Below are 144,179 nucleotides of genomic sequence, written 5' to 3'. Positions count from 1 at the left end.
CGAGCGTAATGGGGCTCGATTGGTTTGATGCACTAGGTATCCAAGTAACCGGTGTCAACCGGACACAAGTCGCGAGTCTAGCGTCAGTTTGTGAGGACTTCCCAGACATATTTGATTCAGCCCTAGGAACTTACACAGGCCCGCCAATAGCATTCAAACTAGACCCAAACGTGATTCCTGTCAGGATTAAGCCTCGCAGGGTCCCCTTTGCCCTCAAGCACAAAATAGACACAGAACTTAATAAGCTTGTTGAACAGGGCGTTTTGCAACCAGTAGATGGTGGGGAGTGGGAAACTCCTATTGTAACATCACATAAAGCCAACGGGGAAGTCAGAATATACGCAGACTATAAATGCACAATTAACCGGGCCCTTAAACAGCACGCATACCCAGTCCCAGTGATGAGCCACATCCTGGCATCTTTGCAGGATGGCACCACTTTTGTGAAATTAGATTTGGCACAGGCCTATCAGCAACTACCTGTTTACAAGGCCATGGCTGCAGCACAGACAATTGTGACCCACAGGGGGCTTTCAGAGTAAAGTGGTTGCAATTTGGGGTCAGTGTAGCCCCGGGCATTTTTCAGGGAATCATGGAAAGCACACTCAAAGGCATTCCAGGGGTTTGCCCCTATTTTGATGATGTGCTCATTGCTGCAGAATCCACAGAGGTGCTAGCAAGGAGGCTCAGAGCCGTCCTCCAGAGGCTGTATGAAGCAGGCCTCAAACTAAAAAAGAGCAAATGCAGTATTGGAGTTCCCTCAACTGAATTTTTGGGGTTTCGCATTGATGCTAATGGCATCCACCCAGCTGAGTCCAAAGTGAAGGCCATTAAGATGGCACCTAGCCCTAAAACAAAAGGAGAGCTGCAAGCATTCTTAGGCCTCCTCAACTTCTACCACGCGTTCCTTACTAACAAGGCTGCAGTGGCAGAGCCGCTCCACAGGCTCTTAGATAAAAAAGCTTCTTGGAAGTGGACCAGCATTCACGAAAAAAGTTTTCAGGACCTGAAGGCACTTCTGTTGGTCAGTTCCACTATCACTCATTTCAGGGAGTCCAAACCAGTCTGCTTAGCATGTGACGCATCCCCATACGGGGTGGGTGCAGTCTTGAGTCACATAGAGAAAGATGGAACCCAAGTTCCCATTGCATTTTAGTCGAGGACACTGTCCTCTGCTGAGCGTAACTACGCTCAAATTGACAAAGAGGCATTGGCCATGGTAGCTGGAGTTAAAAAATTCCACGACTACTTGTATGGCAGGGACTTCACAGTCTTCACAGACCACAGACCGCTACTGGAGTTATTCACAGACAAACAGACACCCTATATATTATCCCCTAGAATGTTGAGATGTCTATTTTTCTATCAGCATACACGTTTAAGCTGATTCACAAACCCGGCAAAGAAATGGGCCATGCAGACAGCCTGAGTAGGCTTCCACTACCACAAATTGAACCAGATCCAGCCCCAGCAGCCCGCATATTGTCCATTCAGGACTTGCCAGAGTTTCCCCTCCACGCTGGGGACATAGCTGCAGAAACAGCAGCTGATAAGACACTAAGTAGAGTGCTTTCTTGGGTGCACACAGGGTGGCTAGATAAAAGCCCAGGCCCTGAATTTCAGAGTTATTGTACTAGAAGACACGAGCTATCAGCTCACAAGGCTTGTATCCTATGGGGGAACAGAGTCATAGTCCCCACCTCACTAAGAGACAAGGTCTTACAATCACTGCATGAAGGTCATCCTGGTATTGTCCGTATGAAAGCTTTAGCTAGAAGCTACTTATGGTGGCCAGGTTTAGACAAGGCCATTGAAGCTCAGGTGCATGGATGTTACACATACCAACAATCAAGGCCTGAAATGCCACACGCTCCAGTTCACAGGTGGGAGGAGACTCACACTCCCTGGTCTAGAATTCACATAGACTTTGCTGGGCCATTTCAGGGACAGCTCTTCCTTATAGTGGTTGACAGCCACTCTAAATGGCTTGAAGTAATTCCAGTTGCTAAGTTGTTGTTTGTTCTAAGGGGGGCAGGGGTGTAATGTATTGGGCTTGCTTGTTAACACCACGTGGTAATGGCTGGTAGGCTACTAGATCAGGGAGCTAGCTAACGGCTCCCAGCATCTCAGACAACCCATCTCCAGCACTGCTATTGGTTGCCCTTAGAAGGCAATAGGTTGCTTCAAACCTATTGGCCGCCACCTAGGGGCCAGGGTATAAATTGCTGCATCTGCAGCCCTGTTCTCTAGTTCAGATCCTGCAAGCAATAAACCATGATCTTTGCTGAACTCACTCGCCTCGTCTTCATTCCTGCGCAACGAACCCAGTACACAACAATGTGGTGGTTTTTTTTGTTTCTACTCTTAATATCCCTTGTAATAAGTGGAATTAAAGGTGCAAATTGTGGATACCTTGGAGCTGTATCCCGAATACAAAATGCAACAACTATAGACATGCATGATTTCAATTTTCCAGGACAGGATAAAATGTCCATGGCAGATATGCCTGGAGCTATCCTTTTCTTGTTCCGGTATATAAAAGGATAGGAGCTGACAAGCTATCCAACTGACACATCCAACTCACACTGAGATCTCATTCTGCAATATCTTAATTAACAGTAGCAGATGTCAGTAGATGTAGAAATGTTCCAGTTTCCACCAAAGTTATCTCTGGGAATCAAGTCAAAAGCCACAAATCTGATGACGAATAACACACTTATTTGACATGGATTTCTATTTTTCTATACTGTGCCCTGCTTACTTATCTGACAATGTTGCTTTAGTGGTGAGATGGGCAGAATATAAATTTAGTAAATAAATAACAAAATTATATTTGCCTGTTCTATCCTCTTTCAGTAAAGTTTTTGCACATCTAATTTGGTAACCAAACTCATCAAACCTTAACTGTCCACAGGGGGGCAATGGGGAACAAATAACAGTACATGTGCAATGCAAATTCCATCTCTTTTCTGTTTAAGATGTCATGCGAAGTTTAAAAGATGGTATTTGCATCATGATATCAGGTTTCAGGTTTCATCATTTTGACCAAATTTGGCTTGCTGCACATGTCTCTGTTTTAGGTAATAATTAACTAGATCAGTTCTGTCTCTTTTCTTATAGAAAGGCACAATATTTCCTATTTCTGGGAAACCTGTAATATATAATCTCCCATAAATAAGAATCAGAATGCCAGTAGGAATGCACCATTTTATTTTTTAAACTCCCAACAAGAATAGTCACATAAGGAGGGTGGAAAACAAAAATATTGGCTATTGTTCTTTTATGCAAGGTTTAGGCCCAGGTAAACTGAATCAGGCCTCATGGACAAAGTATTGAACCAAAGTCTGTGCTATGCTTAATTTTGCATTTTGAAATTGTATTTTATTTAATACGATTTTGCTAAGCTTGCTTGTTTTAAATATATTTAGAACATAAGGACTGGAACAGTAAGAAATAGGGAACTGAAAATAGCTGCTGGGTTCCAATGAACACGGGTATACATGGAAAGTTATGTTCAGCAGAATGTATATGTGGAAAGTAAGTCAGCAGGGGGGTCAAGTAAGAGGTCAGCAAAAGTCAGCAAAAGTCAGCAGACCATCTGACTACAGTCTTAGAACGAAAAAGGATATAAAACATTGGGACTGGACCTGATTGATTTGCCATTGGCCTATAGCTGTCCTATTGGAACTTGCTATACCATATGGTCCTCATTGCAATGGGTTATTAATGTAAGTGATGTTGTGCTATTATGCTTGCTATGTTCCAAGTCATTAGCAAAATAAACCTCTGAATCTTAAAATTTAAAATATTGTTTTGGGTTGCTGTCTCTTGTCATTTTTCCATGACAGGAGTTTTCTATTAATTTAGCAACATTAATGAGTTAAAAAGAGCCACTTTGGTTTAGTAGTTAAGGTGCTGCCCTAGAAACCAGGAGGTTGTGAGTTCTAGTCCCACTTTAGACATGAAAGCCGGCTGGCTGACTTTGGGCCTTCTCTCTCTCAGCCGAACTCACTGGGTGGTTGTTGTGGAGAAAATAAAAGGAGTAGTAGTATCACACATATTCATCACCTTGAGTTACTTCTAAGATAATAAAGGCAGAAATTTAATATCTAATAATAAATAAATAATTTTTTAAAAAAATTTCTGAGGAGGAAACAGCAAGCTAATCTGTAACATGGTCTGGCTTTTAGATTAGATTAGATTAGATAACCTTTATTATCATTTTTTCCTGTGGGCACAATGGCACATATTAAAAATGAAATTTAGTTGCTTCCTCTCAAAGTGTACACATACATGCCAAACATTTAAAACATACTATATACATGATATGTATAGTTCAATTCAGCAAAGCAATGAAATCTTCATCAAGATAGTTTAATAACACTTCTCCCATATATTCACAACTCTTACTTCTTCTTAACTAGTTATCTAGTTAACTATAATTATACCCAAAATCTATTTTTTCTAAAATGTTCAACGATTTCTAAGTGCCATAATAATAAAATAAATAGTAAAAGAAAGCTATAATGTTCCCATGCCTTTAGACGCAACATCTATGATTCACTAGTGCCACACACTGGAATAATCTGGAATTGCAGCACTTTCAGCAGAAGATCAAACCAAAAGGTTTTCTGACCTAACAACCTCATTGCTGCTGCTGAGTTTGTAGGAGACCTGTGTTAATTTAGGGTAGCCAAAAATCAAAAGGGTACTGGTAGCGCTTTTTGAGATTAGCCCAAAGACTAGCTGTTTGTTAGCTGCTTATGATTTATTGCTGCTGCCTGAAATCTTTGAAAACAGGAGGATAGATTTGATAGCAAACCCAATATCCAGAATACAGAATAACAGATTAACAGAATTAGAAGAGACCTTGGAGGTCTTCTAGTCCATCCACTCCTCAAGCAGGTGACCTTATACCATTCCAAACAATCTCTTCTTGAAAACCTCCAGTGATGGAGCTCCAACATCTTTAATTGTTCTTGCTGTCAGGAAATTTCTCCTTAGTTCTAGTAGGCTGGAACTCTACTTGATAAGTATCCAAAAAGAGAAGAACACAGACCTGGTTCAAGAAATTACAGATCAGTTAGGAAACCAAAGCTTTTTTAGATTCCCCCTTTCTCTTGAACCGTTCATTCTTCCTTCATCTACTTATTTTGTAATTTGATCCTCATTCATTCTTTCTTTATGAACCAACCATCTCAATTTACTTCTTTTGTACTGGTCACTTGATTTTGTAGCCAGTCCCCATTTATTCCCAGTGACCTGCTTAAGAGCAAAAATGTGATGTGTTTTTACCACTACACCTTATTGCTCCTTCAAGATTTTGCTCATTTTCAATTTTTGTAGCCTTTCAATCAGATTTCAACAACACATTATATCAGGCACACTTAAATAATCTCCCTTTGCAATTTTTGCACTAACTTTTCCTGCTTTTCCATTTGTACGGAAGTGAAAGTATTTTTCTGATTATCAGACATGTATACAGTCTTCATACATATCTTTAAAAATTGCACTACAGTTATACCCAGGGCTTTTTTTGTCATAGAACATCCAGAACGGAGTTCCGGCACCTTTTTTGGATGGAACCTTGTAGGGTAAGCAAGGCGGGTTGTATGATGTGTGTGAGTTCTGGCACCTTTTTTTAACAAAAAAAGCACTGGTTATACCAACCATATAATTTTACAATATCCTCACCAAATTTATGACTTTCTTTTCATCAAACTTTCTTTAATGACAAGATATGTAACATTCATTCCAATCCCACTTTTTAATGGATCTCTCATCATTCACAATTCACAATTGAATTTAGTTTAGTTTAGTTTAGTTTATTAATATTTCTATACCGCCCTTCTCCCGAAGGACTCAGGGCGGTGTACAGGGCAAGAATAAAACATAAAGTTACAAAAATTAAAAAGTTATTAAATACATGCCCATAAAAAACAATAAATACATTAATAAAACCCCCAATAAAATGATAATAAAAACCCCAGCAATCCCACCCTCAGGCCAGGCCGGCTTGTTCGAACAGGTATGTTTTCAGATCGCGGCGAAAGGAGCGAAGATCCGGCGCCGTCCGGAGCTCAACCGGTAACTGGTTCCATAGCTCCGGAGCGCCCACAGGGAAAGATCTCCCCCTGGGGGCCACCAGTCTACATTCTCTGACCGGTGGCACCCTGAGGAGTCCCTCTCTGTGGGAACGCACAGGGCGAAGGGAAGTTGACGCCGGCAGCAGGTGTTCCCTAAGGTACTCCGGCCCCCTGCCATGTAGGGCTTTAAATACCATAACTAGTACCTTGAATCTCACCCGGAAGACAACTGGCAGCCAGTGCAGCTCACGGAGCAGAGGTGTGACATGGGAGTATCGGGAAACTCCCAACACAACTCTCGCGGCTGCATTCTGTGCCAGTTGGAGCTTCCGGGTGGTCCTCAAGGGCAGCCCCATGTAGAGAGCGTTGCAGTAGTCTAGTCGTGAGGTCACGAGCGCGTGAGTGACCGTGCATAGATCATCCCGGCTTAGATAGGGCCGCAACTGGCGCACCAGGCGAACCTGGGCGAAAGCCCCCCTAGTCACAGCTCCTATATGGTCTTCCAGGGTGAGCCGTGAATCTAGGAGGACTCCCAAGTTGCGAGCCCTATCTACGGGGGGTAATAATTCGTCCCCCATAACGAGAGGTGGAATGTCCGAATAAACCCGGGATGAAGGTATGCAAAGCCACTCGGTCTTGTCGGGGTTGAGTTGAAGTCTGTTCCTCCCCATCCAGACCCGAACCGCCTCCAGGCAGCGGGACATCACGGTGAGGGCATCACTGGGGTGGTTTGGGGTCGAAAAGAAAAGCTGGGTATCATCAGCATACTGATGATACCCAACTCCAAAACCACGAATGATCTCACCCAGCGGTTTCATATAGATGTTGAACAGGAGAGGCGAGAGGACCGACCCCTGAGGAACTCCACAAATGAGAGACCTCGCGGTCGACCTCTGCCCCCCTGCCAACACCGACTGCGAGCGTCCCCGGAGATAGGAGGAGAATTTACAGGTAGTTTTCACTTACTGACCACAACTGGGACTGGAAACTCCATCTCTAAGCAATATGGTTATAAAGTGAAACTACATATGACCATGCCTGATTTAGGATGTCAGTTCATTAGTTCCAGTGGTGTCATGAAGTGCAATGTTACATGACCACAACTTGCAAATTCTTGCCAGCTTCCCAATTGACTGTGCTTGTTGGAAGCTGGTTGTGAAGTCTGCAAATGGTGATCACATGACTGCAGGACACTGCAATGTCAGTATTGCGAGCCAGTTGCCAAGTGCCTGGACTGTGATCACATGACTGAAGGGATACTGTGACAGCTGCACATGCAAGGATCCATCGTAAATATCTCTCATTCAGCACAGTTGTAACTTCAAAAGGTCACTTAATGAGTGAACGTTAAATGAGGAGTGCCCATAATAAATACTCCTTTGCAGCATTCCCTTATTTTAAGTTTTATCCTAGAATATATAATCACTGCTTTTGCTTATAATTGTGTCTACTCTGGTGGAGGCTCCTTGTTTAGCCCTTTCTGTCCCCTTTCAATTTTCGTTCCCTCAAAGTTTCTCTGCCTCTTTCGATCTGATCCATTCCCTATTCCTTTTAACTGCATTCTTTGTAACTATACTTTTATCTATAAATACAATTTCTTTGCATTTTCAAAAACCATAGTTAATATATTTTTTATCTTTAAAGATTAAAGTCATCTAAAATTATAATATTAACATTTTCTAAGTAATATTGTGTTAATGCCACTATATAATATATTGTATTGTTTGCATCTGATAGTACATGAAAATAAATTGGAAAAATCAATGATCAATTCCACAATCAAACTGGAAAAAAATAATAAATGGTTGTTATAGTCTCAGTAAATGCTCTCTCTAATATATTCAATGCCTCAGGAATTTCAAGGACCCTGAGGGCATTGGGACCAAACCATTTATGTAAAAATTATTTTAATATATGCATTGTCACTCAGTCTTTGTACCTAATTTGCATTCCCTTAGGCAAAATCTCCAAAGCTTTCATAGTACCATTACTAAATGCTTAATAAAGGATAATGATCTTAATTTGTTTTCCAAAAATGTGTCAAAAAAGAAAATAGATTTCACTTTCCTACCTCATAAGACCAAAATATGAGTAAAAGATGTTGTATGCCACTCAGAATCTCTTTATGTGAGACGGGCAGACATATAAATTTGATATAAATAAATAATGCGATTGAAATGAGGGATTTTACAATTATTTCAACTGGTCTAGAAGCTTGTCCTGCTCAAGCTGGGGGTTGGACTAGAAGACCTCCAAAGTCCCTTCCAAAGTCCCTGTCATCCTTTGTTCCCTGGTTTTCATCATATCAATAGTTCCATGGGTTGCTTGTGGTGGTTAGGAGAACTTTGTGCTAAGATAAGTTGGAACCACAATGCAACAGCCTGCGTTGGAATAGGGGTGGCCTTCCCTTTTCTGAAAGTTTTCAAAAGAGAGTTGCAGAGACGCTTGTTAGGGGTGGTTCAATGGATTCCTGCACAGTAAATGGAATTAAACCATATGACATTTAATGTCCCTTTCCATACATTCTACTACTATTCTATAGATCACTATATTGATCAAATACTGGAGGTAATCTGTGGGAAATCTACCAAAGTATATATGAGAAATATACCACAGGCAATCTATAGCTACCGTCGCTAACTTTATCCCCATGAAGTTGGAGTTTTCTCATCCAAGTATTTAATGGGACAATTAAATAATTTTAAATACACACACACACACCACACTGATTTGCCATTACCTCTTTCCTTTGCCTGAAAGAGAGTGACTGGCCCATGGTCACCCAGCCGGCTTCATACCTAAGGCAAGGTTAGAGTTTATGGACTTCTACTTCCTAGCCCAAGGGTAGGCAACCTCGGCTCTTTTATGACTCATGGACTTCAACTCCCAGAATTCCTGAGTCAGCATAGCTATGCTGACTCAGGAATTCTGGGAGTTGAAGTCCATGAGTCATAAAAGAGCCGAGGTTGCCTACCCCTGTCCTAGCCTAATGCCTTAACTGCCACACCAGACAGGTTCCCTTTTTTGTGATCAGAGGTCCTTTAATAGCATCTTTGAGGAACTAAATCTGGGATGCTGCACATTTAATTTATACTGTATTGTGGAAGTGAAGCTTTGCCCCTCAAAAGATTTATGCTGGAGTCAGCTTGGGAAGATTTTGCTTTGCAAGATTCTATCCAAATTTTTGACCAGACTCACACAGCAAACTCGGCTTTGGCTTGTTTCGTCACAATTTTTGTAAATAAATCACAATTTGCTAAATTCACTTTCATTGCTAAGCCAAACACGTGATCTTTAATGCAATCTATGAAATCTACTGCTCACATCTGGGTTTCCAATGGTGTAATTCAGGGGCGTCAAACTGCCAGCCCGCGGGCCGGATGCGTCATTCCGAAACCGTGACCACCCCATTGCCAGCAATGGGAAAAAAGTCGCAATACATCGTGACACGTCGCATGATGTTGCGAGTTCGACACCCCTGGTGTAATTGCTCAGCTAATGTAATACAGTGGTAATGTAAACTACTGATCTGACATCCAAGGTGTTTTCATTATTGCAGTGAGTATCACCCTGATGTGCATCCCACTCTAATGAATACCTGACAAGGAAATCATTCAAAATGATTGATATGACTTGACACAATGGAATTCATACATTGTTTATACAATTAAAATCTTCAGTGATTAGTGAAGGAACCCAGTGGGGTTATCACTGTGTATCTGTCATTTAAAATCCTATGAGGGTTTTTTTTCTCTCCCCCCCTCTTCAGGATTTCAAAGAGAAACAGGTTGAAGAATCAAGATTTCCAAGTATTATTTGCAGATTACTTTCTCTGCATGGTTTTTCTCAGTCCAGTCCAGTAAGCGATATAAATCAGGCAAATAAGGTATATTGGTTAGTGGGAGTGGGAGGATCAGATATTCTTCCCCACTACATACCAAATAATACTTTTAATTTCAGATGTTTCAATACATGTACGTAGATAATTGCTAATTAAATTAATGGAATGCTATAAACTCCCTCAAGTCCAACTTTTGGTGACTGCATCCACAAAACACCGTTTTTAAGCAGCATTACAGAATTAGTTTGCCACTGTAAGAAAGGGACTCCCCAGGTGTTAGGTATCTCCCTCAGTGTAATGAAAAATGCAATACTTTTTAGAAAAAAACTTTGTGCTGTATCCAAGAGTTTGGAGATCATTTTTCCCCATTCTTTCCTATGTTGAGAATGAAAATAAATTACCGCAGGTGAACACAAATGACGAGTGTCTAGCCAAAACAAACAAGGGCCACTCCATGCACAGTTTACATAGTTGCCTGAAGGAAGAGCAGTAGGACGTGTCTGAAATCAAGATGGAGTTTCTCCGTGCTTTGTTGGCAAATTTCGATAACGCTTTCAACAATGGCTGCTCGTGTTGAAAGCACAGGTTAGGCTTTTCTTTTTTTAATAAACATTTTCGTAGAATTTTTTAACATAACATTCTTTTCATAGAATCTCGAGTTGGAAGGGGCCACTAAGTGCAGGGATCCAAGTCATGGCATCATAAAGAGGGCATTGTTGAAGCACATCTAATGTATACATTTACTTCCATGGAGTACTGGGTGATAAGTTCCATTGTCAAATTGCTTTAGGAAAGGTTTGTTTTTTTCCTCCCATTTTATTGGAGTCTGCTTTCTTATAATGTAAGAGAGCTCTTCTGTATAGCAGATCTTGAGTTTCGTCCACATGACAATCTTTCATCTACTTGAAGAGTGCTATACTAATGACTCTCTCAGACATCTTTTTTCAAGGCTAAATATAACCAGCTCCTTCAATCGCTTTTCAGAATATTTCATTTCTTTTTCCCATGATTATTTTAGTTGCCCTTTCTGAATTTGTTCCAGGTTCTTTGAATTATTCTCAAGGGGTTAGGTCCAGTGGTATGATTCAAATATGTGAACAACTGGTTCTCTGTGTGGATGTCGCTTCCGGAAGTCCATTCTGGGCCTGGGCAACAAAAAATTAGCTACCGGTTCTGCCGAAGTAGTGAGAACTGGCTGAATCCCACCACTGGTTAGGTCCAGAACCTGCTGTAATTCCCAAAGAGGGATCTGATCAAAGTAGAATTAAGTGGAGTGACTACTCCTCACATTTTGGAAATTACCTTCTGACATAACGAAAAGCCCTCATATTATAACTACGAAAGCCCCAAAGGACAAGATTATCAGATCTGAGCTGGAAAAAAAATGCAGATTATCATTTAAATACCTGACTTTGAGGGGGGGGGGAAATGAATGATAGTTTTCAAAAATCTGTATATTGGGATGGCATAACTAAATGACAAACATCTTCACTGATATAATAAAATTTCAACTACCATAGTAGATTGATATGACAATAATGATGAGTTTATTGAGTAAACCACAATCGCCAGGCAGATGAACAGTCTGGGAATCTCACTAAACAGCTAACTAACATGCACCTCACCAAGCTGTGTTCTGCAGTCATCTTTCCCAGATAGCTGAAAAAAATTTCTTTCAGCTTGGACATGGCAAAACATATCTTTAGAGAAGTAATACTAGACCTCGACTTTGCTTGGAAAATGGACCAATGTCATCTGCAGGAATTCTCCCAGGTATCTGAATTCAGAGCTCTCTAGCAAATTTTATAGGCAACCTCAGGTTCAAGGGATTTTAGATCCCTCTAGATAATTTCACAATTCTTGGAAGAGAAAAAAAACCATGTCTGACTTGACTTTTCCTGCTTTGGTCAATATATATATATATATATATATATATATATATATATATATATATATATATATATATATATATATATATATATATATATATATATATATATATATATATATATATATATATATATATATATATATATATATATATATATATATATATATATATATATATATATATATATATATATATATATATATATATATATATATATATATATATATATATATATATATATATATATATATATATATATATATATATATATATATATATATATATATATATATATATATATATTATATATATGTTTCAAATGTTAACTATTTAGATTACCTTGCTAGGCCCCAAACATGGGGCAAATCTTTATTTCCTGTTTTCAGCCTATCTTGAAGGCTATCAAACAGGCAGTAGTCACACCGGACAATTCATATATTTGTGTAAATTACTAACAAAGAATTAAAGGGAAACTGAGATGCATTTCTGACTCCTTAGTCGTCCTCAGCCAGCTATACCCTTCTGAGATTCAAACCTGGGCTGATTTGCATACAAAATAACACTGCCTTGTATGCAAATCAGCCCAGGTTCGAATCTCAGAAGGGTATAGCTGGCTGAGGACGACTAAGGAGTCAGAAATGCATCTCAGTTTCCCTTTAATTCTTTGTTAGTAATTTACACACACACACACACACACACATATATATATATATATATATATATATATATATATATATATATATATATATATATATATATATATATATATATATATATATATATATATATATAATTAAAGACATTGACTAATATTTCCCTTCTTTTCTAAACATACATTTTATCCTTTGATACTGGGCTTAGATAAATCATAATTCTCTACTCTTGCATCAACTGTACATATAGGCTCTAAGCTACAACCTACAATGGGTGGCAGCTGTTGGAAAAAGCGCCTGGCTGCAAAACTATAGTGTTGTGCCATCATCACAGGTTTCAATGGGAATATATGAAGGACAAATGAAGACATAATATCCAGGCCTTTACAGCAGCAGCAATCTGTGCCAATGTTAGGAGGAGGAAGGGGAAGAGAAGGTAGCAATGAATTTATCCTCTTTCTGTGTGGAGCAAAGTGATTTTTGTTATTCCAGGAGCTTCTGAAGCTCAGAGGGTGGAACACTCACTGAATACTGATTTTTGTCAGCTGGCGGTAACAAGGATTGATTCATGAGGTCTTCTCCCATTCTCAGAATTCCAAAGAGGCAAGAATGAATGATCACATAGCAACTTCAAATGCCTCGGAAGGGCTGAGACATCGAAAGGACGCCATGGGGACGTGTCCCAAGGTCTCCTGCTGAGAATCCACAGAGCAAATCGTGGCAAGCAACTTGGCTTGCATTGCCATTGCTCAACACTGCAGATGGTCACAGTGGGAGCAAGCAAGGCTATGGATAGATGTGTGATTTGCCACCTCTCCAGTCTGTTGCCTGAAGTTTTGCATTGTCTTGTAGCATCCTATTCTGAGAACACAACCGCGTTATCGAGAGCTGAAAATAATTTCATAAAGAAAAAAAAAACCCTCAGCATATTGAAACTACTCAAGGCTTAGAATCAATCCACTGAAAGAACAGGATCTAAAGGTTTTAACAGAGATGATGGAGATAGTCCCCTGTCACAGTCAAAGTACTTTTTCGCAATGGGAATGCATCCCAGACCAACCCAAGAAAAGTGGTCACTTTATTTATTTTAGGCTGAACAAACAGTGCAGGCATGAATCCTTCTAAGTGTGCATAGAATAGGAAAGCCAACAATAGGAAAGCAGCAAATGCTACAAAGATGAGTCCCAAGAAAGACGATGATTCAGTGTGACCAGGCAGTGGTGTTAGCTGTGAGAAGGACTGGCTGCACACAAGTGGAGGTGGGCGGTTATGACTGAGTATCTTCAGAGAAGAGCAAACTAGATTTACGTTCAGAGCAAAGCAGAGGAGGAAGAAATGAGATGTTATTCAGCAGCTGTTGATCGCTTTGAAAATTATTGCTTGAATTCAGAGTGGAATAAATGCTATTTTTTTCTGTTTAAAATATAGCTGAGAATAGATCATTGCTGCTGTCACTGTTTATTATTATTTATTTTCTGCTTCAATTATTACCTGTTTTGAAAGGATCTGCATCTTTTCCAAGCACTGCTAAGTTTAAATATGCTTAATGCTCACCTTGGGAGGCTTTATGAAAAGCTTATTAGGGTGATTAACTCCAATTCTTCAGAATCCATCCCCAGTTTCTAGTCTCTGAATCTCCGGACAGGGAAAATGGGACTTTAGTCACTTCTTGGTGACTAATTTAAATCCCAATAGTTTCTACTCCCAGTATGATTAAGTCTTGAGCCCACCTCTTCTCTCTCTAGTTACATGTGCTTATAAATATCTCTATGCAGAACTGAAGCTGCTGTAAACATTTCCCTATAAATATAAATACACAGCCCTGGTATTTTAAATAATGCAATGACAGAGGTTTATTTGGAGTAACATGTTGGCAATTTCCTCTTTTTACTCATATATTAAGGCAGGCAACCTTTTGGTTCCCTTGGAGCCCTGCTGGTGCCAGACTGAGGCCTCCCTTTCTGTGTAGTCTGACAGGACATATCTCTCCTTGCATGCCAGCAACAATGCTCAAGGGTAAGAGAGAAGAAATAATGGTGGAAATCCCTCTCCTTTTTGTTCTCTTCCCAAAGAATGCTACTTAAAAACTTAAAAACCTGGTTGTTTGAATTGTCTGGCCTGGACTGAGGGATTTTAAATTATATTAATTAAATTAAATTAAATTAATTTTAAATTTTAATTTTTAATGTTATCTTAATTGTGGGCTTGTATTAATTTAATTTAATTTAATTCTCTCTTTTGTATTGTTTTTAACTTGCCCTTTGAACCGCCCTGAGTCCTTTGGGAATAGGGCGGTATATAAATTCAACTAATAAATAAATAAATAAATAAATAAATAAATAAATAAATAAATAAATAAATAAATAAATAAATAAATAAATAATACTTGCCTGTGACCATTAGCTGTGACCATCACCCATTACCCATCAGCTTCATTCACCCATTAGCCACAACCAAGCAAATTGAAATTTGTAGCCAAAACTTAAAGATGAACTGAGGACAGAGGTCAGAAATTTGTCAAAACCACTTAAAATGAAAACAAAAGAGAGATCCATTTGGAAACAGATAAGACACCAAGTTGTTAAGAGGATATATGAGACATGCAATAGAAGTGCCATCAGAGACAAAGAGAAGCTGAGTTAGAACAGGGCTTTTCAACCAGTGGTACGGGTACCACCTGTGGTACATTGGCACATGGCAGGTGGGACGCGACCATCCTAGAAAAGTGGTAGCGGGGGAGGGGAATGAGCTGAACTGGTGGCAGGACCGCAGAGCGAGAGGTGGCTGGAGCTGCAGGGCTGTCAGGACTCAGCGGAAGCACCAGGATCAGTGCCAGGCTCCAGCTGGAGCTCGACGCTGATCCTGTCACTTCTGCTGAGCCCAGAATGTTGCAGCATCTCCAGGGCCTTGTGATTTACTTTCAGATGCTTGGCAACTGATTGATATTTATGACGGTCACAGTGTCTCAGGGTCATGAGAAGTGACCAAAACCTGCTGCAACCACCCAGCGGGGGGGGAATAAAAACTAAACACCTCCCACCCCACCTCTGCTGCCAATCCTCAACAAAAATGCTCACAACAATGAAAACTTCAGACAGAAGGAAGAGCACTGCCGGGCGGGCAGGCAGTTGTCTTGCTTGGCTGTGGCTTGGGGGGCATTTTTTTCAGTGCCATTGTAACTTCAAACAGTCACTAAGCGAACTGTTGTAAGTCGAGGACTACCTGTACTTCATCACTTTTTTCCTTTTTTTTTTTGGTCATCAAGGTACAACCCCTTTAGAAAGATGACCAGAGATTCAGGGAGATTATGGTTTGAACATCTTTACTGTGTATCTTTGTACCAAATAATAATGGACAACATTGCAAAGGACATAGTTGCTTCAAGATGAGACATCAAGTGATGTAGTTGATTTGCTTCATACATGGACATTTACCAGGGCTCTGGGCTCAATTTAGATGAAAGCCTGGATTTCTTTCCTCATGAGAGAAAATCCATTAAGAAGGGAAAGATGGATCTGCTCCCCAATGTTTTGACTTACCGGACTAGGGACCCTCTGTGAGAACCCAGCTCTGCAGCAAATGGCAAATGTAATAAAAGAGGAACATTGTCTTATTTTTTGCTGGGTGTCCTTTTCTTTCTTTCTGTTTTTCCCAGTATTATTAGATCCTTCCCCAGAAAACTGGCTCTTCATATAATGTATCCAAAGTAGGATAATTTGAGCCTGATCATTTGTGCCTCAAGTGAGAACTCAGGATTGATTTAATGATCCATTGGTTTGTTTTCTTGGAGGCCCATAGTACTGTCAGTTTTCTTCAGCACCAAATTCCAAAAGTGTCAATACTCTTTCTATGCTGCTTCTTTAAAGTCCAACTTTCTCTTCCATAGTGTGTCATAAAGAATATCAACATCTGCACTATTTTGATCTTTATAGGTATAGTCACACCATGGCATCTGAATACCTTTTCTAAGGACGTTATGGCTACTCTACCAAGTGCCAATTTTGGTGTATATTTAGGCTGCATGTTCCTTTACCATTGATATTGATCCTAAATTGTCCGACAGATATTTTCTACTTCAACATCTTTGTTGTTGATTTTAAGGTTGGTTACTGTACTGTACTGTACTCTTTCCATTAGTTTGGACTTCTTTATACTTAATTTTAGTCCCATTTTCTTACTCTGCTGCTTGAATTCTATTACTAGAGCCTGTAGATGCTCTGCATTTTTTACTTTCAGGGTTGCAACAACAGCATAGGGTAGGTAATTGATATTACTTCCTCCAATTTTAAAGAACCTTCTTCCAATCAAGTTTCCCTTAATCTTGAGCATAAGGATTGAATAAATAAGGGGAGAGTATATACCTACTTTTTCGCCAGCCTGCAGCCCCCTCCCCTCTTGTTTCATCATGTTCTGTCAGTATTGTGGCTTCCTGTATACCGGTTTCTCATGAAAACCATGAGATATTCTGTAATTTGTATTCTTTGAAACACATTCCACAGTTTGAAATGATCCACACAATTGAAGGCTTTCCTATAATCGATGAAATATATATTTGGCTTTCTCAGTTGCGTCAGCAGTAACTAGATAGCAATAAAAAGTTTAAAAACAAACATAGCTCATAAAATGCTGCTGTAGAAATATATATTTAGTTTAGCACTCTGTAACTGTGAATATAGCCTTGTAGCAATATCTTGTGGGCTGTTATAAACCCAGTCACTCAGCAGTGTGACTTGATTTAAATTATTAGTTATTAACAATTTTTGAATTGTGGAAGTTTTAAGACAGAGAATGCAATAAATGTCACAATTTGAATGGCCAACAAAACTATGCATGTCCAACAAGGAAAAAGAACAAAACTAATACAAGCATGAGCAAACATTCAGTTTCACAAAATTCTTACTCCTGTACTCACAAAATGCTTCACACCTCAGAATGATCAGATGCTGGAAAACACAGCCCCTGTCACAATTAAATAGCTTCATTCCAGATTGAATGATCATTGTAATTAAAGAAACCTGAATGTCACCTGAAAAGAAGTTACTAAATTATAGGCATGAGAGGTGATGCAGAACCAGGCATCTAAATACTTGGCAATCCAGATGAAGACATGAAAGTTTATGTATATGCTGCGGATAGCTTATTCAGCTATAACTATGTACCAAAAAGAAAAGTAGAAATGTTTCTGATTAATCTGACATAGCTTTGTTCTTTGCAAGATTTAAAGTAACCAGCGGTCCTTGCATTAATTCGTTTATCAAATAAAAAGAGAACTTTACAATTTTGTATTTTTTCAAAAATTTGGTTAACTGAGAAATAATAAAGACTAGTCAAGCCTTGACCGGTTGGGTTGTCCTTCTTTCCACATATAAAATAAGTTGCCACTGTTTCCCCTCTCCATGAAACTCTCAGCAGAGTCCCAGTGAAGTCTCTCCTCCTCCTCCTCCTCATCATCATCTTCCACTAGTTTACTATGCTAATGGGCCTTTGGCTTACAGACCTTGTTCACACAGCTTGCTTGCTGTTGTGCAAAGAAACTCCACTTTCTGATCTTTAATCATATGCCTGAGAACATAGCCTATATCTCATTGCTAGATCACTCTGAAGCTGGTCAAATTGCTCTGGCAAGAAAGGAGTGTTTTCCTATATATTACAGCAGAAGATTATTCATCTGGATATAGAAAAGGAATCTCTAAAGGCTGGTAACCTCCTGATATCTCTTCCATTTCCTTCCTTCCTTCCTTCCTTCCTTCCTTCCTTCCTTCCTTCCTTCCTTCCTTCCTTCCTTCCTTCCTTCCTTCCTTCCCATTCAACTTAACCGGTTTTGCAAAATACATTGTCTTTGTCCTCTGTTTATCATGCCCTCCCTAAAAAAGGGATTGAAGTTCTGTCCTTCTGTAATACTAAGAGTCCTGATTTAGAAGAGGAGAGCCAATTGCCACCATGAAAGCAACAATTAATTCATGGCTTACTACTGAGATACCATGAATGGTAAACTGTGAGCCAAGGGTTTTTATATTGGCAGCATTTCCTCTTATCTTAGTGATGAATGGAAAGCACATTACCCCTGTAGCAAAGAAAAAGAAATAAGTCAAAGACCACAATATAAATAATGTTTAATTAACATTCATGTAAATTAAATTAAACATGATTTATATTATGGGGTTTTTTTACTTATTTCTTTTTCTTTGCTTTTTGGGCACAGCCCAGAGTTGGAATAATTGCAATATACAAATAAAATAGCAAAGGAGTTAATGTTACGCACAAACTGGCAAGAGATTGTCAGCAGAAATAGGGATGTTGGGCGAGGCAGGGCTTTAAGCCAACAAATGTACAAAGATTTCTCATAAATAAACAAGAGGAAAAGCTTATTCCCTGTGCATCACTTTGCCCGGCTGGAATTCAACTCGTTGCAGCTATGAAGGGAAAAGAAGCACCTTGGAAAGGGATTTAAAGGATTCAGGAGGAACAGCGGGCAGCCAGCATGAAGAGGAGAGGCTGGCAAGTTTCCTCAGATACAATATAGTGTGTTGAATTGGTTGGCAGAAGAGAATAAAAATTGAAGAGCTGGGGGGAGGGAGAACAAACTGGATGTAGAGAAGCTCAAACTCCAAAGGAGGGATGAAGTAGTAGCTAGGAAGAGCGGTGGCTTAAAATTGTAATATTGTAAACCTCCCAGAGTTACCCTGTGGTTAGATTGGCAGCCAATAAATTCAATAAAGCATGCGAAAAACCAGGTACATAAGATTTTTATAGGTGTTACAGTAGGCATTTTGCCATGACAGAAGGACAGTCACCTTGCTTATATATGTATTCGATCTTTGAGGAGTAAGCTTTGTCTTTTGTGTATGAGTTGTCAGTGTCAAACAAACCTCTTTGCAGGACACAAAGAAATGAATAACTAGCTTAGTGTTGTTTAAAATTTGGGTATCAGCGTGATACACAATGATACAGTCTGTAGGTTGGTACAGTTGCTGCTTTTGTAATGCAAGTAACAAAGTTGTTCTTGTCTCTTCCAAATTAGAAGGTGAATATTTTTTTCTCCTTATTGAATACTCCAGGAAAGGTTCAAGGTTCCACTTTTAACTCTACAAAGTGGAAAATGTATCCCACCTTCCCACTGGTGGAGGATTTGGCCTACAGGCTTTGTTTAAGTTAATTGGATAAGAGTTGCAAGGTTCCTGCTTAGAGTATCTTTGAAAGGGTCAAATCCAGAACATTTTCTATTTAAAACATATGCGATTGTGTATTTGTGTATGCATTGGGCCTTATAAAAGCTGAGGGTCAGCAGTGTGTGTGATATTTTTGTGTCATCAAACCATAACAATAGAAACATGTGGGGGAGTAACAATGACGCAAACTGAGTCAGGAATGATAGCTGTAGGTTATGTCTATTATTCTGCATGCACTTCTACTTAATTCACCCAAAGCCTGTATTTTTTTTTTAAAAACCCATTATACAAAGGGTACGTCAGCCCTTTACATCTTCATACAAATGGTTTTGTAATAACTGGTTATACTGTGAGAAGCTTCCCCCTCCCCAGAATAAAATATTTTACAGAATATTAGAAAAGGCAGAATAGAATATTTCCCCTAAAGAAGAAGAGGAGAAAAATCTCCTTAACAAAGGTAGAAAGCAGCCCCAGTCTTTCTGCTATAGGAAAATAGCCTCAAGCAAAAGCCCGAAGAGGCTAGGCTTTGTGAATGGATATTTTGTAAAGCCAGGCCACTGTATTCATGAACAAAGGGCAGCCAGCAGCAGAATAGGCAAGGAGCCAAAACTGACAAGATTACCTCAGACAAACAAGTCAACTAGGATTTGCATTTCCCCTTTCACCTGTAGACCCAGTCATGACCCCTATATGACCTCATAGAAATCTGGCAACAGATTTTTGCATAGGACAGGCATCTCAATCTCGAAGCCCCCCAAATTGTATAAAAGCCTATCTACTCTCAACCCCAATATCAACCACCCCAGAAACATGCTGCTGTCACTGTGGTTTCTGGCTACCAAATAAATGGAGACCTCTTTTCCAAGTGCAGCCTGCCTTCAGTTCATTTCTTCTGCGTCTTTCTGCTGGCTTGGAATAAGAACGGGACCAGATTTTATTTCCAACAATACACAGTAAATTTCAAGTTTCTTATCCATTGTAGGAAAAGATCTTTGTATTCTTATCTTTGGCAAGAATGACCAGAATTATGACACAATATGCTATGAAATTGGAACAAGAAAGGGGACAAGATGATATAATTATATGTCAGGTTTTAATTATTGTCCACCCCTCTGATTTATAGCCTAAAAGTCATCCACATTTTATCCTATTAAAAGACAGGTGTACCTTTTTTCTCTCTTTCGGTTATTTGGACTTCTAAAAATCTCTGCAAGTCCTGGGCTAATGATATTTGCAATATCATGTTGCAGCAAGAACTCCTTTTTTTGATTTCAGATTATTCTTAATCAGTGTTTCAAAGTTTTGACCATTGCAGAGCAGCATTCTGAATTGATAGTGATGCCAGTTCAAGGAAATCCATATGAATGACAACATCTGTGGCCCCCCCAAAATGACAAGCAAGAGCTGAATTCTGTGTCTTGATTTTTTTCCCCCACCAAGTGAAGCTTTGTGATAATATTTTATGGACTGAATATAGTGAGCCCATATTTTGTCATTTGTCATAGTACTATGATGAAATTGCTCACCTTCATTCTGGTAGCATGATGAGAGTTTCAATTCCTGAAGTTTTCATCTCTGCCATCAATATGTGAGGAACCCAACTTGCACAAATTTTCCAACATTGAAGAACCTCAATAATGCAACCCACATGTTCTGGGGACGTGCCATACTAGACAGAAATTTCCCTTTGAATGATCCACCTGTTGTTCTTAATTGGTTCACCAACTTTTCTCATGGGAAATATGTCAGTTCCCATCCCAGGCTGTCCACTTCGTTCTCAATCACCTGAATCGGCTCTTCTTAGTCCATCATCTTAAGGGGTTTTTTTTGGTGGTTCAGAGGTACACAGGACTCACATCTACACAATCACCACCATCAACAAAAGTGCATTGTTGTTTGTGAATTTCAATTAGAGGAAGTCCGTTGGCTGTCAAAAATTGATAACAGTGCATTGCTTAAAATGCACAGACAAATATTTACTGCAGGCTTCCATTTCACATACTGGAGCATCTACGCCTTTTCACACAGTACTTCCTACCGAGGTGAAGGAACAAAGCTTCTAGCACAGCAGTATTGCCATCTGTTGGTGACTTACAACATTTGAGGCATTATTGTTCATTCAACCCTCATATATTCTTTTCCTTTTCCTTAGCATTCATTTTTAACTTTATAGAAGTGAGTAATCATAGAAATATCCACTGTGCCACATTTTGGTCATTTTTTTTTATAATGGCACTTTTAGAATTTTTATTGCATCTTCAATATATCAACTGCATGTATCTTATAGTTGATTAGTTTTTAGAGATTATAGCTCGTATAGAGTAGCATGAGCATGCTTAGAATATAACTGGAGTTAGGATAAGGTTGTGGTATGCTGCCCAAAATATACCCAAACTTTCCAGTCTTCACTGTTAGCAGTGAATGCTGCATGTGGGTTAGGTATGACTAATGCTGGTGTTATGTATTGGGCTCAATGGTAATACCACATGGGTTGCTGGAGCAGCTAACGGCTCTCCAGCAACCCAGACTACGTCTCCAGTGCTGCTATTGGCTGTCCCTAGGCGGCAATGGTTGCTTCAAACCTATTGGCTGCCGCCTAGGGGCTAGACTATATATTGCATCTAGTTACAGCCCAATTCTCAGTTCAGATCTTGTAAGAAATAAACCATGAGTTTTCCTGAACTCACTTGCCTCGTCTTCATTCCTGAGCCAAAGAACCTGCTACACAACAGCTGATAACCTTGCCTATGCTTTGCTCTCTTGCCAAAGATTGTTACAGCAAATCCTTAATTGAACAAAACCATGATGGGCCAGTCTGTGTATAACCACTGGGAAGATGGAGATTTGAAGGTTATGTCCAAGAACATGAATTAATGATTGCAATAGAAGAAAGAAAAAGAGATACGCTGTGTGCCAAATGAAAGGGGAAATGTAGAGCAGACTTCAATAAAGGTGCACTGACTTTGTGGGCTGATGAATACTTGCAGAGCAGGAAAGGTAAAAGTTTAAATTATGAATGAAAGGGTTGTGATTTATCAAAAACCATGAAGTGGTGTGGTCAAAATTCTGACCAAAAAGATAGAAGAAGGGACAGTAAGCAGTGTGGCATTATGCCGCCTAGGGGCCCTAGAGACCATATTATTTGTTCTTCAGAAGGTCATTGAGAGATGAATGAATTCAAGAAAGATGAACGAATTCGAGGAAGTTTATTGTAGGTTTGTATAATGATAAAGTGAAGAAACTTTATGGGTTATTGTGCATAAAGACGAAGCTTTGGTTGGTGAATGCAAAAAAGAGTGGCATACAATCTCACCTGCCAAGCTATTCTTGCTTCCAACAGCTCCATACACCAATTCATACATTGCTTTGTTTTTTAAACTTTTCAACTTGCTCCTTTTGAGGAACTGATCCATCCCACTCACCTATAACTTCCCCTTCCTTTTCACAGGCCTTTATTGATTCTATCTATATTTATTATTTATTTATTTATTATTAATTTTATTTGTATACCGCCCTTCTCCCGAAGGACTCAGGGCGGTGAACAGGGCAATACATATTAAAAAACAAGATACAAAAATTAAAAACGATTAAACAACAATGCCCATGAATAAGTTAGAACACATTAAAAAAGGTTAAAACAGATTAGTAAAACCCAACCCCATCTCATCAGGCCAGGCCAGCTTGTTCGAAAAGGTAGGTTTTAAGATCGCGCCGGAAGGAGCGGAGGTCAGGCGCCATCCGGAGCTCGACCGGAAGATGGTTCCATAAATCCGGCGCACCCACAGAGAACGCCCTCCCCCTGGGGGCCACCAGTTGGCATTCTTTGACCAGTGGCACCCTGAGGAAGCCCTCTCTGTGGGAGCGGAGGGAAGTTGACGCCGGCCGCAGGTGCTCCCCAAGGTATTCCGGACCCATGCCATGTAGGGCTTTGTAGGTCATTACCAACACTTTGAATATATGACCAAACCACCTGAACCTATAGATTCTCAGTCATCCAGGTCATGGTTGTCCCAAAGGTGCTTTTTCAGGAGGCAATCGGACTTTCTTGTTTCACTTCTCATCCAGCATCCGGTGAGAGCTGAAGAAGCTTCTTGGATGAGAAGCGAAATGTCTTCAAAGAAAAACAAGAAAGTCCAGTTGGCTCCTGAAAAAGCACCTTTGGGACACCGCAACTTACTTCTGTTGCCCTTCTTTTTCTATCCAAGCCACGTTTAATCTGTCATCTTGCAATTTTGAAGGACATTTTTTGAAGTAGGAAACTCCAAAAAGTCAAAATGGCAGTTACGATGTTTGATTGAAGCCTTACCCACTTTTTATATGTATCATCTTGACTATTGGAAGACCCCCACACACACGCACAATTACCCCTTATTGCTGGCCCTATTGCTTCTTTATTTTACCACAAGTTAAAAAAATGAACCTTAAGTAAGTAAACTTTTTGCCCTTGCATTCTATTGAGAGAATAATGAATGCTTCAGCAATGAGCACAGAATAAGCTAAGGATTAAGCTGTCTACTGTAGATAAATATTTTACAGATAAATACATGTATAGAAGGAATATTTGTGATGAGTAAAAGTATATAACTATAATATTTGAAATTATAAATGAAATAAAGATGTATTGATTGGGGACATGAATGGCCATATATTTATGATACACATGATGCCATGTTGTGGGGTGAGGACCCAAATAATTTGCAGCAAATATTAGTTAAACTAGTATACAATAAGGAATGTGTTCTGAAAATTAGTTGACTGAATTTGATAGGGAAAATTGAGTGAGTGGTTGCAAATTATATTAAATGACGGAAAATCTGAGCAAGTAGATAAATTTGCATAACTTGTAGAAGGTTTGCTAAAGATGGGAGTATGGATAGGTAATTTTAAGACAAATAACTGCTTGTAAAAAGATAATGAATCTGTTGTGAAGTATGAACACTTGTCAAAGTAGTAAGAGTGTCTGTGTATAAGACTTCTCTCCATTTTCTGGTAGGAAAATAAGCTGGATTTCAAGGCTAAAACTATGTATATATTAATTATACATTTACTGAGATGAAACCATGGATAACAAGGCCATAGATAGGGCTATTTGTATAGAGAATGAAGTGGTCCTCACTTAACAATGATCATTGGGACTGGAATTTCCATTGATAAGCGATGCAATCATAAAGTTTGAGGTGTGATTGCATCACTTAGCAATGGCAATCCCAGCAGTCCCATTGCCATCACTAAGCACAACACACAAGGTTGTTAAGCAAAAACACCTTGCAACTTCCTGCTGGCTTTTGATAACCAAAATCAGTGGGGAAGCCGGCAGGAAGTTGCAGCTACCAGATGGCTCACAAACAGGCTGCCAGGCAGGCAGGTGAGGTGTGTGTGTGTATGTATGATTGCAGTGGCATGCGCCCAAGTGATTTCAGGCTCAGTGGGGCTGCTGCTGAGTGCAGAGTCTTTACCTGCTGGCTTCTCCATTGACTTTGTTTATGGGAAGCCAACAGAGAAGGTGACAAATGACAATTATATGACAGCGGGGCACTGCAACTATTATAAGTTTGAGCCATTTGCCAGGTGCCCAGATCGTGATCACATGGGATGGTGTGATGGCTGGAACTTTGAGGACTTCTCATAAGTATCACTTGTTCATTGTTGTTGCAACTTCCAACAGTCACTGAATGAGTGATCACTAAATGAGTTTAAGTGTAGAGATTTAGATTTCACTTTTTATTTCCCTTTTATCTCCTGTCTTTATTTTCTTTTGCTTATTTTTTTCCTCTTTTTTCTGCATAATGTTGCCTACTTCAAAGGTGTACAGTTTGATCAATATGTACATGTTTGTAGGATAACTTAAAATGATCTCTTAATGTATGTTCATTAATTTTGTGAACTCTCATTTCTCGTCTTTAAAATTTACAATATCTTTGTATATTTCCAGAGATCCCTCGCTAAACAGCATCTGTTCGAGCCACTGGGAGTATTTTGTACACCCACAGAAAATTGCATTCTGCATTGGGTGTATTTGTAATATTTATTTTTCAAAGGATATAGAAATTTAACAATGCTTTGAAAAATGCAAAATATTTGCTTTATTAATTTCTTTGCTGTTTGTTTACCAGGAAGACCGTCTGTCATGCATTTGTGTATGATTATGGGTATGTATGTATATAATTACTGAAGCAAATGGATGTAACTATATTTGGGGATGTCAAGTAATTTTTCACCTGACTTGTAATTTCCTCAGACATATTTATTTCCCAACCTTCAAACCAATTTTAAAAAAGAATCCTTGAATTTGGATGAGAAAGACACATAACACCTTCTGTTGTCGTGGAACAAGGTTCTTCTCTAGAACCAGATATTAATAATACAATGAAATATCCTGATTGATGAAGCCATTTCTAAAAATAGGAAAGTACAGTTGCCTGAGGCATCTACTCATTACAAGCTCTGCTCTAAACAAAATCTGGGAAAAATCAGATTCTGAAAAATCCTGTATGATGGTTATTGTTGCTTTAATATTGATTGCTGTTAGCAAGTTTATGTGTGGCAGTCCTTTATTTTTCAGATATCGTGAGCACTTGCTTTTTAAAAAAAGTGTTTTATTTTTTTGTGTTTCCTTGAGCATGAAGGAGCTAGATATGAGTGCGTGACTGAATAAGACTGCGATTCAACCAGAGACTTTTCAAGTGCAATCTCTCTGCAGGGAGAAATTGTTTCACTGAAAACCCTAAACTAACAGGACATAAACCCAGGCAGAATTTTCTGGAAAGCAGGCATAACAAAACTCAACATGTATCACTTTACCAAATCTGCATATCTCTTTTCTAATATTCTATTCTATTCTATTCTATTCTATTCTGTTCTGTTCTGTTCTGTTCTGTTCTGTTCTATTCTTAAATATTTTCTTATTTTTCTTCTCTCCTAACCATCTCACAAGCTTTGACCATTGATCAGTATCTCTTTCTCATGTCCCCCCACCCCCGCAAAATAAGAACAATAAGAAAGAAATTAAAATGAACCTGAGGTGAGTCATCTGCAGCCAGATGATTCAAACAAAGTGGAACCAGTCTTCGATGCATTGGAAATAAATATCTCAAGATTTGTTCAACAATCTGCTTTTTTTATAGTGCGCCATTTGAATTTTGTATCTTTACATTCATTTGATTATTATAATCATTTCACCAGCTACTTAATTACAGCCGTCTATCCATCTCTGTCTCACTCTGACACCCACAGATGCAGTCACCCACAGAAAGCCATCCACACTAACCTCCATTCTGACTCATATGCTAAATAGTTGTCAGAAAAATCCCCCACTCCCTGCCTTATGCAAACACAGTTCTCAGACATGTGGTTTTCTTCTTCTTTTTATCTCCTTCCATGTTTTGCTGTGAGTCATCTGATCTGATCTAAAATCAGGGGGGCAAAAATACATGTGTGATGTTTTGCATGAATTGGGCTCATACTGCAGGTAGGTTGAAATTACCACACTGAGGGACACAAACAGCAAAGAATATATGAATGCTTTTATCGGTCTTCGCCTAAAGTAGCACTGTTAATCCCACACCAAGCAGCATCATTTGTATTCTAGAAAAACCCTCAGAATCAACTATCATTTCCATTCTCAGGTATCAGAATAAAACCTCACTAATTTTCTTCTATGTAATGTATTTCCTCTCTATATACATCTTCCAGCATAAAGTTTGAATAAATAGAGGGTATATTGATATGATCTGGATGATGTCTGAATTAAGAGTTAATATGCAGGAAATTGAAACAGAATTAGGTACTTGGGCAAATCATAACCCATTAAAAATGGTGTGGAAAGGAATGCAGAAAAAAAAATCAAGATGGACTTTGAATCAATCTATATTAAAAGAGAAAGAATTTATAGACTTAGCAACAAAAGAAATGGATTTTTTCTTTAAAGAAAATAAAAAAGGTACAACATTACAAAATGTATGGGATACAGCCAAAGCATGCTTTCGAGGTGTAGCGATAACTTACATGGCGGAAAAAAAAGAAAAGAAAAGAAAAGAGACCACAATGTCAGTTGTTAAGAGAAGAATTTAAAAAATTAGAACTTGAACTACAAATAAACCCACAAAAGAAAATATTGAAAGGACAAATGGAAATAATAAAACTGAAATTAAATTTAATAGACTCAGAAAAATTGGCACAACAAATTAAAAGGGCAAAGCAAAACTTTGTTGAAAATGCAAACAAACCAGGAAGATGGTTAGCTTATAAATTTAAAAAACCAAAGGAGAAAAAATGATAAACAATTTAGTAGATGAAAAGGGCTGTTTACAATTTTAAAATGAAGCAATAAAAAATAATTAAAGAATACTATGAGAAACTGTATCACAAGGAAGAAACTCCATGGGAGAGAATGACTCAATATATGGAAGAAAATAATTTACCAAAAATTCCAGAAAACTTTAAGACTATGTTAAATGAAAAAATAACAGTGATGGAATTGACAGAGGCAATAAAAAAGACAAAAAAAAAATGAAAAAATACAGGGACCAGATGGACTCCTGGCAGAGTTTTATAAATGTTTACAAGATATATTAAGTTCAACATTGGAAAATGTATGTAATGAACTTTTATTGGAGGCAAAACTCCCAAATACATGGACAGAAGCTAATGTTACTTTGATACCAAAAGAAGACTCAGATCTGAGCCAGATCAAAAACTATAGACCGATATCACTACTGAATGTGGACTATAAAATCTTCACTTCAATTATAGCTAAGAGGCTGAAAAGATTTTTGACTGAATTTATACACCCAGATCAAAATGGATTTTTGCCAAAGAGACAAATAAAAAATAATTTGAGGATAATACTAGATATATTGGAATATTATGAACTTCATCCAGGGAAAAAACTGGCACTCATATTTTTAGATGCCCAAAAGGCATTTGATAATGTTTCTTGGCAATTTATGATTCAACAACTAAAAACAACGGACTTTGGTCAAAACTTTATAAATACGATTCAGACAATATATCAGAAACAGCAAAAGTAATTGTAAATGAGGATTACCAAGAGAATTTTGATATACAAAAAGGCACAATACAAGGATGTCCATTATCCCCATTGCTATTTATCTTAACTTTGGAAATCTTAAATAAAAACATTAGGCAAGATCCAGAAATTAAAGGATTGAAAATAAAAGGTGAAACCTACAAACTGCAAGCATTTGCAGATGATTCGGTATTCATTCTAGAGGAACCTTTAGAGACGATTCCTAAACTGTTGGAAAAGATAGAACAATTTGGAGAGATAGCAGGATTAAAGATAAATAAAGAATTAGAGTTTAAATCTTCAAAGAATTTTTTCTCCAGTTTTATAGGTATCATTTGAAATAAAAATAAACTAAAGTGATAGTTAAAAATTTCACAGATAAAGAAAAAAAGCAATTATCAGAAAAAATAGAATTGCAAATAGTCAAAAAGTTCAAATATTTGGGAATATATTTGACAGCAAAATGTTCAACAATAAAAGAAGATAATTACATTAAATTGTTAAACCAAATAAAGCTTGATTTGGAAAAATGGAAGAATCTTCAACTGACAATGTTAGGAAGAATTGTTACAGTGAAAATGAATATATTACCAAGAATATTATTTTTATTTCAAACAATACCTATAAAACTGGAGAAAAAATTCTTTGAAGATTTAAACTTTCTAATTCAAAAATTTATCTGTCAAGGAAAGAAAGCTAGAATCAAACTGAAAATGTTACAAGAAGCCAAGGGAAATGGAGGCTTTGGCTTGCCAGATTGGGTTTTATATACTGCTCAAAAAAATAAAGAGAACACAAAATAAGACATACTACTATTAAATACAGTACATTGTGTTAAGTGTTCCCTTTATTTTTTTGAGCAGTATATTATCAAGCATCAGTGTTAACATGGATGTGCTGCCACCACGTGGCTGTTTTGGGAAATTATACATTATGCTAATTTTGGTCAGCCAAACCCCTATGACATATTTCTTCCTTCCCTTGATCATGTGCCTTACGCCCCTCCCCTTTCTGGGATGGACTTCCTCCTTCCTGCTCCCTGGGGATTCTCCTCCTCCATAGACACACATGCTCCTCCATGACCAGCAGACACACGTGCAGACACTGTGAGTCGATACTGTCTTTTGACCTTGGAAATATCGTCCATACATCATCTAATCCACCTCATCTGCTGTAATTTACTCTGCATGCAAATAAAGGTATTTCTGGATGATAAAAGATATTTCTATGAGTTCTGCTATCTGGAGAAGAGCTGTTATCAGTGATAACAGCTGAGTACTTCGGGAGAAGGGCGGTATATAAATAAAATAATAATAATAATAATAATAATAATAATTATAATAATAATAATAATTATTATTATTATTATTATTATTATTATTATTATTATTATTATTATTATTATTATTATTATTATTTATTAATTATTATTATTAATATCCACCTATATAGACCAGCACAGGGATCTTAGCAAGGGGAATAATCATTATACGACAGCTTGGTCCAGAATAATGGATAAAAGAATGAATAACTCTTAGAAATAAAAGATTGCTGTATCTGGAGGGACATAACCTGCAACTTGATTGGCATGCTTTTCTATGGTATGGAAAAAATAAAATACATAAATAGTTTCAAAACTGTTACATTAAAAATACATTATTATTAACTTGGAAAAAAATAAAGTGTAAAATTTATTTGAAAATTCCAGGATGGCTTTCAACCATGGAAGCATTCATATATCAAAATCTAGTAAGTCTCAATAAAATATGGACATACAAAGATATTCTAAATTCTGAAGGGAACTTAAAGTCGCTACACGTCCTCGATGAAAGCAAACATGAATTCTTCACAGGAACGTGTGACAAAACAGAAGATGCTTTATTCAGCTCCAATGCACATAAAGTGAAAACAAAGTCAGCGTTGGGAGTGCTCATAAACCGGCCAGAGACAGGGTCCTACCCCAACCCCCAACCCAACATCCACCCATAATTTCTTAAAGTCCTTCCTTCCGTTTGCTGCGTTCTCCCATTTACCATCCCCCCGTGCATCCATCAACCCATCCCTCCCCACATCCAACAGTTCACCGACAATCAGGTGAGTAGAACATGCAACTGCCACCCTTAACGCTGAATGTTCGGGCCTGCTAGACGTCCAGGCCTGCTGAGTCCAGCCTTGTGAGGGACAGTGCAGGCCAAACTGCCCCCGAGGCAAGGCAAGGCCTAACATGTCCATTATCAGCAGTGTGCAGGACGACGGCAGCATCGTCTGCATCTCAGTGGCACCTACTGACACTCCCAGGCCCAGCTGACGAGGTGTAGATTCGGGCTCCAGCTCCGGCTGGCATGCTGCCTTTGCCGGTGTCCCCTGGAACAGCTGATCAACGGCAGGCTCACCTGAAGACTTCAACTGCCCCGCCACCTCCACCGGCATCTCCCACATCAGCTGGTCAGTGGCGGACCCAGCAGGCAGGCCCGACTGCGCAGCTGTGCCCACCAGCGTTTGTGGAGCCAGCCGGGAGGCGATGGAAGGAGCAAGATGCCCAGGACAGCCGGCGGCGTCTGCAAGAGGACCCGACAGCAGCCAAGGTTGAGTAGGGAATGCAGGGGGCTCAGCGGTGGCAACAGTTGCAGAAAGGGAGGCGGCAGTGCTTTCGGCTCCGACTTACTTTAAAGATGAAAGAAAGAAAAAGAAGAAACAGAATATTTTCAAATTTGGGACCTATTTTATCAATAGTTAGAGAAAGGATTTAGAGATTAGGAATTTAATTTGTATTAGTGAATAAGATGAGCTTAAACAGACTCCAGAAGATGGTAGAGGACAGGAAGGCCTGGTGAAATGTTGTCCATGGGGTCATGATGGGTCGGACATGACTTCGCAACTAAGAACAACAAGTGAATAAGATACTCAGACAACACGTTTTTCTTGAATAATTATTGCTGAACTTTGTTAAACAAAATAATAATAATAAAACTTTAAAAAAACCTCGCTAATTTTCTTCTATGTAATGTATCTCCTCTTCCAGCATAAAGTTTTAATAAATAGAGGATATATAGTCCTCTCTCCCTCCTTTGCCATCCTGAAGTCAATCTGTTTCACCATGTTCTATCCATACTTTGGCTTCCTGACCAGTATATAGGTTTCTCATAAGGACAATGAGATGTTCTGAAATTCCCATTTTCCTAATGACCTTTCACAGTTTGACATCATAGACACAATCAAAGGCCTTTCAATTTGTGCTTCAATCAATGAAGCCACAAGTTGATTTCTTTTCTTTTCTTTTCTTTTCTTTTCTTTTCTTTTCTTTTCTTTTCTTTTCTTTTCTTTTCTTTTCTTTTTTCTTTCTTTCTTTCTTTCTTTCTTTCTTCTTTCTTTCTTTTTGGTATTCTTTGGCTTTCTCATTATCCAGGGTGCCCCTCATATTGCACTTCAATGTTGCACTATACTGTTGTATTTAATATGGTTACAGCTCTGAGATAAAAACTATTTTTCAGCCTATTTGTCTTTGTTTTTATTATCCTGTACCGTCTGCCAGATTGTAATAGTTCAAAAAAAAAGAATGTCTGGGATGAGATGAGTCTTTAAGAATATTTTGAGCTTTCCTAAGACAACGGGAACTGTACAGCTCATCAGGGGGAGAGAGGAGAGGGCAGCCAATAATCCTCTGGGTCAGACATGTCAAACACAAGGCCTGGGGGCCGGATCCGGCCCGTGAAGTGGTTTCATATGGCCTGTGAACCCATCCTGGAAACAGTGAGGGAACGGCCCCAGCTGCCTTGGCCCTGGCCCAGGGCGGCTGGGAGCCAATGTACAATTTCGTGGTGGCCATCTATGCTGAAACGCATTCAGTCTTACCTTCACAAGGCCATTTGAAAACAGTGAGGGACCAGTCCATGCCGTGTCGGCACTGCACCCTGGGTGCACGCTGGGGAGGTATCACCCTTTGTGAGAAATGAAGAAATGCACCATCACCTGGAAGTGGCCAGCACATGGCCCTGCCTAGTTCGGGCAGGCTAGGGGCTGGGCAGCATTGCGCTTCTCTTCAGATTCATGCCACCTGGCTCAGCCTCTCAGCACTGTGAGGAGAGTGCCCTGCTGCCTGCCAAAACCGGGCAGGCTGGGGACTGGGCAGCATTGCGCAGGTAACATTGATTCTCATGCTGCTCATGGCATCCCCTCCACCAGAGCCCACCAAGCCGGATATGTAAAGTAGGTGAGGGCCATGTGTTGGCCACTTCCAGGCGATGGTGCATTTCTTCATTCCTCATGAAGGATGACACTTCCCCAGCTGCGTTTCTTGCCTGTTTTTCTCCTTCCCTCATCTCAAATATTTTCCCACCATTCGAAGGAAGGAAGGAAGGAAGGAAGGAAGGAAGGAAGGAAGGAAGGAAGGAAGGAAGGAAGGAGAGGAAGGAGAGGGAGGGTCTGAGGGAAGTCCTGCCTTAGTCCTTCCCTGCTGCCCTTTCACCATCTCCTTGCCCCCTCCTCCTGGCCTTTCCTGGAGGGTCTTCCATCCTATTTCTAAGGAAGCTTTGGATACAAAGCCAGGTCTCCTAAGATGGAGTGGGCCTCCCTCTTGACTTTGCCCTCGTACCCATCATAAGCAACCTGGCTAAGGAGAGCAAGCACAGCAGCAGCAGCAGCAGCAGCAGTGCAGCTGGGCACCCCCTTGGGGAGTGGGGCTGGGCTTAGTGCCACGGGTGTTTGAGGGCTGGGCTGGGCATTTGACCTCTGCACCGCTGTCCAGCTTTCCCCCGCATGGCCTAAGAGGAACAGTGAGGCTCCTCCAGTGGACCATGCCTTGGCACTTGCCCCGGTCCCATCTCCTTCTGCCAGAGACCTTCAGATCTGTCCCACTCCTGCCCAGGCCCCCATAGGTAACCTTGATGTGAAAAATGTAGAACTGGCCACGTCCACCCAGTAGGCCGCACCCACCCTGGCCACATACACCCGGCCCCCCGAGGGCAACTGCAATGCTGATGCGGCCCTCAAGGAAATTGAGTTTGACACCCCTGCTCTGGGTGATGGTAATGACCCTCTGAAGCATTTTCCTATCTGCTACTATGTAGCAAGCAAACCACACACAAATGCAATAGATCAGAGACTTTGGGGGCTGCATTTGGGGACTTCAATATAAAACTGTAATAATCTTCCAGTCTGTCTAACCGACATGTTCCATCTCTTAATAGGTAATTATTTCAAATGTTGCTATTACTAAAACAAAAAGAGAAAGGAAGCATTGTTGCAAACATACTTGCCAATAAAAACACAAGCTGTCACTTCTTAGCCAGGGTAATGCACAACACATCACAGACAAGGAGCAGAGTGGGATGACGATTATTTTAAAATCCCACTGTATTCAATGAGGCTTGAATTTGAATTTCATCATAGTATATTAGACAGACTATCACTGCTAATTAAAATGATGACTTCTAGCAGCAAGAAAGTGAAGAAGCAATTACCATAAGGCATTGCTGCTTTTAGACACAGTGGGGTGATGTGTAACAGTCATATGTTGACATGTGCTCATTTAGGCAATTTGTTTGAACTTGTCACTGGTCTTTATGGGCAACTCCCACATATCAGTAAGATGTGCACATAAATTGGTAAGGTGCCTGATGGTAGTAATAGCTCCTGAAGAGCTTCTGGGACGAATTTGCTAAGTACCTTGAGGAAAGTCACTCACAACTGTGTGGAACTTCTCCATTGTTTTACCCGTATCTAGGGAAAGGTCTGGAGTACTAGTCAGTCATATTTGCTGGGATCAATTTCAGTTTCTGATTCTTATGATGCATCTGCCTGGTATTTCATACCAACCTTCAATCCTTATACAGTATTTCTTAGCTATTAATATCTATATCATTTTATCCCACTTTCGTTGTTCAATGCCTGTCCTTGGCATTGAAACTACCTGCAGCTAGATGATCTGTTCCACAGTAGAGATGGAGAGAATGTATTTCTGCTTATCCTCCTGGATAGTCCAGTATCATTGATCGTGCTGAATTAACTATCTGGAGCTAGAATAAGCACTATTTCCAATCATTTCATTCCTATCTCCAGGAGTTGGCTGACACTATGGAAGCAAAACCATGGCTTTCCAAGGAGTATCTTGGAAATGGGCATGGGCCCGGGTTATTTACAGGAGCACCTCTTGCCGGCGTTAACTTCCCATCGTCCTGTGCGCTCCCACAGAGAGGGCCTCCTCAGGGTGCCATCGGTGAAGGAATGTCGACTGGTGGCCCCCAGGGGGAGAGCATTCTCTGTGGGCGCACCTGCCCTCTGGAATCAGCTTCCAGTTGAGCTCCGGATGGCTCCCGACCTTCGCTCGTTTCGCTGTGACCTGAAGACTTGGTTGTTTGAACAGGCCGGCCTGGACTGAGGGATTGGATTTTAGAGTTTAAATTTTAAAATTTTTAAATTTTAGAATGTATTTATTACTTAGGGCCAGGGCTTTTTTTCTCATAGAATGCTTAGAACGGAGTTCCGGCACCTTTTTTGGATGGAACCTTGTAGGGTAGGCAAGGCGGGTTGTATGACATGTGTGAGTTCCGGCACCTTTTTCTTTTACAAAAAAAGCACTGCTTAGGGCTATTGATTTAATCTTATTTTAATTTTTATACCTTGTGTGTTGTTAGCGTTTTAATTGCCCTGTACACCGCCCCGAGTCCTTGGAGAGGGGCGGTATATAAATCTAAATAAATAAATAAATAAATAAATAAATAAATAAATAAATAAATAAATAAATAAATAAATAAATCTTTTAATAGTTATATAAAATAATCAGAGGGGTTAGAATTAGGTACTACCAGTATGTTGATGGTATCCAACTTCCATGTCTCACCATTAGAGTCAACGTAGATGATGGCCAGCATCTAAACCTAAATAAATGGATGAAAACTAGTAAATTGAAGCTGAATCCAAGCAAGAGTAAAGCACTGTAGATTGTTGCCTCACTAGTCCAGCTGATTCTGGAGTAGCAGGTTCAGAGCTCAGATTAAAGTTTCTCATTTATTTATATACCCAATTTAGAGACCATCCATCTTATTCATAGAATGATTTGACTCATACCACTGGAACTCCAGAGTGCATTTGAACAGTTACAATCCTTCCTGAACTGGAATGGCCTGGCCATAATAGTCCATGCTTTGATAACCTTTTACTTGGATTGATGTTTTTTGGGTATGTCTACCATTGAACACAATGGTAATGCAGAATACAAGAATAAGACTATTGCAAAGAATATCCTTCAGAAGTCTAATAACAGTGGTGCTATAAAAACAATCCTCATTAGATTTCAGAGTTCCTGTACTCAATAGCTTAGGATACTTGAGAAGGCATCTCTCCTACTTATACCTGTTGGAATATTAAAAAAATGCAGGGGCAGGGGGGATGTTCAGGGTCCCATGGGACTGGGACACTTGGCCATGGAAACCTACTGGGTGACTGGGATTACCTCCCTCTCCCTCGATCCTACTTCCCAGAGTTGTTGTTGGGATAAAATGAAAGGAAATCTTAAACTGCCTTGAGCTCTTTAATGTAAACTTACAGTAATCAAATCCTTCCCTTGATCCTAGCTGGAATGCTGACAGACCACACATATCAGGAATCCATTTCTGCCAATCAAGTAACTATTTATCCTTCTAATATTCTAAACTAATTATTTTGGCTATTCCCACTGTGTGCAGTTTACAGTTCCTGATGTCTTTTACAGATTCTGAGAACTGGATATAACCAAGAAGAATTTTAAACTGAATGATCGGTCTATAATAATGATAACAATATGGTGGAATTCAGTTCTAAATGTAGCTATAATACAGGGGTGTCAAACTGCCAGCCCGCGGGCCGGATGCATCATGCCAAAACCGCGCCCACCCCATTGCTGGCAATGGGGAAAAAATCATGATATGTCACAACACATCACGTGACGTTGCGAGTTTGACACCCCTGCTATAATAGGACGAGTCCAGTGATCTAATATACTATACATAAATAAAATGAATATAGTTGCCAAGAACTTCAGGAATCAGAGCCTAGAAATCCTGTTACAAGTATTTAGGTAAGAATAAAAGGAGAGAGAAGAAAAGTGATATCTTCGTGAGAGTTTATTTTAGGCCAACTGGGCAGACAGGCAAAAGACAAAAATGAATTTTTGCTGCATCAGGCGACTTTCTGTCAGAACAGCATGCAATGGACATAATGGCAATGTTCTGGGAATTTGTCTGACAACTCATAGTTCCCACAAAGTCTTGCCTTCTCATGCTAATAACTTCATCAATCAGAAAATAGAAATAGAAAATGGGAAATAAAGGATTTAATGGTCCTGCTATTCAAACCAACTTTCTTCCAGTATCCTCCAGCCTTCCATCCTATGGGCTCAGCCATTCAGTTAGTATGAGACCTTCTGCAATAAAGCAATTTCAGCTTTCATTTTAAAACGTAGGTAATATTTGCTTGCACATAGAGGGAGAGAAACTTTTTTCTTATTATTATACTGTATGTTGCATATAATAATATATGCAAACGTTAGAAAAGGTGTATGTGATATCTACTTTGGGTGTATAGAAATTCCAACAGAAACACTCTAGCAACACCCCCCTCCACCAAGTATATATAAAAAAGTAAAAACGATTATAAAAGAAGTAGAAAAAAATACACAAATAAGTTTGTCCAAACCTGGAGTACTGCAGTCACATTCATTTAGAACTTCCTTCAACCCTTCTTACAGACACTGCTGTTGCTGCTGCTTCTGCTGATTACAAAAACAAACTGGAGAGATAAAGAAACTCTGTTAATTGATCTATTGAAGTATTTCTATGAGGCCTGTGCAAAAGTTTGCTTCACCAATATTCAAACAACCCCCACTTCTTGTTTGCAGTTGTGGTAAAGGATAGCAGTGTTGTCTTACTAAAATCAATAGCATTGGCTCCACTGTGTGACATGCCCCATCAATCAGTCAATCAATCCAATCATCTAAGGGCTGCAAGGCCTTGGTTACTGATTCATGATTGTCTGGAAAAACATCAGTGGAAGTCTGATGTCCACAAAAATGAGGCTTGGGTGTTGTGTATCATCCAGGGATTGATATTATGGTAGGGTCAACCTGATACGTGAATGGAAAAGATATTATTTTTGAATTCCTATCATCTTATCAAGAGCTGAGAAAATCTACTGTTTGAAAGCAACATTTCTAGTGTCTATGATGATTGCTTATTTATTTCTCATATTAGCAATCCACGAAATCAGCCACAGAGATAACAATTTATAGAAAATGTTGTACATACAAATAATATTAATAATAATTAAAAATTTAAGCATTCAAGGTGAAACTCAAGTTATGTACAAAATAAAGTTATCTCACTCCACTAGATACCAAGAAACGATCCTCAGTATAATTCAACCAAAAATTAAGTCATGACATCAATATATAAAACTCCAAAGCAAAATGATGATAGCAATTACAATTACACATAAAATACCTTTCAGAGAAGTGTGTTTGCTGGAATGCCAACAAGGAATGAGCACCATTCCTTGGGATGGGCAAAGCAGTTTCATATGACAGAATAGGAAAACCATGTCTCTTGCAGCATGAGACGTATTTTGTACATTCAGTATACTGATAGCCTCACTTGAGTTGTATGGAGTCAGCATAGCACTTTGACTCTGGAAGAAGAAGCCTGTGTGCGAACTTAAAACATTTTCTTCCACACAGTCTATTTCTGGCCAAAAATCCATGCAAAAAAAATGGTCAGCCAAAAGAGAAAGAAGGATTGTAACCTCCTTTTCGTTCTTACTGTTCATTTCTACGCAATTGCCTGATTGCAAGAGGTTTCTGTCTCTCCCTCTGTGTCTGTAATGGGTTGCATCACGATGCATATCTGTGTATAGTGAAGATTAACTATTTCCCATAGTCACAGTGACTTTCCACAAGATGGAACAAACATGCCGTATGTGTGTGGGTGGCCGTATGGCTGTGAGCATGGGTGGGCAGGTGAGTGGGAGGATTTGCAATGGTGCCAAGAAGCATGTGGGAGCAGAGGTTTGCAGTAAGAATGTATCAGAAATGCTTGTGCCCTTGCACAACAGCTTTGTTGTGTTCTGGGCCGTTAATTGTTACTTAGCAGAGAAAGGAGGCCAACACCAGAAGAAGAAGGGAAAATAGAAGCTGCTAAAGTGTTGTGGTACATAAATAAGTTTTCCAATCCAATCAACACTCCTCTTACTGTCCTAGCCCACTACTCCAGATCGTTGCCAAGAAATTACTACTTCCAAACTCCCAAGCAGCTTGCTTGCATTGCTGAAGGCAACTGCCATACGATGGCCTCTCTTTCCATCCCATCCCACCCACACCCATATTTTGGAAGAAGCCTTCTATGGGTGGGACCATATTCAGGTTGCCCCAATGTTATCAAAGATCTACATTACTCTGAAGTAGCTCTGTAGCGCTTCGTTAGGAACTTTTCCCAACCCTGCTTGGAGAAGCTGGACTTTGAGTTCAGGATATTCTTCCTGCACTTTCCTATTGAGCCACAGCTCAATAATAAGTGCTATTCCTTACTAATTTCCTTTCCGTGGGGCTGGAGGGAACTCTTCTACTGTACTCATAATTAAGACTATCCTTTCTACAGCTATTGGAACTTCCAGCTCGTGAGAACAACATCTGCTGCTCGTCCTCTTCCTCCTTGAATCTAAAGAGCAGTAGCAATGTTGGTGGTATATAATAACTGTCCACCAATAGGCTGCTGGTATATTTGGATCAATCCAAGCGTTTGCCTAGTTTTCAAAAGCCGCCTCATTGTGCTGTAGGAACTGAAGCGGGAAGTTGCTAGAACATGGTATACTGTTGCCAGGGCTTTCTTCTCAAGAAAAGATGACACAGGTAACCCTCAATTTACAACCACAACTGGGACCAGAATTTCTGTTGCTAAACAAGGCAATAATTAGGTGGGTCACACCGGATTTTGCGAGCTTTTCATTTCTTGTTAAGTGAATCACTGCAGTTGTTAAATGCATCAGTGGTTATTAAGCTTCCCCCATTGATTTTGCTTGCAGAATTCGGAATAACAGAGTTGGAAGGGACCTTGGAGGTCTTCTAGTCCAACCCCCTGCTCAGGCAGGAAACCCTATAGGGTGACTCGCTCCCTCCTGAATCAGGAGGTGAGGGGGGAGCCCTTGCAGGGTCGTGCCGAGGAGTTTAGCCAGCATCTGTCGGACAAAATCGCTCGGATCCGGACCGGTTTGGACTCCGACTGGGCAGAGTCTGACGGTGAGAACATGGGTGGTCTTGTCGATGTCATCTGGGAGGAGTTCGATCTTGTGACTCCAGAAGAAGTGGACAGGATTATGGGGAGGCTGAGCTCCACCACGTGTTTATTGGACCCGTGCCCCTCCTGGCTGGTATATTCGGCTCGGGAGGGGACACAAGGCTGGCTCCAGGCAGTGATAACTGCTTCTTTGAGTGAGGGTAGTTTTCCCGCCGCCTTGAAGGAGGCGGTGGTGAGACCCCTCCTCAAGAAGCCTGCCCTGGACCCAGCTGTGTTAAACAGCTATCGTCTGGTCTCCAACCTTCGCTTTCTTGCGAAGGTTGTTGAGAGTGTGGTGGCGCAGCAGCTCCCTTTGTTCCTGGAGGAAGCTGATTATCTAGACCCGTACCAATCGGGCTTCAGGCCCAGGTATAGCCCGGAGACGGCATTGTTCGCGCTGGTGAATGATCTCTGGCGAGCTCGGGACAGGGGCTGCTCCTCTGTCCTAGTCCTATTAGACCTCTCAGGGGCTTTTGATACCATCGACCATGGTATCTTACTGCGGCGTCTTCAGGGGTTGGGAGTGGGAGGCACCGTCTTACGGTGGTTCTCCTCCTACCTCCTGGGACGTTCGCAGTCGGTGTTGGCAGGAGGGCAGAGGTCGGCCTCGAGGCCTCTCATTTGTGGAGTCCCTCAGGGGTCGGTCCTCTCGCCTCTCCTGTTCAACATCTACATGAAGCCGCTGGGTGAGATCATTCGTGGTTTCGGGGTTGGGTACCATCAATATGCGGATGATACCCAGCTTTTTATTTCTACCCCAAACCACCCCAGTGATGCCCTCGATGTGATGTCCCGTTGCCTGGAGGCGGTTCGGGTCTGGATGGGGAGGAACAGGCTTCGGCTCAACCCTGACAAGACTGAGTGGCTGTGTGTGCCGGCATCTCGGGAAATTCAGTTTGTTCCATCGTTGACTATGGGGGGTGAGATATTACCCCCCGTAGATAGGGCTCGCAACTTGGGTGTCCTCCTAGACTCACAGCTCTCTTTGGAAGATCATATAGGAGCTGTGACTAGGGGGGCCTTCGCCCAGGTTCGCCTGGTGCACCAGTTGCGGCCCTATCTGGACCAGGATGCCTTGCGCACAGTCACTCATGCACTCGTGACCTCCCGTTTGGACTACTGCAATGCTCTCTACATGGGGCTGCCCTTGAGGACTACTCGGAGGCTCCAGCTGCTGCAGAATGCGGCCGCGAGTGTGGTGGTGGGGGTTTCCCGATGCTCCCATGTAACACCTCTACTCCGCGAGCTGCATTGGCTCCCGGTTGCCCTCTGGGTGAGATTCAAGGTGCTGGTGATGACTTATAAAGCCCTAAATGGCTTGGGTCCGGGTTATCTGAGGGAACACCTGCTGCCGGCATCAAGCTCCCTTCATCCAGTGCGCTCCCACAGAGAGGGTCTTCTCGGTACCACTGGTAAGAGATTGCCGGCGGACAACACCCAGGGATAGGGCCTTCTCAGTGGGTGCGCCTGCCCTTTGGAACCAGCTGCCAGTGGAGCTTAGGACTGCCCCCGACCTCCGTTCATTCCGCCGGGACCTGAAGACCTGGCTCTTCGAGCTCTCTGGCCCAGGCTGAGAATTTTAATTTTAATTTTAATTTTAACTGGGGTTTGACCTATAAAGCCCTAAATGGCATGGGTCCGGGTTACTTACGGGAGCACCTGCGGCTGGCATCAACTTCCCTTCGTCCAGTGCGCTCCCACAGAGAGGGCCTCCTTAGGGTGCCTGTAGTATTTAATATTTTTTTAACTTTTATATATTGTATTTTATTGTATTGCCCTGTACACCGCCCTGAGTCCTTCGGGAGAAGGGCAGTATAAAAATTAAATTATTATTATTATTATTATTATTATTATTATTATTATTATTATTATTATTATTATTATTATTATTATTATTATTATTATTATTATTATTTCAGCCGGATGTTTGTACAATCTCTTCTTAAAAACTTCCAGTGTTGGAGCTTTCACAACTTCTGGAGGCAGGCTGTTCCACTGATTAGTTGTTCTCACTGTCAGGAAATTTCTCCTCAGTTCTAGGTGGCTTCTCTCCTTGATCAGTTTCCATCCCTTGCTTCAATCCATTGCTTGTCAGAAGCCAGCTGAGGTTGCAAATGGTGTTCACATGATGCAGGGATGCTGCGACCTCTGTAAATACATGCCCATTGCCAAGCACCTGAATTTTGATCATGGAGATGCTACGATGATTGTAAGTGTGAGGAGTTTTGTGTAAGTTGTTATGTATTGAGATAAGTTGCTTGTAAACTGTGTGCAACAGTTAACAGCCATTATGGTTAAACTACAGACAGCCTGTCTCCAGAGTTGTTACTTTGCATTTTAAGGCGGGAAATAACCATTTAATCTCATTGGCTGCCGAATAGCGGCAGACTGGATAAATAGACGCTAAGCAGCAGTTGTGGCTGCTTCTGTTGTTAATGAATAAATGTGTTGCTGATTCACCGTTCTGCCTCATCAATGTCTCACTGAACCAAGAACATAACATAAGTTATATTTTTCCAAATCAATGCATTTGAATCATCAAGTAGTTCTTCCTCTGTTTTTGTATATATTGTTTGGAATGAGGAAGAGAATTTGATTGAAGTATTTTTGGAAGAACGCTCAACTGATTTATATTCATTAAGCAGCCTCCATCCTTCTCCAGTTTTTCTTTTCATTTCTTGTTAGTCCATATTCAGCATTTCTCCTAACAGCTTTATCATCCATTTGATCAGCTCTTCTTCCTTATCCTCAAATGTGTTCTGAGATCTTGACAAGTAAGATATCTTTTCCATTTCCGGTGTTATCACTGCATCTTCTAATTTTTTTGTATCTGTCTGTTAATTACTTCCTTTAGGTCCTCCATCTTTGGATCCGTTTCTTCTAATTTTCCTTCTTTTTTCTGGGTTACTAGTTCCTTCTTTGTAGTCATTGTCTGAATTTGTAAGTTTATGTTAGGTAATTGTTCTTTCATCTCATTTACATTATTTTTAGTCTCATCATGAAATAAAACAATTGTCTCTTGGATTGATTTCAACATAGAAAGAATTTCTTTCTGAGATCTATTAACATTTTTTTGTTGGTATATCAAGCTGGGAGCTTCAGAGACAAGTGTTAAATATGGTTTTTTTACCATTTGAGGCTAAGTATGAAACATCCATTTTGTTTTTGTATGTAGTCTTTATAGTCCAATACAGATAAGCAGCCCAAGAGTTTTTCCCCCCTTTTTCCAGTTGCAGCCTGCAAAAGTGAAAGTTTCCAGGAACTTAGATAAGAGTCTTATCTAAGTCCCGGCCTCAAGCCAAGTTTCCTTTAAGCATAATAAATTGTAGTGCCATGATTCACCACTAGATGTCATTGACACCATCTTCCAGCTTTCCAAATCCAAGCCTATTTTACAGACTTTCAAATATCTTTTCTAAAAAAAGTCTCAAAGGTACTTTTAGTCCCCAAATTTCAAAGCTATATATCTGTATTAATTCCAAATTGATCTTGTAGTTTTCTCTATTTCCCCCCAAAGCAATTAATTCACTGCTTTTCTTTTCCTGAGGGAATAGGGCAAAACCTTCCCCTCCTCTCTCATCGGAGAGGATTCTTTGCTTTGGGCATTCTTTTTTCCAGGAGAGTAGTATTAAGGTCATAAAAAGAGGATAAGGTCTCACCCAGTTCCATCCATGTTGCTTAAAAATGCTAGCTAGTGCTTATCTTTGGTTGTCAGCAGCTTCTGACTGGCCACATGACTGTAGCCAGTCTTTCCTCGGATCCAGCAGAAGGGCCACCACCCCTCTGCGGTTGACAAGGGTCCCCTCCATCACCTCTCCAGGGCGACTTTTGACCCTTTTTAGGGTCCCCAGCGGAGCAAAATCGAATGTGGAAGATGGAGCCCCATCTTCCTGTACCTGCCACGCCTAACTGGAAGTCACAAGGGAAATAATTCTGATTAAATGTTCTAAGCACATTGTTTATAAAAGAGGACAATTTGGTTCAATGTGCAGGAAAATTAATGAAAAACTGCCACAATGTATTCAATAGACTCTTGAGTTAGGTAGCAGGGTTTGAAGCATTCTTGAGTCTCAGCTCCTGATTTCTCCAATGAGAAGTAGGGAACTAGTGGTCTCTTTGTACATGTATGTACAGTTATGGTCATAACTGAGCCCCCAATTTCAGTCAGAGTTGCCTCACAAATACAATAAACAAACAAACATATATACAAAGAAACAAATAGTGAATTATGGATTTGTTATGGATAAATCAACAGAAAAATAATTTGCAACCTTGTTTTTGTATATGGTGACAGCTGCAAGGACTGTATATGCTTAATACTGGAAAGAAAAAGGAATGCCAAAAGTGGAAGAATGGATTTTAAAACTGATTGAATTGGCAGAGATGGTGAAATAGCTGCACTATGATTAGAGTCAATGGTTTGGATAAGATTATGAGAGACTGGAAGCCATTTCTAGAGTTTCTGCAAGTTAAATATAATAATGGACTGTTAGCAGAGAGCTTTGAAGTTTAACATAATTTGGGGGTTAACAGATAACAGATTTTTTTTACAGTGAACAGGTATTCGGTCAATTTGATTGATAGACAATAGATTTGCATATTTGAGATATTTGTTAAGAGAATGTGATAGCAATTTAGTAAGCATAAATGAAAAAAGTATAACTATTTGTAGACCCAGAATGCAAGGGAACAAACCTATTAGGTTTGTGTGAGATACAGATATCAGCATTCAAGTAGGATGAAGGTCATATATTTATTGTTAATGTTATATTTTTTGTATGTATTTTTTATCTTGTTTTGCTATTTTTTTATTCTGTATAAAATAAAATAAAAATTAACAGAAAAGATGAAGAGAGCTTTATCCTTAATAAAAATCCAAGGTCTGAAGCCATAGTGTTCTTTCTTTTCTTCTTTGTGTCTATTAGAATTTAAGAGTATTTTTCTCTTGGCATTAAAATGAGGAATTGTTCTTGCCCAAAACAAGGCCTCATTTGTTTAGCCAAGCCAATTTGTATCCTGTGCACTTAGAATCTCCTGTAGATTATTTCTTCACATGTTCTTTATATTGTCAGTGAATAATAAAGCACAAAGGCAAAATAAATCTAATTATTTTCCACACTGGCCTAATCAGGCTTGATATGTCAAAGCAGACATCCCACTCAAGTGAACAGAGCTACATATGTCTTTTGAAAGAAAACTGATCTGAACAGGTAGCCGTTTAGTCACTAAGAAAAAAATACTTTATATATGTGCTAATTATATGTTGGTGCATCCTGATGTGTCCAGACGTGTAAGAAGGACTAGTTCAAGGGAAAATATTACAAAACACCAGGGAAAAGCGAGGCATATCCTGGCTTAAATTATCTCATCTGCACTTTCACTTTACCACACCCTTCAGCCCCAAGAAATATTTGGAGCACATGTGTGTACATGCATGTCTCATATTGGGTAAACAATATAGCTGCCCTTTTATCAATTAAGGAAATCCTACTGGTAAAAGTCATTGTAAGAAATTTAATAAAGCAATCGGGTTCATGTTTCCTTTAAATCCTTAGATTGATCTACTCACCAGTGTTGGAAAAGATTCCAGCCAAGAGGAAATGCTTTCATATTAGAAGAATGATTGCTCCCTTGACCTTTGTAGAAATCTCTCATTTCTGAAGGTTGTTATTCTTATCTGACCCAAAGAACTTTGTGTTAAGAAAGTATGAATCTGTTTCAGATAGAAGAGAAGGGATATAACCATGTGGCTCCACAAGCAAAATGATATAAATATGCACATGAAATGAGGAATGCATAAAGAAATGAAGAAGTTGAGAACACAATTGGCACAATATTGGCAACTCAAAATTGCCATAAGAGAAATTGCTACTAAAATGTTTTAAAGCTAAAACATGATTTGTTCAATGTTCATTAAATAAATCAGAAATGCCTGGGTTGTGTGAATTCAGATCAATTAAATTACAGAGCAGCTTTGCCTGCATTCCCGTTTCAAAAATGGAGTGTTTCTAAACTTCATTAATTGCATATTCTTGCTCTTACGCTTTGAGTTTTCTTTCTGATTTTGCCACTTTATTGTAGTGTTCTAGAAAATGAAAGAAATTAAAAATAAAAAGCAAAAAAAATCACAAAACAGAGGGAAAAAAATCAGAAACATATTGTCACATAACAAGAAAAATATGTCATCCCAAGTTTTAAATATATCACTGAACATTGATTTCCAGGTTTTAATAATGGTTTTACCAATTCATATATCAAAAATGAACATATATCATCAATTCAGTTTGTAAGCACTGCCTTTCCAATATTAAAGAAAAATCTTTTTTGTTTCACTCCCTACTCAGTAAATTCACAATTCTTTGTACAGTGATACATTCTTGGTATATCATTCAAACATATATCTGCATCTTTAATTCATGATAGGTTTTTAAACTATGTATTAATATATTTATGAATATTAAAGGTACATGGGGCAATAGTAGACAAGATCACATCATATAATTGTTTCTTTAGTCAGTTTATACTTCAGCATAATGAAGCTGACAGCAAACACTTTTAAAATGTTCTCTCAGATGAGTGGTAGACATAAAAGAATACTTTATGTCCTTTAAAAGCAGGGAATTTATCTTCACCCAGAACATTTTAAAAGGCTAATTCATGGACATACAGACACAGATCTAATAGGACCCTGAGAATCAGATCAGTCCAGCCAAAATTAGGATTTTTGGCACACATGCAATATGAAGAATTCTATATGCAGAAGCAGAGGCCTAACAGGAAAGAAAGAAAATTAGACAATGGGTTATGATTCTTTTTCATGTATTCACTTAATTGTTTCTAGACTTTGTCACCCAGGCTGCCAGATTAGCACATGATCCAGATGTGTTTTTTTAATATTAGCCTTCCCTAATATCATCTGAAATATCCAGATGTGTTTTTCCCCCATAAAATGCTCCCAGTTTAAACTCTGAATGAAAATCCAAGCATTACGAGTTTTAGGCTACATCTACATATTCCTCAAAACAGAAAGACACAATGCACAGTACTATACAATGCTTAGTATTCTGTATTATGCCAAAACAAGGGTTCACACTTCTTATTTTCTGTTTAAATTCTCTTTGCATCTTAGAATATGAAAAGTGGAAGCGGGGGGCGGTATTATCTAGTGGTGGTGTTAATTAAAAAAAGATTTCTCAGTTGATGTGCAATCCTCCTAGCATACTGACTCTTTGCAAATACGAATGCAATACTACCATCCATGGAGCTGGTGCCTTCTGCTGTGATCTTATGGTACTGTGATCTTAACGTGAAAAGAAAAGTAGCAAAATGTTCAGAGCCACTTTGATGGGATGCTCACAATCAATGCATAATTAGTTACAATCCCATACGTGCTGCAGAGTAGTGAACAGTGGGAAGGTGTACAATGTTGGAAAAAAAACCCTCAAATTTCATAAGCTTCTTTTCCTTTGAGAAGCAGGCACACATAGGCAAAACAGCAGAAAAGGTAACTGCTACCATATTATCACTAGCACAGACAGTGTTTATCCATTCTTTTTCTGGCTGTGCTCCTGAGTGTTTAACAGCTGTCTGAGAGATAAAAATCTTGTCAGTGGAATCTTTCCCCACCTCTTCACCTGGGTGGAAGAAGCTGCTTCCACATCTGATGTTAGGTAACTGTCAGGCCCTCATTAGAAAAACTGAAATCCTATTGGAAGAATGAACCTGCTGTAAGCCAAAGGGGTCAGATCTTCCATCACAGCAGAATAATCGCAATTGCGCTCTCTCCCTCTCCCTTCCTTAGTTTGTCGTGGTCCTAGTACATTTTAAAAAATAGAGTAACAGCCTAAGTGTCAATGGAAAATTTTTATCCCTACCTTTTTAATTACAAGCAAAGCCTATATTTGTCCACCTGCAGAATAGCAACAAAGTGTTGCATATCTGTGCCTAAGCAAACAAAACTAAACACTAATTCATGGATATTTGTACAATCATCCTTCAGCCCTGTCCTGGTGAAACCTTTATGTGAAGTTCTCCAGAAGTAAAATTTAGAGCACCCGTCTTCTCCAAACCATATCAGTTGTGCTATTGGACTGTCAATCTTCCTGGGAACAGTGCAGAGCTTTAAGTGGGGAGTTTTTGCAGGTCACCCATTGCCGATGATCTCTCTACATTCGCTCTTCGTTGACATCACTGGGTGCCTTTGAGACAGGAGAGAAGATGCCCAATGAGAATTGAATCTGGAGAACTGCATGCAAAGGGGTCTCCGCAGAACGTGGGCCTGGGGAAATGCTGCTTCTTCCAGCTCTTCAGATATTCCTGAAAACATCAAATGACTTTTCATTGCTGCCAGTTCAACAAGAAACAAAAAGAAAGAAGAAATAAATGAGGGATAGAAGAAATAGATTTTTGTTTCTATTATGAGTGCTATAGAAATTTATTTATTTATTTATTTATTTGATTTGTATACCGCCCTTCTCCCTAAGGACTCAGGGCGGTGAACAGTGACATAAATGTCAAAATGTACAAATACAGAAAATTGAAAATAAATTAATAAATAAATGCCTATAAAATAAAATTGAACTCTATCTTCAAGTAATAACAGCAAGTGTTTTCACGCGCTTATAATATATGCATGCAAGTCAGCCATAAACTCCCCCATCAAGGGACGAGACCTAAATAGAAAAGGGAAACACTGAAGGTATTTAGGTTTTTCAAATAAGAAAACAATCAAAAATTAAATATAGTATTTGCTGCAAAGTATCTTTTTTGCATAAGATAAACAAAGGGCATAATCAGGGTTTCGTTATAAGATGTAGACAGACAACAGAGATAACAGAAAGGCTTATGACCAATGAATTTATTATCATATTATATTAATACATGGTGCAATGCATTATCACACACTGAATTAACCCAGGGCCAGGCATCTTTTCAGGCATCAGACACTATTTTTTTAATGGCACCATGGTTATAATTTATGTCTGTGCATAAATTATCACATTTCACAAGATTTTGTGGTTCTTGTGAACTGTTGGCATTGTTGTTCAAAGCCCTGTGAAAGCAAAAAATATTTTAAATTTGTTTCCATTTTATTCTAAATTCTGAGGATTTCTCCAGGTTTTTTTAGTCCTTTCCATGCCGATTGTTTCTCCACTGCAAACTCTTCTTTCTTGAAATGCCTCTCATTCAACACTTCTTTGATAGAGTTTAAAAGCAAATGTCCGTAAAACTATAATTCAGTAAAGAGACAATTTCAACTATTTCAGAACTTTGGGACCAGACTGGACAAAATGATCCACCAATCAAATACTGCCCCACTCCTTCTGTATTCTACTACGGATCATAATAGTATTATTTCATCCCCATTTTTGGTTAGTTTCAGCCCCAAATGTAGTTATGGTTGTGTTGCTGAGAAAGCTGAAGCTTGTTTTGTGGCTTTATGTCCACCTATCAACTGGTTAATGGAACACAATGTACAAATCCACCAAGGAGATTCTACCACAACCCAGACTTTAGTAATGTTGGGTTGCAATTCCCCTCACTACTGCCACCATGTTGGATATGCTCCCTAGTGTGATTGTGATTACAGCAGAAACAGATTGACAAAAGCATTGTATCTCTTCCTATAGTTAAACTTGCTTTGCTTTATTGTGGTGAGTAGCTATGTGTGGCCCCACAGATCGACAGTGGATAGCAATGAGATTCCACCTACAGGCCTATTACTCAGCTTGGTCCTACGCACTTATTCCTGAGTGAGCAATCGGTCAGGACAATACCAAGAAAGAATACAAGACTGGGCCTGCCCTCCTAGGATACTGTGGGTGTAAGATGGCATTTCTGAAACAGTTAAACTCCAAACGTATGAAGTGTACACTTTTTTCAAGGAACATAAACGAGTCATTGCAAGATTTAAAAATGTGTCAATGTGATGCACATGTTCACTCAACTTGCCTCAGATGCTTCAGTGGTCATTGCTGGGAGTCTTCTCCACATGAAGTCCAAGAAGGCCTTTGAGATCACAGAACTGTAGAATTCCTTGCTTTAAAAAAAAAACACCTAAATTTTCTCTCACTTTCTGAAGGGGCAAAGTTAAGAGATTCAGAAAGCTGACCATTTATTATTAAAATGATGACTTTTGCTGAAGAAAAGGGAGAAAAATCAATGGAGTACATCTTCTCTCTCCCTCACCACATTCTTTTCGTAAGGCAATTATCTCTAATTTTTTAAGTAGCAGAAAGAATGAAGCTTCTCTGAAATTGCATTAGTTAAGAAAATTAAAACATATATTTTGAAGACATAATAGTCTAAGAAATAAATGTTTTATGTCAGCCACCACAATTCAATTAGCAATGTGAGAAAAAAGCTTGAATGTTGAGTTTGGTTGGTTAAATTGGCTTTGGTTTACAGGCTAGCTCAGATACTGGATTATAGGAAGGTGAGCAATGCTCTACCTACTAATACTTTTGCTGAGTATTTTGAATATTTGAAACATTTTTCTTTTTGAACTATTTCAGCAGGTCATACAAAAGGTTCGTAATGTGGATCTACAGCTTAGTATCTCCATTTTAAGGGACGCGGTGGCTCAGTGGGTTAGGACGCTGAGCTTTGTTGATCAGAAGGTCGGCAGTTTGGCGGGTCGAATCCCGAGTGCCACGTAACAGAGTGAGCGCCTGTTACTCGTCCCAGCTTCTGCCAACCTAGCAGTTCGAAAGCACGTAAAAATGCAAGTAGAAAAATAGGGACCACTACGGTGGGAAGGTAACAGCGTTCCGTGCGCCTTTGGCGTCTAGTCATGCCGGCCACATGACCACGGAGACGTCCTTGGACAAGTGCTGGCTCTTCGGCTTTGAAACGGAGATGAGCACCGGCCCCTAGAGTCGGAAACGACTAGCACGCATGTGCGGGGGAACCTTTACCTTTACCTTTATCTCCATTTTGCAGCCAAGGAACTGATGCTTGAAGAGAGCATATGCTTTAGTGCAAGGGTGTCAAACTTGCTGCATCACGTGACGTGTCGTGACGTATCGCGACTTTTTTTGCATTGCCAGAGATGGGCTGGGCTCAGCCTCTGCATGATGCAACCGGCCTATGGCCCGGCAGTTTGATACCCCTGCTTTAGTGTCTTACAAGGCTTTGATGGTGATTTGAATTTCCTTTTCTTAACCATTACCTTTGCTGGCCCTAACATTATAGGCCCTCCAGAGTCCATTGGAGTTGGATGGCTAATAAACATGAATGAATGAATGAATAAGCAATATAAACATGATACTTATTTTTAAAATAATTTTTAGTAAAGTTTTACAAAGCACAGAAAAACTATCACAAATTAATAAAGAGTAGAAATAGTAAAGAAAGAAAAAAGCAAAAGTAAAGAAAGAATAAAAAAGAAATAGAAGCTTCTGATTTTATTTGCAGCAAAAGTACGTACAATTCAAAATGATCTCTTATTCTATTATTACAAAAATAAAACCACCCCTTCACTTTTTTCTATTATCCAGGGATTTTTTTCGTAATCGTGAAAGCCACTAATTATAAGTGCCTTTTTTCTGTTTCATTCAAAAGGTCTCTCACGGGTTTCTAAAGGTAAAGGTAATGCATGCTAGTCGTTTCTGACTCTAGGGGCCGGTGCTCATCTCCGTTTCAAAGCCGAAGAGCCAGCGCTTGTCCGAGGACGTCTCCGTGGTCATGTGGCCAGCATGACTAGACGCCAAAGGCGCACGGAACGCTGTTACCTTCCCACCGCAGTGGTCCCTATTTTTCTACTTGCATTTTTACGTGCTTTCGAACTGCTAGGTTGGCAGAAACTGGGACGAGTAACAGGCGCTCACTCTGCTACGCGGCACTCGGGATTCGACCCGCCAATCTGCCGACCTTCCGATTGACAAGCTCAGCGTCCTATGGAGATACTATTTTTTTTAACCAAAGAGGTGAATAATACTTACTTACTTACTTACTTACTTACTCATTCATTCATTCATTCATTCATTCATTCATTCATTCATTCATTCATTCATTTCCATATTTTTTCTCTAACCAAAGAGGTGAATAATACTATTGATTGATTGATTGATTTTTTTATGTATGATCACATACCATCTTGATCTATTTATTTATTTATTTTGCATTCTGCAAACTATATTTTTTAAATATATATTCAATTTTATTTTCCCATTTCTTCCACAAACAAGTCAACAAATATATCGCCATACATAAATACATACACGTAAGTTTGGGTGCTGCTCGTCCATTTCCCCTTTCACTGTATCCACCCTCCTTCTCTCTCTTTCCTCTTCTCTACTTTCTTTCCCCCTTTCTCCTTTCTTTCCTACTTCCCTCTTCTCCCTCTCCTCTCCTCTTTCCCTCACCACTCTCCTCCTGTTTCTCCCCACTTCTTCTCCTTTTTCCCCTCCAACCTTCCTACTTCCTTCACCCTCCTCTACTCTCTTCCCTCTCTCCTCTCCTTTCTTCCCTCCCATTCCTCCTGCGATACAGTTCAGGGGTGATGTCCGAGCAGCTCCTCTCCTTGGATTTTCAATGTCTGTATTAGGTATGATAATATCCTTATCTCCTCATTTTTCTTCCATCTAAATTAGTGTTAGCTGTCTTTTAAGCATATTCTCTTTTTCACCCACTCATAAAATTTCCCCCAAATTTCATAATACTCTGACTCTGTCTTAACTTTAATTATCATTGTTAATCTATTCATTTCCGCACATTCCATTATTTTCCTGATCACCTCTTCTTCTGGAGGAGCTTTCAGTGCCTTCCAGTTTTGTGCAAACACAATCCTAGCTGCAGTGGTTATATGAATAATCAAATATGTGTTCTCTTTGCTATATTTCTCTGGTAAAATACCCAACAGGAATATTTCTGGTCTTAGTTCTATACGTTGTTGTATCATCTTTTCTATCCATGATTTGATTATGTTCCAATAGGTTTTAGCTTCTGCACACGTCCACCACATATGATAGAAAGAGCCTGGTATTTGATGGCATTTCCAATATTTCATAGATCTGTCCTTAAACATTTTAGCTAGTTTTTCTGGAGACATATGCCATCTGTAGAACATCTTGTACATATTTTCTTTATACACTGTCGCGATTGTCAATTTATAGTTTCTTTCCCACAATTGCTGCCATCTATCTAATTCAATCGTATATCCAAAATTTCTTGACCATTTTATCATTGATTCCTTAACTTGCTCCTCCTCTAATTCCCTATATAATAAGTAGCTATACATTTTTTAAATCCATCTTTCTACAGTTCCCGTATTTCATCTAACTCTGTTCTCCCCAAATTAAAACCATCTATTTTAGCATCTTTTTCATATCTAGATTGTATTTGCGTTCTCATGTACCAATCCATCTTTATTCCTTGTTCCTCTAATTGTTGTTTGGTTTTCAGCTTCCCCATATCTGTTAGTAGGTCTTTATATCTTATAATGTTTCCCATTTAAACATATTGGGGTGTATTAACGCTTCCATCGTTGAGAGCCAATCTGGAATCCTCAAGTAATGCTTCCTCTTTATTTTCTCTGAAACCATCAATAAAGAATTCCTAATATGATGTCTCTGGAAATAGCTGTGTATTTTATTTTTCCCATACCATATGAACGCATGCCATCCCAACTGTAAATCATGTCCCTCTAATGTCAATAATCTAGTATTCCTCAGTAAAATCCATTCTCTCATCCATAACATTACTGCAGCCTGGTAATATAATTCCCAATTAGGTAAGCTAAACCCACCTCTGAGTCTTGCATCCTGTAAAATTTTTAAATTAATCCTTGCCTTTTCCCCTGCCAAATGTATTTCAAAATTATTTTATTTAGCCCCTCAAAATATTTCTTTTCCAATCTTATTGGTATTGTTGAAAACAAAAACAACAATCGTGGTAATATATTCATTTTGATTATTGCAATCCTGCCCATTAATGATAGTTGTACCTTTTTCCATTTATCCAAATCTACTTCGATTTGTCTTTCCAATTTGTGATAGTTATCTTCTTTAATTGTTGTACATCTTGCTGTCAGGTGAATCCCCAGATATTTTACCTTCTTTACAATCTGTATCTCTAACTTTCCCATCAATTCTTTTTTTTGTTTTTCAGTAATTTTTTTCACTAACATTTTTGTTTTATCTTTATTAATCTTCAAACCTGCTACCTCACCATATTTTTCTATTTGTTCTATTAATACAGGTCCTGTCTCTAGTGGCTCCTCCAAGATAAATACTAAATCATCTGCGAAAGCTTGTAGCTTATATTCTTCTCTCTTAACTTTCATACCTTTTATATCCTTATTCTGTCTTACAGTTCTATTTATCTCTAGTGTCAATACAAACAATAATGGGGATAAAGGGCATCCCTGCCTTGTTCCCTTCATAATGTTAATCTTTTCAGTCATATCTCCATTAATCATTATTTTGGCTATTTGCTTATTGTAAATTGCTTTAATTACATTTATAAATTTCTCCCCAAAATCCAGAATCTGTAGTTGTCTTATCATGAATTGCCAATTCACATTGTCGAATGCTTTTTGCGCATCTAAAAACATAACCATCTAAAATTTATCCCTTTTTTAATTAAGCATTTTGTCAGAAATTGATACTCCTTTCTCAGGTCTCTCACTCTTCTTGGGATCTGTTTTAACATCACTATCTCTCTTCCTTTATATTTTATTTTAACATTTCTCAGTTTCTGTAGTATATCTACCCTTAATGCTTTTTTAGTAAATCTTATATGCACCTCTCTGGGGAGGGTATTTCTCATTGCATATCTAGTGTATATTCTATATATCTCATCTATATCATTAATTATCTTTTCCTTGCTTTCCTCCAATGCTTCTGCTAATATTCCCGCCATTACATCTGCTAGGTTCTCTCCCTTTTCTTCTTCAACATTTTGGAATCTTAAATAATAATCAGCTCTATCCATCTCTAAAGCACTGATCATTTTCTCCTGGCTCCTGTCTGTTAATGTAAGTCGGTTATCAATCTCCTCTAGTCTCTTATCTGTTAATTCAATTCTTTCTTCCGCTTGTTGCAATCTTTGTTCATTTTTTTCCATCAGTTCTTTGACCTCTTTTAGGTCCTCTTCTAGTTTGCCAATCCCTTCTTTGAAGTCTGTGTGTAGACTGTGTGTATCATATTTTTCAATTCCATGTTGGATCTATCTTGCTGCGTTGTGTTGTCCAGTGATTTCTGTGCCACCGGACTCTGTGATATTAGGGCAGCTGTTGCTGGGTGTGTTGTGGTCTTCATTTTCTCCAGTAGTTTGTAATCCAAATGTTGATGGGGTATTATAATCCAAATGTACTCCCCCCCCAAAAAAAAAGAGTACGAAAAATTTCAGCAACAAGTAAAGGTGAATACAAAGGGAAAAGGAAAGAAAAAGAGAAGGAAAAAGCCAAATATCCTTATATCTTAAAAAAAAGAAGAAAATAATCCATACAGGTTACGCTCTTTGTTCATTTCAGTCTCTGTGCCTTAGTCCAAAAGAAAACAAAAATCAAAATAAAAAACAATCCACCATTCCGCAAACTAAAAAAAACCAGACTCTGTAAACTTCTTATCAGTGAGTTCAGCAGCTGTCATTCAAGGTCACTTACTCTCCCTTTTTTTCTTAAGCTTCAAGGGTATTCTCAGCAGAGATACTTGATTCATTGCCTTCTTTTGCCTTCCATTGTTATCCGCCACTGCAGTTCCAGGAGAGGAGCAGTTTAAAAATCCGCTCCCCTCCCCCACTTCTCCACGGCTTCAAATTCTTCTTATTTCCCCCCCCCCCCAGTTTCCAGCATTTAAGGATTCTCAGTCTTCTCACCCAGGCAATCCTCCAAATTTACTTTCAAGATCTTCCAAGTGGCCACCCTGGCTTGTGACGGCTCTCAATGGCCGTGTGACAGCTGCTGGTCCAGGAAGCTTCCGTCAGCTCTCCAGGAGGTTGCGGTCTCTCCTGTGCTGCCAAAACTGTGCCTTTCTTCTTCACCGTCCCTACAGGACAGCTCTGGTCTGTCTGAAACTCAGACAGATCCCCCAAACAGCTGAAAAACGACAATCCTTCGGGAGCTTCCAAAGGATGTCACCCCACCACGGCACTGGCCGATTGATTGATTGATTGATTGCAGTCCATCTTGTACCAAAATCTGGGCAGCTCACAACCAAAAGATAAGACATCTATCTACAATAAAAAAATTAAAACCACAAATATTAAAACCAAATTAAATCAAAATATGTGGCACCATAGCTACTTTCCCCATACAACCCACAACGTCATCTCATTAACCTCACTCTATCCCAGTGGTTGAGAGGGGAGCCATGTCTTCTTAAGAGCTTTTCAGAAAGTTAAACGTGGGGTGGGGGTTTCCAAGAATCAGGGAGAAGAGTGTTCATAGGGAAGGGATGAAACAAAAAAGACATGCTTCCTAGGTCCCATTAGATGTCAGCATTTAAAGGCGGGGTCTAGGATTTTACCCACCTTATCCAATCTGGTACGATGAGCAGATGTCCTTAAGGGAAATGCAATCCCACAAATAATCTGGCTCTTTGCCATAGAGAGCTTTGACCAGTACCTTGAATTGCACCCAGGAGGAAACTGAGACTCAGTGCAGGTCAGGGGTGAAACATCAACACCCATGACTGCACTTGTCCCCACATTTAGGACTACAAGAAGTCCTGGATTTAGATCCGTAATGGAGCCTGCCAATCATGGTTGTAAGTAAATGCGATCGTGGTGCCAGGTGCCTGAAGCTTTGAATGTGGTTCAAACATTGCCCCAAGGTAGGTCCATTATAAATTTGAACAATTGCTAAGTGGCCAGTCAGAAGTCAAGGACTATCTGTAACTTCCATATGGTCATATATGGAATGATAGGAAGCTGAGAAGATTGGTAGAAGTGCTACAACCCTTATGCTTGCCTCCTATAAACTGCGATTCTGGCCTCAGATACAGCTGAGATGCTTTTCTTGAGAATATTTGACTGTCTGTCCCTTAGTTGGATGCCAAAATGTCTTACGTTAGCTGTATGGACAATTCCATAAAATGCTAGTAGGTATAATAGTAGCAATATCTGTTACTGGGAACCTGGTACCACAGAAGTCTATGGGAGGATCAAAGGGAAGCAGATAACGAAAGCAACATCAGTCTCATGAGAAAAACTCTGCCCTGTTTGGACACACTTTGTGATGTTGCACATGGGTGAAAGGAATGGAGTTTGTATTGCCCTGGCCTCTCAACGTTTTGATGAAATTATTGGAGCCTTCAGATACCTCTGCCTGGCATATGAGATGTTGCTGATGGACAATCCACACCATTCTTCACCATTGGCAATATTCCCTGAAGCTGCAGTTACAGTTCATCAACTTCTGAAAGGCCACAGTTCCCTTCTATAGCAGAGAAGCTTGATTTGTGAGCAGATCTCTCAATTGTCTATGGGAGGTTAGATTCAGCTATTTTCATTAGACATGTTAGGACTGTACCTGCTTATGATTAGGAAACTTTGGATCTTGAATATACACGGCAACTCTATATCAGTTAAAACAATTATATCTTTAGTCTTTCATATGTACCTGAAAAATTGTGTTTTTAAAAAGTATTGAATAAGAAGGTACCTGCTGTCAGATATGCATGCTCGTTGACCAGACAAAAATGCCAAGTAAGAGTTAAGGATTTTTAATGTATTATGAAAGATCAGTATAACTTCAAAGGAATAAAGAAAAATTAAATTGTAATGTGTTCATTTCTGCAGATATGATCCTGGATTTTCTAGAAAGAACATTATCTAATAAAAGCTATACAATCTAATCCCTAATGTTAGATTTGAAAATGGTTTTGTTAGTAAAATCTATGTATAATACTAAATGAGTTTGCTGTAAATCAAGCAATGGCAATTTAAAGTATAGTTGTATCTATATTAAACAGCCAGTAATTTAAATTATGCCTATCAAATACTTTATGTAAGTTTTCATCAGTGCAGGCTACGACTAAGAAAAGATTATGGACTGCAGGTGTTGGAGACAGCCAGGGAAATCTAGTAATGTGTTGTTAATTTTTCCATTTCATTCATCAAAGCTCCATTATAATACCAATATTGAAACAAACAGTTCCATTTACCAGAAAATGCATCTTCCAAAATTCATCAATCTGGATATTGTAAGCAAATTCGTGTTCATTGGGGAGGGGGAATCATTTCGTAATTTAAGTAAGCACCCACATGAAATAGTGTTGAAAACTCTGCTATTTGATAAAGGAAATCAATCGTCTTCTTCCAATGATAATCTGCAATTCCTGAAACATATGCTAATTGGTTCATTTAATTTTTTTTAAAAAAAGACAGGGAAAAAGTTCACCAAAGCGATTTTTTATTTTATAATCAACAAGGCACAAAAAATTCAGAAAACAAGAATACAAATGCAGACAAACATAGATCACACTTCTGTTATCCCCCTCCCCCAGATCTCTTTAATACTGCACCATCACCATCACCATTACCGCCACCAAAACCATCAGGACTGTCACCACCACCAAAAAGTTTAAAAACAAGACATTTGGCTCTATTGCCATCAACGGATCTCTTCATTTTTAGTTTCTACAAAGAATCTATCAACTGGCTTCAAAGGGTGAAACATTTTTTTAAAAAACAAAACAAAACACAATCAAGTGCCTTCTGAAAGGTGAGATTATCATTCTCAGCATCTCCAATCAGCTTGCTCAAGTGGAAAAGTAACTTTAGTCCAACTCATCTTAGAAGGCATTAGGTTGGGGAAGGCTGACGCAGAGCCTGTTCGTGTATGCATTCAGAAAAGCGCATATTGAACTTATAACCCACACTTCTTCCTGGAAGATAAATTTGACGTTGAGGGAGGCGAGCTTCCAAACAGATCTCCATGTGCTTTCCAACTTTATAGACTTGAGTGGAGGGTTATGAGTATTTAAATCAAGTTCTTATTTCTGTAATAGTGTACATCAAATAGAAAAGAGTTGAGTGTTGGATTCCTACATTGCACTAATCCACAATATTGTTAGCTATGATTGGCTGAATAAACTACAAATGTCTGGTTTCACAGATAACACTTAGCCATTTAGCTACGGTTTACAAAGTACAATGGCGGTTTTCACAGACTATACAGACATAAATAAGCAAATCATGTAATAATGTAAAACAATGTGTGAACAGTTACCATACTGAGCTGCTTAGGCCTGCTTTCATAGAAATAAACATGACTCTATTCAATATATTGCAAATTAAAAAAAAAGCAAAATAAACAGTCTATGTTTGGGGCATGAAATGATTTGTTCAACTGTGTTTAAAAAAAGCAAAAACCTCATTTTTTATATCATAACTACATTAGGTCAATACAACTAAAAAGAAAAAAGATCTCTATTACATCACATTTTATTGTCTTTTAACAAATGATCTATTAATAGTTATGTGTGCTTATTCTCCTGTTATTACTGCTACACTTTGTGATATCACTAATATCGAGCAGTACATTTGGAAACATGGACATATATTGTTATTAATTCACGCAATAATGAAACTGGCCATCTGAAGTCAAATATGGTGTTTTGATCCATTAAAATGCACACTCCTATTGGAATATATTTTGTTATCAAATGGTACAATGCAATTCAAAAAACATCTGCTTTTAAAAAAAGCTTGCTTGCTGCAAAATAGGAACATGCGCTGATGTTTCTATCATGAAACCTTTCCCCACAAATCAAGTTAAATAATTACTAAAACATGTTTTACATTGATCCCAATTGAAGAATGACAAGGTTCACCTCACACAACATTAACAGCTTCAACATGGTATGTGGAATGACTCTGTAACTGCTGATATGTAGATCACAATCTTCAGATATGAGGAGCAATATTGCATTATGGAAGATTAACAAGAATATGCGGCACTTCCATTACCAACCACCATCACAACAAATCAAGTGTAGGCAAATTCAGCATTTTATAAACCCAACTCAGTGCCTTCCAGAAATAATGGATTGTGACTACTATCACACACTAGGTTGGGGAAGATTGAACAAAATCTTATTTAATTGCATTAATATAACTACATAATTTATGTGCCCTGAATAGAGAAACCTTCTTATGCAAATCCAGATGCCATGCTGGTAGCCTATATAATGTGCAGGAGCCTGGAAGAGAAATGGATGTCTCTTCATTACTGTAAACCAAATGGGGCACCATCATACATACAAATGAAGTCCTCCTTAAATAAATAATGACCCCAATTCTTCTTTCATACGAAACAAAATGTATCGGTATGTGATAGGCAAGATATGATATATGAATGAAGTCAACAAGATTGGTAAAATTGATCCTATATCCTCCTCTACAAGTGGAAAATCTATCCACTATTCCTCTTTTACTGATTATTGCACAGCATATAAATTCATTGGGCTGATTTTCCGCCATTATATTTATCTGAAGTATTCCAACTTTTAAAGGGAAAAAGAACAATTTTAAGGAATGTTCAAAAACTGGCAACAGCATTTCAAGCGCTCTGCCAGCCTTGATCTGAATGTTCACTCAAGCAATTTCCATGGGATAAATGTTTATTTCTTCCTTCCCTGCTTAATCTATAGCCTGCAACAATATTGTGTTTCTTCCTCTCCCCTTTCAGTCCCAAATAGCAGACAAGAATACAGTGTAAATAAATAGACATTCCTGAAGCCTCTGAGAATGTTACACACCAGGCATAAAAGTGCCTGTTATAATACAGTCAGCTCTTTTAAATGCTATATTCCTATAACATTTTATGGAATTGCTTTTTTTTTCACTTTAAAAAATAAACACGTCGAACCTGCGGTTTAAGTGTCTTACACTATATTCCCTCCCCCCCACCTTTCTCTACCCATGACCCAAACTAAGTTTTTTTTAAAAAAAAATTGGACTTGTAACTATTGAAAGTAGATACTGACATTTCAAGTAAAAATAATGACAGCCACCTCTACTCAACCTAATACATATTGTGAAACACTTGTTTAAAAACATTACGTTGCTCAAACGTATAATACATTCTTAAATAACAAGGCCCCACAGTATTACTTTGTGAGCCTTTCCCTCTTAGGAAACCCCTCCCTCAGGTTTGCATCCACTGCTCGTGCTGCAGTGCCGCTTGTCTCTCAGCTCCTCACTTATGACTGTTCCAGTTCTTAGGCTTTGGCTATGAAATCCCTTTTTTCAATGAGGCAACGCTGGTTATTAAGGCTTGATTTGTTTTCCATTCAAAGCTTTATTTGGAAATAACTCTTTTCCAACAGCAGTATGTCTATCTTGTATCTTCTGGCTCGGTTTTTATGACCTTCCGATCGAGGATGTTGAAAGCCGAGTGAGGAAAATCTTTCAAAATACCAAGACCTTCTGCAATAACAACCAAAGAAAATTAGAACTGTTGAAAAACCGTACAAATGGACAATATAACCAATGGCTAGCATACAAAACCATGGTAGCATCTTACTGGTAGTGGTACATTGTAGTACTGAAAAAATGGAAGCCTATTAAAACCACCATGGTGGACATATTATGAGGGAAAAGGAGAAGACACCTCTATGATCAAAGGAGTCACAGCATGTTCTTAGAAGCAGTGACCCTCAAAAAGAGCCTTGGTGGAGCAGTGGGCTAATGCCTCCTTAAGTAACACCAGCTGCCTGCAATTAGTGCAGGTTCGAGTCCCACCAGGCTCAAGGTTGACTCAGCCTTCCATCCTTCCGAGGTAGGTAAAATGAGGACCCAGATTGTTGGGGGCAATAAGCTGACTTTGTAATAATGCCGCTTGGGGGGTGTATGAAAGCCCTAATAAGCAGGCATATACATAGAATGAAGGCTACTGCTAAGCTTGTAAGCCGCCCTGAGTCTTCGGAGAAGGGCGGGATATAAATGGAATTAAAATAAAAAAATAAAAATAAAACGTAGACTTCAGGTCTTTGAAAGAACAAGCCCTGGTAGTGAAAACTGCCAACATCCAAACTTCTAACTCAGCGTCTTAAAATGGTTGGAAAGATTACAATGATAGTAACATTTAAACATGATGCCTCCAAATTCCTTCATAATCAAAGGCAGCTTAAGTTGGCTCACTTTGTATAAAAAAACTTTTATTTATTTATCCATTCAGTTGATTTTTATAGTTGCCCATCTCACATTGGCAGCTCACAACAATCACCAAAATGCAATAAACAAATTACAAATAAAAAACAAATAAAATATAACCATATTAAAAATATTAAACCACTCTAATCAGAAGCCAAGGTAAAAATAATGCTATAAGCAAAGTTTTCTGACTTGTACCTGACCCATCACAGACCCTCACTTGAGACACCCACCCCTGAAGCCCTTATAAGCAAAGAACAGTGACATCCCCTAAACTCCGCAGAAGATGTTACCTAGTCTGGTAATGAAATGTTCAGAAAAGTTCAAGCTCAGAAAACAAACCTTCATCTCTTAAGTCAGACGTGTCAAACTCGCAACGTCATGCAACCGATCGGGACTGTTTTGCCATTGCCGGCAATGGGATGGGCGCGGCTTCCGCGTGACGTATCCAGCCCTAAGTTTTCTCAGCTCTAAGCCTAGCTCCAAAGCCATCGAATGAAGCAACATTGTAACAACTATTCACAATACATTCAATCTTTTTACTCTCCATTAAGAGTCATTAACCCTATCTGCTGGTTCTAACTTACAAGAGTTATTTTGTGAGTGCATTTTCAATGCATGTAATGCTAGAAAAGGCAATATTTTGAAAACAGTAGCATTGGTATTGGATTTTGAGGTATGAAGCATCAGCAGATATGGGTCTCTGCTAACATTGGCAAGGGATGTCTGCATATTAACAAAATATATACATTATGTTGTCTAGAACAACTGCCTACTTGGCATAAAGGAATTCAGAAACGCTTCCTTCTAAGTTCACATAACGTGGTCATCTGATACCGAGCATGCAGTTGCTCTTACATTTAAGGCTTTGAAATGCTTTCCTACACCTGCCAACATTTACTTAAACAAACTGGTTGAATGGTGAGGATGTCAGTTATAATATGCCTTCACTTCCAGTGGAGCCACTGATGCCAGTATGGTATGGAATCTTATAGTTCTGGAATTCCACACATTTTCCGGTTAAAATGCTGACTCTGAGTACGCTAAGTATCAGTGGATATGACATTATTTAGGTAGTATAAATCAGGTACAAAACTTCATTAAGCTACACAAGATTGTTGGAAGGAGACCTCTCTTACCATCATGGATGGCAGTTATGGCAGTTGCAGTCCCAATCCAAACAAATCTACCTATCAATAGGCTAATTACAAGCTATTTTCAACATAAATTTCCCACAATATTCCAGATACAGTGTGATGGAATTCTTACCTGGCAATTGTGATTTTGCCTCACCACCAGCATATTGTCGGCTCAGATCATTGCAAAGGGGCTTCATTCCAGGAGCTTCTCCATCTAATGAAATGTGAGGCATGTGTCTGTTTGATAGACTTGATATACGGAGATTTAAAGGCCTTTCACCTAAAAGATATCAGCACAAGTGTAAACCACATGTTATAACAGAGATGGAAAAACTCCACCTTCCAAGAGACAAGCCCATTCTAAATAGTATCACATGAATATTATCTACACAAGTCATTACTTTCTGCTTGCTTCTTCACAATATAAGTCTTTTATCCATATAGTTTTTTTAGCTCCAAACCACATTTTCAACCATTGCTTGATTCCATAGTCATCAAAAGCATGGGACCCACAATTCACCTGAAGAACTTGGGAGTAGGATGTTATGTATAAATACACAAAATAGGAACAATTGTGATTACTTTGCCTTCACAGCATTTCGAACAAATTAAATCAAACTTCAGACATCTTGTTTTTCCCAAGGCAAAAGTTGGACATTGGGAAATCATTTGTGCTCTCTGAGTCCCTCTAAAAACTCTTTAAACCTCAGCAAATTTCATTCTATATATGGAGGTATTTCTACACTGTACGATATAATACTGTTATTGTGGGGAAAAATAGGAGGTAGGAATATTAGGCATGTTTGCTGTCTTGAATTATAAATAAAAAGGTGGGATAATAATAATAGTACCAATGTTTGGAGTACTACTTGAATACCTTTCACTGGCATTGACAAAAATCATCACTAGTCATTCGCAAACGGCAGCTTTACTTGGAGCAGCTTACATCCTGGGACAAATCTTTAACATCATTAAGTAACATCTGCCAATCCCAGGTCCTTGGGAAGGACTTGACAGGTGGATAAAAATGCCAAATCCAGTTTAACTGTTCAATCAAACACAACAACAACAACGATGATGATGGTGGTGGTGGTGGTATTACTAGTGCATCAACTTCAAAATGCTAACTGTAAAAGAAATGTATAACAGCAAATACATGCCTGGTAAAGCAACAGTACCTTGTCCATCCAGAGGATCTGGCGTCAGCCCATTGGGACTGCTTTCTTCTGAACTTTGCCTGTAAAGACCTGTAGAGAGTCGTCTTTCCAAGCCAGCTTGGTTGCAAAGAAACTCCATTTGCTTGGCCATCATCTTTTCAGGCTGAAATGAACCAGAGATGTATGCACACAGCAGAATTACTATGCTGTAGTGCCAGCCAGTTGCCAAACAGAAATAGCTAGCCCCAAAACAACACAGGTATGGACAAGCACTTTAAAAGATTGACAAGCAGCAATGGAGGCAGAGGATCTGCTGAGGATCACCAAAACCAAGAGGAATCAAGGAGTAAGCTCCAAAAGTTAGAACACTCAACCACTCTCAATCCTCCCTTTTGGCATCTCATAAAGCTGTTAAAACAATGCTATTTTGCCATGCATTTAACTAGAATTAAATATTTCCAGTGGCCACCTGCAGTGAATTGTTTGAATATTAGTTGAATTCCTTCTCTGTTTCTATTCTCCATTTTTACTCTGTTTGTGGGGGGGGGGGGGAGAAAGGATTGAGAGAAAGTGACTAGGCCAAAGTCACCCAGTTGGCTTTGTGGTACTAGCATTCAGAGTTTCCTGGTTTCTAGCCTTGTGCTTTAACCACTACATCAAAATGGTTTTACTTTGTTGCATGTTACTTAAACTCTTCAGACTGGGGCGGGATACAAAACCTGTGAACTTAAGAAACAGCCATAATGATAACTCTTAAGTATATGCTATTGCACTAAAAAAATGCTTGTGCAATGAATTTAATAATAATGATCACAGGAAGTGAAACAAAGAATAATTAGACATCTAGAACAGCACAAAAATAAAGTAACAGAATAAAGTTACCTGCACTGAAGCTTCTTACAAAAAACCTCCAGCTACTACAAGTATTAAAAAATGCCCATACTGTAATATTAAATAAAAGCACTTTGCAAGAAACAAGCCAACTATCGTATAGCATGACCACAGTTGTAACTGGATACCTTGGATGCAAAATCAACAAACGGGGGGGGGGGCGAGTCAAGCAGTGCACCACCAAAAGATCACGTTGGTAAATATGATCGACATGCTAAGGTCAGATGCAAACAAGCTGGAACAGATGAAAGAAAAGCTGGAGAATAAGAAGACCAAATTTTATCCAATCAAGATAACAGAAGATAACAACAGAAGCTGAAGAAGCTTCTTGGATGAGAAGCGAAATGTCTTCAAAGGAAAACAAGAAAGTCCAATTGCCTCATGAAAAAGCATCTTTGGGGTATCCAATCAAGAAATATTACCTAGAGACAAGCAAAATCAAGGGAGCTCTCAGCAGATACAAAGCTCAAATTGTACATTACAGGCAGAATCTCCAATATCAGTTGAATCAGGAATGTTTCTACTAATTCAACAATGGAGAGTGTGCAATAAACCAGCCAACACCTGACAAAAAGGAAACAATGCAGTTCTTTGCGCAGCTAAGCCCAAACAGCAGAGGGACAAAAGATCAGCTCCTAATTGACAAGATGATTTTTGAAAACTTTTAACAGAAGGAAGACCAACTTAAATATAGCTTGGATTGATTTCAAGAAGATATTCGACTCTCTGCCACATGACTGGATAATCACATGCTTAGTAGTTAACAGGAGTCAGCAGAAATATCAGCAGCTTTGTGCAAAGATAAATGGCACAATGGAAGACACAGTTGCTGATCAATGGTCATTGACTGGGAGAGGTTAAGAAATTTTTTGTTTCCAATATTATCGTTGTATCTTCTAAGTTTTCATTTGTCTGAGTCTGGTCATTAGTTTCTTCCTTTAGACATGTCAAACTCATGACGTCACGCGACGTATCGGACCTTTTTTCCCATTGCCGGCAATGGGGCGGGGGCGGTTTCCTGGTGATGCATCCAGCCCGCGGGCCAGCAGTTTGACACCCCTGCTTTAGATTGTCAATGTTTGTGTCAGCATTCTCTAGTTTTCCTTCTATTTTCTGGGTTACTGGTTCCTTCTCTGTAGTTGTTTTCCGAGTTTGTAGATTTAAATTAGAAAATTGTTTCATCTCCTTTGTGTTATTTTTAACCTGATCATAAGCTAAAACAATTGCTTTTTGTATTAATTTCAACATGGAATTTCTTTCTGTGATTCATCAAGATTTTCTTGGTAATATGGCAAACTAAGGCTCCTGGGAACACATGTTAAACATGGTGCTTCACTATTTAAAGCTGAGTATGAAACATCTATTTTATTTTTTTGTAAGTAGCCTTTATAAATTTATCCAACCAACTGCACCTCCCCTAAGCAGATATAAGTAAAATTCAAATTTTTCTGTCCAGTAAGAAATATATTCTTTCTGTCCAGGGAGAAAAAAGAACCATTGAAAATTGTTTAACAATCAAGATTTATAATCCAAAGTGTTCCATATGTTCCTTCTACAAGAAGATAAATCCACAACACAGTTCTGAAAGTCAGTATTTATGTTCAGTATTTAGTTTATCATCTCAGCCACACAGATAAACAGCCCTCAAGCCTGTTACTTTTTTCTCAGTTGCAATTCTCAATAGTAAAAGCTTCCAACATCAGCCAAAGCCTTATCTAGTTCTGGACTTCGAGTCAGATTTCTTTTAGACATAAATAAGTTGTAGTGCTGTAATTCCCCACTAGATGTCATCGACGCCGTTTTTCAGTTTTTAGATCCAAAATTTATATTTTAAAATTTTTAAGTCTTTTTTTTTCAAGAAAAAGGTCTTTAAAACACTTTTAGTCCCCAAATTTTCAAGCTGTATGTATATATTAATTCCAAATAAGTCTTATAGATTTCACCATTTTCCCCAAGTAATTAATTCATCGCTTTCCTTTTCTGAGGGAATGGGGTGGAAATTCCCTTTTCCTCTTTCATCAGGGGGAGTGCTTTGGGCAGATTTTCAGGAAGAGGTCTTAAAATCATAAAGAGAGGATCAGGTCTCACCCAGTTTCATCTACGTTGCTGTAAAGTTGCTTGGTAGTGTTTGTTGTCTTCCGTTGTTAGCAGCCTCGAATGCAGCCAGTCTTTCCCCCACCAGTTTGGAGGGCTTTCTTGGATCAAATGGGAGGGCTGCTGGCCCCCTTCTTGCTTGCCGCCTCTAGGGGGCGACTTTTGACCCTTTCCAGGGTCCCCCAGCAGGGTGAAACCAAACGTGAAAGACAGAGTCCCGTCTTCCTGCGTCTGCATCGTCATGACGTCAAAACCGGAAAAGACATTTTACAAACTAAGGTTTCAGACCATACTGGACGTCAAGGAAGGAGAGCTGATGGAATGGAAGATAAAGCTGTTAACAGAACTGTGGGGAACTGGAAAAGGAGGGAGGCGGTTTAGCGAATATTAATGGGCTAGTTCACAGGTCTGCAACCCGCGGCTCTGGAGCCACATGCGGCTCTTTCAGCCATCTCCTGCGGCTCCCAGTCCTCTGCCATGTGCAGTCCAAAAAAAAAAAGTGGAACTAAAAAATTTCAACCAATCAATTCAAATATGCAGGGTAGGTGCATATCTCACCTTGGCTCCACTCTTCAGTGAAACCCTGTTCTGCGCATGTGCGCATGTATGCGCATGCACACACATTTTTTGCAGCTCACAGTTTCTCCTTTTGTGAGGGAACCGGTTCTGAGTGGCTCTTTCACTGTTTCAGGTTGCTGAACCCTGGGCTAGTTCTTCCAAAAATACCTTAACCAAATTGTTTCTCTTGCTTCAAATAACATATACATAAACAGAGGAAGAATTATTTGATGATCCAAATGCACTGACTTGGAAAGTTAGTTGGCAAAGGAAGAAAGCTAGAGTAAGATTGAAGGAAACAGAAGCTTTGACCTATTAGAGGGGATGCTATGTAACTAATTAGATGTTTGAATATGGTTAAGAATAGATTGTTAGAAATAGAAGTATTATTATAACTAGATAGTTAGGATTTGTAATCAGAATATTATATCTTGGTATGAAAAGGGAAATAATATACTAAGAACTTTGAAGAAGGGATGCTTTTGGTTGCCAAAATATAACTTGTTTTGAAATTATAAATGATTGGGATACTTTGAACATGGATGGGAAATTAAAATTGAAAAAAGCAAAGATAGGACATGGAGCAAATAAGTGGAAATTGAGTGCAAATGCATTTAAGATATGCTTTGGTTAGAAAAGATATTTTAAACTGCTATTATTGACATTATTAGAAAAATGTAACAAATGTTGATATGTAATTATATATTTACTAACAATAATAAGTATTGTATTTGCTTAGTGCAGAAAAATGGTTATTACCAGAAGAAGAGAGGATGTACTGGTGGGTGTAATAGTGGACTTAGTTGGAAGAAGCTTACATACGAGCCTTGGTGGAGCAGTGGGCTAATGCCTCCTTAAGTAACACCAGCTGCCTGCAATTAGTGTAGGTTCGCATCCTACCAGGCTCAAGGTTGACTCAGCCTTCCATCCTTCCAAGGTAGGTAAAATGAGGACCCAGATTGTTGGGGGCAATAAGCTGACTTTGTAATAATGCCGCTTGGGGGGGGCCCTAATAAGCAGGCATATACATAGAATGAAGGCTATTGCTAAGCACATTGGTTTGTGCTTAAATTGTAAGCCGCCCTGAGTCTTCGGAGAAGGGCGGGATATAAATGGTATTAAAATAAATAAATAAAATAAATGTACCACAGAATCACTAATGGACTCAGTCATCACGTTGCCTATTGGGCACTTGTTTGTGAAAATAGAAGATTAATAAAACATTTATGTAAAAAAGGAATTTTTAAAAAAGACTTATTATCACCACTACTGTTTGTAGTTATACTGATTCCTCTGTCAACTATACTGAACAATTCATGACCTGGCTATCAAACATCAAAAACATCTGCTAGTCTATCTTACCTCCTTTACATGGATGATCCAAAGCTGTAGGAAAAAAACAGTATCTGGAATGGAATTGCTACTCAAAACTGTCCAAATATATAGCCAAAATATCACAGTGGACTTTGGACTGTAGAAATGTGCCACCCTTCCCATCAAGAGGAAAATGTTGAAAACTGAAGAAATTAGGATGTCCTATGGAAATAACATCAACTGTCTGGATGAAGAAGATCACTACAAATATCTTGGCATTCTTCAAGCTAGCAACTGGGAGACCATGAGTTCTAGTGTTGTCTTAGGCATAAAACCAGCTGGGTGACTTTGAGCCAGTCCTTTTCTCTCAGTCCTAGGAAGCAGACAATGACAATCCACTTCTGAAAAACCTTGCTAAGAAAATTGCAGGGACTTGTCCAGGCAGTTGCCAGGAGTTGACAATGATTTGACAGCACAAAATAAATTAATAATAACACCCCAGATTTAACAATTGTTGAGAAGAAAGACAAAAAAGTCTGGATGGTATATGCTGCAACAACAAAAGACAGCAGAAGAGAAGAGAAAGGACTAGAGAAAATCACAAAATACAAATATTTGCAAATAGAATGACTGTGAGAAAAAAAGCAAAGATAGTACTAATAGCAATAGGCACCTTGGGTGCAATCCCACAATATCTGGAGCACCACTTGAACACCATTGGCATTGACAAAATTCCCATCAGTCAATTACAAAAGGCAATTTTACTTGGAACAGCTTACATCCTGGGACAATACCTTTAATATTATTAAAAAACAACATCTGCCTATCCCAATTCCTTGGGAAGGGCTCAACAGGTGGCCAATGATGCCAAATCCAATCTAAACATCTAGCTTGCTGTGTGACCATCATCATCACAACAACAACAACGACGAAGATGCAAAATGAGTTGCAACATTAAATCCCACGTAAATGACAAATAAAAGTGAAGAGATAAAACTAATTCTTGGAAAATTAAATTATTTTTTCTTAATAGGAGAGAAATATGCCACATTAACATAATAATCTACATTTATTCTAAAGCACCTAAGATTGATCTAAACCAGTATGAATTCATGACATAATTTTTCTGTTCTTTAAATAATTATTTTAATCAAATGCTGTTACCCCACCCTGTGTGTGTGTATACACATGATCATTTCAAAAGGATCGTTGGATTTTAATAATTTATGTTTAAAATTCACTACCACCACCATAGGAAAAATGACAACAATTCACTCATGCTTTATTTCTGGATACAGCACATCCACTTTTTATTTAAAAAATAACCCCAACGATCTGTCATTCTGAAAAGTGTAGGATGACAGTTTACTTGTGAATAATAATAAAGCACAAAATTTGCCCGAATAAAGAAACAGGCCTTATGGGGTATAAGGAAAATATAATTAAGAGGGCATAGAACGTGTTAGAATGTAGTCTAAATGAACAGAGCTGAGAGAATCCTACATTCTAAATAGTGTTATTTTTAATTACAGGAATAGTTTATCAGTTTAAAAAAACAGCCAATGTCTGCCTATTTAAATGAGACATACAATGTTGAAAGGAAAATGGATAGAAAACAAATACAGAGTAATGGGACGGGAGGGGGGGGAATCCAATTTCTAACCACAATCACATTAAATGTACCCAGCTAAATCAACACATCCCTGGCACCACAGAGTTTTTACAGTTCTGCTTGTAGCATTAAATGTGGAACTCCTCACCCAAGACATTTCATTGTGTTCTAAAGATAGAAAGCAGCAACTCTTGAATTGCTCCCTGCCAGATGCTGTGAACAACTGTAATAAGACTTTGTGAGCGCTATCTATTCTTCATGAGGTTTGGAAGGCAACAGTTGTTTCTGATCTGAAGAATGTGAGAAACATGTTTGAACTAGGAGTAATTAATTTCATGACAGCATTTGTGTAACTCTGGGTATATTAGATGCTCACCTCTTCTCCCTTATCAAGGTGTGTTAGAAATGTATCTGTAATATAAATTCTTCTGTAATGGACACTGATACTACTTAATGTAAACATTCCTTATATAGTCCTCTTCTATCCCAGTGTAAACCATCTTCACTGCTCACTTTATGTAAAAGGACAAACGGGATTAAGTAAGGGCAGAAACTGATTTTTTTTAATAAGAATTTGTTAGGGTAATCTGTTACTAATTCATTAGTAATAAATAAATAAATTAGAATAAAGGAATAGATAAAGTAAGGATAGGAAGAGTATTGTCATGTTTAAACTTTGGTGTTGGACAAGACTCCTGAGAATACCCCAGGCAGCTAAGAATACAAGCCATGGATTATTGAACAAATAACCCAGAGTTTGCACAAATGACCAGGCTCAAATTATCCTACTTTGGACACGTTATGTGAAGACCCACAGCTCTCTGGAAAAGGCTCTGATGCTGGCAAAGAAAGAGAGGAATAGGACAATCAGCAGAAAAGGGGATGGACAATTATAGTGGCACCACTGGAAGTCCAGGTTAGGGAAAGATCGTAATGGAGAAAATTTATCTTTGTGGTTGCTAGGAGTCGCAAACACCTTGAAGGCAAATAATCAATCAAAATAGGATACAGCAAACGTCTTCCAATTTTGCTTGTTCAACTGAATTCAGCCTCTCTCTAAGTTCCTCCTTCGCCTACAATGCAGGAAAGTCAAGCTTTAACAACACGGCCCCTGGGTGAACACCCACATTAGGTCAAAATCTCAAACTGCATGCAGGCTGAAACACCTGGCATGCTTTTCTTCTTCACAAAAGCAGCAGCTCTAAGATTATTCCAGCTATTGGTAATGTCATGGGACATATCCATATATTTAGGCAACACACAGTAATTTGCTGCTATCTTTTCCAGCTGTTTTATTTTTCCTTCAAATTGCCAATCTAGCTTGTTTGGGGTTTTTGTTGTTGTTGAATGGTCTCCCATTCTAGTACAAACCAAGTCCAGTCTTGCTTAGCTTTCCAAGATCAGGTTGTCTAAATGTCATTGCATAGCAGTGCAGTGGCTAGTTATTTATTTCTTGTTCCATTCATCTCTTTTTACCCTACGGGGTTCCAGATTATCTAACCAGAGTATCTTTTAGGGGCATGGAATGCAGCTCTGTTTAAAATCATTCCTTTTCAGTGGGCCCTTTTTTTCCAGATAAGAAGGTTAAGAGCTGCCATGTAATTGTCTTTTTCCACTTATGTTGCTTTAATTGTTTGTTAATTATTTCACAAAGCACCCAAATCAGAAAACTGGAGTGGCACATATTATAAATAAACGAACAAATACACGGAGGATAGCACTAAAGGTAAAGGTAAAGGTAAAGGTTCCCCCGCATATGCGTGCTAGTCATTTCCAACTCTAGGGGCCGGTGCTCATCTCCGTTTCAAAGCCGAAGAGCCAGCGCTTGTCTGAGGACGTCTCCGTGGTCATGTGGCCAGCATGACTAGACGCCAAAGGCGCACGGAACACTGTTACCTTCCCACCGTAGTGGTCCCTATTTTTCTACTTGCATTTTTACGTGTTTTCGAACTGCTAGGTTGGCAGAAGCTGGGAGGAGTAACAGGCGCTCACTCTGTTACGCGACACTCAGGATTCGACCCGCCAAACTGCCGACCTTCTGATCGACAGGCTCAGCGTCCTAACCCACTGAGCCACCACGTCCCTGAGGATAGCACTAGCCCTTCCCAATTTTACCATTTAGATGATACATGTAGTGACGATTGTACATCAGCAGTAGGTTGGACATATGATCATCCTCACAATTAAATTGCAGCTGATTCATCTGAGATTGTTAGATTTGAATGGCTGAAAGAATGTGGAGGAGCAATGCAAAGAAAGATCTCTGGAAACTGTGGAGTACTGCAATCACTTGATATTAAACCAGAGAGGTCTGGACCTGTAAGCACCTTGTTTTACATCTCAAAAATCCAGAAAGGAACTGCAGGAGGGTCAGTTCTTTCCCTTTCAATGTATTTTCATTTGGACTGGGGTGAGTATAAATGTAACAAAGAAAGAAACAGCAAATTTCTCTATATATTTATTCAGGCATAAGCTCTGTTATATTAACTATGTGTTAACTGTCATATTAAGCTCTAATTATATGCACACACTAACACAGAGAGACATTGGATTGCACTTTATTTAATATTTCTGAGAAAATAAGGCTGGGATATACTCAGAAAATGAATAAGGTATAAATGGACAGGGCAGAGGAGAAAAACGGCACACTCTAACAGTTTAATAAATTAATGTATGAATAAATAAAAATAGATGCTTCAAGAAGGTGCAGAAAAGTAGTATGAAAGCCTTAAAAGATTCAACCATACTCTTACTTGATACCATTACACTTCAAATTATATGGCTTGGGTCCAGGATATCTGAGGGAACACCTGCTGCCGGCATCAAGTTCCCTTCGTCCTGTGCGCTCCCACAGGGACGGCCTTCTCAGGGTGCCGCCGGCAAAGGATTGCTGGCGGGCAACACCCAGGGGGAGGGCCTTCTCTGTGGGCGCGCCTGCCCTTTGGAACCAGTTACCCGTAGAGCTCAGGACTGCCCCAGATTTTCGTTCCTTCCGCCGGGACCTGAAGACCTGGCTCTTTGAGCTTTCCAGCCAGGACTGAGAACTTTTAATTTTTAACCTATTGTAATTGGGTTTTTTAATTAGAGTTAAGGGTTTTAGATTTTAATCAAGGATAATTTATTTTATTTTAATTTGTTATTAACTTTTGTATTGTTATATTGTTTTAATCGCCTTGTGAACCACCCTGGGTCCTACGGGAGAAGGGCGGTATATAAGTCTAAATAATAAATAAAATAAATAAATAATAGTAAATTACAGACAAATAAACACCCTGACATCAAACGAGGAAAAGAAAAAAGAAAAAGAAAAGCCAGGAACTTTACAAATACAAACAACGACAAAGTGTTATGAATGCACTTTATGTGAAGTTTTATCCATTTTTCATTTAGCTTTTTTCTAATCATATTACAGTCAGCTGGTACAAATGGTTTGTCACAACATTTGGAGGTGGTGGAGTTAACAAATTAAGGTGATAAAATGAGTACCGTATTTTCCGGCGTATAAGACGACTGGGCGTATAAGACGACCCCCTACATTTCCTGTTAAATTATAGGGTTTGGGCTATACGCGCCGTATAAGACTACCCCTCTTCCAACGCACACCAAATAAAAATTAAAAAACATCAGATTTGATTTTAATATGGTAATTTTAATTCAAATGCTTATGACATGCAGGTACTTAGTAGGAAAACTGTCACTTATAAACATAAGGCTGTTTGTCATCAAACATGTAAACATAAAACAGTGCAAGTGGATTAAACTTAATAAATAATAATAATAATAATAATAATAATAATAATAATAATAATAATAATAATAATAAGAAGAAGAAGAAGAAGAAGAAGAAGAAGAAGAAGAAGAAGAAGAAGAAGAAGAAGTTGGAAGGGACCTTGGAGGTCATCTAGTCCAACCCCCTGCTAAGGCAGGAAACCCTATACCATTTCAGACAAATGGCTGTCCAGTCTCTTCTTAAAAACTTCCAGTGTTGGAGCATTCACCACTTCTGGAGGCAGGTTGTTCCACTGGTTAATTGTTCTAACTGTCAGGAAGTTTCTCCTTAGTTCTAGGTTGCTTCTCTCCTTGACTAGTTTCCATCCATTGCTTCTTGTCCTGCTTTCAGGTGCTTTGGAGAATAGCTTGGCTCCCTCTTCTTTGTGGCAGCCCCTGAGATATTGGATCACTGCTATCGTGTCACCCCTCACCCTTCTCTTCGTTAAACTACACATACCCAATTCCAGCAACCCTTTTCCTATTTTCCTAATTCACTTTTTCACTTTTCCTAATTCACTCTAAAGCTTTCCCTGCGCAGAGCCTTAAGTAACCCCAGCTGCCTGCAATTAGTGCAGGTTCACATCCCATCAGGCTCAAGGTTGAGTCAGCCTTCCATCATTCCGAGGTAGGTAAAATGAGGACTCAGATTGTTGGGAGCAATAAGCTGACTTTGTAATAATGCTGCTTGTGTGTGGGGGGGGGTGAAAGCTCTAATAGGCAGGCATATACATAGAATGAAGGCTATTGCTAAGCACATTGATTTGTGCTTTAAATTGTAAGCCGCCCTGAGTCTTCGGAGAAGGGTGGGATATAAATGGGATTAAAAAAAAAGACCAAATGGGAGATCCGCTCCAGGTTTTCCAGCCAGCCCGCCCAGTTCCTGAGTCAAATGTGTCCTTAGAGCTAAGCTGCTGCTCTGCTACGCATTCCCCACCTGCCTTTCAAATTGCTCTTGCATTCCCCACCTGCCTACAGCTGCTCTTCAACTTTAGAAGGAAAAAAGCCCAGACCCCAGCCTGTAAAAAATCACAGACTGCAGCTTCTACTCCAATTGGTCCCGCTTTCCCTGCGCAGACTAAATGGAAGATCCGCTCCAGGTTTTCCAGCCAGCCCTGTCCCTAAAGTTTCAGCACCCAGCGTATAAGACGACCCCTGACTTTTGAGAAGATTTTCATGGGTTAAAAAGTAGTCTTATACGCCGGAATCTACTGTAGGTAACTCTACAGGCAAAAAAAACAAAAACAAAAAACCACAGCCAAAGAGGTGTCCCTAAATTAGAAGGCTGGATCTCGAGTGTATGTCTCTGATCTTCTCTAGCTCCCTTCCCTCTGGAGTTAAGAGTGTTACAAAGGTTATTTTCAGCTATACCGATTTTCAAAGAATCCCCAAAGCCCCAAATTACGGTAACTATTTTCGTAACTATGCCTCATTGCCACTCCACACTTAATTAAACCAAAGAAAACAGAGGCTTCTTATGATATTTGGTAGCCAAGGAATGGTCCTCCTCTCCGTGCACTGAAACCTGGCTAGTAAGAAGGATTGTCCTGTTATTGCAGGATTGTTTGCTTGTTTTGTGTCTGATCACTTTACATCACCCCTGACCTTACTGAAGTCTCAGGCTGCCCCCCACCCCCACCACCTAAGCCTGGAGGGTTCATGAGGCTGGAGTGAAGGGGATGCAGCAGGTGAAAATTAATGGTACCAATTTGCTACAGCAAGGGTCCCCAACCGCCGGTCCACGGACCAGTACCGGGCTGCAGTATGCCAGCAAATGGTCCGCACAAACAAGCAAAGCCCCATCCGCAGGATGCAGGCAGCACACAAAATCACGCACCTCTGATCTGTGGAAAAACCTCTCTCCACGGAACCGGTCCCTGGTGCCCAAAAGGTTGGGGACCTCTGCTATACAGGACAGGAAGTGACAGGAAGTGAGGAGTTCGAAGTCTACGGTTTCAGTTGTGAGTGTACACAGAACAGATGTATGATGGTGATGGGGCAGGCAGAACATCTGGCAGCTGGAAATTTGGTCCATTTCCCAAGTCTGAATTCCTTAAGTAATGATGAACTTAAATCTCTGCAAGAATTTGTAGGAACTGTTTCTGATTTAGAATCATGGAATCATAGGGCGGGAAGGGACCTTGGGGGTCTTCTAGTCCAGACATGTCAAACACAAGGCCTGGGGGCCGGATCTGGCCCGCAAAGTGGTTTCATGTGGCCTGCGAAGCCATCCTGGAAACAGTGAGGGAATAGCCCCCTCTGCCTTGGCCCTGGCCCAGAGACCCTCCTTCTGCCAGAGACCCTCAGATCTGTCCTACTCCTGCCCAGGCCCCCATAGGCACCCTTGATGCGAACAATGTAGAGCTGGCCATGCCCACCCAGTAGGCCATACGCACTCTAGCCACGCCCACCCTGGCCCTACCCACCCGGCCCACTGAGGGCAAACGCAATGCTGATGCTGCCCTCAATGAAATTGAGTTTGAAACCCCTGTTCTAGTCCAATCCCCTGCCCATAGCAGAATTTAGAGAAAGTTTGATTTTAAGGCACTTTCAGATTTTTATTTTTATTTTATTTTTTTGCAACAGCAGGTGCCATGGAAATTGACAGTGCTGGACAGGAATTACAGACAAAGTTTGGGACTGTTTGTTAATTGGGACTGCCAATTCTATCACTTAAGTGACATGGTCATGAAGCATGACATCAGGTGACCATGCCAACTTCTGACAGCACTTCCAGTTGCAGTGGTTAGGCCCAACATCACATGATTGCCATTTGCAACCTCCTGTTGATTTCCCCATTGACTTTGCTTGTCACAAATGGTGATAATTTGACTGAAGGACACTGTGACCACTATAATTGCGAGCCAGTTGTTAAGCGCTTGAGTTGCGATCACGTTACCACAGGAATGCTACAATGGCCATTTCAAGGACCAGCCGTAAGTCTCCTCATCCAGTGCCATCATATCTTCAAATGGTCACTGAATGAATGGTCATTAACTGAGGACCACCTGTATATTTTTTTTATTTTGATCCCACTGCAGACTTTTCCATCACAAGAAAACAGCTAATTAGCCAGTCCTCATTTGCACATATGACCATTTACGGAGACTCGTTTTAATAAACCAGAAAGAGTCTGGTAGTAGCTAACTTCTTCAGAGGCACTGTGAGCTACAGCACATGAAAGCTTCTGCCTTTTAACCAAATGTGTTAGTTAGAAAAAGTCATACCAAACTCCTTCAGGTTTTTTTTTTGCCACTGCAGACTAAAATGGTTCTCCTCCTACAAGGTCTGTTTTAATAGTTTTCCTTTTTCTCCAAATGTAACATTAAAGGCATTTAAACATTCCCTTGGCTTCAGTAGATAGATTCCTCCCCCATCTTTCAATTTAGAAGTCATAACTTCCCGTCCTCAGGGAAAGGGCGGTATACAAATGCAAATATTAAATAACTGATCATCTTTCTAAAAAGACAGAATAATTTCATGAGTTATATGCTTACATTAGGAATAATAGCCCCTGGGCAGACCTTCAGGATTTATTTTTTTAAAACCGTAGGATTAGGGAATAATAGGGATGCGCAAAGATCAAACTCTTCTGTTTTAAGTTGAAAGCGGCTGTTACTATTTTATCCGAAACGCACTGAAATGCCATCATGACCACACTGTAGGTGTTCTGAGTCAAAAAGGTCCCTGTCTGAGCTATTTTCAACTTGAGTTGCTTTGAATTTGAAATCTTTTGCAGAATATGACAGAATATCCTGTTAAAGAAAGAAGTGTCCTGTTAAGGAACGAATGTTACAGGTAGTCATCAACTTACATCGGTTCGTTTAGTGACCGTTCAAAGTTATAACGACACTGGGAAAAATTAATTATGACACATGACCACTGCAGCATCCCCATGGTCACATGATCAAAATTCAGGCGGCCTGGCAACTGGCATGTATGGATGACCGTGCGATCACCGTTTGTAACCTTCCCAGCTGGCTTCCAACAAGCAAAGTCAATGGGAGAAGCAGGATTCACTTAACAACGGCGCAATTCATTTAAGAACTGCAGTGATTTGCTTAATAACTGTGGGGAAAAAGATCGTAAAATGGGGCACAACTGACTTAACCTAGCAACGAAAACTTTGGGCTCAACTTGCAGTTGTAAGTCTGCAAGACTACCTGTAGTCGGATGCCCAATGGCACATTATTTGTTTACCTGGGAACCAAGCGCTGCTAGGTCTTCACACTTCCCTTTTGACAATGCTTGCTGCAGTTTAACTGGATCTTCTTGGTAAAAGCTCTGGATGGCATCTTGGAAATCAGGAAAGCCAACCTATCAACATGGAAGATGGAGGGAAAAAAGCAATTAATACCGCAGAAGTTTTCTACTTTCTACAGAAAAAATAGTTACCTATATTAGCTCTACTTAATAGGAAAAAAATACCTCTTTGATCAATACTGACAATGGTGGGGAACCAGGATGGCCAATGAACAGGAGAAACTGTGCTTTCTCACAGTTATAGAATAACAGAATAACTAAGTTGGAAGGGACCTTGGAGGTCTTCTAGTCCAACCCCCTGTTCATATATCATTTCAGACAAATGGCTGTCCAGTCTCTTCTTAAAAACCTCCAGTGATGGAACACCCACAACTTCTGTAGGCGGATTGTTCCACTGATTAATTGTTGTATCAGGAAATTTTTCCTTAGTTCTTGGTTAGTTCTCTCCTAGATTAGTTTCCATCTATTGTTTCTTGTCTTGTCTTCTGGTGCTTTGGAAAATAGGCCAACACACACACACACACACACACACACACATTTGTGGCAGCCCCTTAGATATTAGAACACTGCTATTATATCATCCTTAGTTCTTTTTTTCATTAAACTAGACTGTTATAGCATCTGCATTTGCAGTTTTTTTTTGCAAAATCCAAACGATTATAAACACAAATTTAAAAGATTCAATTTAGATACACAGTATGACTCTAAAAAAAGAGTCTCACAAATTATGGACTATTTTCAAAGAACCTAATACCAAGCAATAAAAACATAAGATCATCTGAGTTATAAAGTTTACAAGATGAAGGGAGCAGAGAGGGAGGGAGACAGAGAGAGAAAAAGACTACGACTGGCAATCCTAGCGAGTTGTTGCAAAGGTTAAAATAATGAGATGTCTTCTATCTCTTTCTCCTTAACCTTTTTGAGAGGCACACAATAGCCCCACAGACATACATTTACACCTGAACAATGCAGAAAGAGCAGAGCAGATTTCTGAAAACACCAAGGAAGCTACAAAAGGTGAACCAAGCATAAGGTAAAGGTAAAGGTTCCCCCGCACATATGTGCTAGTTGTTTCCAACTCTAGGGGCCGGTGCTCATCTCCGTTTCAAAGCCGAAGAGCCAGCGCTTGTCCGAGGACGTCTCCGTGGTCATGTGGCCGGCATGACTAGACGCCAAAGGCGCACGGAACGCTGTTACCTTCTCACCATAGTGGTCCCTATTCTTCTACTTGCATTTTCACGTGCTTTCGAACTGCTAGGTTGGCAGAAGCTGAGACGAGTAACAGGTGCTCAGTCTGTTACGCGGCACTTGGGATTCGACCCGCCAAGTTGCCGACCTTCTGATCGACAAGCTCAGCGTCCTAACCCACTGAGCCACCGCGTCCCTTTTGAACCAAGCATAGCAATAAGCTAAAAGCAAAAGGGAAAGAACTAAAAACTCTTTCTTCAGGGCTGTAAGTAAACTAGTAAGAGCCTAGAGGGGAGGAAAGAAAAACCTGTGGCTTCTTCTTCTACCAAGCCAAGCAGCCTTTACAAAAATTGATCTGATTGTTGGAATTTCAAGAAGGACCTTGAAACAGCAATAATGAGTCTCTTCAAACGGACACCAAGTAGGACTCTCAAGTGAATAGCAGGCTGATTATCTCTTGTAGTATTGCACTCGTGGTGATGATGCCATTGACACCAACTGGTATAACACCCAATATGTTCTCAGCTAGGAGGACTGCAGGCGTTCCGCCTTTGGAGACAAGTCAGTGTAAATAAATAAATATATATCTATGAAGAAGGATTGGTCTATAGAATGAACTGAAGCCTTGAAAGGCACCACAGATGGCCAAGAGCCTGGAGACAATGAAACTTCAAAGAAGGGTCCAAACCAAACAATGCACAGAGCAACTGGAACAGAGTCAAAAGCAGGAAATGGACTTGTGAAGAAAAACAGCCAGGTGCTTTGGCAGGAGGTGTAAATTGCCAAAGAGGAGGTCTATTTTGGAGGACAGAGGGAAAAAAAAATATAGAAAATTGTTAGAACTAAAAATAGATAACATCCCTGCAAATCCTTGAAGTGGTACAGAAGAAAAATTGTTAAGACTCTATTCCACACTCACTGAATCAGGTTCAAAAACCTTATAACTAAAGCAATGTTTCAAACCCCGTCCCTAACCCCTCAACCCTAAAAGGGTGTGAAAGGAGTTATTGTGCAGTTTGCACACTGATCTAAACCAATTACCTGAAATTTTTTTTATTGAAAAGTTTTACAATACATTTTTTAACAAAGCAAAACCCCTCCGCACCCCCTCCCCTCTCCCCAACCCTCCCCAACACCTCCCTCCCTTCCCCCTCCCCCCTCCCCGACTTCCCGGAGCTCAATACAGGGTATAAAAATACAAACAATCATAGTCTACCTTATGCAAACAACAATAAACTATTAAATCTATCGCACTTTAACTCTTATAAACTAACTACAAGCAATATAAATATCACATCAATACTTATTCAAATGCTAGGTGAAACTTTTTAGTCCCATATTTATTCTGGATATAATCAATCCATCTTCTCCACTCCACAATATATCTCTGTTACGTGAAAATTAAGTTTCTAATTTGGCTCTTAAAATTCTTTTTTGGTCCAACTTAATTCAAAGAGGCCACTGTGTTTTCCCCTCTTAATTAAATGAAGGATGATTTAAAAAAAATAAAAGACCAGCATAACTTTAACATCAAATAATTACAGGCATCATTGTGAAATGTGGACTACATAGCAATCCAGCTCTCAACTATTTTCCTAAACTTTTTAGATCACAATTCATCTGTGAACTTCACTGCATTTTTTTTTCTGTTCAAAATATCACATGCCTCAAGCAGAAGTTGTCATGAATGCTATGTCCGTTTGTCTTTCTGTTTCAAATTGCTCCCGTCCAACAGAAATGGTGACCATTCATGGCAAATGGCTAATGGCACTAAAATATAAATATAGTTTTGTTTGTTTTGTACATGTGCATCACAATTTAAGACCTGCCCATGAACCTTTCTCCTTGTGGGGGCTTATGGTCTGGCCTGTGAAAATGTGCACACGTGCCCCTACTTCCTTCCAACTTGGCTGTTCTAACAGCGATTTCTTAGAGCAGATGTTCTCAGTTCCACAGGCGTTTTTCTTCCCCCTCCGCTTACCCTACTCCTGCTACACATACACACCAGATTGCAGGGCTTCTGGGTTGTTGCTTTTTTTAAAAAAAAATCTTCAGTGAGCAAAAGAAATCCCACACTCTCCCTTTGCAACCTCGCTTGACAGTGGCGTGGGCAGGCTCATACCTTCCTTTCTTCCTTTCTCTCCCACCCCATCTAAAGCTGACATTAATGCTGAACTTCTCTCCTGCTCCCCCACCCCACTTCTCCATCTCCCTGTAGGCCTCTTATTCCCACTGAGCTTTTCAAGCACTGAACTTTGCATCAGACTCCCCCCCCCCGCCCGCTCCGCCGCAGCTAGCTGTTTTCACAAAGCCTTTGTACCGCTAGTCCATAGGAGGGCAAGCATGCAGAATTCCCCACCTTCTCAAAGCATGCTTACACACGGGCGCGCGCGCACATACACACCTTTCCGCTTCTTCCCAGCTGCCAACGCTAAATTTGGAAAGGAAACCTCTCCCCACACAGCAGATACACAAAAATAAGCCTGCCTTCATTGCACGGCCAATAACTCCCTCTGCTTTATCCGAAAGTCCCCACCCCAACAGCCTGCATACAGGCGAGGACATTGTGGGAGGTGTTCCCTGTTCATGTGTGGCAAGAATAGGGGACACCTCCAAAAGACAAGCAGCCCCCCCCCCCGACCCTTGAGAAAGTAGCTGTTTGGAAGAAAAGGGACAGCTTTTGTGTGGAATGCAAGCCCTGACAGTGATTCCCCACTCATTCAGCCTGACTCTCCTTCCTTGCATTCCTTCATCCACCCCCTCTGCACCCAGGGTTTGTTGTTTTACCAGATTCCCACCCCCTCTTCTCTCCCTGTGTGCCTTCCTCCTACACCCCACACCTCCCTACCCACCCTTCCCAACCAACAAAAAGAGAGGCATCGCAAGCAGGAAGTAGGAGAGCCTTTCAGGTGTAATTGGACATAATTGGTGAGCTCCCACTGCATTTATTGAACCTTTGCCAGATTTATATTGGTGGCTGGCTGAAGTTCAGCATTGAGAGGCTTGCCTACACAGTTCTGTTAAGGCACCTCACTCTTGAACTGTGTGTGTTATGTGTATACATGTGGGTTATTATAGTGAAAAATAATTTCACATTGTGCCTCAGGCATTCGTTCCCAAGAGGTATTAAAATGCCACAGCAAGATCAAAACGGCAACATTTTACACCCACCAAGGTGGAAAAACAGAGAGCAGAATCAGAAGTGGTCAGAGCATAGATTCTGAGTTTCACACTTCTTTCTTAAAGAATACATTTCCTAAAGGCAGAGAAAAATAGCTCAGCACATATCAAGCAGCTATATATACTTCCCAGAATATAAATGTTTAAAAAGACACCTGCCACAGAATGGTACATTTTCCCCTTGAACAGGCTGAAATGCCCAGGTTACCAGTTCTCAGTGAGAAATGTGCCCTCTTTCTTTCTTTCTTTCTTTCTTTCTTTCTTTCTTTCTTTCTTTCTTTCTTTCTTTCTTTCTTTCTTTCTTCTTTCTTTCTTTTTCTTTCTTTCTTTCTTTCTTGGTGGTGTGTGTGTGTTTCTCTTTAAAAACAGAAAATAAGCCACTTGGTTTTAACCACTGCTAATCAAAAGCTAAGGTGAACGTAGACTTTAAACATCTTTATATTAGACAGCTATGTTTAAGAGTATGGAATAAATATAGCCAACAACTAACAACAATCCTGTTGTTACTAAATTGTATACTTTTTTGAAATATGGGACAGAAGAAGTAGTGAACGAATGTACAATAAAATGGGCTAAAATCTTTGGCTATAATGTACAAATGGATTGATGGAAAAATATGTGGTTGGAAGGACTGAAATGTTGGTATTTGTCACCAGAAAATCTGTCTAGAATATATAAAAATATTTTGAATCATTGCTGGAAATGTAAACAACATGAAGGGACATTTCACCATGTTTGGTGCACATGCAAAAAAGCTAAAAAAAATTGGATACAAATACAAACATTAATCCAGACTATTTTGAAGGTTAAAATTCAACTGAAACCAGAGATTTTTCTCTTGGGATTATAGTAGAAAAAATTTAGGGAACTTAAGTTTTTATATATGATAATCATAGTGAGATTGATGAATGCTCAAATGTAGAAAGGTTCAACAATACCAACAATGGAAGAATAATTAGTGAAGACGATAGAACTTGCAGAGACAGCTAAATTAATCTATATTTATGTCTGACTGGAAAACCCTTGTAGACTTTATGCGTGAACCAAAAAAAAAATGCACTCACGATTTGTGATTTTGAGGATTAGAAAAAAAAATGAATAGAAAATGTGAGCTTTACATAGAGTAATTGTACTATATTTGTTGCAGAAGAAATCAGAAGCTTCTTCCTATTTCTTTTGGTTCTGTGATTCTGCGTTTTCTTTTCTCTTTCTTCATTAGTTTGTGCTAATTTTTTATGCTCCTTGTAAAACTTTTAATAAAATTTAGATTTAAAAAGTAGAAGAAATGGCAATTGTGCATCTCTTTCTTAGTAAGAAGAATGCATGATGTTGTCAGTGCAGCAAAAGTAGATATAGATTTACTATTAAAAATGGCAAAGCTTGGGAAGTCCTTTGCAGCGCATGGGTGGAGAGGAAAGTCCTCCCAAAAGAGAGGAGACTGCACTTTAGCTGCTAAGCTTGTAAGCCGCCCTGAGTCTTCGGAGAAGGGCGGGATATACCGTATATACTTGAGTATAAGCCGAATTTTTCAGCCCACTTTTTGGGCTGAAAAATTCCACTTCGGCTTATACTCCAGTCAACAAAAAAACTTACCGAGGACTTGTGCGCGGCCGAGGCTTTGGTGCTTCCGGGATCGCGCGCACCTCTCCCAAGCCACCGCCGTCCGAGACCTGCAGGTCTCCGTTCCTCCGCGCCCTGCCTGCCTGCTTCTTTCAGCTGTCTGCCCATCAGCTGTCCATAGGGATGCTGCAAAGCTCTCCTTCTCTAGGCCTTGGACTCCCTCCTGGCTGAAGAGTAGATGAACCAAGCCAGCAAGGAGACAAAATGTTTCTGCAGCTGTTTTTCCTCTGAAGGTTTTTTTTGTTGTTTTTTTTTAAAGTAATCTCCGAAGGTTATGCCAGAAAATGGAGGACGCTGGGTCTTTGCAAGCTTTAGCTGTCCGCCTGGCTGCCTGAAGGCCGCCCTTTTCAGGCAGTCTGACAGACAGCTAAAACTTGCAAAGACCCAGCGTCCTCCATTTTCTGGCACAACTTTTAGGGATTTATTATTATTATTCCTACTACTACTATTACTACTACTACTACTTCAGGAGTAAAAAGTTGCAGAAAAAAATTCTCTCCTTACTAGCTTAGTTCCTCTACTCTTCCATCTGGAGCCAAGGTAAGATTTTAAAAAGGGATATTGGTTGGAAGGCAGAGGGAGAGTTTAGTTTTAGCATCTAAAAAAAGGGGGGGGGGAAATCAGCGAGTACATCCCAACCAGCTTTTTATGTTTTTGTTATTGAAGAAATATGGGGGAGGGGGAGGGGTTCTGGGGTGGGTTGGGGAGGGGATAATATTGTAACTTCAATAAAAATTTTCAATAAAAAAAAAAGAAATATGGCTTTCTGGGGGAAGGTGGGGAGGGCGTTAAGGAAGGAAAGGGTTTTTGGAAGCTCGTCCTGAAGCTGCCTTTTGTGCAAGGGGCCTTTTCTCAAAGCCTAGAGAGGCAGCTTTGTTGCCTCCCCGTAGACAGCTGATGGGCGAACACCAAAAGCTCCAAAAGGCTAGGGAACTAGTCCCAGAACACCTTGGTAGGAGGAAGGGCAGAGGCAGAATTGGGAAAGAGGTAAGACAGGGTTTTCCTTCCCAGATGTTTCTCTTTGGCAAGACAGCCAGCTGTGCTGAAGCCCAGTATCTGGGGGTGGGGGAGACCTGAGGCAGGCGGGCTGGTGCTTGCATTAGGCCTCCCAGGATCCCAGAGGCTTGCAGAGCGCGGATCCAGCCTCCGAGGCATGCAGAACGGCGGATCGGCTTATACTCGAGTCAACAACTTTTCCCAGTTTTTGGGGGTGAAATTGGGGGTCTCGGCTTATACTCGAGTCGGCTTATACTCAAGTATATACGGTAAATGGAATTAAAATTTTTTAAAAAATTGAATTTCTTTCAAGAAAAGAGGATATCCCAATAGACCAGTATGGGCAGGAAAAAGGCATATTTCTTTAACTTAGCCTAGCTTGTAGTCACAAAGACACACAAGGAGTGCCCAAACTTGTTTAGTGCAGAGATCAGCTTAGAATTAATGAGAAATAGTAAAATAAAGTTTCATAAATTGGATGAAATTGAGGGACTCATTCCTGATCCGAATAACATTTCTGTAATGTAGTATGGTCTGGACCGTGAGGGAACAGCTGACAATGGAGAACTCAGTAACTCAGTTTTATTTCAGTTCCGAACAAGACAAAGACAGAGCCCTTTTGGAGCCCCTTAAATACTCTAGCCGGTGCGCTCTTGACCAATCGCCACGTTGGAATATCCCGCCGAATGCTGGTCAGCCAATCCAAGTGCACGCCGGCACCACCTGCTGTTGCCGGTGGCCGAGCTGTCAAATTACCTCAACTATGTACACAACACCCCTTCCCCCAATATAAGAATAAACATAATAACTTGACACAGCTGAAGTGTGTGTGACTTCTTGATCGCCTTCCACCCCTTGACCTCATGACCTTACATAGTCCTCCAGATATGCCGGTGCTTTGTGAGTCCTGCACGAACGCCTTATAGGCTGCTCATACATGGCAGGCGACAGGCCCTGATCTTCTATGCCTCCAATGTCCTCGTGAGCTAGGTTCAAAGGTTGTCCACCCTCACCCAGTGTCTCTGTGACTGGTTCCTTGTCCGTAATGGCCTCTTGCCTCTTCTGCCTACTTGCCAAAGTTTGAGGAGCAGGAAGATAAACATCAGGGGCTCTTAGCGACCGGGGGCAATGGTGGTGATTGGTGGGCTAGGGCTTGCTCACAATGCTGGTTTTCCAGGGCCCACTTCCTTAGTTGGTCGATGTGTCTTCTGACCTGGCGGCCCCCTTCCCCCTCTATAATGTATGATAATGGTCCAGTTTTATCAACCACCACCGGTTGAGCCCACATGTCCCCAGAGCCATAGTTCCTGGCCCACACTAGTTCGCCAATATCAAACTCCCTGGCGGGGGTGGGCTGCTCCGCCTCAGCAGCCACTCTATCCGGGTGCAGTCTGTCCAACTTTGTAATGAGACGCCGGCCCCAACGCAGCTCAGCAGGGCTCTTGCCAGTGGCTGTGCATGGTGTAGAGTGTTGTGCTAGCAAGAATTGGGCCAACTGTTGGTGCCAATCACCGGTGATGATGCGTCTCAAGGCGTCCTTAGTTGTTCTCACCATTCTTTCTGCAAGGACATTGGTTGACGGGTGGAAGGGGGTGGACATGACGTGCCTAATCAAGTTGGCCCTGGTGAAAGCCTGGAAATCACATCCGGCAGACAATGCATAGCAAAGAGCCCCCTTAGCACCTGTACAGTTTTGGCTGTGGTCATGCTCTTAACTGGAACCACCTCCAACCATTTCGAATAACTGTCTACTACCACTAGGAACAGCTGACCTAGGAAAGGCCCCACATAATCTATGTGGACCCTAGACCATGGAGTGTGTGTTGACTCCCATTTATGCACAGGAGCATGTGGTTGTTCTGGCCGGGATCTCTGACACTGGTAGCAACCCGCAATTTGTTCCTCTATTGCTTTGTCCAGGCCTGGCCACCACAAATAACTTCGTGCCAACGCCTTCATCCTCATGACACCAGGGTGCCCTTTGTGTAGTGCTTCCAGGATTCTGTTCCTTAGTTTGTCAGGGATCACGACCCTGCTTCCGCATAACAGGCAGCCTTTATGGGAAGACAGTCCGTGCCTTCTCGTGAAGTACGCCTAGAACTCAGATCCCAGGCTCTTCTCCTGCCACCCAGATGCTACCCAAGCTAACGCCCTGCTTAGGATTTTATCTGCTGCTGTACTGACAGCAATGTCTTTAGCTTGGAGAGGACAGTCAGGGAGTTCCTGGATGGCTAAGATATGACCTGCCAGTGCCAGGTCTGGCTCACCTACCGCTAGAGGCAATCTGCTTAACCCATCTGCATGGCACATTTCCTTCCCTGGTTTGTATACCAATCTATATGTATAGGCAGAGAGAAACACGGACCATCTTAAAATCCTGGGAGACAGAATTTGTGGTGTTGCTTTGTCTGTTGTAAATAATCCTAACAAGGGCTTGTGATCAGTAAAGATGGTGAACCATATAGGTAATCATGGAATTTCTTTACACCTGCAACTAGGGCCAAGGCCTCCTTATCAATCTGGGCGTAATTCCTTTCAGCTTTTGAGAGTGTCTTGGAATAGAAAGCAATTGGCTTTTGTTCTCCATTTTCCTCTAAATGACTTAGTACTGCACCCACACCATAAGGAGAGGCATCACATGCTAAACAGATGAGCTTCTTCTCAATGAAATGAGTTACTGCTGAATTGCTGGAAACCAATTGCTTAAGGCTCTTAAAACTTTTGTCATGTATAGTGGACCACTTCCAAGGGGTTTTCTTGTCCAGTAACCTATGTAATGGCTCTGCAATAGTTGCCTTGTGGGGCAAAAATCAATGATAAAAGTTAAGCAGCCCTAAAAAAGCCTGCAGTTCTGCCTTGTTTTTAGGAGTAGGAGCCATCTTAATTGCTCTTACCTTAGAGTCAATGGGGTGGATGCCCTGTGCATCTACCCTGAATCCAAGGAACTCTGTGGAAGCCACTCCAATACTGCATTTTTCCTTCTTAAGTTTGAGGCCAGCAGCACGGAATCTACTTAATACAGCCTGCAGCCTATCTGCTAAAACTTCCTCTGACTCCCCAGCAATTAAAACGTCACCAAAATACGGACACACTCCAGGAATACCCTTCAGCGTCCTTTCCATTACCTCTTGGAATATCCCAGGAGCTACGGAGATGCCAAACTGTAAGCGGTTCACTCTGAAGGCTCCTCTGTGTGTCACTATAGTTTGAATGTCAGCTGTTTCACGGGCAACTGGAATTTGCTGGTACGCCTGCGCCAAGTCGAGCTTTGCAAAGATGGCGCCTGACTGTATTGCCGAGAGGACGTGTTTCACCGATGGGACCGGGTAAGCATGTGGATTTAAGGCCCGGTTTACCGTGGCCTTATAATCTGCGCATATTCTTATTTCCCCATTTGGTTTAATAGGGGTGACAATGGGGGTTTCCCAGTCTCCCCCCTCCACGGGCTCCAAGGTTCCCTGTTTCACTAGTTTTTCTAGTTCGCTCTCAATTTTGTGTTTGAGAGCGAACAGAACCCTTCTGGCCTTGATTCTTATCGGCAGGACATCGGGTCTTAATTTTAACTTAATGGGGGCCCCCGTGTATTTTCCCAGTTTGCCATTGAACACGTCTGCAAATTTTTTGCAGACAGATTCGAGGCTTCCGGACTGGATGGTATTAACTCCCCCAAGCCAAATGCCCAGGGCATCGAACCAGTCCAGCCCTACCAAATTAGTCCTCTTACCCACCGTTACTAATACATCTAAGTGACCCAGGAACCCCTTATAACCTACTAATACTGTGGCCTGTCCCTTCATTTTAATTGGGGCACGTTGGAAATCCACTAATTTAATTTGGGTTGGTTCCAAGGGAATCCGCCCCCTGCTCTGGCCACAAATCAATAAATATGTCTCATAAGATATTATTGAGACAGATGAACCCGAATCCACTTCCATTTTGCAAGGAATTCCTTGCAAACAGATCTCAATTTTGATTTTTGGCTTAAGCAGCTGGTGGATTGTTGACTGGCACGCCACTTCCATACTTTCTACAATTGTTTGTGACAGGGTCCCTGGGAGCTCAGTGCTGGGGAATGGCGGGTTATCTGTACCTGCTGGCAATGAGTCAAGTTCGTTCAGGTTGTTGCGGTCGCGGCAGACGGTTCGAATGTGCCCAGTTTTACCGCAAAACCGGCACTTCACGCTGCGGAACCGGCAGAACGCCCTTGGGTGACTGCTGCCGCAGCTGACACATCTTTGGTCGTTGTCTCTGGAACTGTAGCTCGGGTATCTTGAGTTTTTGTTGGCTGCCCCCGGTTTCTTTTGGTTCACACCGTTGTCGCGTCGGACTTTGAATTTCTCACGCCCTTGTAGTAAGGCATCGATTTCCGCTTCATTTTCAGGTTCTTTGCCCCCACCGTCTGCAACGCTCTCCTGGTGGACAGATCCACAGGAGTTGTTGCCGGGTCAGAGTGTATTCTTTCGGTTGATTGCCTCCTGGGCCATTATTTCATCAATGACTTCTGACAGGCTCAGAGTTGGCTTGGCGATTATCTTTTGCTGAAGCCGCTCATCACTCAATCCGAAGACGATTTGATCTTCCAGATCGGGAAATTTACACATGCGAGCGGCTTGTCGTATCGCCGTGATGAATTCAGTCGATGAACTGTTGCCGCCAGAAAAGCTCAGAACTCTTTGGCATGAAATGTTGGCTCAGTTTGTTGGCAAGGTCAGCGTATGATAAGGTTGTGACAGGATCTGGGTTACACAACCCGACGGCTATATCGTAAACAGCCAGACCGCTGAGGCACAGCAAAGCCGCCGCCTTCAAGCGGTCTTCTGTTATTTGGTTTACCAGGAGGTAGCCTTCGATCTGATCAATATGCGACTCCCAGTGATCAGGGTAGCGGATATCAAACTTGCAGATGTGCCCGAGTTGTGTCATGCTGTCCCAGTCCTGGATACTGCTTCAGCGGGAAGGAATTTTTTTCCTGGAAGAGTTTTCTCTTTCCACCTTCCTCAGTGACTCAGCTAGTGCTTCAGCTCAGCGTGAAGCAGTATCCATCCCACCTTCATCGCCACTGTAATGTAGTGTGGTCTGGACCGTGAGGGAACAGCTGACAAGGGAGAACTCGGTAACTTAGCTTTATTTCAGTTCCGAACAAGACAAAGACAGAGCCCTTTTGGAGCCCCTTAAATACTCTAGCCAGTGCGCTCTTGACCAATCGCCACGTTGGAATATCCCACCGAATGGTGGTCAGCCAATCCGAGCTGTCGAATTACCTCAACTATGTACACAACAATTTCCATATACCTAAACATTTCTTAACAAAAGCCACCCAATATATAAAGCAATCCAATATAGTACACATGTCCTTCCTTGTATGAATCAGATTGTAATATTCCTTGAGATTTAATTAGATAAATATGCATGCCTTCGGCACCCATTGCAAGAGCCCCAAAACCAGGGTTAGAGATTCCTAATGAGGACAGTAACAATGGACTACTTGTCTCTTAAAAAAAAAACCAAGGCAGAAGCACTGGTTAGGGACAAAGAGAAAAAATTATGGGAGGCCAAGTCTTTGTGTCTCCTTCTCCAACCAAACACACTGTAAACTCTCTGAAATCGCTTTGCAAGGGAGATGGACAACATAATTTAATAAACAAATAAATAGCCCATATATTTCACACTGAAAGTAGGATTCATATTTTACTGCAGTGTGATAAACCTAAAGCCCTACCGGCTGTGAGGTTTGCATGTCAATTCAAATGTTGTATTATCCCACAAGTATCCAGATTGTGAATATGAAGCCTATCCACTCCAAAGACTATTGAAAAATGACAAAGAAAAGCTAAATAAATTTGTCGGGATTCCTGACAATTGCTGATGAGGGTAAGAGGGAAAACTTCAGAGTAGTTTCAAACCCAAAGAGGAGTTTAGATAAGAGAAGAAAGCATGTTTGATTGTGTTAGATTTAGTGAAAGGTGCCCCGTTCTATTTTGACTCACAGTTGTATTTTCATAAGAAAATACATAAGACTCTGCATAGCTGGGTTCCATTTAATTTCTTTGAACTCCTGGAAGTAGGGACAAACTTTTTTTTATCAATTAGCCAATCTAGAGCATATGGGGTGTCTTCTTTCAAAATGTACCCCTTTCTGTCAGCTCTACTAGGTGGTCTGGATCCAGGTGGTCTGGATTCCACAGGTTAAAACAATTTGTTAAATCTTATTGTACTGCGCCTCCTCATTACACTATTATCTATCTGTTGTGGATTTAAGACATGTTTCCCCCCACCCCACTGCTTTAGTAGCAGAGCTTGCTTAGTTACATCAAGGTCATCTTTCTTACTTTCTGCATTTCTCCAAAAAATGTGGTTTAATTGATATTTTAGAAAAGGAAAGTCATGATCCAGGAAATAGACTCTTAAGAAGGTGCTCCAGCTAAACCTGTGGATGATCAACTTTAGGAGACACAAGCCTGTCTGTGTTTGAGCCTGCTCAAACACTGGTAGTATCAGAATAGCTGGAGTACACAAATGATGAGACACAATCCCTAAGCCAGGGCTCTTCAAACTTGGCCCTTTTATGACTTGTGATTTTAACTCCCAGAATTCCTCAGCCAGGGTGCCTGACTGAGGAATTCTGGGAGTTGAAGTCCACAAGTCATAAAAGGACCAAGTTTGAAGACCCCTGCCCTAAGCCCTGGAACTCAGTGACAGAGTGGAGAGCAGAACAAAAATATTCAATGAGGCTTTTTGTCAAGCAAGGAGTAACTAACCTTATGAAAGTCAGCTGGTTGCAGACTGATTTAAGAGGCAGCCTTAATCCACATTTCTCTGTTGGAAACAACTGTTTGATCTCCTGTTCTGGCATGTCATTCCTGTGAATTCCATTTACAAACCCTGAAACTCTCATTCTCAGACTGGGTGACAATCTTGACTTCATGTCTGCCTGTTCTTGTTGAAAGCAAAACTATCCAGGGAAGCTTTCTTTCCCCAAAACTCTGTTTTGATGTATACATTTTTTTCCCTTGTCTGCCACTTATCTACTCAGCCTTGAGTAAATTGCTATTCTTAACTAGCAACCCATCTCTGTGTGTGTATGTGTATGTGTGTGCAACATTTGCAACAGGACAGGGAAAGTTTAACATGGCACTGGTGCAAATTGGCCAAATTCTTAATATAAATACAGGATTTGTGCACACTGCTGTAACTTTTCTCCAACAGATATGTAGGCTCAACTTCTAACAAGTGGGAGGAAGCAATTGAAAAGGGCAATGATATTCCTGGTGACTTCCCTTCCCACCCATATTTCACTGATATCTGAGCAGACCTGGTCAAAATCTCTGGAAGATCTGACAAATTAATTTTTTCCCATATTTCATCTGATATCCTACTTTAAACTTAAGTGAATGCCACAGGCATTATGCAAATCCATTTCTCCCAATATATTTATTGATAAAAATTTCTTAGCCGCCCATCTTACCATAAGATAACTCTGGGCAGCTGACAAACATAAAAAATACATCTACATTAAAACCTGAATAAATTAAAACCAAAGATTAAAATCAAGGACACGTGGGGAGGGTGGGGGCGGATTGGGGGAAAGATGGAATCGGTTGTTACTTGATCAACAATTAATAGGTGTTTTTTTGCTGGAGACCAGCAAAAAGTGTCGCAACTTGCAGTCATGTAACTGCAGGGACCCTACAAATGTCTGTGAAGATGAGCGAGTTGCCAAACATCCAAAATGCAATTAACTGCAGTATTGGTGTGTCTATGTGCAACCATCATATTGCTAAAAAGGGTTGTAAGGAGCTCTGGGGGGGATCTCTCATAACTTTGAACAGTTATTAAGTGACCCACTGCAAGTTGAAAACTACCAGTATTTATTTTATGTTTCTGTAGCAATTCTCCCTGGCCTGAGGATTAGCAATTCCCGCCTTACCAGTTTCAATCCTTATATTAATAATTTTAGCAATAACAAAAAAATGCATTTAAAGCATTATATTTAACCCTGCAAAATTCAAATACCGGAGGGGAGGGGATGGGGGGGATGTATCTAAATTAACACATGTGGCCAGCTGCCAGGCATCCAGAAGCCTGAAAAACTGAAGCATGTCTACTTGGATCTACTTCAAGCTTGTATAAATAATTATAAGCTGTTAAAAACATGACTCAAAATGCATCCAGCAAAACTGAAATCGAATATACGTGAGGCGATATACTGATGTGACTGGCAACATGCGTTATTTGTGACTGTAAAAAATATACAAAAAAAGGAACACTGGAAATATATTTGGAAAGAAATGTGGTACATAGCACTACCGAATACTTTGCTTAGATCAGACATGTCAAACACAAGGCCCGGGGGCCAGATCCGGCCCGCGAAGTGGTTTCATGCGGCCCGCGAAGCCATCCTGGAAACAGTGAGGGAACGGCCCCCACTGCCTTGGCCCTGGCCCAGAGACCCTCCTTCTGCCAGAGACCCTCAGATCTGTCCCACTCCTGCCCAGGCCCCCATAGGTACCCTTGATGTGAACGATGTAGAGCTGGCCACCCCCACCCAGTAGGCCATACGCACTCTAGCCACGCCCACCCAGTAGGCCATGCCCACCCAGGCCACACCCACCCGGCCCCCTGAGGGCAACCGCAATGCTGATGCAGCCCTCGGTGAAATTGAGTTTGACACCCCTGGCTTAGATAGATAAATCTTATATTTAAGACTTTCTATTCAGTGCAATATTGGATTAAGTCTTTAAAGTGAGTACAAAAATGAAGAAAACTTTCAAAATGAGAACAATCAGTGGAACAGCTTGCCTCTGGAAGTTGTGAGCGCTCCATCACTGAAGACTGGACAGACTTTTCAAGAAGAGACTGGACAGCCTTTTGTCCAGAATGATAATAGGATCTCTTGCTATGGGCAGGGGTTTGGACTAAAAGACCTCCAAGATCCCTTCCGGTTCTGATATTGTTTAAAAAAATCATCATTAGTTTGACAGAAATAAGTAAGTTTTAACTATATATTTCTCTTTACCTCAACTCCTTCTTTTAGCCCATTTTTTAAAATCCACTCAGAGCAAAGCTATCAAATTAAAATAAACCTTCCTAAAAAGCAAAAACAGAACAAAAAATGCTGAACCTATTTCCTATTATTTTTAATTAGAATATATTCATTCCCAGAACATGTATATCCCTCTTCATATTATAAGCAAAACAATGTCATGGATTTTCAAGATCAGTCCGCAATACAGCAAAGTGCAGGAGGGTCAAAAGAATACCAAATGCACCCAAATTCATAATTCGTAAGTTAAATTTAATTCATAAACCCTACATAAATTTGATAAATAATTAAAACCAACTCAACAAAAAAAGTAGCTGCTAATAGAAATTATTGTATTAAAAAAAACCTTACAAGATCAGCAGTTTGTGTAGTTGTGGGCTATTTTATTTTTGTTTGTTTGTTTGTTTAATTGATGTGCACGGGATACACATCAAAAAAAGGGACAGTTCAATAATCAGAGCCACTACCTTGACATGTTCACCATGTATCTTGATATAGTCCATATCACTTGATATTAGAAAGGGACAAGTCTTATATTTTGAAGCTTCACTGAAAATAAAAGAACCTTCTCTATATTTATGCGCTCCAGTTTCTAGAATTTAACATCAACAGTGTTATTTAAAACTAAATCTTAAAGAAGAAATACTGACAAAAGCTCCTTTGGCTTCCCAATGTCCCAAAGAGAGAAAAATATTTCTTTAGTGATTAAGGGAATACTCTCTCCCAAGTAGTCTAAAATATTTCCTAAAATGCAGACGATCTGAACGAGGAAATATAGTTCCTTGAATTACCTGAACAGAAACAAGGTTTTTGTTTACACTGGAAAAATAAACAACCCTAATTCCATTTATGCCATAAGATTATAGAGCAATACTTCAACTCAGTCCATGAGTTGAAGCATTGCTTCAACACAGCTTCCCAATCTGTCACTATCTAGGAATTGCAGTCCCATGAAATTGGGATTGTCTACATGGGAGAAAGCCAATTTAGCTCAACAGTCCTGTTCATACATACTGGTAAGTCACAAATCTAACTTATTTGCCATTAATTAAAGCTTAACTGGAAACTGTGGCTGGATGACTTTGAACTGATCATTCTCTCTGGGTCTAACCCACCTCACAAAGTTGTTGAGTGGAAAACAGAAGGTGGGAGCATTATATATGCCACCCTGAGTTGTACAAAATAAAAGGTTGGATATAAGATCAATGAATTGATGTTTTCTCTCAAGTCTTCCCTCAAATAATGTGTCGAATACATTTTGTCAAGGGAAAAAAACTACTGTTTTGCTTGAAGACTCAGTTTAGCCATAGGGCAGAAGGGTTCTCAATTTTTCTTTTTCCAGACTCTGTTTGTATATGTAACAAAGGACCAGCTTCTAGGATTACAAACAGAAGAGAAAAGAATAATTTGTATGGGCATTTTTTGGAGCTTTTTAAAATATTTTTTTGATCCTGCCTTTATTATTTTTATAAATAATTCAAGGCGATGAACATATACTGTGTAACACTCCTTCCTCCTCCTATTTTCCCCAAAACAACAACCCTGTGGTGTGAGATGAGTTGAGAGAGAGAGAGAGTGACTAGCCCAGAGTCACCTAGCTGGCTTTCATGCCTGAGGCGGGACTAGAACTTACAGTCTCCTGGTTTCTAGGCCAGCACTTTAACCATTACACCGAACTGACAATTATCATAAAAGCAGTCAAGAGCCATTTTAAACTACCACTGTTTTTTAAAATTATTGAGAAGTGAACTTATTTTCATTTTAAATATCTTACACTACCTTTTAAGGCAAAGATAGTGTCAACTCTACAAAGTTTACAAATTCATTTTTATAAACAGACTAAAAAGTAATGCTATCATAATTCATTTTTTTTCTCCAACGCATTCCACAAACCTGTTCCCATTATTTGTGATGATAATCACTATCTGTAGAAGCCAGCCTTGGGAAAATGGGATTGGAATATTTTAGGGAAACAGGTCTCTTGGTAAAACGACCTGTTTGATTGTTGTGCATTTGTTTGTTTCCTCTTGCAAGTCAGTTTTAGGAGCCACAACTAGACAGAACAAGTTAAAAGTACAATACCTCTATCTTAATTCTCTTTGGTGACAGTTCATCCCTTTCTCCACATTTAGACCTAGGAGATGAAAATACATTTTTTAAAAAACTGGAATGCATACACTATGTTCCGAAAAACATTTGCAAAACACCTGCCTTGGAAATTACTCTTCTCTGAATTTATCTTCATTTAATTTATTCATATGTTTGTCCGTTCATTTGCAAAACTGTTATACTGTCTCAATCTGAGACTCTTAATTTTAAGGCAGCTTCACAGTCAGGCAATGTACATGTAGAGGGCAGAGGGACTGGCCTTGGGACAAGAGGAAGAGCTGCTACCAAGACAATGACCAGATAAAAGAAACCTGAGTCTGGTGAAGAATGGTAACTTGAGGAAACATCTCAGACAAAACTCCCCCTAGTTCTTATGAAGATAAAGGGAAGGAGGGGAAGCATATCGAGACTTGCAAGGTTGATGTTAACCTTCAAGGTAGACCAGACTAGAGGGTCTTGTCTGAAACATTTTCTCAGGTCCATTTTCTCTGGACTCAGGTTTCTTATCTGACCACTGTCTTGGTAGGAAGTCCTCTGCCTGTCCTTCAAAGCCATTCTGCTCACTGCAGTACATGGTTCAAGACATAGGGTTCACTAGCACTGGATTGCACCATCTATGGCAAGGGGAAACAAAGTGGGTTCCTATAAACAATACTCACTAAACGTATGACGGATGAGAAAGATTTTTACCCTCTCTGAGAACACCCAAGTAGTCTTCTGATGAAAAAAAAATGCAACTCTCCACAACATTGATTTTTTTAAAAAAGTGCTGTGGATATGTGAATGTTTCCATGTTCCCAACAGAGAAGTACGATGCAATTGTCTACAGTTAACTTGTCCAATCCTCTCTGCTCAAAAAAGGCCGAGTTATGACACAGAATGGTGTCAAACGTGTAAGAATGCACCAGCATTCACACCTCCCATCTGGTTCATACATTTGTATTGAGCCTGTAAGACCATAAACTGACCACAGGGCAGAAAGATTGCAAACTGATTTTTAATACTTCATAATATACCCAATTCAAGTTAAGTTGGTTTTTTTTTTAATGTAGCTTACTTGGTAGTCCGGTAAGTGTACTTGTATGTAACTTCTCGAGAGATCTGCCGTGCCAGAGCAAAAAGTTCATCCCTCCGGGTTAACAGTGCATTATCCTTGACACATAACTGAGCAGCTGCTTCATTTACTGTGAGCTAAAAAACATACAAAAAAAATCATTGCCTCATTACCACATCAGTCCTAGAAAAACGATCTAACCTCTTCCCTTCTAAATACCTGTGGCACTACTCAAAACAATAGAAGTGTCTATAGGAAGCAGGATGACTGTCTTCAGCTTTGTTACAATTCTCTAATGACTTTTTTCATGGAAAGAAACAGTCCTTCTACTCACCCACTCCAACAGATCTTAAGTTGCTTTTTTTTAAAGATCAGTATTTATAATAACTAGGTACCTATTGAAACAATTTAATATCAACAAAACCTAGCTCTCACTGAGAGACTGGCTATTTTTTTTAAAGAAAGTCCAGACTTACTTGGTATTAATTATGTACTAGTGTGTAAGTAAGCAGTGATGGGAAGTAATTACATTTTTGAGATCCAATTTTTGTTAGAATCATGTCCACCAACTGTAACCAATTGCAAAACAGCCTTACATTCAATTAATGGTAGCATTAGGGAAGGAGACGAAATGACCTTGGCTAAAGCTCTGAACTCATTATTTAATTTCTCTTCAAAACTTCCAAGCAGCTTTACTTTACTTTAATTTCATGGGCTTATTTCCCAAAATCTTAACAAGCACATCTAATTTTAGTCTAGAGCAGGAGTGTCAAACTGCCGGCCCATGGGCCGGACACGTCATCCAGAAGCTGCACTTACCCTATTGCCTGCAATGGCAAAACTCTCCTGATACGTTGCGCAATGTCACGTGACGTCGCGAGTTTGACATGTCTGGTCTAGAGTTAGGGTTTTGGTGCTAAATCACTAAAAAATACCCTTTAGCAGTTTTCAATACCTTCTGGACATGTGCAAAGGCTGGAACTTGGGGTGGGGTGGGGAACGATTGTTCTCAGAGATTCTCCTCCTTCCAAAGCAGGTGGATCCAATCAAGAGTAATGGGGGAGGGGAGGGGAAATCAAGCCCTCCACTACAGAATGCCACACAGGTTGACACTTTCCCACCTCTTATTTAATATCTACATAAATTACTGAGGAAGGTCAATCACTAGCAATATCATCAATACATAGCTGATACTTAGTTGGATATCTTAACTTCAGCCCAGACAAGGGATGTGTTGGATGTTCTATCACAAAATCAGGAAGCTGCAGAATTTTGGATAGGAAAGTTCAGCATTTGATTTAATTCCCACAAAACAGAATATCTTAACTGAATGGCATAATCCCCATTTGTGCTGGTTTGCAATCTGTGTTCTTTCACAGTTCCTGCTTGAAGGATAGATGGCAGCTGCGGCGAGGTACACCTTTGAACAGGTCTACCTTATGCACCAGTTGTTGCTTTATCTGCAAAGAGAGGCTTTGTGCAGTTACTCAGCCCCAATCACTTCCTATTTAGATAAGATAAGATAACCTTTATTGTCATTTTTTTTACTGTGGGCACAACGGCACACATCAAAAATGAAATTTAGTTGCCCATTCTCAAAGTGGAACACATACATGACACACACCTAAACATACTATATACAACACATGTATAGACCCACACCCCTACATATACGTAACAATAAAATATTAAATACTATCCATCTTGAATATATAACAGAAGGAGGAAGCTTGAGAGTTCACAAGGTTAATGCTGTATGGAATGAAACTATGGCTGAATCTGGATGTTCTGCTGCAGATACCACGAAGCCTCCTCCCAGAAGGTAACAAGGAAAACAGGTCGTGAAGATGTGTAGTGTCCCAGATAATCTTACGGTCCCTGCTCAAGCAACGTTTCTGTCCTATGTCCTGGATGAGAGGGAGGGAACTGCCAATGATCTTTTCGGCCATCCTCACCACTCTCTGCACCGCCTTCCTGTCTGAAGCAGTGATGCTTCCAAACCAGACTGTGATGCTGTATGACAGGATGCTCTCGATCGTCCCCCTGTAGAAAGTGGTCAGGACAGGGGAAAGAAGATGTGCTTTTCTCATGCGATGCAGAAAATGCAGGCGCTGCTGTGCCCGCTTCACCAGTTTCTCACTGGTGAAGAAATTTAGATTTCTCCAATGTGTGAAGCTACCCCTTGAAAACCCTGTAACTGAGAATGGTTCAGAATGCAGCCACTTGAGAGGTTATGGGCCCAATCATGTAACATCTCTGCTTTGAGAGCTACAGAAGTTTCCAGTTTCCTTCCATATGTATTCAAAGGTGCTAATGACCTGGATATCAGTGGAACCCTCCTTTGGATCATTACCCTTAAGAAATACATTGCAGGGATTCCTGACTCATGCTTTCTCAATTGTTGCTCCCCTTCACTGGAACAGCAATGCCCTGATATCAAATGAGGCCTGAATTTGTCAACTTTTCATATATATTTTTGAGTTTTTTTCCTCCCTTCTTCTCTTTTCTGGTCTCTATCCCTTTTTTTAAAGATTAAGGATAGCTCTGTTTCATTTTACTTTTTAAGTGTGTCTCGGGGGCATTTTGCATGTTTCCATAAAAAAAATAATTTAGAAAACTTCATACACTCGTCAAAGTCTTGTGGTTTCAGCAGGCAATTTGGTGTATATTGTTTCAGTTGGATTTTATTGTCATATTGCTAAGCAATTTACTGTCATATTGCTAAGCTTTCGTTTCAAATCACATTATCGTTTTCGAGGTCAGCAAGACATGACTAGAGCAATATGTATACTAAGGTAAACGCAATGGTTTGGGATAGAACTTTTAAACTTTCACTTCATATTGTTCAGTTATCTAAAATAAGATTGCAAAATATGGAAAGTTTAATATCTATAAGGAGAGCCACTTAGCTGTAGGGTTAATGCACCAGGCTAGCAACCCAGAGACCAAGACTTCCAGTCCTGCCTCAGGCACAAATCTTAGAAGGGTAACCTTGTAAGAAAGTTGCAAGGAATTGTCCAGGCAGTTGCCAGGAGTCACAGTCTCAAAGGCACAACAAATAAACAAACAAAAGCATTGACAAAAGGTAGGAAAATGACAATCGTTGTATTTTGTTAAGTGCAAGAAGTTTCAGAATGGACTGCAAGCAAAGTAAGCAAGATTCACCAATGTTACATATTTTATCATACGTGCTAATTTCTGTAATCATTGCCTGTAATCTTAAACTTACTTAAGGAATTGAAGTTTAAATAAATCAGAATAATTGTAAATAAGTGCTTCATATTAAGCTATTATTATTAGCAAACATTTATGAAATTAAGAATATGCAAACATCATCTGACAGCCTATATACATACTGTATGTAGGAAGATGCCTATAATTGTATCGTGTGCCCTCTTACTGTGGAGCTGAAAATACTTTACACATTTATCATTGTACCCTCGCAATTACTGTGGGCCAGAATTACTTCCTTGGCACTTTATAATCAACAAATCAACAACATCCACTGTTACTAGTTTTCACATTAAGAACACCCTGAAACTCTTTCATTTCTTGAAAATAAAGCAAATTTCTAAGTCTTACAGTGAAGACAGTTGTGTTGATCACAACACTAGGAAGTGTACAAAAGTTTTCTGTCCACTGCAAATATATACAGTTGTAAGAAAAAGTATGTGAACCCTTTGGGATTACGTGGAGTTTTGCATGAATTGGCCATAAAATGCGCTCTAAACGTCATGTAAGTCACAACAATAGAAAAACACAGTCTGCTTAAAATAATACTACACAAACATTAACTGTTGTCATGTTTTAATTGAACATAAGATGGAAACATTCACAGTGCAGGGTGGAAAAAGTATGTGAACCTTTGGACTTAATAACTGGTTGACCCTCCTTTGGCAGCAATAACCTCAACCAAACGTTTCCTGTAGTTGCAGATCAGACCTACACAACGATCTTGAGTAATTTTGGACCACTCCTCTGCACAAAACTGTTTCAGTGTAGCAATATTCTTGGGATGTCTGGTGTGAATCGCTCTCTTAAGGTCATGCCACGGCATTTCAATCAGGTTGAGGTCAGGACTCTGACTGGGCCACTCCAGAAGGCGTATTCTGTTCTGTTGAAGCCATTGTTTTGTTGAATTACTTGTATGCTTTGGGTCATTGTCCTGTTGCATCACCCATCCTCTGCGGAGCTTCAGTTGGCGGACAGATGGTCGTACGTTTTCCTGCAAAATGTCCTGATAAACTCTGGAATTCATTTTCCCATCAATGACAACAATCCGTCCAGGCCCTGAGGCAGCAAAGCAGCCCCAAACCATGATGCTCCCTCCGCCATGTTTTACAGTGGGGATAAGGTTTTGATGTTGGTGTGCTGTGCCTTTTTTTCTCCACACATAGTGTTGTGTGTTTTTCCCAAACAACTCAATTTTGGTTTCATCTGTCCACAGTATATTTTGCCAGTAGTGCTGTGGAACATCCAGGTGCTCTTTTGCAAACTTCAAATGTGCTGCAATATTTTTTTTGGACAGCAATGGCTTCCTCCGTGGTGTCCTCCCATGTACTCCATTCTTGTTTAATGTTTTCCTTATTGTACATGTGTCAACAAAAATGTTAGCATGTGCCAGAGATTTCTGTAGGTCTTCAGCTAACACTCTAGGATTCTTCTTTACATCATTAAGCATTATGCTCTGTGCTCTTGCAGTCATTTTTACAGGACGACCACGCCTAGGGAGAGTAGCAACAGTGCTAAACGTTCTCCATTTGTAGACAGTCTGTCTTACCGTGGACACATGAACATCAAAGCTTTTGGAGATACTTTTGTAACCCTTTCCAGCTTCATGCAAGTCAACAATTCTTGATCGTAGGTCTTCTAAGAGCTCTTTTCTGCGAGGCATGGTTCACATCAGACAGTGCTTCTTGAGACCAGTAAACCCAAAACAGGTGTGTGTTTTTAAAGGGCAGGACAGCTGTCAGCAACACATCCAATATCATCACACTGGTTGGAGTCAAGGTTGGCTCACTCCTGGCTCCAATTAGCTCTTGGAGAAGTCATTAGGCTAGGGGTTCACATACTTTTTCCACCCTGCACTGTGAATGTTTCCATCTTATGTTCAATTAAAACATGACAACAGCTAATGTTTGTGTAGTATTATTTTAAGCACTGTGTTTTTCTATTGTTGTGACTTACATGACCTTTAGAGCGCATTTTATGGCCAATTCATGCAAAACTCCACGTAATCCCAAAGGGTTCACATACTTTTTCTTGCAACTGTATGGCTTGTAATACAGAATTACTTAATTAATGAGCTTTTTAAACTAAACATGTATAAATTTCCCAGAATAAACAAAACCAATCTATGTATACAATAAGATTTGTTTCAGTCAACATTCCATTTCTGCCATGGTGCAATAGCCTTTGTAAATACTGACTGGTAAGCAGAAATTAACAAGGGACGCGGTGGCTCAGTGGGTTAGGATGCTGAGCTTGTCGATCAGAAGGTCGGCAGTTTGGCGGGTCGAATCCCGAGTGCCGTGTAACAGAGTGAGCACGTTACTTGTCCCAGCTTCTGCCAACCTAGCAGTTCGAAAGCACGTAAAAATGCAAGTAGAAAAATAGGGACCACTGAGGTGGGAAGGTAACAGCATTCCCTGCGCCTTTGGCGTCTAGTCATGCCAGCCACATGACCACGGAGATGTCCTCAGACAAGCGCTGGCTCTTCAGCTTTGAAACGGAGATGAGCACCAGCCCCTAGAGTTGGAAACGACTAGCACGCATGTGCACAGGAACCTTTACCTTTACCTTTTAAGCAGAAATTTGGGTGTGATTCAAATAACTCGATAGCCTAGAACAAATGATTATGTTGGCAAGGATGAGGGAAACAGAAGTAAGGATAAAGTGAATGGACGGAATCAAGATTACAGGACTGTCTTTCAAAGAATGACAAGTTTATTAGCAAAGACAGGATGCTATTATGAGCAATCTGTTTTGTTGACACCTAACAAGAAATATGTCATATTTTTATACAAATTCAAACATATTTTATCTTTATTCCAATATGTTCAAGTACTTATTCCTTTTCAAAACCAATATTTCATCAGAGCACTAATTTATATAAAAGAAGAGAGGAAGCAACTGGAAGCAATGACATCTCTTTTACATTTAACTATGTCACCAGAAATACAGGTAATCCCCCAGGTATGAACGTTCATTTAGCGAGTTTTCACAAAAAACAATATATTCAGAAAGGGTAGTTACATTAGAAATACAAAACTGTGACCAAAGAAGCCTCTGTAGCCATGTGACTTGGATTCAGTCACTGCTGCAGTGATGGCCATCTTTAACTCTGTGATTTGCCTGGGCCAGTTGTAAATGCAATTTCCTGAAGCTGGAAGGTTTTATTTTTCCTCTGCTCACATGGCCAAACAAGATCTGATTATTTTTGCAGCCTGCGCAAGTTTGCTTTTGTGTTTTTGGTGGTGGTGGAGGATCTGCTGCTGTCTGGACTGGAGTGCTAGAATTGTTTCTGTACATATTTTAAAATATTTTTTTTTGTTACTCTATAGAAGGGGTATAGAGGGACGCGGTGGCTCAGTGGGTTAGGACACTGAGCTTGTCGATCAGAAGGTCGGCAGTTTGGCGGGTCGAATCCCGAGTGCCGAGTAACAGAGTGAGCGCCTGTTACTCGTCCCAGCTTCTGCCAACCTAGCAGTTCAAAAGCATGTAAAAATGCAAGTAGAAAAATAGGGACCACTACGGTGGGAAGGTAACAGCGTTCCGTGCGCCTTTGGCGTCTAGTCATGCCGGCCACATGACCACGGAGACGTCCTCGGACAAATGCTGGCTCTTCGGCTATGAAACGGAGATGAGCACCGGCCCCTAGAGTCGGAAACGACTAGCACGCATGTGCGGGGGAACCTTTACCTTTACCTTTATAGAAGGGGTGTCAAACTGCCGGCCCACAGGCTGGATGCGTCATGCCGAAACCACGCCCACCCCAGCTCCGGCAATGGGGGGAAAGTTGTGATACGTCACGACACGTCATGTGACATTGCGAGTTTGACACCCCTGCTCTATAGTAACACTTTGGAAACTGCTCTGCTTTTTCAGTACTGTACTTTGCAAAGATAAAGCTTGTTCACATTTGCCTTGAAACTGCTTGTAGAAATGTTAGCCAGGATCTACACAAAGCATTCTATAGTGGTTGTGTTTCCTTGCTTTTATTTGGGAGATTAGTGTATATTACTGTACTTTGTAGGTTTTAAATTTAAATTGCCTCCAGAAGTTGTGGGTGCCCCATCGCTGGAAGCTTTTAAGAAGAGACTGGATAGGCATTTATCAGAAATATTCTCTTGTGAGAGCAGTGGGTTAGACTAGATGACTTCAAGGTCCCTTCCATCTCTGTTACTATTGCAAGCGGAGAGTTTTGCAGATCCCTCCCCCATCTCCCTCTGGGTGCCTGGCTGGAGACTCTTAAACTAATTAGTGGCAAGTGGTTGTTTTTTTTTAAAGCAACTGCCCCACCCACCCCTCTGGGCAGCTGAAGACACTTGAGCTGACTAGCAGCAGTTGTTGTTGTTTTTTTTTTAAAAAAGGGCAACTGCAATGGCTGCAAGCCGTTTGGAGGCAATTTAGTTCCTGAGCCGGCTGCACCGGAAACAGCTGATGGGCAGCCTCTCAGTTCAGTTAACTTGGCAGCAATCAATTAATAAATTGGAGGAAATAGTAAGTCAGATCTTTGTTCATTTAACAACCCATTTGATTCAATTAATGAATTTGATTTTAAAAATATGTAAAATTGAGTCTGATTCATTTGACGAATTTTTTGACTTACTATTCTAATGGGCAGGCTCCATTAGGTTTGTACCTCAAGGACTACCTGTAGTCTATGGAATTTCAATGCTGCCAAAAATGTATAAAATAAGCATGAACAAAAGAATTATTCCAACTGCAGATTTGACAATCTATTAAGAAAGAGCAAATAAAATGAATTAAGATAGCTAAAATAGTGTTATGGCCTCACTAAAATAATGAAGGTGATTACACTCCTGTTACTCCATTTTTTAAAAAAAAGAAAGTTTTAGAAATGTTAAATCCTTAAGGTTAACTGATATATCTAACCAGGACTGGAAATGACAGTAAGACTAGACTACCAACTTAAGACCTTCAACACATAAGTAATTTAATTTTGTAACAAATCAGATCATATAATAATGAACTATATTATAATTTGGGGAAGGGTTTTCTTCCCTAAATTAAATGTAAACAAGCTAAATTAATTTTACTGATCTTATGAAGAAAAACCTTTGCTTCACAGCTGGATAACAAAGAAATGGTTCGTTTACTGAAAATTCTGTGGATACATTTAGAAGAGTTGGAGCAAGCAGAAAATAATTCCCCAATCAGGAAGTACCTTTCTCCTTGGTGCTATGTGAGCATGCTTATTTCATTATTTGACTAGGTCACATTGTCAATATACTGAGCATTGGATTTACTCTCTGTTTATATACTGTAGCTTGCCCTGCTAGCAACCAACAACCTGATAAGCAAGGATTAACACCAGACAAATGATAAGGCAGAAAACAAGGCTAGTCTAAAGAAAAGAAGAAATACGGGAGACATGATAGTAGTGTTCCAGTATCAGAGGGGCTGCCACAAGGCAGAGGGTGCCAGGTTGTTCACCAAAGTGCCAGAGGGCAGGACAAGAAACAATGGTTGGAAACTGATCAAAGAGAGAAGCAACCTGGAATTAAGGAGAAACTTCCTGACAGTGAGGACAATCAACCAGTGGAACAGCTTGCCTCCAGAAATCATGGGCGCTCCATCACTAGAGATTTTTAAGAAGAGATTAGACATTCACCTGTCTGAGACGGTATAGGTTTTCCTGCTTGAGCAGAGGGCTGGACTAGAAGACCTCCAAGGTCCCTTCCAGCTCTATTCTATTGTACCCTAATCAAAGGGCTACCAAGAAGTAAACTACCCCCCCCCAACACTAGTGTTATGTGCTCCTGGCTACTTTCCTTCATGACCAGAGGCAAGCTCGCCTGACCAAAACCAGCCAAGACACAGTGAAGGCCCTTTGTTTCATTTATTGCAATAAGTAGGGAGAGAAGCTATTAAAGCTTGGTTCTCTCCAAAGTTCCAACCCAAAATATTCCCTTCTTTATACAGCCCTGTCCCAGCCGCCACATCCCTTCTCTTTCCTTTACTTCTATCATTAGCACTGAAGATGTTACCTAGTCTACTAATGAAACGTCTACAAGTAAACAGCCAAGCTCAGAGAATACCAAGGAATCCACAGTTCAACACTGAGTTACATATGTATATTCCCTTCTATTGATACCTTTCAGTAGAATTAATAAACAGAAAGTACCCTCTGCTTGGTTTTAAATAGACTCACATAAAGAATCCCCTGTACTTCACAAATTTCAGATATAATTTATTCAGTACTACCTAATTCAAAATACCTTGATTTAGCATGATAAGTGAACCTGGAACGTCTTGCTCAGTGTCTGGAGTCTGTGACTGTCTGTACAGAGAACAACAGCTTTCAGTTGAACCCTGGCAAAACTGAGGGGGTTTGGGTTTGGGTGCCTGATGATTCTAGGGCTAGTCATCTTTAGTATTAGATGGGGTTATACAACCCCAGACTGGCCCAGTGCATAATCTTGATCCTCACTCACAACTCCTACTTGAAGAGCAATTGGCAAATGCAACTAGAAGGGCCTTTGCGCAGATTCAAATTGTGCATCAGTTATACCCATTCCTAGATCAGGAGACTCAGCTTAGAGTTACTTATGTTCTAGTCACCTCCTGATTGGACCACTGTGATGCCCTTGAAAGTTACCCAAAAGTTTCAGTTGACGCAAAATGCAATGGGCCAGTTATGTGTGCTTCTAGAACAGAACATTATGCGTCTTGTCTGCAAGCTGCGTTAGTTGCCAGTGTGCTTCCAAATCCAATTCAAGGTGCTGGTTTGACCTTTAAAGGCTTTCATGGCATGGGAATGGGCTATCGGAGGCTATCTGTCCCTCCCTGATTACATCAGCTTATCTCATCAGATTTAGCAAGGAAGGCATGCTGCAGATCTCCTCTTTCAGGGGACAACTGGCATGTCCCAGGAGAGGTTTCTTTGCCCTGCACCCACCTTATGGCACATTCCCCCCCCCCCACATACCCAAATGAGGTCAGTTCGATCCCTTATTTTTTCATAAATAAGACCTGCTACCTTCAGGCCTGCAGGTCTCAGGGGACCAGTAAGATTTTGAGGTGGCTACATTACAGATCAAATTTCTTATGTGTGCTTTTTTACTTCAGTTGTTTTTTAATATGAATATGTTGGACATGTTTACTGTTTAATACTTTTTTGCTGTACGCTGCCTAGTCACTTCTTGTGAGATGGGCAGCCACATAAACTTGATAAATAAATGAAATAAACACTTAGAGTAAGAGATGTTTGTGTTTAAATCATTTAAGAGTGAGTTCCACAAATTTTTACCAGTACAAGAAACAGAATGTTTATTTCATGATCAATTAAATTTCCAATCAGTTGAAATTTTAAACTGAAGCCTGAAGCCAGCAATCACTGAAATGCATTCTGAGTCAGCCAATTCCCTCTAAAACTCTAAAGCTGTCAACAATTGGCCAAATTAGCACCATTACTCCAACTGTCATTCCATCCTCCCATGCTAAAACAGATGCTGTGGTCCTGATGAAGATGGAAATAATTACTGTGACTTAGCTCACTTAATTCTCTTTCAAATGAAAAAGAAGTGTTTTAAAATAACACTTCCCGTTTACTTTCTATTTTAATAAGAGGATGGATTAAAATGTATTCATTCCGGTATTAAAAAAATCTTATTCCATTTCCCCCCCCCCCCCAAAATAATATTTAATGTAATATTTTTATTATTAAACACAAAGTTACATTAATATAAAATACAGAAACATTGTGTGGGCTCGTATGTCACATTCTTCAGTGAAGAATTTTTATGTTAATTGACAGAATTTGTGGCAGACAACTCATTGGAACTCCTTTTTTTTCCACATGTCCTACATTTAGAATGAGACACATTTTTCCCAACAGTCAAATGGACAGAAATTTAGGCTATCAGCTCAAAAATATTGTATCTACATGTTCATATCAATCTAGTTTCCCCCAATATTGGATAATCATATGTTTATAAAGAGAGGCAATCTGTAATTGTAAAAACTGTACAGCATACAACCTGGAATCTGCTTAAATAGATTTGGTTACATACGCACATGTCATAAAATCAATATTGTGATTGTGATTTCTACAATAGCAGGATTTTGCATGGCATGATACTGGAAATCACCAGCTATTCCATCCATGTTTCTTTGTTCCTAAAGACAAAGGTTAGGCAAGAAGACTGAGCTACCATATCTGATAAACTACAGACCTTTGAAGACATGGGTTCTGTTTCTAGCATACAATGATCCTAAAATGCAGAAAGGTGAGTTCTTTTCAATAATCTACAGAGACGCCATCAGTAGTGGGACAAATCAAATAATGGTTGGAAATCATAGGAAATGAAAGAGGAAAGCTTGTTAAAAGCCACTGGGAGAAATTGCAAGTCAAAGTCCTCATTCTCTATACAAATTCATATTAAATTACTGGATTATAGATAGCTTCAGAAAAACTACCTACCCTACAAATTTGCAATGAAAGTCAACAAAGTTACTAGAGAAAATCCATTAATACTGGGAGTAAGGAAATATGGTATCCCATACAGAGGAGAAATCCATGTTGTAGATCCTTCCAAATCAACCTGAAATGGTGTTCAAATGGGAGGGAAGACCCTAAGATCAAGCCTTCTGTGTATTACTTCCATAGCTACTTTTATTTATCCTTCCTATGGTAAATAAGGATCACAAGACTAGGTTTTTCATACCTAGGCAGTATTATAAATCATCTTGAGTTCTGATAGGTTGGTTGCTCAGAAGCGAAGTGATGGAAGAATGTCTAACAAGTAAATAGGGCACATTTTTCAAGTTTCCTGATCCATAAAAAATATAGACCAGAAAAACAAATGTTTGTTGGCTCTGAATTGTTATTTCATTGCCATAACCTATATTTGTTATGAGGATCACATAAACAAACAGAATGGTTTAGCCCATCAGATTGAAATAACTGTTCACGAACGATGATGTAACTGCAGGAAGCATCCCTTGGACAAAACAAATTCAAGAAAAGTCCGCTGACAACCTTTCCCTAACACTGATCATTTGTTATAAATCCAAGCAATGAAATCTCCAACATTCAAAAACCCTATATATGCAAATCCACAGAACATTTCATGCACATAAAATATATATGCATCAATGTCCAGCATCCATATCAACTTATCCATATCCATTTTTTTTACAAATGGAAGAACTGTTATAATAAATTTAATTAGAATTGGGCAGGGAATCATCAAAAGGGCTGGTAAACTGGTCTGTCACTTATCCAAAGTTGAGGAAAAACTGTACAATATGTCTAGTCAGAAGTTCAGCTCCACTGACTTTAGTGAATGCAGCTCCCAGGAAAATGCATAGGGAATTGTATCATTAACTAGTAAACTTGTTACAACTCAGAATAAACTACTTATGCCAATTAATAAATGAATGTACTACTAATAAAAATAATTAAAGTAACTACAATTGTATACTACAAACTATGGAAAAAAAATCAGCTTTTGAAAGTCAATTATGCTAAGTAGACACAGGCAAATTATCAAAACTTCAAGGGTTTTAACACACACCACATGGTGCCCACAAAGATAATAACCAAGGCTGAAAAAGAAACATTTTTATGTAAAATAGTTTACAATTTTGTTTACAACCCAACAATATTTTGAACATATTCAAAATCACCAATGTCATTAGATCTAGACATATTTAACTCTATTGGATACAGTTACAATTATTTGTTTTCTTATTTTTTCAAAAGATAATATTTAGTTCTTATCCTCAAATGGACATAAAATGCATTAATTGTTAAGATTATCATACATTTGGACATATACATTCACTCAATTGTTTTACTTGTTTAGCAACATCCAATACAAACGGGTACTTCAAAGTATAATGAATTGGGGTTAAATGCTGTAGACATACAGACATATGGTTTCAAAGAATTGCAGCTGAAATGAAATGAAATTTAAAAGTACATATACAGTATTTTCCTGAACCGTTGACCATCTCCTTGGGAATAGAACAGTTCTCTGTTTGGAAAGAAATCAAAACTCTTGAAGATCTTTTCGTCATTTACCAACATTTTTATTAATCTAAATGCATGAAAAACCCAACTTCAGAGCACACTTAAAAACAGATAATTTACTAATCAAGCTTCTTATATTAAGCTCTCTTTAAAGTAAGATGCTTAAAATAATCTAAATGTGAATTTATTGTAGAAGTTTCCAAAAGGAGCAAAGAAAACATGGATTTCAAAAGATGTCAGTTTGTCAATTCCAAGTTCTGGAATGACAAAGAACAGTCAATTTTCAAGTACTATTTCCTTTAATGTATCCTCAACAAAAGCACCTAATGCATTACGTTTAGTTAAAAATATTTTTATAATACAACTATAAAAATTGTACTGAAAGTGCTTCCTGCCTATAAAATTCTGATTAGTATCAATATTCCCTCAGCAAATTTGATTGGGGTGTGTGAAAAAAAACCTCAGGTGTTTGAAAAAGAGCTAGCAGAGAATATCAGTCCCCAATTTACCTCATGAAGGGTGAGATGTTTCCCATCTTTTCTCTTCGAGTCAAACCTGCCATATATTGCACTGTACTTTCTAATCTCGTCTTCTTTGTGAGGGTCCTCATCATTCATTTCAAAGATATGACCAACCATCTTGGCCAGTTTTTTATTGATTTTCAGCATTTCTTTCACTTCATTCAAGTCACTTTTGGGGAGAGTGGAAACCATGCGTTCCACACACTCAGTGACTGACAAAGCTGCAGCTGCATCCAAAGTTTCTGTGCTATCCTTTGGTGAAGGTGGAGAACCAATATCAGCAGGGGAAAGGCTCTGCTCACTTTCCGTTCCATGGTGCCCTTGCCACAGTCTTTGTTCGCTACTGTTTGGCGGTACCAAATTCCCCACTCCATCAGATTTGCCAGGACTCACACTCTGAACACACGTTGTGGCGGCACATTTTGGAATCTTCACATGAGGCTCCCGGGTACTACTATTCCGTTCGTAACTATTGCAGGATATTCCCAACCAAGTTGGCGATCCTTCAGGTAGCTTATATATTGGAATGCTACTGACTGGTAATGAGGTGAGAGGCTGGTTAAAAAGGCTTGGATTTGTGACCCAGTCTCTCAAAGCTTTCTGAAGCCTTCGGACATGAAGAGGTTTGCTAGCCATGCCAACCAAGGCCATGATCTCAAGAAACTCTTCTTCACCTGCCTCACACAACTGCTGAACGTCATCCCCTCCTTGCTGAATGAAGGCATCAAAATAGAACAAGAGATTGGCTTTCTGCAGGATGCGATAAAGCTGCAATTCACCAAGGGTTCTGGGCAAAGCTGTGGCCATTGTGGACCCAATGCCCTGCAAAAGAAGTAGAAGAGCAACCAAATTAATACCAATTTCCAGATATACTTTTTTATTCAAAATAAACACATTCTTTATGGGAGGGTATAGCAGACGACTAGATTGGGAGCTGCTTAAAGTACTGCTGAACTGACCAAGTAGCATTAGACAAATTGATGTCTCAATTTCCCATCTCTGAAGGGAATTCATAAGAATAACAAGATAAAACCTAATCTAAAGCATGCTTTAGAGGTGGTATCCAACAGGGCTGTGCAAATCTTTCAAAAATGGTGAAGTGTCTCATTAAAGCAGATATGTATTTTTCCAGACTCCTGCAGCCACTTCATAAATTGTTCTCAGCTCTATTTGCATACTTGTTCATGTAATGGTTATGTATGCACACACCCGCAGAGCCAGCTAACAGCAGCTTATGAAACAACCACATACAAACCTGGAAAATGACACGATTGCTTTACTGATACAAAGGAAGATTCAATCTTTCAAAGGATTTGCACAACCGTAATATCTAACAATAGGTATGGTCCCTAAGTATACAATAAAAGCTATTATTATGGAAAAGGACATCTCATAGACTGGAACATAAAGGGTTTTTTTCCCTACTTGTATTTCTGATCTATTGTTTGTAAAATATAAATAACTTGCCAAAATACATCAGGTAAAGGTAATAAAAGTAATGTATAAACTGTAACTTCAAGGGTTGCTGTGATCGCCTAAGATTGCTCCACTGTTCATAAAATTTAACATTTTCGCTTAGCCTTAGCTTTTGCTATTATTGATGTTAATAAAAACATCAGTACTTTAATGGCATTGTTTTAGTATTACTTTATGGCAGTCTGGACGCTGTCCAGAGTCACATTCTATGAGATGGTCAACTATATAAATATAATCTATAAATTAAACAAACATTCTAGAAGCCAAGAGGATCTTTCCCTTACCTTCACTTTATATTCAACTGTGATACAGCTCCACTAGATTACTGTATAACCATATAAAACATTCCAGAATTCTCAATAATCTCCAAAATATTAATTCCAGTTTCCCAAAGAGCTGTTTCACTTTCCATAACCAATGTTTGAAAAGATTTATTTAAACTCCCTCTGTGAGGGAGATAGGTGGTTTTTAAATATGACATTAAAAATAAATGCTCAATCATCTAATTAGGAGTGATAAATGTTCTGTTTGTATACCTACAGTTCTGTATGCAGCAGTGAACTACTACTTCAAGTACCTTCCCCTATAAACCGGTTGCCACTTGGAGGTAAGAGGTGAAAATTGAAAAATAAAAAATTATTAGTTTATAAAGTGAAGAGAAACAATTGTAACAGATTAGCCTTTTCCCATCCATTTCTCCTAATCAGCTAATTAAATAAAGCCTTATCTAAATACAGAAAAATGAAGAATTCCAAAAAGCCTTCAAAACAGTCACAAACGTTAATGAAACCAAAGAAATTTATAAGACACTAATACCAGATTCAACTTCTTTCTGATGGATAAAGATCATAGGTCTAAGTGTCACATTATTTAAACCCTGGTAAGATTAAATCTAAACACACTTATATATAAAATAAGGCTTTCATCTGGTAACAAATTCCATTTAATTAAATAGGCTTTGAGGCAAGGAATACATAACACAATAAGATTTAATATGTATTTGATTGTATGATTTTTAAATACAGAGGGGAATTGCTCAGATTATGAAAGAGCAAATAATGTATTTTCATTCTAGCTTTCATTCCTGCATTTTGTGAAGAGAAATAATTTAATACAGAGGACTTTTATTAATAGTACATACATAGTATTAGAGGTACAACATGGAGAACTTTATCATTAGAGCAAATTTAGCTTTGTGCAGACATTCATTTAAAATGGATCAAAATGTCTCATTTCATGGGTTCTACTGTTGAAAAGAAGAACTGTCATTCACATTCATGGATCTTCCAAATATGAATTAAAGTGGAGGCTAAAATCTGCTCAAATCTAAGGCCATTTAAATCAGACTTAATGCAACCTCACACCCTGTTCCTATTTCTTGTTCCTATTTGATTCAAAACCAACTACAGAAGAGAAAATACGGCCTTTTACAGATGCATTCTTTTTTTTTTAGAAAATTTTATTAAATATACATTTAAAAACAAAAGTGGACATGATTCAACTTCCCTAGCTATAACACTACTATTAGTATTATCTTATGTTACAGAAAACAAATAACAAAAACCTAAAATACAATCTATAACAGGACAAAATATATAAAAAAGTACATATAAGATCTGTCGTTTGTTTTTAGTAAACTGTCATTCAGTCCTCAGCGTTATATTTACGTATCTTTCAGTTATGTCCATTATATAGATGCTAATAAAAGGTCCTTACATTATCAACCGATCAAACAATGTTCATCTCAGCGATCCTCCTTAATTCTAACCAATTGTACAAATTTTGCCAAATTTCATAATACTCCGTTTCGTTATTTTTGATCTCTAGGGTTAACCTGTCCATTTCAGCGCAGGATAAAATTTTATCTATTATTTCTTCTTCAGTGGGTATTTCCTTTCTTTTCCATTTTTGGGCATATGCCAGTCTTGCTGCTGTTAAGATATGTACTAATAAGTAGAGAGATGCTTTACTAAAATTATCGTTAATAATCCCTAATAAAAAAAATTCTGGTTTTAAATCAATTTTTTGTCGTAATATTTCTTCCAACCAATTTTTAATCCGCTGCCAAAAATGTTTTGCTTCTGAACATTCCCACCACATATGATGATAAGTCCCGGGAAGCCTTCTGCATTTCCAGCACATTGGTGAGCTTTTTTTTATCTATTTTTGCTAACCTTGTAGGGGGAAGATGCCATCTATAAAACATCTCGTACAAATTCTCTTTATAGGAGGTGGCTAGCGTTAACCTCCTATTTCTCTCCTATAGTAATTGCCAATTATCTAAGTCAATATTATAACCAAAATTTTTACTCCAGGTTAACATTGTTTCTTTTACCTGTTCTTCTAATAAATCCTGTTCTAATAAATATTGGTATATCTTTTTTATCAATCGATCTTCTGTTCCTAGAAGAATTTTATCTAATTGTGTATGCTCTAATTTTATCCCTGGTTCTTTTTTATCTTTTCTGTATCGTGACTGTATTTGTAAGTATGCCCACCATTCCAACTCTACACCATCTTCTGATAATCTTTTCCTTGTTTTCAGGTCTCCATTTTCATCTAAAAGATCTTTATATGTAACTACACTTCCTAGATTTATAAATTTGGGGTGCATAAAAATCTCTAATATAGATAGCCAATTGGGAATTTTTATATAATTAAATTTTTTAATTTTTATCCACACATCTAATAATGTCAAATGGAATTTTATGTTGACTCAACTCAAACAGATGGAATTCGGAGAAAAATTTATAAATATGTTTAAAGCAATCTATTCCAAGCAAGAGGCAAAAGTAATTATAAACGGAGAATTAACAAATAGCATTCAAATACAAAAAGGTACGAGACAAGGCTGTCCACTATCTCCTTTGTTATTCATTCTTTCTTTAGAAGTACTCACAAGAATAATCCGAAAAGATAAAATGATTAAAGGATTAGAAATTAGGAAAGAGACAATTAAATTACAGATGCATTTTTTAAAGTGTGCAATAATAACTATACACATCTCTTGGCTGAAGGCTACTGAAGAAGTGAATAAATTGTGACCGTTGCAGCATCCCCATGGTCACATGATCAAAATTCAGATGCTTGACAACTGACTCATATTTATGAGTTGCAGGCTCCCAAGGTCATGTGATCCCCTTTTGAGACCTTCTGACAAGCAAAGTCAATGGGGAAGCCAGATTCACTTCACAACCATGTTACCAATTTAATAACCGCAGTGATTCACTTAACAATTGTGGCAAGAAAGGTCCTAAAATGGGGTAAAACTCACTTAACAGATATCTCACTTAGCCACAGAAATTTGGGGCTCGCTTGTGTTTGTAAGTTGAGGACTACCTATATCACTGTGGTAAATTTGACCCAGAGCATAAACCAAATAATCTACATCATTTGATTTTAAAGTGCCTTTCTTTTTGGAGCTCAAAGTCACAGACTCCTCTCAATTACTCCTTGTACTCACAGTGCTATGAAGTATGTTGGCTGAGAGAGTGACTGAGCCAACATTATCTAGCAAAGTACCATGTTCAAAAATTGTCCCTGTCCCAAACCAGTTATCTCAACCAGTACACCAGACTGCTCAACGATAAGTGATCTCAGCCACTGGTCATGCTGATTAATGGCTGATGATTTTGCAAGATGGTGAGGGTTGTTTTGTTTTTTTTTAAAAATCAAACTACATTTGCTCATTTGATGAAATTTGGGCTACAGATAATGTTTGATTTTATGATGGCAACTGGGACCGGACTTGCCACTACTAAGTAATGGGGTTGTAGTGTCACGTGACCGCACTGCTTAGCAATGGCAGTTCCAGCATTCGTGGTTGCCATAGTTAAGTAAGGACCACACACATAGTTAAGCAAGGATTGCACATGACTGGGACTTCCAACTTTCTGCCGGCTTCCCTGTGAATGTTGCTTGTGGGAAGCTCACAGGGATTGCTGAAAATTACAACCATGTGTTTGCAGCTCACTATGACATAAAAATTGCAGGCCAGACATTGTAATGACCAGAACTCTGAAGGCTGGTTGTAACTACTACTTATTCAGCGCTGAATAAGTAGATGTTAAATGAGAACTGCCTGGATTTGAAGTAAGTTCTTACTTTAAAATTGATTTCTACTAATTTGGGAGTCCAGCAAGATACTACGGAGGTGTGTTGTAGACTTCATGATAACTGTTGGCTATCGCACTGCAAGAATCATATGCATTGTAGAGTTGTTGTTCTGTCTTTTCTAGATTCAGGCCTACCTTTTAGTATGTATAATATGGCTAAACAGCATTTTTGGCAATACATTTTTTTGGTTAATAAATCCAAAGCTAGGTTGTTGTTCCAATTCAGAATTTTAAATAGAGAAAAGAATTGATCAAGATTCCCTTTGGAACCTTGGAAGGTTAACCACCAAGGGCCCACTTCTCTTATTTAACACATCAAATAATCATTTACCTCATTTCATGACGCCACCAGCCTACCTCTGTGATTCACCCAAAGTTTCTTGATGGAAAAGGAGGAAGGTGTACAATAAGTGAGGAAGGATGACTGCAGGAATGTCAAGCTGTGCCACGCCACGACCACAGTCATCCTGGGAACCAAATCTCTACCAGTGGTTGACTCAGAGCAGATGGAGCTGCCAAGACACCAAGGAAGAAGCTGTGCCGAGATGCCTCACATAACTATTGATAGCTGCAGTGAAGATTGTGCATGACTGAATCATCTTTGTTAGATATAGGGCTGACAGTGGAAACCCCATGGTGAACCATTCATCGCCTGCTCTGAAGCACAAAAGCATTCACTGTTTGAACCTAAGCAGTATTCTGCAGTTGTGTTCTAAACTGCAAAGTGCTCGAAAGAAACCTACAATCTACAAGCACAGTAGACCTACACTTTCATCTCAAGAGCAACGCCTGTCAACCAGTCAATGACAGGATTCACTGATAATCAACAATTAAGTATGTTACATGCACATGTGAATTAGCTGTCATCCAAATTCTTTTCACACATTACTGCATGAAGAGAAAAAACACATTCAAAAGAGCAACAGGCTCCTATCTTTAGCTGCTGCCTGGATGCTGAATATTTCTGCTGATCCAAAAGAAGGCAATTCTATTTAAATTTCCAGGCATAAAGATTTTTACCTGGCACTAGAAATGATTACACAGATTCCCAAATTCCTAATAAGGGACCACAAGCAAAAGTCTGTATTCCAGGCTTCCCCATTTAAGACACCTTGCAAAATAAAGGTAGGACAGATCTAGGAAAAGCTGTAACACAAGAGGGGCATAAATAAAAACTTGCCCTTGCAGCTTTTCTGAAATTTTCTGAGAATGGGGGGGGGAACCCAACCCCACCTCTTTTATCAGTTATACATTATTCACATGACCTCAAGCACCATTTTATACTGTAAGCAGCTTTTAAAAAATTGCTTGAATCCTTAGAGACACTAAAAGTGATAAACTCTTACATGCATGCGCTGCTTATCCTACTGTCAAACCAAGCCTTTTGGGGGGAAAAACTCTCTCTCTCTCTCTCTCTCTCTCACACACACACACACACACACACACAAAAGTACAGTAGGCAGAACAAGTCTTTGAGATATTTTTAGTAGTTTCCTCCCGATGAAATAATTCATACCGACTTTTACCCAATTTGTATGATGTTTTATGGCTTCCATTTTACTGTTAATTATGTTGTCTTTCTACTGGTTTTGAGAGGCAACAGCAAAAATAGGGTTAGGAGCAAAAATCTGAAGCAATAGTCTAAATCAGACTATCAAGCATAAGGATCAATCAGATCAGATCAACCACTACAAGACAAATATTAATAAAACTAAATAACACAAATGCTGTAGTAACATTCTGACAGTACTGTCCTATACATGGCTATTCCAAAGTTAAAAGCGTTAAGTGGGGACTTCCCAGGTTCTGTAGATCGTTGCAGAAAGACAGGTAGGAGCTATCTAACCAATAAGTGGTAGAAACACTTGCTTTTTATCACATGAAGGGATGAGATCTTCCCACCAATCCTATCTCAAGACATCTAGGATGACCTTTAAAAAAAAATTCTTTCAGCCAAAAACTGACTGTGGGAAATAAAGGTACTTGCATGTTGTGTGTGAAAATTGGAGGGAGGAGGCATTTCTGCTGCGATGTGGCTCATGTGGGCGAATTATAGAGAAGGAGAACTCTTGGTGTGGGTTGCTAACAGTGGGATGAATGTACATTAATCAGCCTTCTAAATCTTTCGTGGTGGCAAGCAATGCTGTTTCAAATTCTAGAAAATTTGCCATCAAAGTTCAGAAAGAAAATACCACTAAAAAGATTTTTTTTTCTTTGAAAAGGTAAATTCTGACCCCAAACTCCACAAAAAGAAGCTAACATTAAAGCATCAGTCTTCAGTGTGTTCTAGCAGCAAATCTTTTGCATCCTTAAGATATTTCAGATCAGCTTCTCCTCCGTTCCATCTGTAGTATGAATGACTGAGGGCAGAGAGATGGGAAAGAAACAAAACAGAGAAATATTTTGTATTCTTCGCCCCCTCCCAAGGCTTGTTCAGGTGTTATTTGACAAATTGAAGTTACCCTTCCATTTTAATTTAGCTCACTTCTCCCTCTTTAGTTAGGAAACTTAAGTTCTACAGAAGAATAACAAGCAAAACTTAACAGCAATAGCTTAAGTGACACAGATTTTTATATAAGTGGGCAGAAAGCAAAAGCTTAATATAGGATTGTTGTGGTTAGACTCCACTTGATACATTTAGATATCAAATGCCAGTAAATATTTCTTGGTTCTACCACAGAAATGAGAGCAAATTCCAAACTTTAACAATGAAAAATCCTACTTGTTGACTGCTTTCCCAATCCTATACCAATGAGGTTCTATACAAATGAATGAATTTCTCCATAAAAATGAGCTGAACCTATTTCAGAAGGAAAAGATGCAAAGAAAAACACAGTAATATTTCCCCACAGCCATTTTTTGGCTTTACTACCCTAGCACTAGCTAGCTCAGACCTCTCACATTAAAAGAGTAATTATCTCCCAAGAGAATTTTCCAAAAATATTGATTTCAGCACAAGCGTGTGTCTCCAAAAGATCTCTTTAAAGTAACTATGCTTTGGACAGTTGTTTATTTTCCACAATATTAGCAGCTATATATTTTAACAACCTTTCTGCAGCCTCATATTTTTGTATGAAATATTGCAAGTGGATGGCTATCAATGTAAGGACTTTTAGCCTTGAAACTGACAATGACACTGACATCTTATTGCTAAACTCGTCCTCATCCATTCCCCCCCCCCACACACAAAACCTAATTAACACAGCTTACTTCCAAAGAGCCACCTATTTAGATCTGGGTTCCACCAGTGTTCCCCCTCCCAACAAACTAGCAAGCTATTCAGCAGAAAAAAAGATTCTTTCAGCAAATGAAATCAATGTGAACAGGATGAAACAAATTTAAGATGTACTGCTAATTCTACAGAGATCTTTAAAATTAATCATACTGCTTCAATCAGCTACCAAGTTTGCATTAGTTTTTGCAAACTGCATATACAGTAATCTTTCTATATTTATCCGTGTATGTGCACATACATACATACAGCTCAAATATCAATTGCCTACCAATTTCCTCAAATATGAGACTACGAATATAATTCGGTGATATATCCAAGAGTTCCTATCTTAAAATATTTCAGATACTCAAAGTATACAAATGTTCAAACGTAAATAAGACCTCCTAAATTGAAAAGCTGAATTGTATGTATCATTTTTTCTCACACTTTTGGTTGTTCTATGGCTCCAAACACTTAAGGGAAGAGGGCAAAAAACCCAATAACAGCAAACCAGAATCTTCTCAAGAAAGCATTCTATGTTAGCTTTGATTTGCAAGGAGACAGGATGTATTACCATCCCTGTTGAAAAATATCTGAGTACGCTACTGATAGTCGAACTAAAGTTTTAAAACTGAATTAAAGATGTTCTTCAAATATATGTTTTCTGAGGTTTTCGCGGGTGTTTGTATGTCGAAACGTTGCTCTTACACCTTCAATTCTACGTGGGGGAAAACCCGAATGACCAAAGATCCATATATATACATACACACACACACACACACACACACACATATATATATATATCGGGAAGATAGGTTTCCTAATTGTTAAGATGTTCAAAGCTATTAAAACAATTAATCCGGTCGGCAAATAACTAAGATTAGCTATCCCTATCAAATCAAATGTTTATTGCCATCCTAGACAAGGACACCCTTATCTATACCGTACACTTAACGCTGTAAAAGCATTCCCTCTTTTGCAACGTTTGGATTGCATACCATCTCTCCCAACTTTTAATCGAAGACAATGCAAGGATGTTTCAGTACTTTCCGCCCACGCTCTCACCCCTTATTCTTTTTTCTTTTTTCTTTTGCACTGGATTTCTCTGGGAATTATCCACACGCCACCCACCCACCCACGCATCCTCGCTCTCCTTCCGGCAATCTACAGCAGCGGGAACCAACCGCAGCGCAGGGAGCAGTGCAAACAGCCCGCTTCTATGTTCCGTTCGCCCCTTTTCCCCCCCTCTTAACAAACGTGAACTCTGCCCGTACACCTACTCAACTTAGAAAGGAAGCCCCACTAGCCTCCCTGGCACTTGCTCCCAGGTAAAGGCGTAGAGAGGATCGCGACCTGGTTTCAAGACAGGCCGCCGTCTGTCCCCGTCAGTTTCGCTTCCGAGATGCGAGCCCGGCTTAAGCGACACGCGCGCGGATGGTTTACCCCAGCGTTTCCCAACCTTAGGAACTTGAAGATGCGTGGACTTCAACTCCCAGAATTCCCCAGCCAGCTATGCTGGCTGGGGAATTCTGGGAGTTGAAGTCCACGCATCTTCAAGTTCCTAAGGTTGGGAAACACTGGTTTACCCGTGCAGGTATCCCGCGTTCACGCCTTCAGAGAGTACCGTCTAACTTTGAAGCGGGTTTTGGTTTTTTTTAATCCCACCTGCGCCAAAGCCGATACGCGCCTTTTCAAACCCTGGCCGCTGACTTCGGAGCGAGTTAGGAGCAGCCGCGCCAAGTTTGCCAAGGCGCGCAAGATCGGGCTGCGGGAAGGGGCGCTGAATTTTTTAAGACGGCTCGTTCAGTTTGAAAAAGCCCGAAGCCACCGGGTTCCGCCCCCCCCCCACCCCACCCCCCTCTATTCCGAGCTCCGGCGATCAACCCGAAGCTTTACCCACAAGGTAAGGTTGGCGACCTAAAAAACACAACAACCGAACACGAGATCTGCGAGGTTCGTGCTGCTCCCTTCCAGAGCAGACCGTAACGAGCCCGTCGGCACCGATTTCGCTACAGTTTGCAAGGGCGGACGCAGTTTCGCTTCGAAAGGGCTTTCTTTTTCCTTTTTTTTTCTCTCCCCCCCCGCCCCTCTCCTGCAACGCCGTTTCGCAAGATGCCAGGCGAAACCCTCCCGCGCACGCCGACGACCCGGAGCTCAGTGGGTGCCGGGCCCTGGCTGCAGCCTTTCTGAAAGGCGCGCAAAACGGCAAGCAACCCAGCCCCGGAGAGAGAGAGAGAGAAAAAGCGCGCAGGCGGCGCCGAAGGAAGGCTACGCCGCTCGAGCCTCCCGACTGCGCCGCCCCACGCCTGCGGAGCGAAGGAAAGCCACCGCCGCCGCCTGGAAACTCCCGTGCGATCGCACAGCCTCAAGGTGAAGAGTCCCCGTCCTTACTTCTTCTCTCCGGGACTTCTTAGCAGCCGCAGCCGCGCGGTGGCTGCTCTCTGCCTCAGCCTCCGGGTCCTTTTCCCAGCCGGGGAGGAGGTCGGTCTAGAAGTTACGGCCGAAGTCCCCCTCGCCTGCGGCCAAGCTTTTCCCTTGCCATCGGTGGGTGCGCTTGCTTCCGCCACCCGGGCTCCGCTTCTGACCCGCGCACGCCCGAAGCGCGGGAATGGCTGCCGCTCTGGCGGCGGCGGGAGCAGCAGCAGCAGCCTCCGCCTCCTCCTCCACCGCCGCCGCCTCTTTGCCTTCTCTTCTGCCTGCGCATCCAAGGCCCCCCCCCTCCCGCGCCGTCACATGGGGAGATTCCGTTCTTGCTCCCGCCTGCTCGGCTCTCCTGCTCCTCCTTCCCACTCGCGGCCGCGTGACGCAGATCCTGGCGTGGGCAGCGCGAAGCCGGGGGCGGCGGCAGTGGCGGCGGCGGCGGCGGCTGATCCTGGCTCGGCGGCTCTTAGCTTTGCCGCCGGGAACAGAAGGCGGCCGCCCCGAAGGAAGCGCTCGGCAGCCGAGCGAGGGGGAGGCGGGGCCCGTGGGTGTGCCGGCGAAGGAGGGAGCGGCGGGCAACGCCGCAGGCCCGGAGCGCTGGAGGGCTTTTGGGGGTTCAGCGAGGGCAGGGGTCGGCAACCTCGGCTCTTTTATGACTCGTGGACTTCAACTCCCAGAATTCCTGAGCCAGCTACGCTGGCTCAGGAATTCTGGGAGTTGAAGTCCACGAGTCATAAAAGAGCCGAGGTTGCCGACCCCTGAGCGAGGGGAAAAGGACGCCCGGCTTCTGGGGAGGGGCCTCGGCGAGGGAGGTCGATTGGGGGGGGGTGGGGGAGGGTGTGGGCTCGTTCAACAACTTGGCAGGGCGACAAATTTCAATTTTTGGGGCCAGGCCTTGGGATGCCCGCGTTGCGTCACGTCCCCAGCGAGAACCGCAGCTTCCTCATGGGGGTTTATTTTCAGGGCTGTTATTATTTGGTGCGGGCAATCTATAGTTAGCTTCGCAATCTTTTCAGATTTGGTAGAAACTTCATAATTCCGAGTCCTAAAAGAGGCATAACAAAAGAGAAATGCCCTAAAGAAGAGTTGTATCTGATGGTTCACATTATTACAGCAGCAAGAATGCCATTTGCTCAAAACTGGAAAAGGAATGAAATCCCAGTAGAAAATGAGGTAATTAGGAAAATTTGGGAATGCGCAGAAATGGATAAATTAACTTTGGAATTTAAAAATAAAGATCAATCAGATTACTACAGAATTTGGAATAAATTTTATCTTTGGCGGGAACAAAAGGAAGGTCTCTATTAGGTCTTACAGACTGGTTCATTGTCCTAAGTATTGTATTATACTTAACTGATTTGTATCTTAAGTGTATTTAAGTGTATTTTAGATTATATATATATATATATATATATATATATATATATATATATATATATATATATATATATATATATATATATATATATATATATATATATATATATATATATATATATATATATATATATATATATATATATATATATATATATATATATATATATATATGAATATTGTAGACAAGAAGGTTTGTCAGTCCGTTTGTACCGTGTCCAATGTTTTTAAATAATAAATTTAATAAAATATATTAAAAAAAAGATTTGGTAGAAACTTCATAATTTGAGTCCTAACCAACGGCGTAAGAATGATTAAGGGAGCGTTTAAGAAACTAGGCAGTTCCAAGCAAGGTGTTTGTTGTTGGGTTTTTTTTGTTTTTTTGTTTTTGTAAAATTAGGGTGCTCTGATCTGATAAAATTCAATATTTCCAGATATAAAAAAAAAGTCCTTTATTGGTCTCGGTTGGTTATAACAATGGATTTCTTTTTCCATAAGTGTTCAACTTCAGTCTGCAAGCCCCGGTGTTTCATAATTTTTCCCAATTATTTTTCATCAATCCTAGCATCCACACACACACCCCGGCAGAGCATTATCAATGAACCAGACGTTCTTCTTTTCAATAACTGATATCAGACATGTTATGAATAAGATGCCTGTCTATGTCAGGGGTCTTCAAACCTGGCACTTTTATGAGTTGTGGACTTTAACTCCCAGAATTCCTCAGCCAGCGTGCCTGGCAGAGGAATTCTGGGAGTTGAAGTCCACAAGTCATAAAAGGGCCAAGTTTGAAGACCCCTGGTCTATGTGGAGCTTAAAGTCCCAGAAGATCTTTAACCACTCGTTATCCAAAAACATTCTCAACTTGATGGTCCCAATAGTTTTTACTGCATTCAAATTCAAAGCTGGAGCAAAGTTTCCAATGAAGAATTCTGGCAAGGTGAGTCATGCTACTTGGGGTCAGTTAGTAAAATTTGACTGCAGCCACTGATCAAATGGTCAGTTGTTTTACCCTAAAGTTGACAATTTGCTGTTATTTGTTACACGTTGAATTTTCACCTTCATGCGATTAGTTGGCAAAGCTTGTTCTTGAGCTGCTAGAATAAAGCCATCAGTTTCTTTCTTTTAAGGGATGCAGTGGCTCCGTGGGTTACGGCAATTTGGCGGGTCGAATCCCGAGTGCCGCGTAACAGAGTGAGCATCTGTTACTTGTCCCAGCTTCTGCCAACCTAGCAGTTCGAAAGCACGTAAAAATGCAAGTAGAAAAATAGGGACCACTACAGTGGGAAGGTAACAGTGTTCCGTGCACCTTTGGCGTCTAGTCATGCCGGCCACATGACCACGGAGACGTCCTCGGACAAGCGCTGGCTCTTCGACTTTGAAACGGAGATGAGTACCGGCCCCTAGAGTCAGAAACAACTAGCATGCATGTGCGGGGGAACCTTTACCTTTTACCTTCTTTCTTTTAACACTCCTGATCTTAACCAACTCCGGGCTTTTGTGTTTTTTTGGGTCAGCTTTTCCTTCTCTATCTTTCAAGTATTGACTCTTCATTGGCTTGTTCTTCCAATGAGCAAATTTGTATTCAGTTGCTTCTTTTTTCTATAGTCATTGTTGTTTCCAAGAGCTTTCCTTGATTAACTTACCTGCTGGTTTGGCCTTCATGTGTATTGAGCTCTTCCTAAAGATACTTCCTAAAGATACTTCAATTGCTTCTATTCTGAGCATTTGTATCTCTGCAAATTAATGAAAATGTATTCTGTATGTTCATGCAAGTACCGGTAATAAATACCAGTAGTGTTTATTCCCAGAAAATAGACATAAGAGGGTGCCCAGGACTATTCAAAAGTGAATTCCTAATTCTTCTTGCCTAAAGAAAAGTAGAGAAGCAGCCCCTTCTTCCTTTCCCCTGTAACCCTCTGCTTCTTGTCTTTTAAATGTTTTCAGACGATGAATTCAAGCACTTTGTCCAACAATGTATACATTTATAGCACATGTCTGAAATTGCACAGTGAGATTTCATCTTAAATTAAAGGGTCAGATGATAGCAACAGACTAAAGGTTTTGTGGTTATGTTACACCCCAAATAATATTTTATGCCAAAGATCCCCATCTTTTGGACACCAGGGACTGGTTCCGTGGAGACAGGTTTTTCCGCGGACCGGAGGGGGGCGTGATTTTGTGTACTGCCTGCATCTCGCAGATAGGGCTTTGCTTGTTTGGGCAGACCAGTATTGGTCCACGGACCGGGGGTTGGGGACCTTTGTTTTATGCCATTTTTTCAAGCTTGTGCCTATTTCTGTATTGTATCTTTCAATTATTTGTGCAAGTTCCAGTATCTTTTTTAACTGCTGTTGCTTCTTACAACTCTTCCTAATTTTGTTTCTGAATATCCTATTATATTAATCTGGTATAAGTCATAGTCACCACCCTCCAATTAAAACAGAAATGTTCATGGGACAGTAAAGTTGCAACATTATCTGAAAAACATTCCTCTTGAGAAGAGAGAAAACGACCATTTTCATTAACTGGATTTAAATAGAATAATGTCAAATATATTCCAACAATTAATACAATCTGTCATTTATAGAGCACCCCATGAAGCAGTGAGTTCATTAACAAAACTCCTGTTCACGTGGACAAAGGACCTGCTAAGCTTCACTGGGACCATAGACCAAGGGAACGCCACCACCAACCTGGCCATGGAATCAAGTAGCTCAGGAAAATAGTGATGCAGCCTGGAGGTTGGCACAATAGCAAGAATCCCAACTGTACCCTAGAGCCCCACCTAGCAAGCAGGGTCTTGCACCTGACAGTCTATGGGATAGCCTCTGGAAGAATCATAGATGATGGTCACTACATTTCTGTCCATGTTCAGAGAACATGGCTGAGGCCACACCCATGGCATAGGCCAGGGGTAGGCAACCTTGACACTCTTATGACTCGTGGACTTCAACTCCCAGAATTCCTGAGCCAGCCATGCTGAGGGGAAAGGGAGAGGTTTCCAAGCTGAGCCATGCTGGCTCAGGAATTCTGGGAATCAAAGTCTATGAGTCATAAAAGAGCCAAGATTGCCTACCCCTGGCATAGGCATATCTCCTAGAGAGAAATATCCCTCTCCAAGCCTAGCCAAGCTTCAGGTATCAGATTGCTTTTTTTTTTTCCCTGATCAAATCACGGATGAGGACAGCCTCATTATCGATTGACCTGGCATTCAAAAGCTCAGAGAGATGTAGGGTTGAGACCAGAGGAATGTATTTTGTGTTCTGGTGGTGAAGGGCATATTCTGCGAGAGTGGCCTGCCTCCTTCTCCTGTCTCCCTATTACTCCTTTTCCTGGTAATAATTATCTTGGTAATTATCACTGACCAAAAAAAAGAAATGGCAAACCTCAAAGGTGGTATAGGTAATTATGTATTCTGTTTTTCAAAGCTCTCTAAAGTACAGCTGTGCATGTAATATTTCTAGAGAAATCTTGATTAGAGACGATTACATTTTTCTTGTCTTCTGAATGCTGCTTTTGGCAGCATCAAAGAAACATAGAAGGGATTAGTCTTCTCATTAATTGTGGCTATACTTTATTTGAAAACATTGTGATGCATTTAAGGAGGACCACTTGCTGTACTTGAGTTTCATCTTCATTTTCCTTCTTGATTTTTTAAAAATGTCCTAAATTTCTTTTTCCCCTCACCATTATGTCTTTTATCACCATGAAACTCCTAGCAGGTTTTTCCCAGTATTTTTAATCCTGGAATGCCAGAGTGTCTTTTCAATCAACATCATATGAAACAGCATAAGCCTTGACATATGTTGGAAACTGGTTGGCTGCTATTCACAATTTCCAGTCTCCTTTAGTCAAATTGAAGTCTTGGCAGCAATATAGAAGTGCTTGGCCACTGCCTTTTCCCCTGGGTCTTATCCTGCTTTCCCAGTCTACAGTAGTCTAGTCTAATATTCTTGGTACTCTTCCTTCCCAGCTTCCACCCAGCATGCGTCACAAAATACAATTCATAACTAGGGTTTATGTCGGGCAATTCTCAGTTCTACTGCACTTCCTGTCCAACAAACTGAAAGTGCTTTTAAAAAGTCAGACTGGTGTTCAGGAAAATTTACTATAGGATTGAGCCAGAAGAGAAATCAGTTGAATGCCATTTGTTTCTTACAGGTAAAACTTACCCAAAGGGATTTTTATCCTGTGAAGTTCAACAGAGAAATTTCCACAGGGAGTCAACAGCATCAAAATGGTAACTGCAATCGGGTGAACAAAGCTCCATCCCCTTTTAAGGTACACTGCTTTGATTACCCCTGGTGAGACTATTTTGTTGGCCACTTTTGCACCCCCCCAAACCCGTTCGAGATATCCCTATTTCAAAGACTAGAATAGTTCCTTCAATTCAGTGGTTCTGTATGGTTCCATAAACAGCCTAAGATACTTGTAAATTATTAGGAACATCTGACAGCTGTTCATAACACCTGTACCTGACACTTGTCACACCCACACCAAGAATATTTTTTCTGGGCAAAGTTGTGGATTAAGTCCCCCTATGGATCCAAGAGACATTTTTGTAAATGAATATGTTAGAGCCTAACACTTGCCTTGGCAACAGGCCAGTTTCCTGTTTAATTAATACTGCTTTAAACTAATACAGTTGTGGATGATTTAGGTTCGTTTCAGTCATAATGAAGACAATGTCATAAGGCTATGACAGGGAAAAAAAAGATGCTGCTGAGTATTGCTATGATTTAGTTAAATGGAAGTGGGGAATGATCCTGAGTTTGCATAGTATCTAAGGAATCTACTTTGAACTGAAAGAAGAGAATTTGTTGGAAGTTCTACAGACAGAATACATGTAGATTGGAATGCTTATCTATTATTTCTAGGGTTATTCAAAATGTGGAGTTACACTGACCACAAAGGACGTTGGTTGTCCTATGGCTTAAACTGTGAGCCAGCCATGCTGTAAAAGAGCTCAAGAACATAATATATAACCTAATGGGCATATGTTTATTTTCTCTTTTTGAGACACACATATGCATAAATGCAATTTCTCCTCTTTTCCATTGCAACTGAGCCTTCCTGGGTGCCTGTAGTCCACCAAGAATGTTGAATCTTCATTGTATTATTTCTTTTGAGACAGAGGAAGTTATCCTTTTTTCCAGAAATAGTAAAAATTATTGATTCTGCTTCAAGTCAGCATACTGGTAATAGTGTTCCTATTTCTCACAGATGCTGCTTAGCTCCTACCGTGTTGGCTCTCAAGCATTTTAGTTTACTATAAGAATGCACAAGGATTATAATTATTAGTAGGAGTGGGAGCTTGATCCCATTGCTATCAGGGTTAACTGGTTCTTAGGCTGCAAGCTGAACACATTTCTACATAGAAATGGGGTTTGCTTTTTTCTGTGTTCCAGATTCAGTCATTTCATCTGCAGATGATTATAGAGAGTCATACAAAGTCAAAGATATTTTCTAATTGTGAAGATTTTGTAAACTTGAAAAGAAACACGATACCATATGCGTGATACCAGCACTTCTCTATCACCAAACATTTCTTTAAAATTCTGATGATTCCTACAATATTCATATGCTAGAGGTTAATCCGAGGAATCACTATTTAGCAAATAATGTGTTGTCAAATTGTAAGCAGTGAATTTGGACATCCAAGGTCCTACTTTTAGCTCAAATCGGGTCTCCCAAATCCAGTGAAGATGCTTCCTTCCCCATCACCACAACACCCATATGTGCCAACTTTTTGAAAGAGAGGAGACAGCAGTGGCATCTATGTACTATCCTATATCTCGTATCTGTATTCCCTATGCCTGTTTCCATACTTTGCATACAACTCCCCTTAATCCGAACAAAATACCTTTGGTGGTTGTAGTTGTTTTTAAAATGTAAGCCTGTGTCTAAAATCTGCAGAATTTATTGTGATTCAAGGGGAAGATGATCAAACAAGCAAAACATTGTACTGGGGTAAGGAAAAAAAGGTAATGACAAGAAACATGGTGGGAGTGAAGCTGTGCTGAATATATTTAAAGAGGCAGAACAGGAAGGATTTCAAGAGGTAGGAGACGGATACTTGAATCTACCTAGTCAACGCTTAATCCCTGTGATATTCAAGATAATTCAAAAGAGCAATTTGTTTCTATTTTATGTAGCTAATGGCAATGTACGTTCAACTAGTTACTAGAAAAAAATTATGAGAGTTGAATATGGTACATTAGAAGCAATATTTCTGTGTGTGTGTCTGTGTCTGTGTCTGTGTAAACACACAAAGAGACAGACAATAGATAATATTTCCTCCCTTAGTGAGCTCACTCAAATATGTTAAAAGAATGTATGAGACAGGGTCAGATTGCCTATTGTTAATATTATAATTACTATTAATGCATAGTAGTATACATTTTAAATAAGAAAGAAGCCTATTCTATAATTAATAAAAATAGAAAGTGAACAGTAAAAAAATAATAATCAGGAAATTCTCTAGAATATGTACATAGCGCTCATTAGGTTTATAGAATAATAGAATATACCGGTATATAGCTTAGGGTTGAACTGTGGAATTTTTTGTGCCATCTGAGCTTGATGGTGTGCTTGCAGATGTTTCATTACCTTACTAGGTAACATCATCAGTGCACTGATTTATATGCAAACAGCCAAGCTCAGAATATCAAGGACTCTCATTTATAGAGTATCTTTGTAGCAGACAAAATGATTTTATGAATTTATTTTTACTAAACTATATTAACACAGTGTCATGGTTCCGATAGATGAAACCCATCAAAAGAACTTCGAGGCAGAATTCTTCCTTAAAGAATATTTTATTCGGGAAACAAAGTATCGGCACTACATAGTTGAACCCCAAAACTAAATTCCCTTCCCCCAAATACAAAGTAACAAAGTGCAATTCCCACCCCCAATAAGCTGTCATAAATCACATTCTCCAATTAGCCTAAAACCTGGGCTTTCTCCCCAGCTCCTCAGCCCGCCAAAACGTCATCAGCTCATCCTTGGGTTCTCACAAGCAGCGTTATTGTTATGGCTTGCTGAGCTCGAGCTTTCATCCCAAGCCGCCCCCTTCTGCACCTGATTTCTAAATACCAGAAAAAGCATGTTAAATGCAAATGCAAAATGGCTGCAATTTTCATCAGTTGTCAGAGCGGGAACATCCAATGTGTTGACACACAGTTAAGCAAAGCATATTTTCTAGGCTTTTGACTGAAACCTGAGAGTCAGTTTGGTCTAGTGGTGGGCGCCAGGCTAGAAAGCGGGAGACCGTGAGTTCAAATTTTCTCTTAGCCCTGGAAGCCAGTTTTGGGCCAGTTACTCTCTCAGTCCAACTTACCTTACAGGGTTGTTGTTGGGAAAATAGGAGGAGGAAGGTGTGTTGGATATGTTCGCCACCTTGAGTTATATGTAAAAATAGTAAAGCAATACAAGTAATAAAGGGATGTATATAATAATATAAATAAAATAAAAAGAACAAAAAAATAAAATGTGATATCAATATTGAAGGTGGGATAAAATTGTGTTTTTTTCCTGACAGTGAAATCACATAATGCATATTTTAATTGAATCCAAATAAGAAACAGAGAAGCTCATGTTACAGATACTTAAGTTCATTGAACAACTTTCCTTTAACATTTAAAAAATAATTCCAAGAAAGATCTAAAGTATTCCACTGTGTGAAAGACCATCTATAGGCTGTCCCTAAGAGCCCTTGTGTCCCCTCATTTGGAAAAGACTTCTGAACAGGACCCCTCTGAAGGGGATGTTAGGGGCTAGGAAATCACATAAGGGAGAAATGAAGACAGAAGATCTGAAAAGCAACCCGTTCAATAGGACCCAAAAGAGAAACAACTCAATCAGAAGGAAGACATGAGAAGGAATGAAGCTGTGTGCAGAAAGAACTGTTATACTGGCACTGAATAGTTGTCAGCCTTCAAGACTGGGAAAAGAAGTGCTAAAATCTCTTAACATTTAAACCCTGAGTCTAACACATACATGCATATTACTCCTTTTTGTAATACTTTATTAAAAATTACAATTATGATAAAAAAATACAAACTAAAAAAGGAAAAAGATGCAGGAAAAAAGAATAGAAAAATGAGAAACATAGTAAAGAAAACAATATATATAAATAAATGACTTCCTTCATCACAACATGTATAAATAATTTTAGTAACTTACCACCTTTTCTTAAAAAACAGCAAATGATCTCTTCCTTCCATAATACATCTCTTATCTATAAAGCAATCTGTAAAATTGCATCATTTTAGTTCTAATTAGCAAAAATCTGTTAAGAATTGCTAGAGGTAACAACATATCTTGATCAAATAAACCAACTTTATATTCTTTTTAACAGTCTTGATTTTTTGTGCCTTCAAATAATATTTCCCCCCACAATATTCTGTCTGTCATTTTTAAATCTACTTGCGTACTAGTTGTTTCCAACTCTAGGGGCCAGTGCTTATCTCCGTTTCAAAGCCGAAGAGCCAGCACTTGTCCGAGGACATCTCCGTGGTCATGTGGCCGGCATGACTAGACGCCAAAGGCGCATGGAACGCTGTTACCTTCCCACCGTAGTGGTCCCTATTTTTCTACTTGCATTTTTACGTGGTTTCAAACTGCTAGGTTGGCAGAAGCTGGGATGAGTAACGCGCTCACTCTGTTACGCAGCACTCGGGATTCAACCCGCCACGTGTGTGTGTGTGTGTGTGTGTGTGTGTATGTAGGTCAAGGATTTGGGAAGCTGAAGTAAACATTAACCAGGCTGGCAAATTGATTTGATCTGTTTCCCAACAGCAAAGCTGATGCATTAATCAGAATGCCTGGGAACAAAAGTCTTCTCCCACACAATCCCACTCATTCTGACCTTGCCTGCCCTTTTGGATCTGGCATAAATGATTCCTATCCGATTGATCTTGACTGCAATTGTGCCTGACATGAAAATCCTCCCCACTTCTATAGTATACACAAAACCCATTAGAATCCAATAGGTTTTACTTCTGAACATATACAGTATGTAGTGTAAAAGATACAGAATGGTAATGTGGAAAATGCAATGGCAATACAAATTGATTCTGCACACGTCTGGGCGGATTGTTTAAACAATGGTTCCTGGATGAGTTGAACAAGTTTAAAAGTTATACAGCATTTGTTTCATTACAGCAAACAGTTAGCAAACAAAAGTAATAGGAAATAGGTTGGTAACTACAGTTTGTTGCAACTAAATGAAAATACACATTTTTGTTGCATTGTATAATAATTATTTTATCACTGTTGTATTCACTTATGTGCTTCTCAGTTCTTGAAAAAATCAAAAATATTCTGCTGTACACAGTAAAACATGTTAATTAACTCCATACAAAAGAGACAAAAATTGTTACTAACAGCTATCCCATGGGGTCTTGCCTTGAAGGAAAATATGATTGAGTCATGTTTTTAAACAGAATAGACATTGCATTCAACGTTGTTCCTTTTTATTTTAATTTCTAAAATCTGTGCAAGCTAGAGATCACCTACACAGCAATGTCTGAATTTTTAATCACTATGTCAAAAATGACATTGAAATATTTAATTTTTAAAGGCTGTAGCAGCTGGCATTGTTTAGTCTCTAGACTGTGCACGTGTCTTTGAAATCATCAGGGTGGGCTCAACATAAGCAACAGGTAAGTGAGTTCTCAGAGCTCCCCTCAAGATGTATAAAATAAAATAAAAATGCTTGGGAATGCAGTTGGTGTCAAGAAAGTTCCAGAGGCTGTTCTAAGACTGCAAACGTAACAGCTGGTGTCGCTCCCTGTTGAGATTCTTGAAGCTCATATCTCCCACGACTTACTCCTCAGTGTCTTTGACAGGCGCCAGAAGTGGAGGAGGAAGAGGAGGAGGACGAGGACAAGGCACTGAACAAGTTGATGTGCCTCATCCACTCAGTACAGTCTGTTTGATTGTGCAGGCTTTTGACTACCACATAAGGTTTCAACACAAACAGGATTACTATTTTAAAATGTATGTTTAACCATATTTTCCAAAGATGCTACTGTCATTTGTGAAGAAAACACTCCAAACTTGTTTGCTTTTTGATACAGAAGGTTGATGATTCTTTGCATATGTATATGTTCTGAGTGTACCAGAGATTTCTTATAATAGTCCCAAGTTATTCTGCATTTTATGTAGTACAATGGAATGAAGGAAGCTGCTCACGGGGAAGGCTTTCTTCCATATGCACATTTTGGTTGCAAAACAGGCGTGGCGTGCAAGAGGCTTAAAAATGTCCTGATTTAGGTACCTCCAGGGCTACAAAAGTGAAACTTGTAAATAGCATTTGGTATGTTGCAGGCCTGGCACTGCACGATTCTGGGATAGTAAGTAAAGCCACAGAAGGTCATAAGCCCAAAGAGGGTTAACAAGGGTTGATATTACTATCACCATTTTTTATTTTAAAAACAATGTTTTGTTTTTGGCAATGCAGCCACTTAATTCAAAATGCTTTAAGGTGTATTTAAGAGTAATGAAGAACGTGGACATACCACCCATTTGCTGAGTTCTCCACTTTAACCAGCCCCTGCCTAGGAAACTACAAAGTTGTTGCTTAGTAGAAAAGAGAACTGCCAAGCAAAATGCCTTTCATCATAAACTACATTTCCCAGAGTGCACTATAAGGTAATGGATACCATATGGACTTACTGGAATCTGGCAACGGTCCAAATTGATTGTGACTAACATATCAGCTGGATGGATCACAATTTGTATAGGTCACATAGCACATAAAGAGGTGAAGTTCTATTTTGGGACTACCAAATTAGTGGATGAATGAATGCCCCACTAAGCAGTAAGAAAAAGCATCTCAGAAGAAAACAGCATAAAATGATACTGTTTGTGGAATGAAGCTTGATGAACAGCACAAGAGGGCTTTGGTGCAGTTCAGGATCATAGGAATCATTACATAAGCCATTCAGAAAGCCCACTTTAGCACAAATAGTATTCCTGGCACTGGTTTTCTCCAGATACTAGCTGGAGATAACAGAAGGAGTAATCCAATATCTAGAAGGCAATACATTAAAAAGTATCAGTACAGATCATCCCATTCCAAATCAACCAGAGTCTTGTTGTCCGTGCCAAAAAAATAATGGTGCTTGCATATAAAAATTACTAGGAATTTGACCTCAGCTCCACAACATCCGCTGTAATGAGAGCTGTGCTAGATCAGAGACCCATCTAGTCCAGCATCTGCTCCTCCGATGATCAAACAGAAGCTCTAGAAAGCCCAGGAGTAGGATGAGAGTGGTGTTACTTCATCAGTTAGTATTCATCAGCAGGCTGCTCTTGAACATCAAGACTTCCCACACCTTTCTTACATGATATTATATATCGGAACTGGCATGCTGCAAAACAAAGCGTCTGTTTTATTCCAGAAACTTTCTTAGGAGATAAATGCCACGGTGGTTGGAGTCATGCTTTAAAATGTGCCCGCGTGCCTAGAATAAAGTACAAAGATAAGCAAGGGTGGCAGAGTATATACTGAGGTGGCTAATGGATAGATGTATCAGTATTTGACGCTGGTTACATCTCCAAAGCAGTCATCTCCAGAGTCATGGTTTGACAATATCAACAACATGTTTATCACATTGTAAAAAAAAACAACCTCTACCAACCCTCAAAGTTTGGCACGATTTGCCATAGATGCTTCCAGTTAAAATAATGCGGAATCCTTTATGGAAGAGATGCTGAGATTGTACTTTACTTACTACATTTAAAAGCTAATGACTGATTCAGATAACCAAAAACTGGGCTCCTTTATAAAATAAATACAGGTAGTCTTTGAGTTATGACCAATGTGGAGCCAATTGTAAGTTATGACTAATCTGATTTTATAACCTTTTTGTACCAATTATTATGAGCCGGTTTTGCCAAAATTCGGAAGTAAATGTAAAAATGGTGTAAAATGGGGTCATATGACTGCGATGTTGTGTATGGCCATAACTGGACCAACTGCTAAGCACCGGATCATAATGACTCCCACGGAGGTCTGTCATAACTCTGGAACCAGGTCATAAGTCTAGATTTACCTGTACGTGCTTTCCTCAGTCTGCTCAACCCATTTGTAAACAATTGTGCAATTACGCAAGGAAGATCAGTTCATCCCATTTGGTCTAAGATGTTAACAGCTGTTGGCTGTCTTGGCACTTCCAGTCATGCTTTACAGTGGAAAAGCAGGAAAAGATTTCTGCAACAGAGTGGTTGCAAGCACAGTATTGGATTGAAATTGGGGAGAATCATGTTGAAGTCCTCATTCGGCCACAAACTTCACTAAGTGCCTTTGGGACAATCGCCCTCTCTCAGCCCAACCTCTTTCACAGTGTTACAACATGGAAGAATAAAGAAAGACTTCCCATGTCATTGACCTGATTTCCAAGAATAAAAGCAGATTTAAATGTAATGAAGTGTAATTTTAGATTTGTACAAGGATCCTGTAATGTAGTGGGTCCGACGCAAGGAAGAGACACCAGCCGGAGTACGTGTTCAGCTCTTTATTGGGGGGGGCAGCGTACTGGAGAATGAGGGTTACCCGGCCTCCTTAAATACCTATCCAGGTAGGCGGCCAGCCAATGGGGTTGGCCCTAGGTTTCCCGCCGAAACTAGGTTTCCCACCAAAACCGTTCAGGCCAACGCCCCCTGGTGGCTGTTGCTATGCAGGTGCCTGCATACATAACACCCCTCCCCCCCTTAGAGAAGAACCACATAACAACTATAGAACAATATTATAACTAACTACATAACGATCTACACTGTGTGTTAATACAATGCAACTGTGGGGTGGTCACTTGCACACATAGTCCGCTAGGTATGCCGGTGCCCTGTGGGGTCTGGTGGACCGTCTGGGTGTGGCTTGGCCCTGGACTTGGGCAGCGGGCTCGTGATGCCTTTGTGCTGGGTTGAACAGCGTTGGTTGTAGGAGGCCATCCTCCTCTAGTTCTGGTTCTGAGTCATTTTCGGTTGGCCTGACCTCTCCTGGGGTGTGGCTACCCTGTTGGCCATGGGTGGTGCACTCAGGGACCCTTCCTCTGAGTTGGTCGATATGTCGCCTTATGTGTCAATCCCCCTCCTGTCCCGTAGTTCCTTGCCCAAACCAGGTCCCCCACGTTGAGTACCCTGTGTGCAGCTGGCCTATCTGACTCTGCTGCTACACGGTCAGGGTGCAGATGGTCAAGCTTGGTGATGAGGCGCCGTCCCCATCGTAGTTCTGCTAGGCTCTTTCCGGTAGCAACGCATGGTGTGGTGTGTTGGGCAAGCAGAAATTTCGCCAGTCTGTGGTGCCAGTCCCCGCTGATGATGCGCCGGAGTGCGTCCTTGGTCGTCCTTACCATCTGTTCAGCTTGCCCGTTAGTCGACGAGTGGAAGGGCATGGAGGTGGCGTGCCTAATCCAATTTGCCTTCAAGAATGCCTGGAAATCAGTAGCTGTAAACTGAGGCCCGTTATCAGACACAATTACGTCGGGGAGACCGTGTGTGGCAAAGAGGGCTCTGAGCACCTGGATTGTCCTTACTGAGGTCATGTTGGGGACAGGGACTACCTCCAATCACTTTGAGTGGCTGCCCACTACCACTAAGAACAGTTGGCCCTGGAACGGCCCCGCATTGTCGATGTGAATGCGGGACCAGGATGTGTGTGTGGCTTCCCACCTGTGCACTGGGGTGTAAGGCATCTTTGGCCTGGATCTCTGGCATGTGTAACAGGCCTTGACCCGTTCCTCAATTTCCTTGTCCAGCCCTGGCCACCAGAGGTAGCTTCTGGCCAGTGCCTTCATCCTAACCAACCCCGGATGTCCCTCATGTAAGGATTCCAACACCCTGCCCCGGACTGTGGTGGGAATGATGACCCTGCTTCCCCAAAGGAGGCAACCCCGGTGCGTGGAGAGCTCGTGTCGCCTGGTGAAATAGGCCTGGAACTCAGGCCCCGGAGACTTGTCCTGCCACCCCGTGCAAACCCATGAGTGTACCCTGCTCATGATGTTGTCAGCAGCTGTGCTGGTTGCAATGTCCTTGACATGTACTGGGCATTCTGATAGTTCCTGCAGGGCTAGGATTTGTGTTGCTGGTGCCGGGTCTGGTTCAGTGGTGTCTATGGGTAGCCTACTTAGGCCGTCTGCGTGGCCCATCTCTTTCCCTGGCTTGTGCACCAGCTTGCAATTGTAAGCTGCAAGGAAGATGGACCACTGGAGCATTCTGGGGGACAGTATTTGGGGGGTCTGCTTGTCCGTTGTGAATAGGCCTAGCAGGGGCTTGTGGTCTGTGTAGACAGTGAACTCCCTGCCATACAGATAATCGTGGAACTTCTTGATTCCGGCCACGATTGCCAGGGCTTCCCTATCAATTTGGGTGTAGTTCCTCTCTGCTCCAGACAGCGTCCTGGAATAGTAGGCTATGGGGATTTGAGCCCCATTAGGCTCGAGGTGACTTAGTACTGCGCCCACACCATAAGGGGATGCATCACACGCGATGCATATGGGCTTTGTCTCAATGAAGTGGGTTACTGTGGACTTATCTGACAGTAGTGCTTTTAAGGCTCTGAAACTTTGGTCGTAGACGGAGGTCCAGACCCATGCTGCCTGCTTGTCCAGTAACCTGTGAAGTGGCTCTGCAGTGGCTGTCTTGTGTGGAAGGAATGTGTGATAGAAGTTAAGCAGGCCCAGGAATGCCTGTAGCTCTGCCTTGTTCTTGGGTGTGGGTGCCAGTTTGATTGCCCTCACCTTGGACTCTGTGGGGTGGATTCCCTTGGCATCTACCCTGAATCCCAGAAATTCCATGGATTGGACCCCTATGCTGCACTTCTCCCTCTTCAATTTGAGCCCAGCAGTGCGCAGCCTGGTTAGTGCCTCCCTCAGCCTACCTGCCAGTTCTTCCGTTGATGCTCCTGCGATCAGGACGTCATCAAAATAAGGACAAACCCCCGGAATACCCCTGAGCTATGCTGATCCCAAACTGCAGCCTGTTCACCCTGAACGCTCCCCTGTGAGTCACTATCGTCTGGGCATCAGCCGTTGCCCAGGTGACCGTGAGTTGCTGGTACGCCTGCGCAAGATCGAGCCTTGCAAAGGTGGCGCCGCCTTGGAGGGAAGCAAGAACGTGGCTGACCGTGGGAACCGGGTAAGCGTGTGGGTTTAGGGCGCGGTTCACCGAGCACTTGTAGTCGGCGCAGATCCTCACCTCCCCGTTGGTTTTGAGTGGGGTGACTATCGGGGTCTCCCATTCCCCCCCATCTACGGGCTCTAAGATTCCCTGGGCCACCAGCTTATCCAGTTCGCACTCGATCTTGTGCTTGAGCGCGAAGGGAACTCGCCGCGGCCTGACCCTAACGGGGGGAACATTCGGGTTTAGGTTGAATGAGATGGGGGGCCCTGTGTACCTGCCCAGCGTCCCATCGAAGACGTCTGCGAACTCTTTGCAGACGGCCTCGATGGATTCTCCCTGGATCCGGTGGATCCCAGAGACGGCAATTCCCAGGGCCTCAAACCAGTCTAGGCCGACTAGGCTGGCTCTCCGGCCTTCTACCACTACAACCTCCAGGTGCTCTTCGCGACTCTTAAACCCCACAGAAACGGTGGCCTCCCCCTTTACCTTGACCGGCGAGTTCTGAAAGTCGGTCAGGGCTAAATTTGAAGGCCGTAATTTAATCTGCTGCTTGCTCCGGCCATTAATGTAGTTAAAGGTCTCGTCCGAAATGACGGACGGATGTGGAGTCAAGCTCCATGCTGCAAGGAATGCCTTGCAAGCGGATTGTTAGTCTAATTTTGGGTTTGAGCAGCCAGCGGCTACCCGTGTGGTGGATGGCCAGCCGGCTCTCAACGTAGCCAATTTGCGTTTTGGTTGGGGCCCCAGTACCTTCGAACGGCGATTCCTCCGGTTGCAGCTCATGGATCTCCTCTCGGGGCCGGCGGCTACGACAGACCTGTGTGGCCTGTTTTCTTGCAGGCCCGACACGTGGCCGACCGGAACCTGCAGAGGCTGCGCACGTGGTTTCCGCCACATCCTGCGCACTTCTGCATGTTGGTTGCGTTGTTAGAGGGCCTGGGCTTGTCCGGGCATCCGCCTCGATGGTCAGGGGTCGACTTCTGCTGGAGGAGGTCGATGCTCTGTTCACCCTCGGCTGAGGCGACCTGCTGGTGGATGCTGGCTGCCTGGCTGCTGGGTTTGGCTTCCTGGACCGCCTGGATGGCCCCACAAGCTGCCTCGTGGGCCAGGATGGCGTCCTGGGCTTCCTAGAGCGAAACCTCCTCCTTCTCGAACAGGCGCTCCTGCAGCCTCGTGTCCCATAGGCCGCAAACCATCCTGTCTCATAGCCACTCCTCCAAGTTCGAGAACTTGCAGGCGACGGCGGCTTCTCGTAAGGCGGCGATGAAGTCGGCCCCGGACTCGTCGGGACGCTGGTCCCTCTTCTCGAACTGGGATCGCGAAGCCAACTTGGACCTGCGGGGCCAGAAATTGGCGTTCAGCTTAGCGATGAGGTCCCGGTACGAGATGGTATCGATGGCTTCTGGGGCGAACAGGTTTGCGGCGACCTCGAGGAGTGCGGGTCCGCCTAGGCAGAGCAGGGCGGCCGCCTTTGAGCCGTCTTCCGAGATTTGATTAAATCTCATGTACAGCTCGACGTGCGACAGGTACCGGGCCCATTTCTCCGGGTGGCGGGTGTCGAACTCGCGGGGTTGCCCAGCTCGTGCCATCGTCCCGTCGGTCGTTGTGGTGTGTGGTTCCGTTGCTCGCGTGGCGGCCAGAGCCGGTGTCTTGCGGTGGCCAGTTGCGGTGGCTGGCAGTCGCGTTGGGGAGGAAGGGAAAGATTCCTCTTTTCCTTCAGCGCGCGGTGCGTTCCCCTAGTGACTTCAGCTCTTCTGTCGGCAGAATCCCACCTTCGTTGCCACTGTAATGTAGTGGGTCCGACGCAAGGAAGAGACGCCAGCCGGAGTACGTGTTCAGCTCTTTATTGGGGGGGAGCGTACTGGAGAATGAGGGTTACCTGGCCTCCTTAAATACCTATCCAGGTAGGCGGCCAGCCAATGGGGTTGGCCCTAGGTTTCCCACCGAAACTAGGTTTCCCGCCAAAACCGTTCAAGCCAACGCCCCCTGGTGGCTGTTGCTATGCAGGTGCCTGCATACATAACATCCTTTTGGTCACTTCTCCCTATTGAGCCACACTTGTCAAAATGTACGTTTGCCTCATGAAGCAGTTGGTCTTCCTGTTGCAATTGAAGATACATCTTTTAATGTTTCTCATTTCACACATCATCTGGCTTCTATGCAAACAGTTGTGTCCGCAGGAGGAGAATGGTAGATCTGGATTTACTGGTAGGCTTCTTGGGATTTGAAAAAGCAACATTTCTGGCTCCCAGCTGTTTAACTGCAACAGCAAAATGATTTCTTATTCCACTTCAAACCATAAAAGGAAGAAAATCTGGGTTCGCTGGGGGATCTATTTGTATGAAAGGACTATATCCATTTTCGGCTCCATTATTCAGGAGAAATTCATGAGCTCAGAAGTCTATATTTATAGGTGTCTATATTGTAATAGGTGCTGGGGGGGTTTCTTTCTTTGTTTTGTTTTTCATCAGATCTCTTAAGGCTTAGGAGAGAATATACCTATAATGTTTATGGACTCATGAAGATTTTTGATCACTGGGATTTCATGGGATATAATTTTTCCCCAGTGTGGGCAATTTTTCAATTTTAGGGAGGGGATACTGCACCTGGATTGTACCTAGTGTCTGAAAAACATCACCAGGGCTATTCTACTTAATGTTGGTACTGATCCTGAAGGTGCCTTACAGACAAAGAGCCCCAGGCAATTTCAGCCCTTATGTCCAGGAAAAGGTATAAAAACGTATCTAGAGAAGCTAAACTTAAGATAACGATGACAGAAAAATGAATGGAGCACGAGACAACTCTGAACTGAATGAAGTGTCAAACAGCCCCACACATCCATACTATTGCATTTCAGTTGGAATTTGCCCCACACCTTCCTGGCCTCCTTTAGCACTTTGTGCCATTGTCACACAAAAAGTCAGAAGGTCCAGTAGGCTGAAAAAGTAACAATGAATAAAATATCAAACAGAATTGCCAAACTTATGATGAGCAGATCCAGGAATGAAATTTAGTTATCTGCAGCAGTAAAATACAAGTAGCCCTCAATTTATAACACTTCATTTAGCGGCCCTGCAAAGTTACAGCAGCACTGAAAAAAGTGGCTTATGACCGGTTTTCACACTTACGACAGCTGCAATATTCCATGTGGTCAAAATTCGGCTGCTTGGCAACTGGTTCCTATTTATGACAGTTGCAGTGTCCCGGAGGTCATGTGATCCCCTTTTGCAACTTTCCAAAAAGCAAAGTCAATGGGGAAGCCAGATTCACTTAACAACTGTGTTAATAGTTTAACAGCTGTAGTGATTCACTTAACAACTGTGGCAAGAAAGGTCCTAAAATGGGGCCAAAATTCACTTAAAAACCGTCTCACTTAGGAATAGAAATTGTGGCCACAATTGTGGTCAATATGCAATTCTGTATTCTCACTTGCACCTATGGATGGTGCATGCATTCTATGGAGGTAAACTTCTTCTGACTTCATCCCCAGACTGTAAATAAGACCGCTGTAAGTTCATCATTAAAGTAGCCTTCCTCTTTTTATTCTGACACCACCCAAGGGTAGCCTCCAGATGTATAGAGCTTTTGGGCCGTGTGCCCATGACCTGGGAGGAATGGCAAGAATGATTAAGCAAGAGAGACATAATAGAGATCAGTAATGGGGACAGACAAGTTTATGCCAGTCGGAGTTTTCAGATGCCTTGAGGATTTTTTTTTTAATCCCATTTATATCCCGCCCTTCTCCGAAGACTCAGGGCGGCTTACAATCTAAGAAGCACAAATCAATGTGCTTAGCAATAGCCTTCATTCTATGTATATGCCTGCTTATTAGGGCTTTCACCCCCCCCAAGCGGCATTATTACAAAGCCAGCTTATTGCCCCCAACAATCTGGGTCTTCAATTTTACCTACCTCGGAAGGATGGAAGGCTGAGTCAACCTTGAGCCTGGTGGGACTCGAACCTGCACTAATTGCAGGCAGCTGGTGTTACTTAAGGAGGCATTAGCCCACTGCTCCACCAAGGCTCCTTGGGTTGGGAGCAATTGCAACATGGTACTCGGGAAAATGCTCTGTACAAATACAGTAGTGAAAGAGAAAACAAAACCAGTTTGACTGACAGCAGGTGTGACCTGGAGCCCAAAAGTAGGTGTTTGGCTTAACATCCAGTCACTTAGATCTCATCAGTATCCTGAGGAGATTGTTTTTTTTTTCAGTTTAATTTTTTAACTGTTCTCTCCTCAGATGTGTGGGAGAGCATGTGAAATTTCTGTACCCTTTCCCCTGCCTGTTCCTTGTATTTGTCTGTGTGCGTGTGCGTGCGTGTGCGTGCATGCTTGCAGAGCACATAGTGCTATTAACTAGAAAACGGCTTTATTGAAAATACAAAGCAAGATTCATACCTCCTCATGGAATACTGAGGCAAAAACTCTGAAATAGTTTGGGTATCTAAAATAAACTAATTAAGACTCCCAGATAAACCAATTAACACAACAGTGGACATAGACACACATCCATTCTTTTACTTGTGTTCTTACGTTAATGTGCTTATACCTGCTTGGAACATAGGGAACTCAGTCAGAGTCACTCTGGAAGTCAGATGGACAGTAGCTAAATTTGACAAATTAATAAACCTACATCATAGTTCATTAA

At 40.4% G+C, this 144,179-nt stretch overlaps 1 protein-coding gene across 2 annotated transcripts; it reads right to left on the bottom strand.

Annotated features, from left to right (window-relative positions):
* Positions 1 to 58,303: 58,303 nt before the first annotated feature.
* On the bottom strand, positions 58,304 to 123,145 carry NAB1 (NGFI-A binding protein 1). Of its 2 annotated transcripts, none has more exons than XM_081336881.1 (8): positions 122,992 to 123,145; positions 111,784 to 112,617; positions 98,056 to 98,189; positions 96,972 to 97,023; positions 78,800 to 78,916; positions 64,384 to 64,525; positions 63,336 to 63,485; positions 58,304 to 61,340 (listed from the first exon to the last, which is right to left on the bottom strand). In XM_081336881.1, exons 2-8 carry the CDS (start codon positions 112,600 to 112,602, stop codon positions 61,249 to 61,251), a joined length of 1,506 nt encoding a protein of 501 aa, XP_081193007.1. In that variant the 5' UTR covers positions 112,603 to 112,617; positions 122,992 to 123,145; the 3' UTR covers positions 58,304 to 61,248. The 2 variants fall into 2 exon arrangements, 1 of the variants encoding a protein (XP_081193007.1); XR_014027625.1 differs by lacking the exon at positions 58,304 to 61,340 and adding an exon at positions 83,439 to 83,587 and having other exon boundaries at positions 63,397 to 63,485.
* Between the last annotated feature and the right edge of the window lie 21,034 nt (positions 123,146 to 144,179).

This window comes from Vipera berus (assembly GCF_964194415.1).
Source record: "Vipera berus genome assembly, chromosome: 1".
In the NCBI taxonomy this organism is placed as follows: Eukaryota; Metazoa; Chordata; class Lepidosauria; order Squamata; family Viperidae; genus Vipera; species Vipera berus.
Note: the sequence above shows the minus strand (reverse complement) of the source record. Positions and strands in the feature narration are given on the sequence as shown.

Coding starts and splice junctions, on each gene's coding strand:
- NAB1 (XM_081336881.1), bottom strand. CDS start 112,602: ATGGCCACAGCTTTGCCCAGAACCCTTGGTGAATTGCAGCTTTATCGC. Junction 98,190..111,783: donor AACATCTCACCCTTCATGAG/GTAAATTGGGGA, acceptor TATGTTTTTTAG/CTCACAGTAAATGAAGCAGC. Junction 63,486..64,383: donor AGATCCTCTGGATGGACAAG/GTACTGTTGCTT, acceptor GATATCTTTTAG/GTGAAAGGCCTTTAAATCTC.